Source organism: Coregonus lavaretus, assembly GCF_964263955.1.
Source record: "Coregonus lavaretus genome assembly, chromosome: 18".
Taxonomy (NCBI): Eukaryota; Metazoa; Chordata; class Actinopteri; order Salmoniformes; family Salmonidae; genus Coregonus; species Coregonus lavaretus.
This window is the reverse complement of record NC_140005.1, coordinates 11,284,517-11,418,255: the sequence shown is the minus strand read 5'-3', so window position 1 is coordinate 11,418,255 and position 133,739 is coordinate 11,284,517. Positions and strand designations below refer to the sequence as shown.

At 45.3% G+C, this 133,739-nt stretch overlaps 1 protein-coding gene across 1 annotated transcript; it reads left to right on the top strand.

The window, feature by feature from the left end:
* Positions 1-21,839: 21,839 nt before the first annotated feature.
* Positions 21,840-130,369, top strand: LOC311145549 (unconventional myosin-VI-like). The gene is made up of 35 exons (XM_084181817.1): positions 21,840-21,903; positions 39,668-39,810; positions 45,344-45,413; positions 45,727-45,800; positions 46,164-46,293; positions 46,461-46,566; positions 50,642-50,697; positions 50,797-50,894; positions 51,094-51,258; positions 52,915-52,995; positions 59,864-60,044; positions 64,792-64,936; positions 73,252-73,409; positions 73,615-73,706; positions 75,593-75,665; positions 81,013-81,140; positions 83,891-83,986; positions 84,320-84,490; positions 87,914-87,952; positions 88,054-88,147; positions 88,327-88,457; positions 88,570-88,647; positions 88,755-88,884; positions 89,790-89,880; positions 90,264-90,414; positions 93,632-93,840; positions 94,235-94,313; positions 114,355-114,515; positions 114,796-114,840; positions 115,229-115,264; positions 117,875-117,906; positions 120,738-120,845; positions 127,033-127,164; positions 129,624-129,836; positions 130,113-130,369. Exons 2-35 carry the CDS (start codon positions 39,694-39,696, stop codon positions 130,310-130,312), a joined length of 3,870 nt encoding a protein of 1,289 aa, XP_084037943.1. The 5' UTR covers positions 21,840-21,903; positions 39,668-39,693; the 3' UTR covers positions 130,313-130,369.
* Positions 130,370-133,739: the final 3,370 nt, after the last annotated feature.

Below are 133,739 nucleotides of genomic sequence, written 5' to 3'. Positions count from 1 at the left end.
GTTTTCCGTTGGAGTAAACCGTTTCCGTTACTAAACGTTTTACTACCGACCAAACGTTTTGCAACGGATTCCGACTAATGAATACACCCCTGATAACACACAAACTGATGCTGCGTTCAAAACAACTGGGAACATGGAAATATCCGACTTCAGCGCGTTCAAGACAACTGGGAACTCTGAGAAAAATGAGCTCAGACTGGGAAAAATCAGTTTGAACAGTCATCCAACTCTTTCTAAGTCGGAAACTCTGGCATCTTTCTAGAGCTCCGACTTTCCGACCTAAAGTTCACTGACGTCGTGGTTTGAACTAGTTTTTTCCGGGTTCCCAGTTTTCTTGAAAGCACCATAAACTTCAGGGGGATTGATTTAAACTACAAGGTCCATTGATTTTCACACAAAATGTATTTTCTGTGAATAGGTATGATCTAGCTAGTAACGCACAACACAACAATAAATTAGGCGGTGGGGGTGCATCGCTTTCCACGCTCATCGTTGCGATTGGTTGTTGCAACGTAATGACCCAGCATCTAAGGTGTTGATTGGCCCAGCCTAGAATCAACGTTGAACGTTTACTATATTTGAGTTCATTTTGCATGGCCCGGTGCTCCGGATGAGTGGAGTTGTTCATTTTAGATCGTTGCATTGGAATCTCCACTCACCCGGGGCACCGGGCCATGCAATACGAACTCCACCATTTTTGTTGACACCACTAGTACACGGACAGATGGTCACATGTGTGCGTGCAAATCATATCGGTCATCATCAGCATTGCTGATATGTTCTGGGATCAAACAAGGCTAGTATTTCGCTAGATGAATGAAATGTAAAAGTTACGTCATCCAGCAATTATATCTGTGTATGTAACGCAACCCAACCCAGTTAGCGAGCGAACTGGCTAGCCACGTTTGCGTTAACTAAACGTTAGCTAGAGCGCTAACATGGATTGTTAATCCAGTGAACATTTTTGTTGGGTTATTGTTTGTGTGTGTGTGAAAAAATCTTGTGTGGTAGCCGTAATGGATTTGGATTTCCTCAATTGAAGATGTGTTTTCATTCCCAACTGTTTCTGCCTGTAGTGTTGACTGACAGAACTTTGTGCAAATAAACCTTTGACAATAGGAAATGTCATCAGACTCAATATGCTGGGATTTGGCAAGCTGTCAAGGTATGTGTTTCTTGCTTTCTCGCTTACAAACTCATGTCAATGTGTTTAACAATGATCTTTCTTTAGGATAATCTGGAGTAATGCAGTTACAGCCAAGTCATCGACAGCGGTGATTACTTCTTTGTGAGCCAGGTACCCTCTCCAGGAGTGGTTGTCCAAAGCAGAATCTTCCAACATGGATTTGCCCCTGCTGTAGTTTCTCAGAATAATGCCCAATGGTGAAATATTCCCATATTTAAAATATAATGAAGGGTTTCAAACATTTGTCAATCTCATGTCTGTAATGTATTATAGGAATGACCGTGTGCTACATCTTCAAACAGAGGAATCGCCCAAAAATCCTTCCCTCCTAGAAAACGCAGGTAAATTGTTACTTCACTGCCGTTTCAGAAGAAGCCTACTGTACAGAGTCAATCCTATCCTTGACATAATGCTTATTGTGTTGATGTTTTGATGTAGTTGTGTTGTGCAGTGATGATGAGGAAGATACCTCTGTCCGTTCTGTAACTCCAACATCAGGGACCAGCCAGTCCTCACCAATGCCCTCTAGTGGCATTGAAGAGACAGTTGATGATGATCACTTTAAAAGCAATGACTTTGCCAACTCCAAAACCGGGCTACCAAGGACAATTGTCCGTGATCAAATGTCATTGGATTCTGGAAGACCGGTTAAAACGATTGAAAGGAAAATGAAAACATTTGAGTTCCCTCATTTCTGTTCCTGCCAAATACAACCTTATGTATGTGATTTTGTTTATACCTATTGACACAGTCTCTGTTATGTCACATTTTTATTGACTTTAATGCTTCCTTTCACAGTTTGGGAAGTTAGTCCCTGACCAACCCACCACCAAACGGCGAAGAGTCAAACAGGATCCTCCCACATCACCTCATCCTAAACACCCATCTGTTGATATTTCTGAGGGGATCAAAGTGTTCTGCAGATGTGTAAGAGTGGGGACAATGCACAGGACCCCTCCAAAGCATGTCACAGTAATTGTTTTGTTTGTTTTGGATACAACTGAAAACAGTATTTAAAACTGAAACTCTTTGCCAGTAGACAACACAACACAGATATTCCAGTATTACACTGACTCAGTTTATTTGACTCTGTTTCAGTTTACAGCAGAGTACATTCAGATCAATGGACAAGGTAAGAATCCCTTCAAAGTCTGAACTGGTGCCTTATTGGGATGAACAGCCATGAGATGACATGAAGCTGTTAAGTGTTAATATCAGTGTGGCTGTGGTCATACAGCCTGGCCAGCTGTGCCTGGTGCCATGTCCGAAGCATGCCTGCCCCCTTCCTCAAGAACACTCCAGGAGAGAGCCAGCGCCTCCGCCTCTTGCTCAAGATGTCCCGAGCCAAGGGGGGCGCCTGGTATGACAGCAAGGGCCAACATGAATATTACAAAACACATGTCAAAGGCCTGACTCAGGGAACTCTCCTACTGTAGATGGTTTGCATACAGCACTATACTGTATGAATTTAATCAGTAGATACCCCTGTTTCACCAATGTAAATTAAGTATGTGCCAATTTAATCAAACTTAATCCCTCTGTCTATCAATCTGATGTTTGTTGTAATCTTTCGACAGATCTCGGCGAGAACTACATTATCCTAGTGCTTGAAAATACACTGTCTGACTTGGAGAAAGTTGAACTGGACAAAATCTTCAGAGAGATTGACAGAGCAAATAAAGCTACTCCGGGGGATTTCTCAGTGCAATTGTCATTTGTGGAAGCTAACCAAATACTCATGCACTCTTCCAAACCAACCCCAGAGAAGGTAAGCCATGTTGAACATGTTGCACTGTTAGTTGTAGGCATTTAATGGAGCATCATCCACCGATGACGTAAAGTCCATTGACGTGTCACCAAACCTGGTGTGTCCTCTGCTTGTCTTTCTCACTGCAGTAGGTTTCAGAGCCCGTTGCATGCCCACCTAAATATCCTCCTCACCCAGCTTCATCATTTCTGCAGAAGGTATCCCAGGCCCACCTAAACCTCAGCCCTCTGTGTTTCAGCAGCAGTTTCTTTATTCCATTTGTGGCTCAAGGACACAGACCCCTTCTTCCAAGCCTCTTGTCCCAAGATGGATTGCACCTGCCCCACCACAAATCTCTCTTGCCCCACCACAGAGCTCTACTCCCACTACATGCACCTCTTCTCCCCCAACATGCACCTCTTCTCCCCCAACATGCATCTCTCCCGCCCGACATTAATCTCTTCTCCCCAACATGCATATCTGCTGCCCCAATACAAGTCCTGGATGATGATGAAATAGTGGAGATTGAGGCAACGTTCAAAGGGCCAGTCAAGAGGTGAATGAGAATTCCCATCTTAGGGCTATTGGTCTTGCTATACTGATAAAGATGATTTATGCTAAACCCATTGTGATGTTTGGGTTGTCATCTTGCTAGGTTAACACTGTACCCCCCTCCTCCAGCCAGAGGGGGGGATCTGCGTCAACAATGAAAGACCTCCACTGTCTCAACGAGCGAGAGTTCTTGAATGATGTCATCATTGACTTTTACCTGAAGTGAGTGAAATCTGTAAAATCTGTTTTTACATTGCTCCCAGTGGGTAGTGGGTTAACATTTGGAGTATGTTCAGTGTCCACATTCGTATGGAATGAAGTTGCTTAATTTTGCGATATTCTTCATTGTTTGTAAAGGTTCTTGGTCTCGGCAATGCTGAAAGATGAGGATGCCAGCAGGAGTCTTAACAGCTTCTACCCCAAAGCCATAAGACTCCTGAACAGCTAATCATGGCTACCCGGACTATTTGCATTGCATTGCATTTTTACTTATCTATATTTTACTTCACTTTTTTTTTTTTTTTTCTTAAAACTGCATTGTTGGTTAAGGGCTTGTAAGTAAACATTTCATTGTAAGGTCCACACCTGTTGTATTCGGTGCATGTGGAAAATAAAATTTGATTTGAGTCACATGTTCAGCTCCTTCATTTACAAGCGCCTCACCCAGACAGAGCAGGGGAAGACCCCAGGCACTGTGGACCTGCCGTAAGTACTGTAGTATGACAACTTTACTTTACCAGCTCCCAATATGTGTCATGGCTTTACACCCCCTGCTATATTGTGGATAAAGAGTTACCTGTCTAACAGAACACAGAGGGTGTTCTTTAATGGAAGCCTCTCCAACAAAATCCAGGTAGAATCAGGAATTCCCCAGGGCAGCTGTCTAGGACCCTTACTTTTTTCAATCTTTACTAACGACATGCCACTGGCACTGTGTCTATGTATGCGAATGACTCAACACTATACACGTCAGCTACCACAGCGACTGAAATGACAGCAACACTTAACAAAGAGCTGCAGTTAGTTTCAGAATGGGTGGCAAGGAATAAGTTAGTCCTAAATATTTCAAAAACTAAAAGCATTGTATTTGGGACAAATAATTTACTAAACCCTAAACCACAACTAAATTTTGTAATGAATAATGTGGAAATTGAGCAAATTGAGGAGACTAAATTGCTTGGAGTAACCCATGACTGTAAACTGTCATGGTCAAAACATGTTGATACAACAGTAGCTAAGATGGGGAGAAGTCTGTCTATAATAAAGCGCTGCTCTGCATTCTCAACAGCACTATCAACAAGGCAGGTCCTACAGGCCCTAGTTTTGTCGCACCTGGACAACTGTTCAGTTGTGTGGTCAGGTGCCACAAAGAGGGATTTAAGAAAATTGCAATTGGCTCAGAACAGGGTAGCACGGCTGGCCCTTGGATGTACACAGAGAGCTAACATTAATAATATGCATGTCAATCTCTCCTGGCTCAAAGCGGAGGAGAGATTGACTTCATCACTACTTGTATTTGTGAGAGGTATTGACATGTTGAATGAATCAAGCTGTCTGTTTGAACTACTGGCACACAGCTCAGACACCCATGCATACCCCACAAGACATGCCACCAGAGGTCTCTTCACAGTCCCCAAGTCAAGAACAGACTATGGGAGGCACACAGTACTACATAGAGCCATGACTACATGGAACTCTATTCCACATCAAGTAACTCAAGCCAGCAGTAAAATTAGATTTAAAAAACAGATAAAAATACACCTTATGAAACAGCGGGGACTTTGAAGCAACATAAACATAGACACATGCATACAAACACACAATAACATACGCACTACACAGTGCCTTGCAAAGTATTCATCCCCCTTGGCGTTTTTCCTATTTTGTTGCATTACAACCTGTAATTTAAATTGATTTTTATTTGGATTTCATGTAATGGAAATACACAAAATAGTCCAAATTGATGAAGTGAAATGAAAAAAATCACTTGTTTCAAAGAATTCTAAAAAATTAATAACGAATAAAATTATTCACCCCCTTTGCTATGATTCCTAAATAAGATCTGGGGCAACCAATTACCTTCATAAGTCACATAATTAGTTAAATAAAGTCCACCTGTGTGCAATCTAAGTGTCACATGATCTGTCACATGATCTCAGTATATATACGCCTGTTCTGAAAGGCCCCAGACTCTGCAACACCACTAAGCAAGGGGCACCACCAAGCAAGCGGCATCATGAAGACCAAGGAGCTCTCCAAACAGGTCAGGGACAAAGTTGTGGAGAAGTACAGATCAGTGTTGGGTTATAAAAAAATATCAGAAACTTTGAACATCCCACGGAGCACCGTTAAATCCATTATTAAAAAATGGAAAGAATATGGCACCACAACAAACCGGCCAAGAGAGGGCCGCACACCAAAACTCACAGACCAGGCAAGGAGGGCATTAATCAGAGAGGCAACAAAGAGACCAAAGATAACCCTGAAGGAGCTGCAAAGCTCAACAGCGGAGATTGGAGTATCTGTCCATAGGACCACTTTAAGCCGTACACTCCACAGAGCTGGGCTTTATGGAAGAGTGGCCAGAAACAAAGCCATTGCTTAAGGAAGAAAATAAGCAAACACATTTGGTGTTCGCCAAAAGGCATGTGGGAGACTCCCCAAACATATGGGGTGGCAGGTAGCTTAGTGGGTAAGAGCGTTGTGCCAGTAACCGAAAGGTCGCTGGTTCTAATCCCTGAGCAGACTAGGTGAAAAATCTGTCGATGTGCCCTTAAGCAAGGCACTTAACCCTAATTGCTCTGGATAAGAGCGTCTGCTAAATGACTAAAATGTAAATGTGATATGGAAGAAGGTACTCTGGTCAGATGAGACTAAAATTGAGCTTTTTGGCCATTAAGGAAAACGCTATGTCTGGCGCAAACCCAACACCTCTCATCACCCCGAGAACACTGATGGTTTTCATCGGCAGGGACTGGGAAACTGGTCAGAATTGAAGGAATGATGGATGGCGCTAAATACAGGGAAATTCTTCAGGGAAACCGGTTTCAGTCTTCCAGAGATTTGAGACTGGGATGGAGGTTCACCTTCCAGCAGGACAATGACCCTAAGCATACTGCTAAAGCAACACTCGAGTGGTTTAAGGGGAAACATTTAAATGTCTTAGAATGGCCTAGTCAAAGCCCACACCTCAATCCAATTGAGAATCTGTGGTATGACTTAAAGATTGCTGTACACCAGCGGAACCCATCCAACTTGAAGGAGCTGGAGCAGTTTTGCCTTGAAGAAGTTGTCTGTTTTTTTGTCTTATTTCTTGTTTGTTTCACAATAAAATGAAACAATATTTTGCATCTTCAAAGTGGTAGGCATGTTGTGTAAATTAAATGATACAAACCCCCCAAAAATCCATTTTAATTCCAGGTTGTAAGGCAACAAAATAGGAAAAATGCCAAGGGGGGTGAATACTTTCGCTAGCCACTGCACACACATGTACACATGGATTGTGTGTTATAGATATGTGGTAGTAGAGTAGAAGGCTGGGGGCACACACTTAATATGTTGTGAAATATTGTAATGTTTTTAAAATGTATAACTGCCTTAATTTTGCTGGACCCCAGGAAGAGTAACTGGGATCCATAATAAGTCAAATGTTTGGACACCTACTCATTCAAGGGTTTTTCTTTATTTTTACTATTTTCTGCATTTTAGAATAATAGTGAAGACATCAAAACTATGGAATAACACATATGGAATCATGTATTAACCAAAAAAGTGTTAAATCAAAATATATTTAATATTTAAGATTCTTCAAATAGTGTTATGCCTTCTTAAAAGTTAATTTGTGGAATTTCTTTCCTTCTTAATGTGTTTGAGCCAATCAGTTGTGTTGTGACAAGGTAGGGGGGTTATACAGAATATAGCCCTATTTGGTAAAAGACCAAGTCCAGATTATGGCAAGAACAGCTCAAATAACTAAAGATGAACGACATTACTTTAAGATATGAAGGTCAGTCAATACAGAACATTTCACAAACCATCAAGTGCTATGATGAAACTGGCTATCATGAGGACCGCCACAGAAATGGAAGACCCAGAGTTACCTCTGCTGGAGAGGATAAGTTCATTAGAGTTACCAGCCTCAGAAATTGCAGCCCAAATAAATGCTTCACAGAGTTCAAGTAACAAAAAAAAGAAACATCCTCTCACTGTCAACTGCGTTTATTTTCAGCAAACTTAACATGTGTAAATATTTGTATGAACATAACAAGATTCAACAATTGAGACATAAACTGAACAAGTTCCACAGACATGTGACTAACAAAAATTGAATAATGTGTCCCTAAACAAAGGGGGGGTCAAATCAATAGTAGCAGTCAGTATCTGGTGTGGCCACCAGCTGCATTAAGTACTGCAGTGCATCTCCTCCTCATGGACTGCACCAGATTTGCCAGTTCTTGCTGTCAGATGTTACCCAACTCTTCCACCAAGGCACCTGCAAGTTCCAGGGCATTTCTGGGGGAAACGGCCCTAGCCCTCACCCTCTGATCCAACAGGTCCCAGACATGCTCAATGGGGACCCTCCACCTAAAAAATCGATCCCGCTCCAGAGTACAGGCCTCGGTGTAACGCTCATTCCTTCGACAATAAACACGAATCCGACCATCACCCCTGGTGAGACAAAACCGCGACTCGTCAGTGAAGAGCACTGATGGGGGGTCCAGCGACGGTGGGTTTGTGCCCATAGGTGACGTTGTTGCCGGTGATGTCTGGTGAGGACCTGCCTTACAACAGGCCTACAAGCCCTCAGTCCAGCCTCTCTCTCAGCCTATTGCGGACAGTCTGAGCACTGATGGAGGGATTGTGCGTTCCTGGTGTAACTCGGGCAGTTGTTGTTGCCATCCTGTACCTGTCCTGCAGGTGTAATGTTTGGATGTAGCGATCCTGTGCAGGTGTTGTTACATGTGGTCTGCCACTGCGAGGACGATCAGCTGTCCGTCCTGTCTCCCTGTAGCACTGTCTTAGGCATCTCACAGTACGGACATTGCAATTTCTTGCCCTGGCCACATCTGCAGTCCTCATGCCTCCTTGCAGCATGCCAAAGGCACGTTAACGCAGATGAGCAGGGACCCTGGGCATCTTTCTTTTGGTGTTTATCAGAGTCAGTAGAAAGGCCTCATTAGTATACTACGTTTTCCTAATTGTGACCTTAATTGCCTACTGTCTGTAAGCTGTTAGTGTCTTAACGACCGTTCCACAGGTGCATGTTCATTAATTGTTTATGGTTCATTGAACAAGCATGGGAAACAGTGTTTAAACCCTTTACAATGAAGATCTGTGAAGTTATTTGGATTTTTACGAATTATCTTTGAAAGACATATGGGGGATTGGAAGTGATGCAGACAATTACATTGATGGAAGTTACAAACTATCTGCAATATTAAAGCTGATCTACTCCCCCCCAAAAAATATAAAAAATATATAAACGGACATCTCAACATCAACTGTTCAGAGGAGACTGTGTGAATCAGATCTTCATGGTTGAATTCATGCAAAGAAACCACTACTAAAGATCACCAATAAGAAGAAGAGACTTGCTTGGGCCAAGAAAAATGAGCAATGGACATTAGACCAGTGGAAATCTGTCTGGAGTCCAAATTGGAGATCTTTGGTTCCAACCGTCGTGTCTTTGTGAGACGTGGTGTGGGTGAACGGATGATCTCCGCATGTGTATTTCCCACCGTAAAGCATGGAGGAGGAGGTGTTATGGTGTGGGGGTGCTATGCTGGTGACACTGTCTGTGATTTATTTAGAATTCAAGGCACATTTAAACAGCATGGCTACCACAGCATTCTGCAGCGATACGCCGTCCCATCTGGTTTGGGCTTAGTGGGACTATCATTTGTTTTTCAACAGGACAATAATAAATAATATGCCATTTAGCAGACGCTTTTATCCAAAGCGACTTACACAAAAAAAAAAAATTATGCACGCATGACTGTATGGGTGGTCCCGGGGATCGAACCCACTACCTTGGCGTTACAAGCGCTGTGCTCTACCAGCTGAGCTACAGAGGACCACAATGACCCAACACACCTCCAGGCTGTGTAAGGGCTATTTTACCAAGAAGGAGATCGATGGAGTGCTGCATCAGATGACCTGGCCTTCACAATCCCCCGACCTCGACCAAATTGAGATGGTTTGGGATGAGTCGGACCGCAGAGTGAAGAAAAAGCAGCAAACAAGTGCTCAGCATATGTGGGAATTCTTTCAAGACTTTTGGAAAAGCATTCCAGGTGAAGCTGGTTGAGAGAATGCCAAGAGTGTGCAAAGCTGTCATCAAGGCAAAAGGTGGCTATTTGAAGAATCTCAAATATAAAATATATTTTGATTTGTTTAACACTTTTTTGGTTACTATATGATTCCGTATGTGTTATTTCATAGTTTTGATGTCTCCACTATTATTCTACAATGTAGAAAACAGTAAAAATAAAGAAAAACATATGAATGAGTAGGTGTTCTAAAACATTTCACCGGTAGTGTACATACCCCAACCAGAAGCCATGGATTACAGGCAACATCCGCACTGAGATAAAGAGTAGAGCTGCCACTTTCAAGGAGCGGGACTCTAACACGGACGCTTATAAGAAATCAAGCTGTGCCATCCGACGAACCATCCAACAGGCAAAGCGTCAATACAGGACTAAGATTCAATCATACTACACCGGCTCTGACGCTCGTCGGATGTGGCAGGGCTTGCAAACTATTACAGACTACAAAGGGAAGCACAGCCGCGAGCTGCCCAGGGACACGAGCCTACCAGACGAGCTAAATTACTTCTATGCCAACGTCAAGGCAAGCAACACTGAAGCATGCATGAGAGCACCAGCTGTTCCGGACGACTGTGTGATCACGCTCTCCGTAGCCGATGTGAGTAAGACCTTTAAACAGGTCAACATTCACAAGGCCGCAGGGCCAGACGGATTACCAGGACGTGTACTCTGAGCATGCGCTGACCAACTGGCAAGTGTCTTCACTGACATTTTCAACCTGTCCCTGACTAAGTCTCTAATACCAACATGTTTCAAGCAGACCACCATAGTCCCTGTGCCCAAGAACACTAAGGTAACCTGCCTAAATGACTACCGACCCGTAGCACTCACATCTGTAGCCTTGAAGTGCTTTGAATTGGCTAGCTAACATCAACACCACAAACCCTAGACCCACTCCAATTTGCATACCACCCCAACAGATCCACAGATGATGCAATCTCTATTGCACTCCACACTGCCCTTTCCCACCTGGACAAAAGGAACACCTACGTGAGAATGCTATTCATTGACTACAGCTCAGCGTTCAACACCATAGTGCCCTCAAAGCCCATCACTAAGCTAAGGACCCTGGGACTAAACACCTCCCTCTGCAACTGGATCCTGGACTTCCTGACGGGCCGCCCCCAGGTGGTAAGGGTAGGTAACAACACATCTGCCACGCTTATCCTCAACACGGGGGGCCCCTCAGAGGTGCGTGCTCAGTCCCCTCCTGTACTCCCTATTCACCCATGACTGCGTGGCCAGGCACGACTCCAACACCATCATTAAATTTGCCGACGACACAACAGCGGTAGGCATGAAGTCTCCGGGTGAATGGAGGTGTTGTCCATGGTGCTGTCATTCAAGGTCCTTTATTTACCCTGTTCATAATGAGCACAGGAAGGTTGCATTTTGGCTTCTGCTCAGATTGATGAAGCCAGCGGGGAACACATGCAGCACACAGACACCACGGTTACAGACCTACCACAGATCTGACTTGCAGTGGTGTAGTGCTATTTTCCTTTAAAGATGAGGGAGCGCAAAAAAATATTCCTCAAAGTTTGAACCGACAGATGCCACTGATTAAATAGCCTATCATTACAGAGCTCTCCAACCCTGCTCCAGTATGGTTTCACTCCAACCCCAGTTGTAACTAACCCCATTCATCTTATTAACCAGCTAATTATTAGAATCAGGTGCGCTAGATTAGGGTTGGAATGAAAACCTACAGGATGTTAGCTCTCCAGGAACAGGGTTCGAGATCCCTGTTATATAAAATGCATCCTCCAATTGCAACATCTGCCTATGTCCACACACATTGTCTCAAGAAAATGTTCTACTTTTAATTCCCTCAAACACCAAGTTAGGCATACCTATAGGCCATCATCACTGTCAATCATGAATTATAATTATTCACGATTTACCTGTGAAACTCTATCTGCATGCCAATCATTTGATTGATCGCAATCAGTTTCACGGGAATAGCCTATGCATTTCGATCATCTTGAATTACTGTTTCGTGAGTGAATTAGAGCAGATGATGTTAACAAACTATTAGCCTTTTTTGTATTTTGTTTCAATCAAAGCACATATCCTGCCTATAGTTTTTATATTCAGCTTCAGCTAACCATCCTAAAATCTTATTAGAAATTAGGTGTTTTTGGTGTAACAGTAACGTAAAATTATCTAAATTGCGTAATGAATCATTGATCTTGTGAGACATTTGTTGCGCTGCATCCCCCCATGTCAGGCTACTTTACATTTACACTAGATGGCATCAGAATCATTCTCTAAATCTTAGGAGTGAGTTGCACCCAAAAGTCTCTCATGTTGAGAAATATCATGGATTATCATAGATGGTTATTCATATCCAATTTTGCCTTTTTTCCTCAAACAGACCTTGTATCCTGATCAATGCTAATATTGCTGGGATTTGTAATGAAGCCTTTATTTTTTACTTTAGAATCCCCCACAGGATTTTGAGCCGCCCAAGGATCTGAAGAAATGGTTTCCATTGAAGCGGGTGAAGAGCAAGCGAGCAGATATCAGGGAGCTTGTCCTCAAAATTCAACAGCAACAAGAGGACACAAATTACTTGTAACCTCCATTAAATGGGTATACTATTCCGTACGATCAAGTTCAGTCATTTGATTTAATGGGGTTATTTAGGTCTCTATTCAATCTGTAAAATTGAAGTGTTACAGATTCCGCGATAGAAATGTAAAGGTAATTTCTGATTTAGCTGACATATGCAGCGTTTACCGTGAATGCAATCTGCTAACGCGGGAACATTGCCTTTAAATTTCAATCACACTAATGCTGAACTTCTGCGATGCGGATTGAATGGACCTAGCAGAAAGTGTTCACAACCCCTTGACTTTATCCACATTATGTTGTGTTACAAAGTGGGATTACAATGGATTTAATAGTCATTTTTTGTCAACGATCTACACAAAATACTCTAATGTCAAAGTGGAAGAATAAAATATAATATATTGACCCCCTGAGTCAATATATTGTAATGACCTGACTAGATCATAAAAGAACAACTGTCCAGACAGAGGATGGAGTTTACGAATGGACGGTTTATTAAACCAACTTTACACAGGCTACTACTTCCAATGCTCCATCCCCCTGCCCAACCCCCCTCCACGCCACTCCGCCAACCGCCAGGATGCCCGGCATCAGAACATTCCAGGCATTCCCGTGATTGGCAGATAGCAGGTTGATTGACATGTCGGACCCCGCGAACACTGGGTACTGGTCGGTACAACACAACCATCTACTAGCCTAACACATAACACACAGCTGTCTGTGCGGGTCGCTACACAGCCCCCCCACCACAAAGTCCCTCGTCCCCGAGGGAACAAACAAAGTCTCTGAAGCGACCCGGAGGTCTCCTTTGCCTGCGTGGCTGTGATGGCCGCAGAGTGCCCCTCTGGGAACCAGGGGATGAAGGCAAGGACATGGGGGACAAGGAAGCGGGAACGGGTAATACAGTCCGTGGCTCTGGGGAACCACGCGGTGACACAGGGGGAGTGGGCTGTCTGGAGCCTTGTCTGCGGCACCTGGGGGTGGGTGCCTGGAGAATGTCATTGCCAGAGAGGGTAATTGTGGGGGTTCCTGGGGTTTGGGGAGAAGAGGCCCCTCTATATGGGGCTAACCTGTCCCGGTGCAGTGTCACCTTTCTCCCCCTGGGAGGAAGCCGCACCCGGTAAACAACCTCCCCTACCCTCTCCAGGACACTGCAGGGTCCCACCCAGTGACTGTCCAACTTGGGGCATCTGCCTTTTTTCCTTAGCGGGCTGTAGACCCAGACCAGCTCCCCAGCCACAAAGTGCCTTCCCCGGGTGTGCACGTCATAGTTCCTCTTCTGCCTCACACCTGCATTCAGCAGCTGCTCTCTGGCGAAGATGTGGGCTGTCTCCAGGCGGTCCTGGAGTCTCCGGGCATACTCCGGCCCCGGGGAAACATGAGGGCTATCCAGGGGCCGACCAAACGCCATCTCCGCAGGGGTACGGATCTCTCTCCCCAGCATGAGGAGGGCAGGCGTGCAGGAGGTGGAGTCTTGGACAGCGGAGCGGCATGCCATGAGGACCATAGGCAGGTGCTTGTCCCAGTCACGCTGGTGTTTGGAAGAGACGATGGCCAGCTGCTGTCCAAGCGTTTTGTTGAAGCGCTCCACAAGGCCATCACTTTGAGGATGGAGAGGAGTAGTGCGGGTCTTGTGCATACCCAGCCTCTCACACATGGTGGCGAACACACGGGACTCAAAGTTTCTGCCTTGGTCGCTGTGGATGGACTCTGCAGCTCCAAACCTGCTGAACATCCCCGCTGTCAGCGCGTCGACGATGGTCTCTGCCTCCTGGTCAGGCAGAGCATAGGCCTCGGGCCATTTTGTGAAATAGTCCATGGCCGTGAGCACCCAGCGGTTTCCACTGTCTGTGGTGGGGAACGGCCCAACTACATCCACTCCCACCCTCTCCATGGGAGCCCCCACTGGGAACTGTTGGAGCTGAGCATGAGAGCGGCCTGGGGGGCCCTTTCTCGCTGTGCAGTTGTCACAGCGGCGGCAAAAGTCTTCCACATCCCTCTTGTGCTGCCCCCAGTAAAAGCCCTGACGGAGGCGGCGCAGTGTTTTTGTGACCCCAAAGTGTCCAGTCCCCACCCCCCCATGAGTACTCTGGAGCACAGCCTCCCGCAATGCTTTTGGGACCACCACCTGCCACCTCTCCTCCCCCGTAGCTGACTCCTTCCATGCCCGCTGTAACACGCCATCAGCCAGCCGCAGTCACTCAAACTTTGACCACAACCCTTTGGTCGCGAGTGAGAGCGCTGTCACCTCTTCCCATGGTGGCCTCACCTGCGCCTCTACCCACTGTAGCACTGGCTGTAGGTCTGTGTCCCATCCCTGCTGCTGCCCCCATTCAGCCACGTCGACAGTCTGCAGCTCACAGCAGACAGGCCCGCTCGCCCGACACACTGTGGCACAGACCCCCTCCTCTGCACACAGCTCTCTCTCCCGTCCCTCTCTCCGTTCACAGTGGCGGCAGCCGTCTGCAGTACAGGGCCGACGGGACATGGCGTCGGCGTTGGAGTGGCGTGCCCCTGCCCTGTGCACCACCGTGAAGTCATACGGATGAAGCTCCTCCAACCAGCGTGCCACCTGCCCCTCTGGCTCTCTGAAAGACATGAGCCACTGGAGAGCAGAGTGGTCAGTCCTTACAGTAAAGGGCAGACCACCCAGGTAGTACTTGAAGTGTTTGACGGAAGCCACAACAGCCAAGAGCTCCCGCCGGGTGACACAGTAGCGGCGCTCATGTTTGTCAAATGTTTTGCTGAAGTACGCCACCGCTCTCTCCCCCTCTGGCCCCACCTGGGCCAGCACCCCACCCATGCCCACATTGCTCGCGTCTGTGTCCAGGATAAAGGGCAATGTGAGGTCAGGGGGGGCGAGCATGGGGGCCTCGATCAGTGCACGTTTGAGGGTGTTGAACGCCTCCTCACACTCCACTGTCCAAGTGAAAGCATTGTCCTTCGGCAGCAGGCGGTTCAGTGGAGCAGCAACGCTTGAGAAGCCCCGTACAAACCTCCTGTAGTACGAGGCCAGGCCCAGGAAGCTCTTCAGCTGACGCTGGTCGGTGGGGGTGGGCCAGTTTCTGACAGCCGCTACCTTGTCCTCCATGGTGCTGATCCCCTCCTTCCCCACTCGGTGGCCCAAGAAGGACACCTCTCTCCTCATGAAGTGGCACTTCTCGGGGTGGAGCTTCAGACCTGCGGCAGCCACCCTCTCCAGCACACACCGTAGCGCCCCCAGGGCTGACTGGAAGGAGCTGCCATGGGCCAGGATGTCATCGAGGTATACCAGACACTGCTGTCGGGGGATGCCATCCAGCACCCTGTCCATCAAACGCTCAAAAGTAGCTGGAGCGTTGCACAGGCCAAAGCACAGGACCTTGAACTGCCAGTGTCGTCTGTTAGTGGAGAACGCAGTTTAGCTCTGGCCTCTGGGGAGAGGGGCACCTGCCAGTAGCCACTGCGGAGGTCTAGTGAGGAGAACCAGGAGGACCCCCTAACCAGGTCCAGCGACTCATCGATACGTGGTATGGGGTATGAGTCCTTCCTGGTTACCTCATTCAGCCGCCTGTAGTCCGCACAGAACCTCAGCTTGCCCCCCTTCTTCGGAACCATGACGACTGGCGCCGCCCAGGGGCTGTCTGAGGGCTCAATGAAGTCTGCCCGCTGCATCTCCAACACAGCCTTGTCTGCCGCCTCCTGGCGTGCCAGCGGGATACGGCGGGGACGCATCTTGATAGGTCGAGCATCACCTGTGTCGATCTCATGCTGCACCAGATGAGTCTGACCCACCTCTTCCTCACTCAGCGCAAAGCTGTCTCTGAATTCAAACAGCAACTGCCTCAACCGTTCCTGCTGCTCGGGGTCAAGACCAACACAGTTCCTCCCCCATATCTCCCTCACTGCAGACAGTGTCTTCTCCCCTCCCATCTGGGGTAGCTGGGCTGGGGGGGCGCGGCCCGGGCTCACAGAGGACTGTGTCGTGGAGGTAGCTGGGGGAATGTAACGCAACGCCGTAGGTGACAGGGGGGCTGGGGAAAAGTCACACCCAGATGTGGGGGAGGGGGGGCAGCCATGAGTCTCTGCTGCTTTAACTGTTGGAGTAAAGGGTTTGTTGGGTTGAGTGAATGTGACATTAGGGGCCATGGTGACCTCCGGCCCTCCCTGGAAGCTCAGTGTGCCCCTATTTAGGTCTAACTGGCAGCCTGTGCTCCTAAGAAAGTCCAACCCCAGGATACAAGGGTCCTGCACAGCCGCCACCCACACAGGATGACGCACAGTCCTGCCCCCTACTGTCAGAGTCATTATTCCCTTCCCTTTCATGGGTGCCAGCTCACCTGTGACTGTGCGGAGCTGCACAGTTGTAGGCTCACACTGAGTCCAACCTGGCACAATATCTGGCCTCACCAGGGTTACTGTGGACCCAGTGTCCACCAGGGCGGAGCAGGGCACCCCCTCCACAGTGACAGGGACATGACAAAAGTCCCCAACACAGGTCCGGCCCACCACAACAACAGGCTCCATCCGCTTGCCCTCGTCTGCTTCTGGGGGAAGTGGAGCCTTGCTTCCCCGTCTGTGCCGGTGGGCTCCTCCTGAAGAAGATGGTGGTTGGGATAGAAAGCCAGGGGTCCGCACTACCCGGTCTATGCGGACCCCGAGCCGTTTCCCTGAGCTCTGGGGGACATGGGGCAATCTCGGCGCAGATGGCCTGGCTGGCCACAACCCCAGCAGACCCTGGGACCAGGGCGTGTGTTTCGTGCCGCCTGTAGCGACACAGCACGAATGAGTTCTGTCATTTCAGCCACCCATGCAGGCTTTTCCGGCTCCGGGCTGCTCTGCCCCCCAGCTCGCACAGAGGGTCTGTCTCCCTGCACCCCCACCAAAGCCCCAGCTGAAGCCCCAGCCCACACCAGCTTCCTCTCCAAAGCCATCTCCAAGGCTACCTGCAATGACTCAGGATGAGCCAGCTGGGTCTGTATGCGCAGCTCCGTAGGAGAGAGCGCCTGTATGAACTGGTCCTGTGCTAGCTCGCTCTGCACGGAGGGGGGCATGTGAGCATATGCCCGCCGAGAGAGGCTCTCAATGTCATTAGCTAGCACCCGTAGAGGCTCTCCAGGCTGCCTGCGTCTATTACTCAGTTCGGAGCGCAGTAGCCCGGGCTGTACACACTGTCCATAGCGCCTCCTCAGTGCTCCCACTAAAGCACCATAATCACGTCTGTCCTCGGGGCTAATCAATATCAAACAGGCCAGAGCTTCATCCGTGAGGCATAAAGCCAACTGCAGTGCCCTATCTTCATCCGACCACCCCCTAAAATGAGCTAACAGTTCAAACTGAGCATGAAAAGCTTCCCAATCCGCCTTACCGGAATACTTCGGGGTCTTAACGGATACGGACGCAGCCGGGAACTGGGCGCCGCCATGTTTGTTTACATCCTGAGCCCCAGATTCCTCGTCCCGCCGCGTCGACGTCACCCCTTCGGTCCGCCCACCAGAATCCGCGCGAAACACAGTCGACGAAGCACTCATGCCCGCTTCAGCCGCCATCACTCTAACGTCCTCCCTCAAGCGGCCTCTGGGCTCCGATGCCCTGGCGATCTCCTCAGCCAGAACCCCCGACGTCCATGCACACGCACCTCCTTGGCCATAATCGTCCCCTACCTCCACCTTCACTTTCGGATTCCCTCGAAGCATCTTCAACCCCCGTTCTCACCTACGGTAGCTAGCCACAGAAGTCAGCTAGCTAGCTGGCTAACTTTTATCAACGTTTTTACTTCTGACACCAATGTAATGACCTGACTAGATCATAAAAGAACAACTGTCCAGACAGAGGATTGAGTTTACGAATGGACGGTTTATTAAACCAACTTTACACAGGCTACTGTTTGGCCGTAGCCCACGCCAAATAAATGAAAGATAACCCACAAGCCAATCGTGACCTTCTCTTGTGAAGCCCAGACGTAAAAAGAGAGAGAACAAAGGCTAAACCTGGTCTTAACTTCCAATGCTCCATCCCCCTGCCCAACCCCCCTCCACGCCACTCCGCCAACCGCCAGGATGCCCGGCATCAGAACATTCCAGGCATTCCCGTGATTGGCAGATAGCAGGTTGATTGACATGTCGGACCCCGCGAACACTGGGTACTGGTAGGTACAACACAACCATCTACTAGCCTAACACATAACACACAGCTGTCTGTGCGGGTCGCTACAATATGTTAGAATCACTTTTGGCAGTGATTACATCTGTGAGTCTTTCTGGGTAAGTCTCTAAGAGCTTTGCAAACCTGGATTGTACAATATTTGCCCATTTATTCTTTTTAAAATTCTTCAAGTTCTGTCAAGTTGGTTGTTGATCATTGGTAGACCGCCATTTTCAATTATTGCCATAGATTTTCAAGCTGATTTAAGTCAAAACTAACTCGGCCACTCAAACATTGTCTTCTCGGTAAGCAACTCCAGTGTATAATTGACTTTGTGTTTTAGGTTATTGTCCTGCTGAAAGGTCCCAGTGTCTGTTGGAAAGCAGACTGAACCAGGTTTTCCTCTAGGACTTTGCCTGTGCTTAGCTCTACATCCCAAAAAAACTCCCTAGTCCTTGCCGATGACAAGCATAGCCATAACATGATACAGCCACCACCATGCTTGAAAATATGAAGAGTGGTACTCAGTGATGTGTTGTGTTGGATTTGCCCCAAACATAATGGTTTGTATTCAGGACATAAAGTACATTTCTTAGCCATTTTTTTGCAGTATTACTTTAGTGCCTTATTTTGAATATTTGTATTCTGTACAGCCTTCTTTGTGGAGTAACTACAATGTTAACTACAATGTTGTTGAGCCATCCTCAGTTTTCTCCTATCACAGCCATTAAACTCTGTAACTGCTTTAAAATCACCATTGGCCTCATGGTGAAATCCCTGAGCGGTTTCCTTCCTCTCCGTCAACTGAGTTAGGAAGGACGCCTGTATCTCTGTAGTGACTGAGTGTATTGATACACCATCCAAAGTGTAATTAATAACTTCACCTTGCTCAAAGGGATATTCAATGTCTGCTTTATTTTTATTTTTTACCAATCTAGCAATAGGTGCCCTTCTTTGCGAGGCATTGGAAAACCTCCCTGGTCTTTGTGGTTGAATCTGTGCTTGAAATTCACTGCTCGACTGAGGGACCTTACAGATAATTGTGTGTGGGGGTACAGAGATGAGGTAGTCGTTAACAAATCATGTTAAACACTATTATTGCACACAGAGCAATGCAATTTATTATCTGACTTGTTAAGCACATTTCTACTCCTGAACTTATTTAGGCTTGCCATAACAAAGGGGTTCAATACTTATTGACTCAAGACATTTCAGCTTTTCATTTGTTAATAATTTGTAAACATTTCTAAAAACATAATTCCACTTTGACATTATGGGGTATTGAGTGTAAATCAGTGATACAAAATCAACATTTTATCAATTTTAAATTCAGGCTGTAACACAACAATGTGGAAAATGTCAAGGGGTTTGAGTACTTTCTGGAGGCACTGTAGCACCTTCCGTTCGTGTCTCACTACGGATTTCACTGTTACTGTACATATGCCAACTTTGTCATATATTTTTAAGTCATTTCTGTTTAGTTTTTTGGGCTGCACTTGTGACTGTTAAGTATCTGTGTTACTCAATGTTTATTGGTTGATAGGACGGTGATATGATTCTTCCCTTAGTTGTCGTGTCACAGTAAAATCACTTAAAAGGAGAATTTCAGTGCAGATGGCGCATTGTTAAATGGAGCTTTGTTCTATAAATGGCTCCGGTTTGTTCTTAATATCCTGTTTGAAAATATGTCAGACATATGAGACTATTGAATTATAACATGTTTTGTACATTTTTGAATGTTTCTTCATAGAGGGAACCTTTAGCTTTAAATTCTTCTAGCACTTGTGAATTATTTGTGAGGGACACTTTGTTGGATTGCCAATCTGTTGAGCAAGAAGCCAAGCATCTGGAGTGAATTAATAATGTATGTTAACTTTAGATTAAATGTCCTAAAAACACTCAAAGATGATCAGTGAGCATTGTTTAGATTACATTTGAAGTGTAAGAAAGTATTAAAGTGAAAAATAAAGTGAATGTTTAAGTACCACATTTTGTTTCGTGGTCCTTTTATGAAGCAGATATTTTCAGGAAATGGGTAGTTGCCTATGCAAAAACAAGACTTTTGGTACGTTATTGAGTTCCTATCGACCAACCCACTTTAGGAGGGTTATTGATTTAACTGCAGTTTCATAATGTGCTCTGTCTAGTCCCTTAGTCACGCCCATCTCTGGCTGGGGGATTCCCTAGTCTAGCCTCGCTTGCATGAAGGTCTGTGGGCTCAACAGAGCTCAGAGCTCAGCCTCAGATGTACTGCTCTATTAATCTGATTAAATTGTTCCTCTGGCTCAGCCTCCGTGTAACAGCTCAGCTCTCCAGTTATGTCACAGTCCCTCCCTGAAAGACTATGCTTTCCTTTCCTTCTATTCTCCTCAGCCTCTTTTGACATACCCCCTCTTCCCTGCCACTCTACCTCAGGTTGTGGTCAATAATATGTTCTCACTGACCTCAATCAATTGTATAAAGGTTCATTCCTCCAATGGTTTACCCTTGTGGTCAGTTACCCAGAAAATGTGACTTACAAAAAATATAGGCCTAAACAACTGTTTGGCTGGCATTGTGCTGCATTAGGTGTGCAGTTATCTTTTATGTGTGAACTGGACACTGAGGACAGGACTATAGCATTAGCAAAGAAAGTAAACAACATGTGAACATGTCATATCATCTTTACAGAGTTCTCCCTGTGGGAAATGTGATACAATGTGTATCAGATGTCCTAATTAGATTTACAAACCCAGTGTTGGCTTTCAATTGGGGATAGGATGTCTTCTTCAGGTGATGTCTTCAAAAAGTTTTAAATGACTAGCCTCTCAAATATTTATGGGGCTGAAGTTGGTATGTTACACACCTTTGTTGAAACCATTGTGATGTTGTATGCCAATTTGCTTCAGTCTATAATCTGCCCTCGGTGCTTTAGTTCCATGATCATCTGGTGAAAAGTAAAATAATTTAAAAGCAATCCTATATAAACATTAAACAATGACATGCATTACTTTTACTGTTATCAAGTGCAAATAAATATCCTTCAACATAGATAATCATCAATCTGCATTCGTATTCAAATACAATCAAGTCATGTTACAACTAATACAACTTATACCTTTATGCTACAGGTATGATGAGCAGTGTGATGATGGTTGTTGCTGTACCTGGCTGCACCTGCACTTGGAAACAAAGTTCATTCCCAGTGACGTCATCTCTTCCTCCCAGCTGGCCTGGACTTCAGTCTGCTGCGCTCTGGGGAGGCTGTCTGCTGCTGTGCTTAAGTGCTGGAAAGAGTACCAAAAGGAAAAGCTCCGATATAGTCTCAAGGATATTCTGTATGCGGGAATTTGAACCAGTTTTCGTTGAGCCACATTAAGAACACAGACGTAACATTTGAGGGATACGTTGTTGTAAGTTCCTCACTTTTTAGTTATCTTGCAAACCATTTAGCTAACTAGTAGGCTACACTTGTTAGCTCGTGGCTAGCTGGAAGGGGGAGCTAGTTATATGTGATGATGGAGCGAGCACAGTTTGCTAACACAATGAGATGGATAACGTTAGCTAGCTACAGAAACTATTAGTCGAAATAGTGTTACAATGTGCATTCATTTGTATTTCGCTTTGCATTGGCTAAAACAAATTATTGAAGTGAAAAGGCTACTTTACAATTGGTCTATTGACATGTCTGTAGTTGTCGTAGTGACATCATGAACATTCATTCTATTGCCGGCCGAGAGCACACTTGTCAGTGCTCTAAATAGCATACTGTAGGGCAGTGTTCTTCATTTCCGGTCCTGGAGGGCCGAAACACCTCTGTTTTTCATCCTCTCCTTCTAATCAGGGGCTAATTCAGACCTGGGACACCAGGTGAGTGCAATTAACTACCAGGTAGAAATAAAAAACAGAAGTGTTTCGGCCCTCCAGGACCGGAATTGAAGAACCCTGCTGTAGGGTAACTTGGGGGAAATGTATTTAAGGTGCTCTCCAATCCTGTTCCTGGAGACGAACGTCCTGTAGGTTTTTCGCTCCAACCCTAATATAGCGCACCTAATTCTAATAATTAACTGATTGATAAGCTGAATCAGGTTAGTTATAACTGGGGTTGGAGCGGAAACCTACAGGAGGGTAGCTCTCCAGGAACAGGGATGGAGAGCCCTGGTCTATTTACTGACAGAAATAAGCAATGTTTGGTATGAATTTGATATGTGCATACTGGCTATCCTTATGCAAACAGATTTTGAAGGGAAATATGTGGGTAGAATGAATTCATTAATTAGAAAGGGGGTGGTTTGACCCACTATTGGGGCAAAACGCCCCCTTCTATGGGGCAAAATGCATTTAATTTTGACATTTTAGTAACTGACTCTTAAAAGCTAAAGTCTAGGTATCTTATTTTAATTAAATAAATCAAATATCGGAACCAAATTACATTGCACATCTCACTATGAATATCCTCGCTATGATGAGGTTTTGATGTACGGCCCTTTTTTGCCCCACTGGAGGGGGGGACGTTCTTCCCCAAACATACTCACATTACATTTTACTACTTTATTCAAAGCTGATTACAATTTTTCTCTCTAAATAAAGTGGATTATTGATCTTTAACACCAATAAACCCATCTGCTTAAAAATGAATTTTGTATATATTATCCTAGCAAGCCAGGCAACTAAAAGCAACTTTCTAAACAATGTTTTGGTTCGAACTGGCCAGCCAGTTCAAATAATGGCGAGTATATCTGACAATGTCTTAACTTTAACTACTTTTTATTAATTATTACAGGAAAATAAACCCACAACAAATCAAATGTTATTGGTCACATACACATATTTAGCGGATGTTATTGCAGGTGTAGCAAAATGCTTGAGTTCCTAGCAACAACAGTGCAGTAGTATCTAACAATTCACAACAATACACACAAATCTAAAAGTAAAATAATGGAATTAAGAAATATATAAATATTAAGACGAGTAATGTCAGAGTGGCATTGACTAAAATACAGTAGAATAGAATACAGTATATACATATGAGATTAGTAAAGCAGTATGTAAACATTATTAAAGTGGCTAGTGTTCCATTATTAAAGTGACCAGTGATCCCATGTTTATGTATATAGGGCAGCAGCCTGTAAGGGGCTGGGTTGAGGAACTGGGGGGTAGCCGGCTAGTGATGGCTGTTTAAGTGTCTGATAACCTTCAGGTAGAAGCTGTTTTTCAGTCTCTCGGTCCCAGGTTTGATGCACCTGTACTGACCTCGCCTTCAGAAAATAACTCACGGTTATGAGTGTGACGAAATAAAAGTAGGTCATTCTATCTGAACATTTTAGAACTCCGTCTCATCACAGATGGATTTGGTCATTAATGCATACATTTTTTAATCAAACAACACATTTGACTTAGTTTTTACCAATCTAACTACATAACAACATAATGGTCATAATTGTATTTGAATGTTAAATCTCTTGAGATATTGGGTAAATTTAAGATGGCATAGGCCTACTCACAATACTGTTTACATTTTACATTTTAGTCATTTAGCAGACGCTCTTATCCAGAGCGACTTACAGTTAGTGAGTGCATACATTTTTCATACTGGCCCCCCGTGGGAAACGAACCCACAACCCTGGCGTTGCAAGCGCCATGCTCTACCAACTGAGCTACAGTAGGCCAGTTGAATGCATATTCAATAGGAGTGTGCGCATGCATTAAGGCATTGAGCTTGAGTCTATGGTGCTACCAATGACAAACAATCTGGTTGCCTTCCATTTGGGATATTAGCCTACTGATCATCAACATTTGCATAGAAGCATCACTCCAGCATGTCACGCCTGTGTGGAAGGACATCATATAGGCACTGCTGTTAGTTTGAGAATATAAAATTACATCTATTCAATGCAAATGTCTCCAATGTAACGTCATGATTTGTGATCACGGATGCTTATGAAAGTAGTATTTTTAGCAATTATCCGTGAACGAGAATATATACTGAACAAAAATATAAACGCAACATGCAACAATTTCAAAGATTTTACTGATACAGATCATATAAGGAAATCAGTCAATTGAAACTCATTAGGCCTAATCTATGGATTTCACATGACTGGGCAGAAGTGCACCCACTGGGGAGCCAGGCCCAGCCAATCAGAATGATTTTTTCCCCAACAAAAGTGCTTTATTACAGACAGAAATGCTCCTCAGCACTCTCCACCCCCTTCAGACGATCCTGCAGGTGAAGAAGCCGGAAGTGGAGGTACCGGGCTGGTGTGGTTACGCATGGTCTGCGGTTGTGAGGCAGGTTGGACGTACTGCCAAATTCTCTAAAATGACATTGGAGGCAGCTTATGGTAGAGAAATGAACATTAAATTCTCTGGCAACAGCTCTGGTGGACATTCCTGTAGTCAGCATGCCAATTGCATGCTCCCTCAACTTGACATCTGTGGCATTGTATAGTGTGACAAAACTGCACATTTTAAAGTGGCCTTTTATTGTCCCCAGCACAAGGTGCACCTGTGTAATGATCATGTTGTTTAATCAGCTTCTTGATATGCCACACCTGTCAGGTGGATGGATTATCTTGGCAAAGGAGAAATGCTCACTAACAGGGATGTAAACAAATTTATGCACAAACTTTGAGAGAAATAAGCTTTTTGTGCGTGTGGAATTATTATTTTTACTCATGAAACATGAGACACTTTACATGTTGCATTTTTATGTCTTTGTTCAGTGTATGTATTTTTCAGCTGTCAGGACACATCGCTAAACACCTCAGCTGCCAGGACGACTCAATTGGCTAGTTCAACTATCTGCCAAGAAATAGGCGCGTTGTAACTTGATCCTGCTGCTACGATTGGATAGAACGAGGCTGTAACGCCACTCCTTTTCACTTCTCCTCACATCTCTATCCATCACTATTATCACTTGCTGAAGCTACTATGAGAATTAGCTCAAAGGCGATGACATTTGCTACTAAGCCATAAATGTGCATAATATCTGACATGGAGAGCAAGGGTAGGAAAAAAGATGAAACGATGAGGCTGTTCTGTCTGCATGACTCAGATCTGCCCATAGTTTGAGAAGTGAGAACACACGCAAGCTGATCTACAGCTTTCTTGGTCCATAAAGATGCAGGAAGATTCTTAGGTAGCTAAACATATTGCCAACCTTTATTTTGGCATTTTAAAACACCTTCTTTCACTATCACGACAATCATCTAATCCGACTATCAACTGCCAATTTACGGATACGATTGTGGTTGGTTAGATCAGCACACCAGTTAATAGCGAACATTACACCGCAAGTCAGATGGCTCGTTGCGGAAAATGGTGCATGTTCAAAATAACCAGCTAACGTTAGCTAGCTACGTTGGCTATTAGCTCCTATCTGATATTTTAGCACCATGTTTATCTAGCCAGCTAGCTGACATAGTAGCTAATATAGCTAGCACCACAGATGAAAGGGTTAGTTATCGTGATCTTTGCTAACAGGTCACATAGCTATCTGCTTAGCTAGCTTGCTTATTGCATGCATGTCCGGGCACGTCGACACTAGCCTTATTGTTAGTAAATTAACTAAACTAATATTTGCAACAGGAGTTTGAGTTTGGTCACTGTCAATTAATCAATTTCTCAATACTGCATCTTTCTGTTGGAGAATGATCTAGCTTGCTGCCAGCTAGACATTCCTCATCATTGTGCAGTGCTCAGGCGGTGAGTGGCGGCTGGCGTAGCAGCAGCTTTGCTATGTGGAGGAACTATCAGCAAAGCCGATAGAGAAGGGCCGGTAGACTAGAAAAGGCCAATATCGGCCCGATATAGCAGCTCGGACGATTATTGGTCATTCTCTAGTTGCGACAGTCGCAGTGACATTAACTTATTTCATGTCTGTGTGAGAAGGAAACCGACAGTTGCAGCAACTGTCTAAAGACATTCCACCGGAGTAAAAATTAAATGTTGTTTTGACCAGCGACACTTGTCGCATTCTAATTGTCTACAGACATGTCGTTAGACCAAGTATAAACCGACCTGAAGTGTCTCACAATGCTATAGCTGGCTTTCTAACTACAGACGCTAGCTGTATAGCCTAAGCCTGCCATTTGTTTAGCTAGGTTATTATAGGGCTGTTTAGTGATAACGTTACCTTTAGCCCTGAGCTATCTAGCTCGAGCTTGCCTGCTGCTATTTGATAAATGTAGCTAGTATTGGATTGATAAATGCTCCAAAATTTGGCTAAATATCCAACACTATAATGTCAACATGTGACTAAAGCTGTCAGGTAAGAATTATGTATATGTATATAATCAATTTATTAAACACTTATATAGCTAGCTAGTTTCAGCCAATGGTTGTTGGACAAAGCTATGAAGTTAGCTAGCTAACTGTTGAACTAAAGTAATGTGCATGCCATGATGCTTCACTTACCATAAAATAAGCATCACAAAAAAATTCAAGTGGCATAATTCTGGCATGCTATCAACAGCAGTCTGTGTCTAGAACCATCAAAATATTTACGCTTGAAGACCTATGTCCTCATGCACCAGGCCAGCGTTTCCCAAGCTCTGTTCTGAGGACCGCAATGAACTTTGATTATTTGAATCAGCTGTGTATTGCTAGGGCAAAAAACAAAATGTGCACCCCTTGGGGTCCCCAGGACCGAGTTTGAGAAACACTGCACTAGGCTAATTTATAATGTGCTTAATGAATGCTCTCTGTTCTGGACAATAATAGCTTTTGCTATTAGTTGTTCTCTGACGAGCCCTGAATGGCCTCCTTTAGGTTGTAATGCTTGCTTGGCCGCTGACACACCCGGCACCACTGTACTCCTCCCTACATCCTGTCAGACTGCAGCAGAGCACATATCCCAATGTATTTTCCATATCCTCTGTTCTATAGAGGGAACAGGAAGCTAGAGGCAGGCAGGAGGTTCTGTGTGTATGTGTGTTCCAGGAAACCTGCCTTAACCTATGAACCCTGGTCTCCTCCATGACCGCACTGGTGTCTACGTCTGTGCATCTCCCCTCAGACTGTTTTTCTTTTCATGGTCTGAGGGCTGACCGCTGACCACACCTTATTGCACTTCAACAGTCCTGACAAATATCTCACTTCCGTTGGGGTTTAGGAGCCATAAGAGGATTACATGTTCGAGTCGAAGCTAACCACATGGGACCTGTATTAGGAGGCTGGTTTGTTGTGACGATTAATTTGATAAGCGGTGTCTGTTACTTTGGTGTAACGGTCACTATCAAAATGTCATAAGCAAAGGACATCAAAAAAATGCACTGATTATATAGATGTTATAATGCTGTAGCGTAGAATCTCTGATTTTAAACATTGTGCCCATTTTTTTAAAATATATTTTTAATGATTCATACAAAATGCTCCTCTACTGCACCTTTTGATGTTGAAGTCTGCTTGTGGCTAAGAAATGTGTATGTGACATTTGATTTGATTTTTGTTTTGTCAATCTTTAAAGAGCACAAAGTATGTTAGTTAGATGTCTTTTTAGTTAGTTATTGGTGATATTTCCTGTTGAGGTCATCAAACATGGCATATCTAGTGTTCTGGAAATAATGATGTGGTTGTGCCAATGACCTCGTGTTCTCAGAGAACAAGGAACTAGTCTTAGTTAGTGGTTTTTCAAAGCTTCTCATTAGAATAGGCCTAGGCAGGCCGATATCTGGAAAAGGGGAAACTCAGGCCATCGGATCAGAATAAATAGTAGCCTATGTCTCCAGATTGTACATGTAGGCCAATGGCTTTGAAATATGATTAGGCCTAGTCATGCTACAGTAACTGAACAAAAATATGAATGCAACATATGAAGTGTTGGTCCCATGTTTCTTGAGCTAAAATAAAAGATCCCAGAAATGTTCCATATGCACAAAAAGCTTATTTCTCTAAAATGTTGTGCACACATTTGTTTACATCCCTGTTAGTGAGCATTTCCCCTTTGCCAAGATAATCCATTCACCTGACAGGTGTGGCATATCAAGAAGCTGATTAAACAGCATGATCATTACGCAGGTGCACCTTGTGCTTGGGACAATAAAAGGCCACTCTAAAATGTGTAGTTTTGTCACACAACACAATGCCACAGATGTCTCAAGTTTTGAGGGAGCGTGCAATTGGCATGCTGACTGCATTAAGGCCCATTTGTCGTGCCATTCATCTGCCGCCATCACCTCATGTTTCAGCATGATAATGCACGGCCCCATGTCGCAAGGATCTGTGCACCGATTGAAGAGCCATTGAAGAGGAATGGGACAACATTCCATAGGCCACAATCAACAGCCTGATCAACTCTATGTGAAGGAGATGTGCCGCGCTGCATGAGGCAAATGGTGGTCACAACAGATACTGACTGTTTTTCGGATTCACACCCCTAGCCTTTTTTTAAAGTTACTGTATCTGTGACCAACAGATGCATATCTGTATTGCCGTTGATGTGAAATCCATAGAATAGGGCCTAATGAATTTATTTCAATTGACTGATTTCCTTAAATGAACTGTAACTCAGTAAAATCTTTGAAATTCTTTCATGTTGCGTTTGTTTTTATTCAGTATATTATGCCTCATCTGGCCAGCTCCTCTTTCAATAAGGTAATTGGTTTGAAATCCTCTTTGGCCATTCACTAACAGGAGTACCAGGAAGAGAAGTTGCTGAGTAAATGAACCAGTCATCTCAGCACTTTGCAATCCCCGCCTCTGACATTGCACCTCAATCCCACAAACTAATTGGATAGCCGAGCCAAGAGTCAGTTCTGTATGTACACCCTGCGCCATAGGATTAGGCCTACCACTTAAAGGCTTGCAAAGTGTAAAGTAAAGCAGTCAGCACTATCACTAGTGTTGGGTGTGCTTGTTGATGTTTTGCATGGAGTATGAATGTCGAGGGTCTTGTCATGTTTGGATGTTTTGCGTTCTAGTTCTGATGAATGGCCACCATTCACACTGCCATGGTCAAGTTATGCTCTAGTGCACGCAGTGGTTCCTTACGCTGTCATTGTAAGCCTCTGCATGGTGCCACTTCCAAATGATGCCACATTGTAGGACTATGTTGGGAACAACATTTATTTTGCCTGTGCCAAACCAAATACAGAACTGACCTTATATGGTCCACTTACTCATAGTACCTGCATTAGATTTACTGTAGGCCTAAACTTTGGAGAGTCTGCTTTTGAGTTCAGCTCCATGCCCAAGCCATCAGGGCGTTGTTGATCTGATCACCTAAGTGATTGGCTAAGCTAACAGGGCGTTGTTGATCTGATCACTCAGTGATTAGGGATGTGCACGGTTATTCAAAAATATCCAAACGTAGACTAGTATTAAAATACTAGTGAGTTAATCTTTTGCGCAAAAACATTTATTGGCCTATTTTAACACAGGCTTTTTCTAAATTAAAATATCCATGTTACATTGTTTCATACAAGGATATACCATGACATTTCAAATTATTTAATAAAACTATATTTTCAATGTATTGTTTATGACAAGCTCCTCATTAAAAAATACCGGTAGCCATCCGGTAGCCATCCGGTAGCCTTTTTAAAGGTGTAGCTTGTTGTTTATGTTGGCCAATCAAAGTGGCAAAGAGGCTCAATGTGTAGCAAGTGGAGTGAGAGTTCACTAATGCAATGCAAGATGGAATAAGTTACAGAATTAAAGTTTGTGAAACGAGAAGGAGTAGGCTACAACAAGCAACCAACAGGTAGGCTGTTTTATTTGGATGGAGTTGGAGAGCGAGCACAAAATGTGGCCTCAGTTAGCTTAGCTAGCTATAGGGCTGACCCCATTTAGTTGACTGGTCGATTGTTTGGTAGATCGAGATTTCTTTAATCGAGCAGTCGGTAGCAAATTGTAAAAACAAAAAATCATGGTGCACAAGACACCTGTCTGATTCGTGCCTGTCTGAGTGGACTAATCCATCGCGGAGGCTGTGGGGATGGCATAGTCCATCACTCTAAGACATGCTACTGAAATTATATACAGTGCATTCGGGAAGTATTGGGACCTCTTCCCTTTTTCCACATTTTGTTACATTACAGCCTTATTTGAAAAAATTTATACAATTATTTATTTTTCCTCATCAATCTACACATAATACCCCATAATGACAAAGCGAAAATGTTTGCAAATGTATTACCAATAAAGAACAGAAATACCTTATTTACATAAGTATTCAGACCCTTTGTTATGAGACTTGAAATTGAGCTCAGGTGCATCCTGTTTCCATTGATCATCCTTGAGATGTTTCTACAACTTGATTGGAGTCCACCTGTGGTAAATTCAATTGATTGGACATGATTTGGAAAGGCACACACCTGTTTTATTTAAGGTCCCAAAGTGCATGTCAGAGCAAAAACCAAGCCATGAGGTCGAAGGAGTTGTCCTTAGAGCTCCGAGACAGGATTGTGTCGACGCACAAATCTGGGGAAGGGTACCAAAATATTTCTGCAGTATTGAAGGTCCCCAATAACAGTGGCCTCCATCATTCTTAAATGGAAGAAGTTTGGAACCACCAAGAGTTTTCCGAGAGCTGGCCGCCCGGCCAAACTGAGCAATCTTGGGAGAAGGGCCTTGGTCAGGGAGGTGACCAAGAACCCCATGGTCACTCTGACAGAGCTCCAGAGTTCCGCTGTGGAGATGGGAGAACCTTCCAGAAGGACAACCATCTCTGCAGCACTCCACCAATCAGGGCTTTATGGTAGAGTGGCCAGACGGAAGCATCTCCTCAGTAAAAGGCACATGACAGCCCGCTTGGAGTTTGCCAAAAAGCACCTAAAGTACTCTCCGACCATGAGAAACAAGATTCTCTGGTGTTGTGAAACCAAGGTTGAACTCTTTGGCCTGAATACCAAGCATCACGTCTGGAGGAAACCTGGCACCATCCCTACGGTGAAGCATGGTGGTGGCAGCATCATGCTGTGGGGATGTTTTTCAGCGGCAGGGACTGGGAGACGTCAGGATCGAGGGAAAGATGAACGGAGCAAAGTACAGAGAGCTCCTTGATGAAAACCTACTCCGGAGTGCTCAGGACCTCAGACTGGGGCGAAGGTTCACCTTCCAACAGGACGACCCTAAGCACACAGCCAAGACAACACAGGAGTGGCTTCGGGACAAGTCTCTGAATGTCCTTGTTTGGCCCAGCCAGAGCCCGGACTTGAACCCGATCGAACATCTCTGGAAAAACGTGAAAATAGCTGTGCAGCGACGCTCCCCATCCAACCTGACAGAGTTTGTGAGGATCTGTAGAGAAGAATGAGAGAAACTCCCCAAATACAGTTGTGCCAAGCTTGTAGCGCCATACCCAAGAAGACTCCAGGCTGTAATTGCTGCGAAAGGTACTTCAACAAAGAACTGGGTAAAGGGTCTGAATACTTATGTAAACGTATTATTTCCGTTTTTTGGTTGTTGTAAATTAGCACAAAAAGAAACTGTTTCTCATTATGGTGTATTGTGTGTAGATTGATAAAGGGGAAAAAAACTATTTTAATCAATTTTAGAATAAGGCTGTAACGTAACAAAAATGTGGAAAAAGTCAGGGGGTCGAATACTTTCCGAATGCACTGTATGGTTATATTATGTAAGTACAATGGTGCAACACTAATTTAAAAAAATATTATTTTATAACAAATGCGCTTTCTCCTGCGTTGGATAGCGGTCACTACCCGCAGTTCTGAAACATCAGTGCACTGTTGAATTTTGCCGCCTTTTCCTAGACCATGTTGCTATGTGCATAATGGCAAAGTTAACCAGCGTTTTGGTGTTGAGAACAATGCGGCGGAGGCAGCAGCAGAGTGAGGAAATTAGAAAACAGCCCTTGCCTTAATAGTCTAAGAAAAGTGAGGAGCGAGGAAACCCCAACTTAATTAGGTCTATAATCATGACGTCATAAATCATCCATTACATTTGACATTTTAGTCATTTAGCAGACGCTCTTATCCAGAGCGACTTACAGGAGCAATTAGGGTTAAGTGCCTTGCTTAAGGGCACATCGACAGATTTTTCACCTAGTCGGCTCGGGGATTAGAACCAGCGACCTTTCGGTTACTGGCACAACGCTCTTACCCACTAAGCTACCTGCCGCCCCGTATCCATGTGCAGTACCAGTCAAAAGTTTGGACACACCGACTCATTCAAGGGTTTTTCTTTATTTTTACTATTTTCTACATGGTAGAATAATAGTGAAGACATCATAACTATGAAATAACACAAATGGAATCATGTAGTAACCAAAAATGCGTTAAACGAATCAAAATATATTTTATATTTGAGATTCTTCAAAGTAGCCACCCTTTGCCTTGATGACAGCTTTGCACACTTGGCATTCTCTCAACCAGCTTCATGAGGTAGTCATCTGGAATGCTTTTCCAACAGTCTTGAAGGAGTTCCCACATATGCTGAGCACTTTTGGCGGCTTTTCCTTCACTCTGCGGTCTAACTCATCCCAAACCATCTCAATTGGGTTGAGGTCGGGTGATTGTGGAGGCCAGGTCATCTGATGCAGCACTCCATCACTCTCCTTCTGGGTCACCCATAGCCCTTACAAAGCCTGGAGGTGTGCTTTGGGTCATCTTCCTGTTGAAAAACAAATGATAGTCCCACTAAGCGTAAACCAGATGGGATGGCGTATCGCTGCAGAATGCTGTGGTAGCCATGCTGGTTAAGTGTGCCTTGAATTCTAAATAAATCACAGACGGTGTCACCAGCAAAGCAGCCCCACACCATCACACCTCCTCCATGCTTCACGGTGGGAACCAAATTTGGACTAATCAGACCAAAGGACAGATTTCCACCAGTCTAATGTCCATTGCTCGTGTTTCTTGGCCCAAGCAAGTCTTCTTATTAGTGTCCTTTAGTAGTGTTTTCTTTGGAGCAATTCGACCATGAAGGCCTGATTCACGCAGTCTCCTCTGAACAGTTGATGTTGAGATGTGTCTGTTACTTCAACTCTGTGAAGCATTTATTTGGGCTGCGATCAGAGGTGCAGTTAACTCTAATGAATTTATCCTCTGCAGCAGAGGTAACTGGGTCGTCCTTTCCTGTGGCGGTCCTCATGAGAGCCAGTTTCATCTTAGCGCTTGATGGTTTTTGCGACTGCACTTGGAAGAAACTTCCAAAGTTCTTGAAATGTTCCGCTTTGACTGACCTTCATGTCTTAAAGTAATGAAGGACTGTCGTTTCTCTTTGCTTATTTGAGCTGTTCTTGCCATACTCTGGACTTGGTCTTTTACCAAATAGGGCTATATTCTGTATACCCCCCTACCTTGTCACAACACAACTGATTGGCTCAAACGCATTAAGAAGGAACGAAATTCCACAAATTAATTTTGAACAAGGCACACTTGTTAATTGAAATGCATTCCAGGTGATTATCTCATGTAGCTGGTTGAGAGAATGCCAAGAGTGTGCAAAGCTGTCATCAAGGCAAAGGGTGGCTACTTTGAAGAATCTCAAATATAAAATACATTTTGATTTGTTTAACACTTTTTTGGTTACTACATGATTCCATATGTGTAATTTCATACACTGCTCAAATAAATAAAGGGAACACTTAAACAACACAATGTAACTCCAAGTCAATCACACTTCTGTGAAATCAAACTGTCCACTTAGGAAGCAACACTGATTGACAACACATTTCACATGCTGTTGTGCAAATGGAATAGACAACAGGTGGAAATTATAGGCAATTAGCAAGACACCCCCAATAAAGGACTGGTTTTGCAGGTGGTGACCACAGACCACTTCTCAGTTCCTATGCTTCCTGGCTGATGTTTTGGTCACTTTTGAATGCTGGCGGTGTTTCACTCTAGTGGTAGCATGAGACGGAGTCTACAACCCACACAAGTGGCTCAGGTAGTGCAGCTCATCCAGGATGGCACATCAATGCGAGCTGTGGCAAGAAGGTTTGCTGTATCTGTCAGCGTAGTGTCCAGAGCATGGAGGCGCTACCAGGAGACAGGCCAGTACATCAGGAGACGTGGAGGAGGCCGTAGGAAGGCAACAACCCAGCAGCAGGACTGCTACCTCCGCCTTTGTGCAAGGAGGAGCAGGAGGAGCACTGCCAGAGCCCTGCAAAATGACCTCCAGCAGGCCACAAATGTGCATGTGTCTGCTCAAACGGTCAGAAACAGACTCCATGAGGGTGGTATGAGGGCCCGACGTCCACAGGTGGGGGTTGTGCTTACAGCTCAACACCATGCAGGACGTTTGGCATTTGCCAGAGAACACCAAGATTGGCAAATTCGCCACTGGCGCCCTGTGCTCTTCACAGATGGGTCAGTCATGGTGTGGGGTGGCATTTCTTTGGGGGGCCGCACAGCCCTCCATGTGCTCGCCATAGGTAGCCTGACTGCCATTAGGTACCGAGATGAGATCCTCAGACCCCTTGTGAGACCACATGCTGGTGCGGTTGGCCCTGGGTTCCTCCTAATGCAAGACAATGCTAGACCTCATGTGGCTGGAATATGTCAGCAGTTCCTGCAAGAGGAAGGCATTGATGCTATGGACTTGCCCGCCCGTTCCCCAGACCTGAAGCCAATTGAGCACATCTGGGACATCATGTCTCGCTCCATCCATCAACGCCACTTTGCTCCACAGACTGGAGGCCAGGAGTTGGCGGATGCTTTAGTCCAGGTCTGGGAGGAGATCCCTCAGGAGACCATCCGGCACCTCATCAAGAGCATGCCCAGGCGTTGTAGGGAGGTCATACAGGTACGTGGAGGCCACACACACTACTGAGCCTCATTTTGACTTGTTTTAAGGACATTACATCAAAGTTGGATCAGCCTGTAGTGTGGTTTTCCACTTTAATTTTGAGGGTGACTCCAAATCCAGACCTCCATGGGTTGATAAATATGACCTCCATGGGTTGATAATTTTTGTGTGATTTTGTTGTCAGCACATTCAACTATGTAAAGAAAAAAGTATTTAATAAGATTATTTCATTCATTCAGATCTAGGATGTGTTATTTTAGTGTTCCCTTTATTTTTTTGAGCAGTGTAGTTTTGATGTTTTCACTATTATTCTACAATGTAGAAAATAGTAAAAATAAAGAAAAACCCTTGAATGAGTAGGCGTGTCCAAAATTTCGACTGGTACTGTATATATTTGCTACTGCTTGACAAAGAAAAATGTTGACCATCAGCCTACCGACCAAACAATCGACCAGTCGACTAATTTGTGTCAGTCTTAGTATCAGTCAATCATTTATTCGTTCATATCATCACACAGCATACTCGTCATTCATGATTTTTAATGTTTTGTCAAACAAGGGAGTGTGCAATTGGCATGCTGACTGCAGGAATGTCCACCAGAGCTGTTGCCAGAGAACGCAATGTTCATTGCTCTACCATAAGCTTCCTCTAACGTCGTTTTAAAGAATTTGGCAGTACGTCCAACAGGCCTCACAACTGCAGACCACGTGTATGGCGTTGTGTGGGTGAGCGGTTTTCTGATGTCAGAGTGCCCCATGAACAGAGTGCCCCATGGTGGGGTTATGGTATGGGTAGGCATAAGCTATGGACAACTAACAATTGCATTTTATCAATGGCTTTTTGAATGCACAGAGATACCGTGATGAGATCCTTAGGCACATTGTTGCGCCATTCATCCGCCACCATCACCTCATGTTTCAGCATGATAATGCACGGCGCCATGTCGCAGGGATCTGTACACAATTCCTGGAAGCTGAAAATGTCCCAGTTCTTCCATGGCCTGCATACTCACCAGACATGTCACCCATTGATCATGTTTGGGATGCTCTGGATCGACGTGTATGACCGTGTGTTCCAGTTCCCGCCAATATCCAGCGACTTCGCATAGCGGCAGGTAGCTTAGTGGTTAAGAGCGTTGTGCCAGTAACCGAAAGGTCGCTGGTTCTAATCCCCGAGCTGACTAGGGGAAAAATCTGTCGATGTGCCCTTGAGCAAGGCACTTAACCCTAATTGCTCCTGTAAGTCGCTCTGGATAAGAGCGTCTGCTAAATGACTAAAATTTAAAACATAAAAATGAGTGGGACAACATTCCACAGGCCACAATCAATATCCTGATAAACTCAATGCGAAGTAGATGTCGTGCTGCATGAGGCAAATGGTGGTCACACCAGATACTGACTGGTTTTCTGATCCACACCCCTACTTTTTTTTTTTTTAAGGTATCTGTGACCAACAGATGCATATCTTTATTCCCAGTCATGTGAAATCCATAGATTAGGGCCAAATTATTTTATTTAAATTCACTGATTTCTTTATATGAACTGTAACTCAGTAAAATCTTTGAAATTGTTGCGTTTTATATTTTTGTTCAGTGTAGATAATCCTGTTCAAGCCTCGGTCTCTTGCGCAATACGCACCTGCTCTTCAAGGCCCAGGAAAAGCTAGATTAGAATAGCTTGCTGGACATACAGTACCAGTCAAAGGTTTGGACACACCTACTCATTCAAGGGTCTTTCTTTATTTTTACTATTTGTTACATTGTAGAACAATAGTGAAGACATCAAAACTATGAAATAACACATATGGAATCATGTAGTAACCAAAAAAGTGTTCCACAAATCAAAATATATTTTATGTTTTAGATTCTTCAAAGTAGCCACCCTTTGCCTTGATGACAGCTTTATATTTCAAAATGTAAATCAAATTCGCTAGCCTATAATTGCAACTTTGTAGGCCGCATGTCCTGCACCATCATCACTTGTTCTCTCACAGGTTCATGGTTTGAAAGAGGTGTGTATTTCCAGTCCATATAAAACAGTATTATACAATACAGTAATGCAGTGCACACTCAAAATGATTAGCCTACTGGAACTTGTTTCATTTATTTACCCAAGAGAGCTTTGCTACATCTATGGGCTTTTATATATTTTTCTGTCATGCATAATATGCGGTAGCCTATATATCGTAGGCTATGTATTGGGTAACAGCACAATCATTTGGGCTTTTTTTGGCTTGGGCTCATAAAATGTCTTTAATGTATGGCTCATCAGGCTTATGTAGTATCAGGATTTAATTTCCATGCCGATCAAAACTCGAATCACATCCAGACATTTACAGTGGGGGAAAAAAGTATTTAGTCAGCCACCAATTGTGCAAGTTCTCCCACTTAAAAAGATAAGAGAGGCCTGTAATTTTCATCATAGGTACACGTCAACTATGACAGACAAAATGAGAAAAAAAAATCCAGAAAATCACATTGTAGGATTTTTTATGAATTTATTTGCAAATTATGGTGGAAAATAAGTATTTGGTCAATAACAAAAGTGTCTCAATACTTTGTTATATACCCTTTGTTGGCAATGACACAGGTCAAACGTTTTCTGTAAGTCTTCACAAGGTTTTCACACACTGTTGCTGGTATTTTGGCCCATTCCTCCATGCAGATCTCCTCTAGAGCAGTGATGTTTTGGGGCTGTCGCTGGGCAACACGGACTTTCAACTCCCTCCAAAGATTTTCTATGGGGATGAGATCTGGAGACTGGCTAGGCCACTCCAGGACCTTGAAATGCTTCTTACGAAGCCACTCCTTCGTTGCCCGGGCGGTGTGTTTGGGATCATTGTCATGCTGAAAGACCCAGCCACGTTTCATCTTCAATGCCCTTGCTGATGGAAGGAGGTTTTCACTCAAAATCTCACGATACATGGCCCCATTCATTCTTTCCTTTACACGGATCAGTCGTCCTGTTCCCTTTGCAGAAAAACAGCCCCAAAGCATGATGTTTCCACCCCCATGCTTCACAGTAGGTATGGTGTTCTTTGGATGCAACTCAGCATTCTTTGTCCTCCAAACACGACGAGTTGAGTTTTTACCAAAAAGTTCTATTTTGGTTTCATCTGACCATATGACATTCTCCCAATCCTCTTCTGGATCATCCAAATGCACTCTAGCAAACTTCAGACGGGCCTGGACATGTACTGGCTTAAGCAGGGGGACACGTCTGGCACTGCAGGATTTGAGTCCCTGGCGGCGTAGTGTGTTACTAATGATAGGCTTTGTTGCTTTGGTCCCAGCTCTCTGCAGGTCATTCACTAGGTCCCCCCGTGTGGTTCTGGGATTTTTGCTCACCATTCTTGTGATCATTTTGACCCCACAGGGTGAGATCTTGCGTGGACCCCCAGATCGAGGGAGATTATCAGTGGTCCTGTATGTCTTCCATTTCCTAATAATTGCTCCCACAGTTGATTTCTTCAAACCAAGCTGCTTACCTATTGCAGATTCAGTCTTCCCAGCCTGGTGCAGGTCTACAATGTTGTTTCTGGTGTCCTTTGACACTCTTTGGTCTTGGCCATAGTGGAGTTTGGAGTGTGACTGTTTGAGGTTGTGGAGAGGTGTCTTTTATACTGATAACAAGTTCAAACATGGCTTCCATTAATACAGGTAACGAGTGGAGGACAGAGGAGCCTCTTAAAGAAGAAGTTACAGGTCTGTGAGAGCCAGAAATCTTGCTTGTTTGTAGGTGACCAAATACTTATTTTCCACCATAATTTGCAAATAAATTCATTAAAAATCCTACAATGTGATTTTCTGGATTTATTTTCCTCAATTTGTCTGTCATAGTTGACGTGTACCTATGATGAAAATTACAGGCCTCTCTCATCTTTTTAAGTGGGAGAACTTGCACAATTGGTGGCTGACTAAATACGTTTTTTCCCCACTGTATATGCTTTAGAATGACACTTCCGGTCTTGACAGGAAATACCGGGTTAACAAGGAGAGAAGCAATTTATTCTCGGGATGGAACATTTGTATAACACCAGGAAATATTCAACCCTAGTCCTGACCTCTCCAAATGGCAAATCCTCATTTTGGAGAGATGCCTAGGTCCTGTCCTCTTCCAATGGAAAATCCTCATTTACAGGATCAGTCATTCATGAAGGGAATAACAAGATAATGGAAAGCAAAGCACACACTAGGGTTGCACGTACTGACATGGTTGGATGAATGCTGTCATACAATTGTGTTTATAGGCTACTTGTTTATCTGGAGGAAGTATGGAGCATAGCATATTTATTCGATAAGGGATATACAGAAGGTAGACCTGTATATAGATGGATAGCTTCATACTTTATTAAACTAGGCCTAACCCACAATGGGTAAACTCAGTAGTAGTATTTTGTTGTTGGCATGCATATTATCAGGCTTCTACCTCCTGACTCTTCTCCTCTCTTCATGTTGTGCAGAGCCCACAGGGTAGCTGTGGTTAGCCATGGAGGATGGGAAGCCAGTATGGGCGCCCCACCCCACCGATGGGTTCCAGCTGGGCATGATCGTGGACATCGGAGCTGACACCCTCACCATCGAATCACTCAACCAGAAGGGCAAGGTCAGTCAGACTTGGCACGTGTCAAACCCGTTCCATGGAGGGCAGAGTGCCTGCTGTTTTTTTCCTCTTCTCCCTTGTATTAGATTGATCATTTAAGGTCATTTGATTAGTTAGGAACTCGTCTGGTTGTCTAGGTCTTAATTGGACACAAATTTAAAGGAAATAACAAAAACCAACACACTCGACCCCGTGGAATGAGTCTGTCTGTTTATGTTTTGTATCACGATATACACTTGAGTGTACAAAACATTAGGACTGCTCTTTCCATGATATAGACTGACCAGGTGAATCCAGGTGAATTATTGATGTCACTTGTTAAATCCACTTCAATCAGTGTAGATGAAAGGGAGGAGACAGGTTAAATAAGGATTTTTAAGCCTTGAGACAATTGAGACAATGATTGTGTACGTGTGTCATTCAGAGGGTGAATGGACAAGAGAAAATATTGAAGTGCCTTTGAACGGGGTATGGTAGTAGGTGCCAGAATGTGTCAAGAACTGCAACGCTGCTGGGTTTTTCACGTTCAACAGTTTCCCGTGTGTATCAAGAATGGTCCACCACCCAAAGGACATCCAGCCAACTTGACCCAACTGTGGGAAGCATTGGAGTCAGCACTGGCCAGCATCCCTGTGGAACGCTTTCGACACCTTGTAGAGTCCATGCCCCGACGAATTGAGGCAGTTCTGAGGGCAAAAGGTGGTACAACTCAATATTAGGAAGGTGTTCCATCTCAGGGGCGGTTTTGCGGACAGTGTTTAATTTAAATCAGGACTAGGCTAATTCTACTTAAATTAATTTAGATTTAAAAAATGTCTTAGGAAGTCCCAGACTAAGGTAAATAAGGACTAACCAGTTCATCTTTGTGAAGCCTGATTAGATTAACGATGTGCACTTGGTGCTGACCTGAGGATGCTTAAAGAAACAGGGATGGGACGCTAATACATAAGCATTGTGTGGAATTGGAGCAAGTCACCTAAACCAAACAATGGACGGAGGTAAAAGAAAACATTTCAATAATTTCAGTGACTTTGAAAAAATCCTCTTGAAGCAAATTGTCAAACCAACAAATTATCGAGAAAAAACAGCATGATTCATCAACCGAAAACAAGAAAAAGAATGCCTAGACTACCATGTGTAATGAATTCAACTCAAATGAAAAAGTAAACAAAAGGACGCTACAACAACTTGAGGTAAGATGCTGTATTGTTGGCCCACTTTTACAAATCAGTCACTTTGAAATGTCTGTTTTCTTGTGTAACACAACACAGTGGGGCCTAATTGTATTTGTGTGACAGAAATATAACAAACAATATCATACATAATTACTAATATAATTCCTGTATTATTTTGTCTTTCTAAGTTCCTGTGGAAAAACATAAAAATCTACTTAAAGAAGACAAAATGCTGTTGCTTGTAGGTAGCGTTTCAAGACTGGTGGAGGTACCCCAGTTAGACCAGAGACAGATGAGCAGGGGGACTTGTTGACAGGGGTCATTGATAACCAGCAACCCCTGGAAGGTATCCCCGATGATGACCATTTGGACAGTTCAGATGGGGGACCGTTCCAATCCTCATTTGGTTGGACACGTTCATTCAACATGTGCCATCCCAGGACTGCAGGCGATATGCAATGTTGTCAGTCATCTCTTGCACTCCCATAATAAAAAGTATGTAATGAACTCAACTCTTGAAGAAATAATGTTCTCTAATGCAGCAATGTAATCATTTTCTAGAGGCAGATGATAACCATAGCTTGAAGGGGACTTGTCTTAGCAGGATGAAGGTCAGCCCGCAACATCTGCAGCAGCCAGGAGGGAAGGTTGTGTCACTAACCTGGGCCAGAGGACAAAGACGGAGGCTGAGCATGCGTGACAAACTAATGTATTTAAAAGAAGAGCACTATATGAAGATGCAAATCCTTTGTGTTGAGGTGGCTATGAAGGAGGAGGAGAGAAACAGGAAGCAGCAGCAGTACCAATGTTCTTCTCAAACCAGCACCAGTTCTGGGTCCTGATATTTCCATTTGTGAATTAAAAACATTTTTGTTACCGATCCATGGCTATTGTTTGCTTCAATCACTTGAGCTGTCTTTGTTGTGAGAAGTGCAGCATAGCAAAAGCATCTCTGCAGGCTAGTCCATTTCTGTCATTGTCTGCCTCAACCATGGGAACATCTGGGCCATCCTCATCTTCAATGCGAGGATCTGGGCAGCCATACTGTTTGAGGGAATTGTGAAGCACTGCTATTGAAATTATGACAATGCAGCATCTTCTTGGTTGAATGCGCAGTGTGTTTCTGAGACACTGGAAACAACTCCACTACACCTCTGGTGCGGATATGAGCTCGGTTGTACTGTTGTTGCTCAGGTCCTATTGCATGAAGATGAAGTTGGTCTGTGCATACCCACTGTCACCAAGTATGATTCCATTGTTGTCCTCCTTCATGCTGAGTTTTGGAAAATCCTTCAGTCATGAGTTGCACCTTTCCAACGTGCAGTTATGTTGGAGAACTACAAATTGATTTAATCAAAATAATTCAGTGGGTTTATCCTGTCTATAACTGCCCTTCTGTCTGTCCTTGGTGGTGCTCTTTGATCATCATTGAAATAGTCCAGGTAATCCATTTTCCTCCATTACCAAGGTCAACCTGGGGGCCAACATCCTTTAATCTGAAGTTAAGCCTGCCTCTGGCCAGGTTTAATTTAAGCCTTCACTTAGATCTAGATTAACTCTAATCGTCCTAGACTAGGGCAAGTCTGATACTATTTTAAACCATGTCTGAGAAATGCAATTTCAGTTAATCCAGTTTAAAAGTGGAATTTAGTCTAGGATCAGGCTTAATCTTTGTCCGCGAAACCGCCCCTCAGTGTACAGTACCAGTCAAATGTTTGGACACACCTACTCATTCAAGGGTTTTTCTTTATTTTTACTATTTTCTACATTGTAGAATAATAGTGAAGACATCAAAACTATGAGATAACACATATGGAATCATGTAGTAACCAAAAAAGTGTTAAACAAATCAAAATGTATTTTAGATTTTAGATTCTTCAAAGTAGCCACCCTTTGCCTTGAGAAATATGAGAGCATGTAAAACAGCCCAGCGCTGTACCAGTGTCACTAACAGAGGCAATCAATAAGTCATGTGAGCAGCAACAGCAGGTGTGGTGATTGTGTTACCGGGAGGGAAAGATCATTAGAGTAAAAAGAGCCACCTGTTGCCCTTAGGTCACTCCCCAGTGCGTTGCTTTCACTGAATGAGTTTGATATTCACAACAACAAAAGCCTGTGTATATAGCAAGCTAACAGCAGAGTGATTATGCTAAGTTATATGGAATTGTTTTAAGAAGGTCATACCAAGGATAATTTTGCTGTTTGATTTAGAATTTTACGATCCCTTGAAGTATAAAAAATATACAAATAAAAAGATTTGATAAATGTTTATTTGGCCTTACTGCTATTAGCCCATACAAACGCATTGAATATCAGATTCACCACATGGAACAACAGGTAGTCCCCCCCCCCCCCAAATAATCTAATAATAATAATAATCTGAGTGTCTGTATCTGAGAGATATAAGAAAGAGCAGGAATGTATTTATTTTTTACAGTCTCCATAATATATACTTCCATTAATTTTTTTCAACTGGTACTGGGGGACCTTCAGACGAGTCTTGTGAGGTCTGTGGGCGTCCTAGAGCAAAAATAACTGACGTACGTATTCGTGAGAGTCTCACCTCTCCACAGAGGAATTAGTATGTAGCCCAAACTGTTCGGACGTTACAGACAGAAGTTGGCAGATCGGCTGTACCGACTTCAGACGACTCCCAAGACGCTTGTGGGGGTCATAGAGCAAATCGTGTTCGTGAGAGTCTCATCTTTCCATAAAGTGGTCATAATAGCTTGTAGGCCAAACTGTTCGGGCGCTACAGACAATTTTGTGAGAATACCGATTTTCGGGATGTCTCATGGTCTGACAAACACCGCTCTAGCTCTGTCACCTTTCACCACAGATGCGGAAGTGCGACATTGATGGATGTGGTGGATTGAGACTCCTCCAATGCAAAAAACCTGATATCTCTAGCTTAAACTAACAGATTTTTATGGGAATGTTTTTTATTATGCTAATTATATTTCAGTGGGGGCGCGGACATCGGCTCTATAATTTTTTTCCAGAAACCATTATGAGCTGGTTAACAGCAAAACAGGCCCTGGACCGGTCACTAACGGATACAGGGGCTCATTGAGCGTCTTTCACTGAGCTCATTAAAGCCAAAGCTCTGCCCAGCATGATTCTCTGTCAGAGTATCCTGGCTATGTCTTGTTAGCGGGAAGTTTTGCACCCATTTTTGTTGGGGCTGGCAGCTAGGTGCCGTGGCGCACAAAGCTCATTATTTTCGCGTACGTGCTGTTTGTGCCAGTGGGACACACACACACACACTCGTAGCGCTCATACAATTAACTGGGCAGGAGTGTGTGTTGAGGCCTGTCAAAGTGTGTATAGGGTGTTGTAAATAATGTGCGGTATCCACACGGCTGGGTTCCCACAGTAACAGTACAGAGCCGTATCTAAACTCATAGTACTAGCCAGACACACACACACACACACACAGCTCATATCCTGTTTCCCTCCCACCAAATTATTTATCAGCCTGCCATGTCCTTCCCCTTGTTTCTCTCACAAGCAGCTTGTTCCTTTCAATGTTTTGCCATTACCTCAGACTCTGTATAGTACTGGGAGAATAACAGAGTTTCTCTCACAAGCAGCTTGTTCCTTTCAATGTTTTGCCATTACCTCAGACTCTGTATAGTACTGGGAGAATAACATTTTACATTTACATTTTAGTCATTTAGCAGACGCTCTTATCCAGAGCGACTTACAGTTAGTGAGTGCATACATTCTTTTATTTTTTTATTTTTTTTTTATTCTTTTTTTTTTATATATATATATTTTTTTCATACTGCCCCCCCGTGGGAATCGAACCCACAACCCTGGCGTTGCAAACGCCATGCTCTACCAACTGAGCTACATCCCTAATAACAGAGTTTCTCTCACAAGCAGCTTGTTCCTTTCAATGTTTTGCCATTACCTCAGACTCTGTATAGTACTGGGAGAATAACAGAGTTTCTCTCACAAGCAGCTTGTTCCTTTCAATGTTTTGCCATTACCTCAGACTTTGTATAGTACTGGGAGAATAATAGAGTTTCTCTCACAATCAGCTTGTTCCTTTCAATGTATTGCCATTACCTCAGACTCTATAGTAGCCTACTGGGAGAATATCAGAGACTTAGTTGATGAACTTGACAACAAACACTCAAACATTGATTTGTGTTAGTATGTTAATGCAATGTTAATGAAGAAATATATAAACATTTTAGTCCTTTCCAGGTTGAAGTAGAACATTTTCAGGAGTCCCTTATGAGACATTAGTAAATGGACAGGCTCTTGATATACACCACAACTGGTGGAGGCCTTCTCATGAGAATGTTTAGATGGTGTTAATGTTAGTAAAAGAAGTGCTTTTGATGTTGCAGACCTTTCTGGCTCCTATGAATCAAGTGTTCCCTGCTGAGGAAGATGTCAACAAACATATGGAGGACAACTGTAAGTTCACACTCTCAACTTAGCCTAGTAGCCTAGCGGTTAAGAGCGTTGGGCCAGTAACTCAAAGGTTGTTGGTTCGAATCCCTGAGCCAACTAGGTGAAAAATCTGTCTGTGCCCTTGAGCAAGGCACTTAACCGTAATTGCTCCTGTAAGTCACTCTGGATAAGTGTGTCAGATAAATAACTAAAATGTAAAGAACTTACCTTTATCCTCAAGTTGATATGGACTTAATGTTTGTGTATGTAACTTAATGCGCAGACATTTTTAAAGAATGCTTCCTCACAAGCGACTTTTGTTTATTCTCTCTTTCAGGTTCTCTTATGTACCTGAATGAAGGCACGCTCTTAAACAACGTCCGAGTGCGGTATAGTAAAGACAAGATATATGTAAGACATTCCAGATCAATGGTACATTAATCCTAGGCCTCGAAGATAGACCATTCTCTTCCTGTGAGAGACATCTGGTGGTCATAGGCCTAGTTGCTCATCAAGTTGTGAAAATGTTGGTGGTTCTCAACTAGGGGAACTAGGACCCTTGGGGTACTTTGCCTATCCGCAAGGGGTACTTGTGAAGACTCGTGAGACCATAGATTGGTAAAATGCACATGAGGGGATACTTCAGGGTTACTCCAGGGAGAGCAAAATGTAGTTGGTGGTACAGCAACCGAAAAAGGTTGAGAACCACTGCTCTATCTAATGTGATTATTTTTTTGTAACAACTTATTTTTTTAATGACTTTTTGCAACACAGACATATGTGGCCAACATCTTGATTGCGGTGAACCCTTACTATGACATCCCCAAACTGTACGCTCCAGAGACCATCAAGTCTTATCGGGGCCGGTCCCTGGGCACTCTACCACCTCACGTCTACGCCATCGGTGAGAGCACATATCTCTTATTACAACAATGGCTGCTATACTGCCTGGTTACTGGAGATGAATACAGTGTGTTTAAAGCAATGGCTATATTTGAGTAACATTTGAATTAAGGCTAGGTGTTGTCAAAGCATCATATCCATTACATGATTGATGATGTGGTTTTTCAGCGGACAAGGCCTACCGGGACATGAGGGTCCTGAAGATGAGCCAGTCCATCATAGTGTCTGGAGAATCTGGGGCTGGGAAGACAGAAAACACCAAGTTTGTCCTCAGGTCTGGCCTAAAGGACCACTATAATCTTGTTAGTTGTTACAGACAACCATACTAATCTTAAAGGTAGACTCAGCGAGATGACGTTGCATGCACAAAGGAAACACTGGGTCAATTTCCGCAACGACTAAGAGCGCTTAAGCTCAAGGCTAAACTTCTCCTCTGTTTTGGTCCTGTATAGGGATGTGGCGGTCATGACATTTTTTCAGCCGGTAACTGTCATGCAAATGACTGCCGGTCTCACTGTAATTGACCGTTAATTAACATAAACATGTTTAGCATCTCCAGGCCTCCACACATACAAGCAGCTGATGCGCGCCTTTGGAACATCTACATTTTAAATATAGACAAAAATATATATTTAACATACACTTTCACAATAAATCCATTATCTAGTTCATTTAGCAGACAAGATCTGCTTATAAATCCCATTCCATTATTTTATATTATGATTTTGTAGTAAGAAGAATATAATTGATCTTAGCTGAATGACATAGAATGGATATTTTTACCATTCCCGAACGAGTGAAGTGGCTATTTAAAACAGGTCCTATATGCTAGATTTAGTTATTTGGCAACTTTAGTTGTGAATGATACAAACCTTAGAATGTCTTAGAAATCAAAACATATGATGCGACTATATTTATTTTTTGAAAAAGTTGCAAAAAAGCTTGCCTCAGGCTGCACACGCTGTTGTTCTCTCAAGTGATCATATTCTCACCCATCAAACTATTCTCAATTTAATCTTGTCTTTAATATGTGAAATGTATTTAGATTTAGAATGGGCCATTATCCAATGGGCAGGAACAGGGGCAGAGGAAAGAAGACATGTGTATTTGAATAGTGAATGGAGGCCGCTTTCCCAGTTCCTTTTTCAATCATGTCGGGTAGCCTACTCCGGTTTTACAGTGGAGCAATGTGCTTAATATTAGCAGCTGAGAAATGATTATAGTAGCAGTAGAAAGCTGGGGTCCACCCTCTTTTTAGTGGCAACTATCAAAACCCTGCTTTCACACAGGATTGCATATAGAAATGTCTGGGCTTATAAGAACACTTATTTCACTCCACGCATCAACCACTGTTTGAGGAGCAGCCAGCCTCTCACTGCGCGACAGGTGATATTCTGCCCAAACTCTGTATGCCATGGGCTCTCCAACCCTGTTCCTGCAGCCACCAAGTTAAATCTATTTGGGAACATCGATAGTAACATGTTTTCACAACGAAACAAATGTCATTAAACTGTTGACAGCCCCTCTCTGCACGCTCGAGCGAGGAAAGGAATGAAGGAGAGAGAGGAGGAGATGGAAATGCACGATGGTGAGATAGTCTGTAGCTAAATGGAATGTCAGCCTATTAATTATGAAAATATAAAAAATGCCTTATTACTAGACTATTCAAAATCAAATACAAATTCACTATAATTGTAGGCTAACTAGCCTACTCAGTAAGCCACCCTGCACAATCAATGAACCAACAGCATCGCCTAGGCCTTATAGGCTCTCTCCCCCAGACACATGGATAAAAGTTTGGAGCGTAGCATACGGTACCCAGTCCATCCAGTATGCATAATAATACAGTCCATACTCAAAGGCGATTACTTGAGTTTGTTTAATTTTTGTAGTACAGTGCATTCGTAAAATATTCCCTTTTTCCACATTTTGTTACGTTACAGCCTTATTCTAAAATTGATTAAATAAAAAAAGTCCTCATCAATCTATACACAATATCCTATAATGACAAATCAAAAACAGGTTTTTAGAAATGTTTGCAAATGTATTACCCAAAAAAACATTGCTATGATACTCAAAATTGAGCTCAAGTGCATCCTGTTTCCATTGATCATCCTTGATGTTTCTACAACTTGATTGGAGTCCACCTGTGGTAAATTCAATTGATTGGACATATAATTTGGAAAGGCACACACCTGTCTATATAAGGTCCCACAGTTGACAGTGCATGTCAGAGCAAAAACCAAGCCATGAGGTCGAAGGAATTGTCCGTAGAGCTCCGAGACAGGATTGTGTCGAGGCACAGATCTGGGGAAGGGTACCAAAAGATTTCTGCAGCATTGAAGGTCCCCAAGAACACAGTGGCTGCCATCATTCATGAATGGAAAAAGTTTGGAACCACCAAGACTCTTCCTAGAGCTGGCCGCCCGGCCAAACTGAGCAATCGGGGGAGAAGGGCCTTGGTCAGGGAGGTGACCAAAAACCCCATGGTCACTTGGTTAGAGCTCCAGAGTTCCTCTGTGGAGATGGGAGAACCTTCCAGAAGGACAACCATCTCTGCAGCACTCCACCAATTAGGCCTTTACGGTAGAGTGGCCAGACGGAAGCCACTCCTCAGTAAAAGGCACATGACAGCCTGCTTGGCATTTGCCAAAAGGAACCTAAAGGACTCTCAGACCATGAGAAACAAGACTATTTGGTCTGATAACTCTTTGGCCTGAATTCCAAGCGTCACGTCTGGAGGAAACCTGGCACCATCCCATCGGTGAAGCATGGTGGTGGCAGCATCATGCTGTGGGGATGTTTTTAAGCAGCACGGACTGGGAGACTAGTCAGGATCGAGGCAAAGATGAACGGAGCAAAGTACAGAGAGATCCTAGATGAAAACCTGCTCCAGAGCACTCAGGACCTCAGACTGTGGCAAAGGTTCACCTTCCAACAGGACAACCACCCTAAGCACACAGCCAAGACAATGCAGGAGTGGCTTTGGGACAAGTCTCTAAATGTCTTTGAGTGGCCCAGCCAGAGCCCGGACTTTAACCCAATCTAACATCTCTGGAGAGATCTGAAAATAGCTGTGCAGCGACGCTCCCCATCCAACCTGACAGAGCTTGAGAGGATCTGCAGACAAGAATGGGAGAAACTCCCAAAATACAGGTGTGCCGAGCTTATAGCGTCATACCCAAGAAGAGTCAAGATTGTAATTGCTGCCAAAGGTGCTTCAACAAAGTACTGAGTAAAGGGTCTGAATACTTATGTAAATGTGATATATCTTTATTTTTTATTTTTAATACATTTGCAAACATTTCTAAAAACCTGTTTTTGCTTTGTCATTATGGGGTATTGTGTGTAGATTAATGAGGGGGGGGGGAAACAATCAATTTTGGAATAAGGCTGTAACGTAACAAAATGTGGAAAAAGTCAAGGGGTCTGAATACTTTCCGAATGCACTGTATAGGCTAGACCAAATGTACCAAAGACATCTTAAATATGTTTTTCTGCATTGCGTAATATGCGGTAGGATATTAGTCTTTGTATTGGATAATGGCACAATCTTTATTTTAATTCAGGCTTTTTTTCGGGCTTGGGCTATAGGCGTATGCATCAGCGCTAATATGGGTCTGGTTGTATGCGGCGTCTTAAATGTTTTGAATTAATAATCACCTTTAGAAAAAGCTGTCCATTTTCGTTGTGTTTGGAATCGAAATAAGATCCACCACAACCTTTTTTCCCACTCAGTTTCAACCTGAAGTAGCACTTCTTTCTTCAAGTTGATTGATCACAGTAAGGTCAAACAATGTAGCCTAACGGTTGAATTTCAAACGCATAATACTGTTTTGATATGATTGTTTGATGTGATTTTCGATTGCATTTGCATTGATGTCAGAGTGATTAGAGCGACAATGGAGTGCTGAGTACCAGGCCATTAGCGACCTGACGGTTGTTAGCTAGTTGGGTACTACCAACGTATCAGAGCTATTAATGTAGCCTACAGTGCGTATAGGAGGAGATGAATGTGCCTCAACGTTCAGGTGGAATTTGACTGTGGTCATGAATCATGACATCCAGTGTGGCGGTAATAGGGTCACCATAACAGCCCTAGTCCCATAGCTACCACTTTGAAACAGCATGAAGAGCACATGCACATAATAATGTGTGTGACTGTGTGAGAGAAGCAGTGCTGTTCTTTGTGATGTCATCTAGTTGAGTCTATCTTTAACCAAACTTGTGTTGTGTATAATGACATTGGTCGTCAATGCATAAGCCATGGTTTCTGTAGTATACCTCATGTCCAAAACTTAATATAATATAGCATCGTTGTTAGTCTTCATCTGACTTTCATCCCATAGATATTTAACAACGTCATACGGCACCGGTGAAGATATTGATGAGAGAATTGTTGAGGGTAGGATTTAACATATAACTTCACTAATAACTTCCTAATCATACTTAGGCCATCTATAGTTGAGATCTCAAATACTTATTTTGTGCCTGTGAATTTCAGCAAACCCCCTGCTTGAGGCCTTTGGAAACGCCAAGACAGTCAGGAATAACAACAGCAGTCGTTTTGGGAAATTTGTGGAAATCCACTTCAATGAAAAGGTTAGCCATCATTTTCTGTGGCAAATACAATTTCGTCATGATAAGGAATTTCAGTATTTTGGTAAAATTCTATGTGCGTAAGGCATTTCAGTGTATTGGTCTGTTTCATTGTTGCTTCATCGGCCCAAATGTTCTGTGTGTATGCATCCTGCACCTGTGTGTGTGTGTGTGTGTGTGTGTGTGTGTGTGTGTGTAACAGAATAATGTGGTAGGTGGCTTTGTGTCCCACTACCTGCTGGAGAAGTCAAGGATCTGCATGCAGAGTAAAGAGGAGAGGAACTACCACATCTTCTACAGGCTGTGTGCTGGAGCCTCTGAGGACATCAGACAGAAGCTGCACCTTGACTCCCCTGACAGCTTCAGGGTCAGTCTCACACATGCATACACAGAGCGCAACCTATAATAATAATAATATGCCATTTAGCAGACGCTTTTATCCAAAGCGACTTACAGTCATGCGTGCATAATTTTTTTTGTGTATGGGTGGTCCCGGGGATCGAACCCACTACCTTGGCGTTACAAGCGCCGTGCTCTACCGGCTGAGCTACAGAGGACCATATAGAGGACCTGTGTATCACTGAAGGGTGTTTCCAGAGAGTGTCAAGTCTTTGCATACCAAGTTGAGAGAATGGATGGCTGAGTCCTTTGAAAGAAAGCTGCAAATAGCCCTGTCCCCCATGCCTGACTGTGTTCTTTTAGAGGGGGAGGTCAACTGTCCCTCTCCCTGCCTAATGGTCGTCTGTTCCTCTCCCTGCCTAATGAAGCAACACAGTCCTCCTGCCAAATTTTTCCACCATGAAGTAAATTGTGTAAATGGAAAACTCAATTGAATCGTCAGTCGTGTCATTGGTGGACATTTTCCATTGTCTTTTCTATTTTAGATGGGCATCTTCCACTAAAAAGCATGAGCTGACGCAAACCCCAAAACAGTTGGTAGAGGTGCTGACTGACGGCGAGTAAACTGTATGCTATAAAAATAATAAGTTGCACACTATATACGAGCTCCCAGTAATTTATTGGATAAACCACCAACGTTTCGTCATCACTGTGCCTTCTTAATTTTTCCTCTTGACATAATCTTGCTGCCAAGTAATGTAAAAGTAGTCCTAGACAACAGAGGCTTTCCACAATGTTCTCCACTGAACCAGTTACAGGCCTAACACTGGACAGGAGTTACGCTATTCTCTACATGACCACTAGATGTCATGTGTGCTATATCTAATGAACTAAAGTCTGTTACTTGTGTTTGAAAGTGGAGAGATTCTGCACATACTTAGTATTTGTTAGGCATTTCTCTGTCTTGGCTGTGCCCCCAGTGTAACTAAGCGCACATTGGTGAATGTGGGATTTGTGATGGAATAGAAGTACGATCGGTGTGTGTTCTAGAACTAACACACTAAAGGTGTTAGGGGATTAGCTAAATTCCTTGGTTCATTTCACCCTCGCTCTAAACAACGCTATAACAATGCTTCAACAACTATAGTTGTTGTTTTGGGTATTTTTCACAGTATGATTATATCGAGTCTCCACGGAGACAGTCACATCAACAGAGGCAATTCATTCCAATGCAATTAAAACCAAGCCAACTGTGAAGCCACATTTACATAATAGATAGTTAATCTTGGAACATGGCTAAAAGCAATGCCACTTTTCTTGCATTCATTGTAACCCTACAAAATGTATGAAATACTAAATTATACAAGTTATTTATTAGCATCAATACTGGAGTTGAGAGAACAGAGATATTGGCTGAGGATAGGATACTGTATTTTCACAACCAGACCTGCAATGTAAAAGCAGTGTTATCAATAATGCTACCTCATTCACTTTGCACATAAGCCACTGTTAGTCTCTTGTTCCAAGTCGTCGTCGTCAGTCTCATTCTAGTCATATCTTCTGCCGACGTCTATATCTCTCGATCATAAACATATCCAACATAGTTTAGCTTATACGGTTTGTCTACACTTAGGTTATTTCTTGAATGCTAATTGTTTGTGTGTGTTCTCTTTTGTCTTCGAAGTATTTGAACCGAGGATGCACCAGATACTTTGCCAGCAAGGACACAGACAAACAGATCATGCAGAATCGCAAGAGTCCTGAGGTATGGTACCTTTCAGCCTATTCTGTTTTACCTCTCTGACCAGTGAAGGCCTTCACAGCTGGTAGTGCTTGATTTATTCCAAATCCTCCTGGTCACAAGTGGCTTTGAATTTAATTTGAATATGAACTTTAAGGACTTATTTAGTCATATAAATGTATTGAGTTATTGGTACAGGTATTCATGCAAAACTGTATCAGGATTTGTCTTTAGAAATAAAAAACTTGCGGTGCAAAACGTTATTGTACTGTATGCTCACTAAACATTGACATGAGAGAAAACTCTAAGTATAAATTATTGCAGATGACAATTTGTTTTGTTTCAGAATGAGTTGAGGTCTGTGTTTTTGATAAATTACCGTAATTTTCAGACTATAAGCCGCGCCTTTTTTCCCATTTTTCGACCCTGCGGCTTATATAACGGTGCGGCTAATCTATGGATTTTTACAGCTAACGGCCACTAGAAGACCTCCTAAATCTATGGATTTTACAGGTTACAGTCCACCAACTTTAACTCTATGGGCTCTATGACCGGTCCGCGCCCCCCACCTTTAAGCGGCGGGCTCCAGCAGGAAAAGCTGGAAGCCGGAAAAGAGTGAGACAGGTAGCGCGCAAAAGTAAAAGTGGAACCGAGAGTGGTACGAGAGACAGAACGAGAGCAAGACAGACAGACATTACGAGAGCGAGACAGTTTGAAGTTTGAAAGTTGAAAAGTTTGTGTGTCTGAAACGCTATGTGATACAGTACAGTTTACACAGCACAGTATATGTTCTGTAGCTACTATTGCACTAAATGGTCACACTTGAATACGTTTTGCAAATATGCAACTTGTTTGTTGAAATGTTAATAAATGGGAGCTTCCTCAAGCAGCCATCTCTTTCCCGACAATCCCCTCTGTGCACGAACCCTTACATATGGTAATTAAACATGAAAACACCTGCGGCTTATAGTCCAGTGCGGTTTATATATGTACACATCATTCAATTTAGCTGCTGCGGCTTATACTCCGGTGCGCCTTATAGTGCGGAAAATACGGTATGTAAGATGTGAAATTTTGCCAATGCTGGAAATGTGTAATTAATTTTGTTGTTAACGCACCATTATTTGTCCCTCGGGTGTATTGCCAATACATACATGTGACTGCTCACTGTGTGAAGTAGGAACATGTATAATTGTTTGCTGATAAAACATTTATTGTGCACAAAAAAGGAAAATAGATAGAAACCTTGGCACAGGTGAAAGTCCCGCCGATCTCTTGTAGGCTATGTGTGAATTGTTATATTCCTGTATAGACAAAATCAAACAGGCCTATGTCTCTACCATTTTGACAATTAACCAAGTGTACCTTTTCACAGCTTCTATTCAGTGTGTTGAGAGAGCAATGATCTCATAACACTTGGGGTGTTACTAATCAAGCTTGTTGTGCGTCTCTTTGCCCTGCCTCGGGTCAATGTAATGCAGGATAATAAGGTGGGGAGAGACTCAGCTTCACATGCATGGGATTGTAGTGCAAACAGGACCTTATACCGAGCATGTTTCTTTTATCAGTGTGCATGGATGGGGCTTGGCTATTTCTTTTTTTGTCTAGCTTCTATCAGGTTCAGAATGTCACAGTGTAGTGTATTATCAGCCTAAAGAGACATTGTTACAGATACACACTTGTGACAGGTCAGTTGAAATCCAATAACCAAAATCTCACAGTAGTGTACAGGGGTTTTCCTGTATCAAAAAGGGGCTTAGGAGATGGGCGTGGCAAGGGATGTGGCAGGGGGCACAGAATTATTACATATTTAAGCCAATTTCCTGCAATTCTACACATTTCTCTATGGCGCTGAGAGAAATAGCTTTAACTGAAACAATTTCTCTCAGCTCCATGGCAAAATGTCTAGAATTGCAGGACATTAGCTTTAAAACTGAAACAAATGTCCTGCAAATCTATTATTCTTCCATGGAGCTGAGAGAAAATGTTGCAGTTTTAAAGCTAATTTTCTGCAATTCTATGCATTTTGCCATGCTCAAACATAATAACAAAATCAATACTGCTAAATTCGTTATTTTAGAAATGTTCAATTCTCCCCGACTGTCTAGCTTTTATTTTGGTGATGGCTAGTTCTGAAAGATTATATTATTTATAAAATATATAGCTCCATTACCTTTTCTACATGCTTTATCTGGTTTTAGTCTTAAGTTTACACTGAAAGTGTTTTTCCATCCTGAATATATATTTTTGGTGACTATTTGGACTTAAGTGTCCCGAAAAAACACTTAGGCGGCCCGCCCAAGGATTTCAATAGCAGGAAAATCCTTGGTGTAGTAGTATTGAACAACATAATACTGTGACATTCGCTTTGGTGTGCCTCTGTTTTCTGCTTTGAAGTCTGCCAGCCCTCCTTCAAACCAGAAATCACAAATCCACTGTACTTTTCTATGCCTCTGCTTATATCTGTCAGTGGTGGATTTGTAATTTCTGATATTAAAGGGTGAGAGGGAGTATTTGATGCTATGCCAGTGTGAGGTAGGTAACGTAGAGATACGGTCTTAAGGGCAGATATTCAGGAGGAGGCCGAAGGTTCTGGTGCAAAGGTGTTCATATTTATTCACAGTGTTCAATAGTGATAGCCGCCAATGAATATTTACAAGACAAACAGGTAGACAATAGAATTACTTCTCAAACAAAATAAACTGCAAAAAGCTTAAAAATGGCTTACCCTGTAGCTTCCATAGCTCTTACAGGCTGGGGGTGTACCTGGCTCAAGGAACCTACCCAGTTGAATTCTAAAACAGAACTGAATTACTCTCCAAAACAATCCCATATATATACAGTACCAGTCAAAAGTTTGGACACACCTACTCATTCAAGGGTTTTTCTTTATTTGTACTATTTTTTTACATTGTAGAATAATAGTGAAGACATCAAAACTATAAAATAACACATATGGAATCATGTAGTAACCAAGAAAGTGTTAAACAAATAAAAATATATTTTATATTTGATATTCTTCAAATAGCCACCCTTTGACTTGATGACAGTTTTGCACACTCTTGGCATTCTCTCAACCAGCTTCACCTGGAATGCTTTTCCAACAGTCTTGAAGGAGTTCCCACATATGCTGAGCACTTGTTGGCTGCTTTTCCTTCACTCTGCCGTCTGACACATCCCAAACCATCTCAGTTGGGTTGAGGTCTGGGGATTGTGGAGGCCAGGTCATCTGATGCAGCACTCCATCACTCTCCTTCTTGGTCAAATAGCCCTTACACAGCCTGGAAGTGTGTTGGGTCATTGTCCTGTTGAAAAACAAATGATAGTCCCACTAAGCCCAAACCAGATCGGATGGCGTATTGCTGCAGAATGCTGTGGTAGCCATGCTGGTTAAGTGTGCCTTGAATTCTAAATAAATCACAGACAGTGTCACCAGCAAAGCATCCCAACACCATAACACATCCTCCTCCATGCTTTACGGTGGGAACTACAATGCAGAGATCATCCGTTCACCCACACCGCATCTCACAAAGACACAGCGGTTTGAACCAAAAATCTCAAATTTGGACTCCTGACCAAAGGACATATTAATGTCCTAATGTCCATTGCTCGTGTTTCTTGGCCCAAGCAGGTCTCTTCTTCTTATTGGTGTCCTTTAGTAGTGGTTTCTTTGCAGCAATTCGACCATGAAGGCCTGATTCACGCAGTCTCCTCTGAACAGTTGATGTTGATGTGTCTGTAACTTGAACTCTGTGAAGCATTTATTTGGGCTGCAATTTCTGAGGCTGGTAACTCTAATTAACTTATCCTCTGCAGCAGAAGTAACTCTGGGTCTTCCATTCCTGTGGCGGTCCTCATGAGAGCCAGTTTCATCATAGCGCTTGATGGTTTTTGCGACTGCACTTGCAGAAACTTTCAAAGTTCTTGAAATGTTTCCTATTGACTGACCTTCGTGTCTTTAAAGTAATGAAGGACTGCCGTTTCTCTTCGCCTATTTCAGCTGTTCTTGCCACAATACGGATTGGTCTTTTACCAAATAGGGCTATCTTCTGTATACCCCCCTACCTTGTCACAACACAACTGATTGGCTCAAACGTATTAAGAAGGAAAGAAATTCCACAAATGAACTTTAAAGAAGGCACACCTGTTAATTGAAATGCATTCCAGGTGACTACCTCATGAAGCTGGTTGAGAGAATGCCAAGAGTGTGCAACGCTGTCATCAAGGCAAAGGGTGGCTATTTGAAGGATCTTAAATATAAAATATATTTTGATTTGCTTAACACTTTTTTGGTTACTACATGATTCCATACGTGTTTTTTCATAGTTTTGATGTCTTCACTATTAATCTACAATGTAAAAGATTTAAAAAATAAAGAAAAACCCTTGAATGAGTAGGTGTGTCCAAACCTTTGACTGGTAGTGTACATACCAATATGTATGGTACACTGAGTGTACAAAACATTAGGAACACTTGCTCTTTCCATGACAGACTGACTAGGTGAATCCAGGTGAAGGCTAGGATCCCTTATTGACGTCACTTGTTAAATCCACTTCAATCAGTGTAGATGAAGGGGAGGAGACCGGTTAAAGAAGGATTTTTAAGCCTTAAGACAATCGAGACATGGATTGTGTACAGTCGTAGTCAAAAGTTTTGAGAATGACACAAGTATTGGTCTTCACAAAGTTTGCTGCTTCAGTGTTTTTAGATATTTTTAGATGTTACTATGGTATACTGAAGTATAATTACAAGCATTCCATAAGTGTCAAAGGCTTTTATTGACAATTACATTAAGTTTATGCAAAGAGTCAATATTTGCAGTGTTGACCCTTCTTTTTCAAGACCTCTGCAATCTGCCCTGGCATGCTGTCAATTTACTTCTGGGCCACATCCTGACTGATGGCAGCCCATTCTAGAATAATCAATGCTTGGAGTTTTTCAGAATTTGTGGGTTTTTGTTTGTTCACCCGCCTCTTGAGGATCGACCACAAGTTCTCAATGAGATTAAGGTCTGGGGAGTTTCCTGGCCATGGACCCAAACTTTCGATGTTTTGTTCCCCGAGCCACTTAGTTATCACTTTTGCCTTATGGCAAGGTGCTCCATCATGCTGGAAAAGGCATTGTTCGTCACCAAACTGTTCTTGGAAGGTTGGGAGAAGTTGCTCTCAGAGGATGTGTTGGTACCATTCTTTATTCATGGCTGTGTTCTTAGGCAAAATTGTGAGTGAGCCCACTCCCTTGGCTGAGAAGCAACCCCACGCATGAATGGTCTCAGGAAGCTATACTGTTGGCATGACACAGGACCGATGGTAGCGCTCACCTTGTCTTCTCCGGACAAGCCTTTTTCCGGATGCCCCAAATAATTGGAAAGGGGATTCATCAGAGAAAATGACTTTACCCCAGTCCTCAGTAGTCCAATCCCTGTACTTTTTGCAGAATATCAGTCTGTCCCTGATGTTTTTCCTGGATAGAAGTGGCTTCCTCGCTGCCCTTCTTGACACCAGGCCATCCTCAAAAAGTCTTCGCCTCACTGTGCGTGCAGATGCACTCACACCTGCCTGCTTCCATTCCTGAGAAATCTCTGCACTGGTGGTGCCCCGATCCCGCAGCTGAATCAACTTTAGGAGACGGTCCTGGCGCTTGCTGGACTTTCTTGGGCGCCCTGAGGCCTTCTTCACAACAATTGAACATCTCTCCTTTAAGTTCTTGATGATCCGATAAATGGTTGATTTAGGTGCAATCTTACTAGCAACAATATCCTTGCCTGTGAAGCCCTTTTTGTGCAAAGCAATGATGACGGCACGTGTTTCCTTGCAGATAACGATGGTTAACAGAGGAAGAACAATGATTTCAAGCACCACCCTCCTTTTAAAGCTTCCAGTCTTCCAATCAGCATGACAGAGTGATCTCCAGCCTTGTCCTCGTCAACACTCTCACCTGTGTTAACGAGAGAATCACTGACATGATGTCAGCTGGTCCTTTTGTGGAAGGGCTGAAATGTAGTGGAAATGTTTTTTTGGGATTAAGTTCATTTTCGTGGTAAAGAGGGACTTTGCAATTAATCTGATCACTCTTCATAACATTCTGGAGTATATGCAAATTGCCATCATAAAAACTGAGGCAGCAGACTTTGTGAAAATTAATATTTGTGTAATTCTCAAAACTTTTGACCATGACTGTATGTGTGCCATTCAGAGGGTGAATGGGAAAGACAAAATATTTAAGTGCCTTTGAACGGGGTATGATAGTAGGTGGCAGGCGCACCGGTTTAAGTGTGTCAATAACTGCAACGCTGCTGAGTGTTTCACACTCAACAGTTTCCTGTGTGTATCAAGAATGGCCCACCACCCAAAGGACATCCAGCTAACTTGACACAACTGTGGGAAGCATTGGAGTTGACGTGGGCCAGCATCCCCGTGGAACGCTTTCGACACCTTGTAGAGTCCATGAACCGACAAATTGAGGCTGTTTGAGGGCAAAAGTGGGTGCAGCTCAATATTAGGAAGGTGTTCCTAATGTTTTGTACACTCAGTGTATAAACTGTAGTTTTCTGCTAACAAAGAACTATAAACTGTAGTTTTCTGCTAACAAAGAACTATAAACTGTAGCTTACTGCTAACAAAGAACTGTAAACTGTAGCTTACTGCTAACAAAGAACTGTAAACTGTAGCTTACTGCTAAAAAAGAACCGTAAACTGTAGCTTTCTGCTAACAAAGGAGCTAAATAATAATATAGTTGTGCAGTATAATGCTTCTAGAAAGAAACGGCAAAATGAATAAGGGAAATGGATCGAGCTATTTTAATGAGTGGTGATCTAGGATCAGGTCCCCAGCACTCCTACTCTGAGACTCAGGTGCAGTATCCTGACTCTCCGGTCTCTCCTTCTTCCAGCATGTGAAGCTGGGCGCACTGAAGGACCCTCTGCTGGACGACCAGGGAGACTTCAACAGGATGTGCGGGGCCATGAAGAAAATTGGCCTTGATGACACGGAGAAGCTGGACCTGTTCAGGGTGGTGGCCGGGGTGCTGCACCTGGGCAACATCGACTTTGAGGAGACTGGGAGCACATCGGGTAAATAAAGTTACATACACAACCTCTCTGTTAAGGAGTTTTCTCACATAGTTCTAAGGTATAGTTCGAATCAGTTTGATTATTTGTTACATTAAATTTTTTTCATTTGGTTCGGTTGATTTCACATTGCCAAATGTCAAACGAACTAAAACACCTAAACAAAACCACTTGTCCATGCTAGTAATTTGTTTATTGGCCCAAAATGCTCAAGTTAAATCCATCTATGATTATCAAGAAGAATCACTTTTGTGTCCCAAACATCATATTACTTTCGCTTTGGTCTTCCAACAACATAGGACATGAATAGGCTATATTCAGTAGCCTATATCCCCCGGATCCGCTCATAAATGTGCTGCTATACTCAGAATGTTTCAGCCATATCAAGTTATGATGCTGTGTGCATTTAATCAAATGCTCGTAGTCAAACAACCAATAATACTGTGCGACTCTGGTTCTTTTCCTGTGTTTTTTACGGACCGCATTCTCACCTGCAGCGAACCGCGGTACGAATTGAATCATACCGAGACCACCCTTTTGAGCGAACCATTGTGCGTTGTTTAGTGCACTCCCAAGTGTGGATAGTGTGTTCACACCAGTCCAACCAAACCAAAATGAGGAGGGAAACACACCAGAGTTCGGTAAACCGCTCCAAACCAGTTTGGTGTGAAAACCCTCTTGGTGTAGCTCTCTGGAATATTAGAATGTCCACACACTTACGCAGATACACATACAGGTGCAGGGTTCTCCCCAAAGAATGTAAGTTGCATTGTGCCACTTTGTAGACTGGCTGTGCCTCTATGTAATAAAGACATATTTTTAACATTTTAAAACAAATACCTTTGGGGTTTTGTTATCCTTTAAGGCCAGGCACCACACCCTAATATTGTATTTTGGGGCTCTAGATTGCAGGAAATGGCAGTTACAGGTGTTAAAAAAACGCAACAATCACTGCGTCCAATGGGGGGCACTGCCCCCCTCCGGGCCTCCCACCGCAGCCATACTCGGCAGCACCTTGTTAAAAAATCCTGGGGAGAACCGTGAGGCGCTTAATGGTGCTTATTAGTCCTGTTATTGTGCTGCCAGTTTGACGTCCTTTACACCAGAACTGAATCCCTTGATTAGTTTAGTTTCTCTAATGTGGCAGGAGGTCTCCTCTAGTCTCCTCTGCTCTAGTCTCCTCTCCTCACCTCTAGTCTCCTCTCCTCACCTCTAGTCTCCTCTCCTCACCTCTAGTCTCCTCTCCTCTCCTCTAGTCTCCTCTCCTCTAGTCACCTCTCCTCTAGTCACCTCTCCTCTAGTCACCTCTCCTCTCCTCTCCTCACCTCTAGTCTCCTCTCCTCTCCTCTCCTCTAGTCTCCTCTACTCTAGTCTCCTCTACTCTAGTCTCCTCTCCTCTACTCTAGTCTCCTCTACTCTAATGTCCTCTCCTTTTCTCTAGTCTCCTCTACTCTAGTCTCCTCTCCTCTACTCTAGTTTCCTCTCCTCTCCTCTCCTCTCCACTACTCTCCTCTCCTCTCCTCTCCTCTCCTCTAGTCTCCTCTACTCTAGTCTCCTCTACTCTAGTCTCCTCTACTCTAGTCTCCTCTCCTCTACTCTAGTGTCCTCTCCTTTTCTCTAGTCTCCTCTCCTCTAGTCTCCTCTACTCTAGTCTCCTCTCCTCTACTCTAGTTTCCTCTCCTCTCCTCTCCACTACTCTCCTCTGGTCTCCTCTCTTCTCGTCTCCTCTCGTCTACACTACTCTCCTCTCGTCTACACTACTCTCGTCTCCTCTCCACTACTCTCCTCTCCTCTCCTCTCCTCTGGTCTCCTCTCCTCTCGTCTACACTACTCTCCTCTCATCTACACTACTCTCGTCTCATCTACACTACTCTCCTCTCATCTACACTACTCTCGTCTCGTCTCGTCTCCTCTCGTCTCCACTACTCTCCTCTGGTCTCCTCTCGTCTACACTACTCTCCTCTCGTCTACACTACTCTCGTCTCCTCTCCTCTCCACTACTCTCCTCTCCTCTCCTCTCCTCTGGTCTCCTCTCCTCTCCTCTGGTCTCCTCTCCTCTCCTCTGGTCTCCTCTCCTCTGGTCTCCTCTCCTCTGGTCTCCTCTCCTCTCCTCTCCTCTCCTCTCCACTACTCTCCTCTGGTCTCCTCTCCTCTCGTCTACACTACTCTCCTCTCGTCTACACTACTCTCGTCTCCTCTCCACTACTCTCCTCTCCTCTCCTCTCCTCTGGTCTCCTCTCCTCTCGTCTACACTACTCTCCTCTCGTCTACACTACTCTCGTCTCCTCTCGTCTACACTACTCTCGTCTCCTCTCCTCTCGTCTACACTACTCTCGTCTCCTCTCGTCTACACTACTCTCGTCTCCTCTCGTCTACACTACTCTCGTCTCCTCTCGTCTACACTACTCTCGTCTCCTCTCGTCTACACTACTCTCGTCTCCTCTCCTCTCGTCTACACTACTCTCGTCTCCTCTCCTCTCGTCTACACTACTCTCGTCTCCTCTCCTCTACTCCCCACCCCTTGCTGACACATTCTTCTCTGTAGGGTCTCACTGTCCCACTTTGGAAGTAGACCCATTAAAAAGGACATGCTCATCTGAAACCACTCTCCTATAATATACCTCAGACCCAGTGCTGAAATGCATCTGACAGATGGGAAAAGTCATGATTCAAGCTTAAGATGGATGATGTACTAGAGTACAGCCTGGAGAGCAGATATTACCTGGAACATTGCACGGTGCGATGGGTCCTTGCGCCGACGAAGATGGCGGCCTCGCGACTAGCTCTTAGGAAACTTTGAGGTATTTTAGTTTTTTTTCATTTTTTTTTTTCATTATTAGCTCAGAAAGTGGTTTGTATCATTACATATAGACGGGAAAAACTATTGGATATCAGAGCGGCGGTAACTCACCAGCATTACGACCAGGAATACGACTTTCCCGAAACAGGTCCTTTGTTTGCTCTCCCCAGGGCAATTGAACTGATTCCAGCGGCTGACCCAAAACATCGCCGTCTGAGGAGAGGCACTCTGAGCGGCCTGCTAGTTCGACATAGGAGGCGCGCACACCACCCACCGCTTCCAAGTATATTAGTCGCTAATGTTCAGTCTTTGGATAACAAGGTCGACGAGCTCGGAAAGGATTTCTTTCCAGAGAGACATCAGGGCCTGTAACATACATTGTTTCACAGAAACATGGGTCTCTCGGGATATTCTGTTGAAATCGGTCCAACCAGATGGGTTCTCAGTTCATCGCGCAGACAGAAATAAATATCTCTCCGGGAAGCAGAAGGGCGTAGGTGGTTGTTTCATGATTAACGACTCATGATGTAATTGTAGTAACATGCAGGAACTCAAGTCCTTCTGTTCACCCGACCTAGAATACCTCACAATCAAATGCCGACCGTATTATCTCCCAAGATAATTTTCTTCGGTTATAGTCACGGCCATGTATATCCCCCCTCAAGCCGATACCACGACAGCCCTCAAAGAACTTCACTGGACTTTATGCAAACTGGAAACCACATATCCTGAGGCTGCATTTATTGTAGCCGGGGATTTTAACAATGCAAATTTGAGGACTAGGCTGCCGAAGTTCTATCAACACATTGACTGTTGTACACGGGCTGCTAAAATTCTCGACCATTGCTATTCGAACTTCTGGGATGGTTATAAGGCCCTCCCACGCCCTCCTTTCGGCAAATCTGACCACAACTCCATTTTGCTCCTCCCTTCCTATAGCAGAAACTCAAACAGGAATTACCCGTGCTAAGGACTATTCAACGCTGGTCTGACCAATCGGAATACACGCTTCAATATTGTTTTGATCACGCGGACTGGGATATGTTCCGGGTAGCTTGCGAAAATAATTTTGACGAATATACTGAAACGGTGACTGAGTTTATCAGGAAGTGTATAGGAGATGTTGTGCCCACTGTGACTATTAAAACCTACCCTAACGAGAAACCGTGGATTGATGGCAGCATTCGCACAAAACTGAAAGCGCGAACCACCGCATTTAACCATGGCAAGGTGACTGGGAATATGGCAGAATATAAACAGTGTAGCTACTCACTCCGCAAGGCAATTAAACAGGCAGAACATCAGTATAGAGACAAAGTGGAGTCGCAATTCAACGGCTCAGACACGAGACGTATGTGGCAGGGTCTACAGACAATCACGGACTACAAAAGGAAAACCAGCCACGTCACCGACATCTTGCTTCCGGACAAGCTAAACACCTTCTTCGCCCGCTTTGAAGATAACACAGTGCCACCGACGCAGCCCACTACCAAGGACTGTGAGCTCTCCTTCTCCGTGGCCGACGTGAGTAAGACGTTTAAGCATGTTAATCCCCGCAAGGCTACCGGCCCAGACGGCATCCCTAGCTGCGTCCTCAGCATGTTTGCAGACAACACAACAGTAGTAGGCTTGATTACCAACAATGACGAGACCGAGACTACCAACAATTCCCTCCATCAGACCATCTTCCTGCCTCTGCAGGACATTATCTAGGCCGACTTCACTGCCTGCAATGAAGCCGTTACTTCTGCAGAATGTGTGGCATGTATTCACCGTGTGATGCTGTATTCAAGCACTAGGCATCAGAAATAAATAAGTAAAATCCATCCAAAATCCAGTTGAAGATGCATGATGGAAGTTGCCTGTTTCTTTGTGTGCGCACCAATCATTTGTGTGTGAGATTACATGGTGCATATGCGCGTCTACTTGTGCCTGTGTGTGTGTTTCCAGGCGGCTGCATCCTGATGAACCAGTCCAGTCCGACACTAGCCTACTGTGCTGACCTGCTGGGGTTGGACCAGGAAGACCTGAGAGTCAGCCTCACCACCAGGGTCATGCTCACCACAGCAGGAGGCACCAAAGGAACAGTTATCAAGTAAGAAAACCTCTAAATTAGATTAGTAGGTATTATTGGTTTCTCGCAGTCATAGACTGAATTGTACACCAATTTACAATCATAGATCATCAAATTGTAAAATCCTAATTGATTGTAAATCTACTACTGCTGCACTTAGCATCATGCCCTTATCTAACGGTCTAGGCCAGGGTCAACGTTGTGCTTTAGTGGTGAAGAAGACGCGCGCTGAATTCCGATTTTATACCCTTTTCCCCCATGAGTACACTTCACTCCCCTCAAGGGTTTCAAAGCATTGAGGGCATGGGCCAGAGGGAGTTTCATATCTTTCAGAATTCAGTGCAGGACTCTGGTATGGGGAGCTGAGACTTAAAGACTTGTGAAAAGAGGAAAGATTACACTTTTCGTTGGCCAGCCGTAAAAAACCGTATGCCCATACAGTGACTGTGAGGGGTAATGCTCTGTCTGTTGGCGTCTCCCCATTTCAACTCTGATTGCGATGGACACAGTCAGTAAAGAGGCTAATCTTATAGGCTACATCTATACTGTTTAATCAACTGTGGCACTGGCTGACATTAATAGTCCTGTTGGCATTTAAACCCATTTGTGCCATGCTTAGCAGCCCTTATTTATATAGATGGATTGCATAAGAGGGAAAGGCTTAAAACCTAACTAAGACTGGTACATTGTGGATCTAGTCTTGAGTATGCTATAAAGCTGTTTATGTGACGTAACCCATACACACAATTAAATCCTCCATTCAAGTGCATGTGGAATGAGCACTCAATCATTTCTCTTACTCAATACTAATCTCTGGCCATTCACAAATTACGATTAATTTTGATTAATTCTTATACACTCAGGGCTCAACAAACCTAACGCAATGGAAAATCTAAGCGATGGCGGTAGCGCTATAGGTTCTGCTAAATATGCTGAATGTGTTTTTGAACAGTAATTGCATGGCTTCAATATGGAAATATATTTTTAACATAGCATTCACACTGATATAGAGCTGCTGTAAAATGCATTATGTCTGAGCCATAGACATGCCAAACGTTGTCAATAAGCAAGATTAAATTCACTATTGATAAGACCTAAAAAGACAGTGAATGATTCTAATAAAAAGAAACAACTTGTTTTAAATAGGCTTTGTCTAAATGATTACAGGCACCATACTTGCGCCCTGTAGGCATATAATATTAGGCGTAGACTATGTAGGGTTTTACACATCCAAACTTTTCACAGGAGCTGGAAAAAGAGGCAATATAAAGAGAAGGAAGGAGGCTCCCAAATATATATAGCTGTAGCCTACCATCACCGTTGATGTAGCCAGTTTTTTATTTATTTAATCTTTATGTAACTAGGCAAGTCAGTTAAGAACAAATTCTTATTTACAATGGATGGCCTACACCGGCCAAACCCGGACGATGCTGGGCCAATTGTGCACTGCCCTATGGGACTCCCAATCACGGCCGGTTGTGATACAGCCTGGAATCGAACCTGGGGGTCTGTAGTGACGCCTCAAGCACTGAGATGCAGTGCCTTAGACCGCTGCGCCACTCGGGAGCCCAGTGACTTTGCCACGAGAACTGTAAAATTCGTGCGATTTGACAGTTGGGTCCAACAGAGGAAAGTGGAAGATGCATAAATGGAGAAACTATAAGAAGTATTTTCAAATAACTTGATGTTCCTTAACATGCTCCCTACAGTCACTGACACATTTCATGCAATGGGAATCACACATAATGAGTCAAAATGTTTCACAGAAGCTGGACAAAAATCATGTCCAATATAAATAAGAAATAGGAAAGTCTGAATGTTTTGCTGCTCAAGATATTTTTATAAAACATTGGTGATGTACATAAGGCTACTGTGTGTGTGCCTCCGCTAGCAAAATCAATTCCACAACCAATTGCGTTACTGCTAAGACCAGCTTTTGGTCGTTCTTAAATATCCCTAGTTGCGCTCACTGAGATTGGCATATTGACCAATGTTAGTAAGGACACACCTCAAATATTTCCACTCCTCCCACCTCAGCGCAAGCTAGCTGATGTTAGACAGGTAACGAACCTGGAGTAAAGGATGGAAAATGACAGTTTTTACATGACGAAATTGCAAACTAACGTGCATTTGACAGTTGTCGGGTGTGCCTACAGACACCCGACAAGGCCCAAATCCCCGTCATTCGCGTGAGGAAGAGACGGAGATATCGTGGACGTAGGTCGGGGTGCCTTGTAAGGATCCGACGGCGAGCGAGTAAACAGCCACTCCCATCAATCCTATTAGCCAATCTTCAATCATTGGAGAATAAATTGGATGACCTAAGATTACTGTTATCCTACCAACGGGACATTCAAAACTGTAATATCTTATGTTTCACCGAGTCGTGGCTGAACGACGACATGGACAACATACAGCTAGCGGGCTATACGCTACATCGGCAGGATAGAACGGCTGACTCCGGTAAGACAAGGGGTGGCAGTCTGTGTATATTTGTAAACAACAGCTGGTGCACTAAATCAAATATTAAGGAAGTCTCAAGGTTTTGCTCGCCTGAGGTAGAGTATCTTATGATAAGCTGTAGACCACACTATTTACCAAGAGAGTTTTCATCTATATTTTTCATAGCTGTCTATTTACCACCACAAACCAATGCTGGCATTATGATTGCACTGAATGAGCTGTATAAGGCCATAAGTCAACAGGAAAACGCTCATCCAGATGCAGCGCTCCTAGTGGCCGGGGACTTTAATGCAGGGAAACTTAAATCCGTTCTACCTAATTTCTACCAGCATGTTAAATGTGCAACCAGAGAAAAAAAACTCTAGACCACCTTTACTCCACACACAGAGACGCATACAAAGCTCTCCCTCGCCCTCCATTTGGCAAATCTGACCATAACTCTATCCTCCTGATTCCTGCTTATAAGCAAAAACTAAAGCAGGAAGCACCAGTGACTCGGTTAATAAAAAAGTGGTCAGATGACGCAGATGCTAAGCTACAGGACTGTTTTGCTAGCACAGACTGGAACATGTTCCGGGATTCTTCAGATAGCACTGGCTTCATCAATAAGTGCATCGATGATGTCGTCCCCACAGTGACCGTACATACATACCCCAACCAGAAGCCATGGATTACAGGAAACATCCGCACTGAGCTAAAGGGTAGAGCTGCCGCTTTCAAGGAGCGGGACTCTAACCCGGACGCTTATAAGAAATCCCGCTATGCCCTCCGACGAACCATCAAACAGGCAAAGAGTCAATACAGGACTAAGATTGAATCGTACTACACTGGCTCTGACGCTTGTCGGATGTGGCAGGGCTTGAAAACTATTACAGACTACAAAGGGAAGCACAGCCGCGAGCTGCCCAGTGACACAAGACTTCCAGACGAGCTAAACCACTTCTATGCTCGCTTCGAGGCAAGCAACACTGAAGCATGCATGAGAGCACCAGCTGTTCCGGATGACTACGTGATCACGCTCGCCGTAGCCGATGTGAGTAAGACTTTTAAGCAGGTCAACATTCACAAGGCCGCAGGGCCAGACGGAGAACCAGGACGTGTACTCCGAGCATGTGCTGACCAACTGACAAGTGTCTTCACTGACATTTTCAACATGTCCCTGACTGAGTCTGTAATACCAACATGTTTCAAGCAGACCACCATAGTCCCCGTGCCCAAGGACTCTAAGATAACCTGCCTAAATGACTACCGACCTGTAGCACTGACGTCTGTAGCCATGAAGTGCTTTGAAAGGCTGGTCATGGCTCACATCAACACCATTATCCCAGAAACCCTAGACCCACTCCAATTTGCATACCGCCCCAACAGATCCATAGATGATGCAATCTCTATTGCACTCCACACTGCCCATTCCCACCTGGACAAGAGGAACACCTACGTGAGAATGCTATTCATTGACTACAGCTCAGCATTCAACACCATAGTGCCCTCAAAGCTCATCACTAAGCTAAGGATCCTGGGACTAAACACCTCCCTCTGCAACTGGATCCTGGACTTCCTGACGGGCCGCCCCTAGGTGGTAAGGGTAGGTAACAACACATCTGCCACACTGATCCTCAACACGGGGGCCCCTCAGGGGTGCATGCTCAGTCCCCTCCTGTACTCCTTGTTCACCCATGACTGCATGGCCAAGCACGACTCCAACACCATCATTAAGTTTGCCGACGACACAACAGTGGTAGACCTGATCACTGACAACGATGAGACAGCCTATAGGGGGGAGGTCAGAGACCTGGCCATGTGGTGCCAGGATAACAACCTCTCCCTCAACGTGACCAAGACAAAGGAGATGATTGTGGACTACAGGGAAAAAAAAGAGGACTGAGCGCGCCCCCATTCTCATCGACGGGGCTGTAGTGGAACAGGTTGAGAGCTTCAAGTTCCTTGGTGTCCACATCACCAACGAACTATCATGGTCCAAACACACAAAGGCAGTCATGCAGAGGGCACGACAAAGCCTATTCCCCCTCAGGAGACTGAAAAGATTCGGCTTGGGTCCTCAGATCCTCAAAAAATTCTACAGCTGCACCATCGAGAGCATCCTGACTGGTTGCATCACTGCCTGGTATGGCAACTGCTTGGCCTCCGACCGCAAGGCACTACAGAGGGTAGTGCGTACGGCCCAGTACATCACTGGGGCCAAGCTTCCTGCCATCCAGGACCTCTATACCAGGCGGTGTCAGAGGAAGGCCCTCAAAATTGTCAAAGACTCCAGCCACCCTAGTCATAGACTGTTCTCTCTGCTACCGCACGGCAAGCGGTACCGGAGTGCCAAGTCTAGGTCCAAAAGACTTCTCAACAGTTTCTACCCCCAAGCCATAAGACTCCTGAACAGCTAATCATGGCTACCCGGACTATTTGCACTGCCCCCCCACCCCATCCTTTTTACGCTGCTGCTACTCTGTTAAGGATTTATGCATAGTCACTTTAACTCTACCCACATGTACATATTACTTCAACTACCTCAACTAGCCGGTGCCCCCGCACATTGACTCTGCACCGGTACCCCCCTGTATACAGTGGGGAGAACAAGTATTTGATACACTGCCGATTTTGCAGGTTTTCCTACTTACAAAGCATGTAGACGTCTGTAATTTTTATCATAGGTACACTTCAACTGTGAGAGACGGAATCTAAAACAAAAATCCAGAAAATCACATTGTATGATTTTTAATTAATTAATTAGCATTTTATTGCATGACATAAGTATTTGATCACCTACCAACCAGTAAGAATTCCGGCTCTCACAGACCTGTTAGTTTTTCTTTAAGAAGCCCTCCTGTTCTCCACTCATTACCTGTATTAACTGCACCTGTTTGAACTCGTTACCTGTATAAAAGACACCTGTCCACACACTCAATCAAACAGACTCCAACCTCTCCACAATGGCCAAGACCAGAGAGCTGTGTAAGGACATCAGGGATAAAATGGTAGACCTGCACAAGGCTGGGATGGGCTACAGGACAATAGGCAAGCAGCTTGGTGAGAAGGCAACAACTGTTGGCGCAATTATTAGAAAATGGAAGAAGTTCAAGATAACGGTTAATCACCCTCGGTCTGGGGCTCCATGCAAGATCTCACCTCGTGGGGCATCAATGATTATGAGGAAGGTGAGGGATCAGCCCAGAACTACACGGCAGGAACTGGTCAATGACCTAAAGAGAGCTGGGACCACAGTCTCAAAGAAAACCATCAGTAACACACTACGCCGTCATGGATTAAAATCCTGCAGCACACGCAAGGTCCCCCTGCTCAAGCCAGCGCATGTCCAGGCCCGTCTGAAGTTTGCCAATGACCATCTGGATGATCCAGAGGAGGAATGGGAGAAGGTCATGTGGTCTGATGAGACAAAAATATAGCTTTTTGGTCTAAACTCCATCCGCCGTGTTTGGAGGAAGAAGAAGGATGAGTACAACCCCAAGAACACCATCCCAACCATGAAGCATGGAGGTGGAAACTTTGGGGATGCTTTTCTGCAAAGGGTACAGGACAACTGCACCGTATTGAGGGGAGGATGGATAGGGCCATGTATCGCGAGATCTTGGCCAACAACCTCCTTCCCTCAGTAAGAGCATTGAAGATGGGTCGTGGCTGGGTCTTCCAGCATGACAACGACCCGAAACACACAGCCAGGGCAACTAAGGAGTGGCTCCGTAAGAAGCATCTCAAGGTCCTGGAGTGGCCTAGCCAGTCTCCAGACCTGAACCCAATAGAAAATCTTTGGAGGGAGCTGAAAGTCCGTATTGCCCAGCGACAGCCCCGAAACCTGAAGGATCTGGAGAAGGTCTATGGAGGAGTGGGCCAAAATCCCTGCTGCAGTGTGTGCAAACCTGGTCAAGACCTACAGGAAACGTATGATCTCTGTAATTGCAAACAAAGGTTTCTGTACCAAATATTAAGTTCTGCTTTTCTGATGTATCAAATACTTATTTCATGCAATAAAATGCAAATTAATTACTTAGAAATCATAAAATATGATTTTCTGGATTTTTGTTTTAGATTCCGTCTCTCACAGTTGAAGTGTACCTATGATAAAAATTACAGACCTCTACATGCTTTGTAAGTAGGAAAACCTGCAAAATCGGCAGTGTATCAAATACTTGTTCTCCCCACTGTATATATCCAGGCTCTGTCATAGCCGGCCGCGACCAGGAGACCCATGAGGCGGCGCACAATTGGCCCAGCGTCGTCCAGGGTAGGGGAGGGAATGGCCGGCAGGGATGTAGCTCAGCTGGTAGAGCATGGCGTTTGCAACGCCAGGTTTGTGGGTTCGATTCCCACGGGCGGCCAGTATGAAAAAATAAAACAATAATGTATGCACTCACTAACTGTAAGTCGCTCTGGATAAGAGCGTCTGCTAAATGACTAAAATGTAAATGTAAATGTATATAACTGCCTTAATTTTGCTGGACCCCAGGAAGATAATGGGGATAATAAATACAAATACCGAGCCAGCAAGGCAAGGTCAAATATCCCAAATAGAGCTAGATAAAGCCAGAAGAATAATATACTTGTTGATCACAGCTATAGCCATCAGTCTTGTGTTTTCATGGTCATCACTCATTCACTGATAAATTTGTCAAGGTCCCAACACGAAATATTAAGTTCTGCTTTTCTGATGTATCAAATACTTATTTCATGCAATAAAATGCAAATTAATTACTTAGAAATCATAAAATATGATTTTCTGGATTTTTGTTTTAGATTCCGTCTCTCACAGTTGAAGTGTACCTATGATAAAAATTACAGACCTCTACATGCTTTGTAAGTAGGAAAACCTGCAAAATCGGCAGTGTATCAAATACTTGTTCTCCCCACTGTATATAGCCTCCCTACTGTTATTTTATTTTACTTCTGCTCTTTTTGTCTCAACACTGTTGTATTCGGCACATGTGGCCAATAACATTTGATTTGATTTGAATTGAATAGAGCTCACAGTGTTCCTAGAAGGCTGTTTCAAAGCAGAGGTCCTAAGAGGAAACAGTGAATATTTCAACAGGCCCAGATGCAGCCTGGCCTCAGAGTCTTTTCTCACCATGAATAATGCAGCTGTATCTGAGGGTAGCCTGGAGCCTGGTGCCTGGTGCCTTGAAAGCAGCTGGAAAGGGGGGCTGGGCCATGTCATTAGGGGCCCAGACACTTGGCCTTATCCTGGGGAGGTGTGGGGGTGTGTGACTGAGTGGCTGGTGTCTCTGGATCTGAAGTGGAGTGGCTAAGGTCTATGGGGAGACCCATTTAAGAAGGCTGATCGTGACTAGATTATTGATTAGAATATGTTGAGGGGTGGGAAGTGAGCAGAAATGGTTCCTAGGCCTGACTTCAACAGGTCAAAGGTTTGCTCTGAACCTGCTGCTTCAGCCCTAAGCCTGTCCAGAAGAGAATGTTTACATTTTGAATAGTATTCCAGTCCACCATGTTAGATACCAGCCATGAGACTGGGTGCAGGATGGGGGGTGCTACACCATAGCTGAACTTGTTCAGTTCAGAAGAACTCCAGTTTTTTCATAGTCATCAACCACTTTGAATAATTGAAGCCAAATGGTGTTGGAGAGTGCTATGGTAATGATGGTGAGCCAGGTTTCAGCTAGTACAGTCACTTCTAATGGTGTCTCTTTTGACCTGTGACCTCCTTGTCTTAGAAAAAAACCCACTTATACCATCCTGTAAATACTAATTAAGAAACAACTCCAACTTTCTTTGCACATAAACCTGGAGTGAGAAATGGCTGCATTGATTAAAAAGGTGTATTTTTATTAAGGAGTTGCCTTGTCACAGTTTTGGCCTCTCAGTGCCCCACTGTCTTTTCCCCCCAGGGTGCCTCTGAAGGTGGAACAGGCTAACAACGCCCGGGACGCCCTGGCCAAGGCCGTGTACAGCTGCCTCTTCGATCACGTGGTCAGGAGGGTCAACCAGTGCTTCCCCTTCAGCACCACCTCCAACTTCATTGGGGTGCTGGATATCGCTGGCTTCGGTAAGTATGTAGTTCTAGAGCAGTGAGTTTCTCTGTCTGATTGTTTCTCTGTGAGTCTGTCTTTCTATCTAGCCATCTAACCATTCATTTATCTGCATGGCCTCTTATCTCTTCTCTTTCTAAAAACTTGACTAACTGACATAATTTGATATATTGAGTACCAGTAACAGCCTGAAGATGAGCATTCTTCATCCCCCCCCCCCAGAGTATTTTGAGCACAACAGCTTTGAGCAGTTCTGCATCAACTACTGCAACGAGAAGCTGCAGCAGTTCTTCAATGAGCGAATACTGAAAGAGGTGAGTGATTTGAGAGAGAGTTGTTGGGGGCGCGGAGGTGTGTTGCTAGTGTTCTTTAAGCTCTGGACTCCCACTGAAGACCCAGGAGGATGTCGGTCAACAAGCTAATAATGTGTGACACGCAACACATAGACACACACAGCCTGTGTGATCTCTCCATAGAAGAGTCACTCTTACATTACATTTATTAGAATGGTCATATTTTTGTCTGTGGAGATGACAGGGTTTTTTCTTCTCTACTGGAGCCTCCTGTTTTATTCATTGATTTGCAAAGGTCTCCAATTACAATCAAAAATCGAATTTTAAGGCATTTTCACAGCGTTTGAACTAGATCAAACAGAGATATTTGTGTTTGTTGGCCTGAAATGATCCAGAAATATAAAAATGTTTTCAAGAAATAAAATGCAATTTTCAGAAGGGGTTGTACTTGATTCAGTAAGTAATGAGTGTTGACAGATCTACACTACCCCCAATTCTAACCTTAAAAACACTGCTCAAAAAAATAAAGGGAACACTAAAATAACACATCCTAGATCTGAATGAATGAAATAATCTTATTAAATACTTTTTTCTTTACATAGTTGAATGTGCTGACAACAAAATCACACAAAAATTATCAATGGAAATCAAATGTATCAACCCATGGAGGTCTGGATTTGGAGTCACCCTCAAGATTAAAGTGGAAAACCACACTACAGGCTGATCCAACTTTGATGTAATGTCATTAAAACAAGTCAAAATGAGGCTCAGTAGTGTGTGTGGCCTCCACGTGCCTGTATGACCTCCCTACAACGCCTGGGCATGCTCCTGATGAGGTGGCGGATGGTCTCCTGAGGGATCTCCTCCCAGACCTGGACTAAAGCATCCGCCAACTCCTGGACAGTCTGTGGTGCAACGTGGCGTCGGTGGATGGAGCGAAACATGATGTCCCAGATGTGCTCAATTGTCATGCTGGAGGATGTTGCAGGCAGCAGAACGTTCTCCACGGCGTCTCCAGACACTGTCACGTCTGTCACATGTGCTCAGTGTGAACCTGCTTTCATCTGTGAAGAGCACAGGGCGCCAGTGGCGAATTTGCCAATCTTGGTGTTCTCTGGCAAATGCCAAACGTCCTGCACGGTGTTGGGCTGTAAGCACAACCCCCACCTGTGGATGTCGGGCCCTCATACCACCCTCATGGAGTCTGTTTCTGACCGTTTGAGCAGACACATGCACATTTGTGGCCTGCTGGAGGTCATTTTGCAGGGCTCTGGCAGTGCTCCTCCTGCTCCTCCTTGCACAAAGGCGGAGGTAGCAGTCCTGCTGCTGGGTTGTTGCCCTCCTACGGCCTCCTCCACGTCTCCTGATGTACTGGCCTGTCTCCTGGTAGGGCCTCCATGCTCTGGACACTACGCTGACAGACACAGCAAACCTTCTTGCCACAGCTCGCATTGATGTGCCATCCTGGATGAGCTGCACTACCTGAGCCACTTGTGTGGATTGTAGACTCCGTCTCATGCTACCACTAGAGTGAAAGCACCGCCAGCATTCAAAAGTGACCAAAACATCAGCCAGGAAGCATAGGAACTGAGAAGTGGTCTGTGGTCACCACCTGCAAAACCAGTCCTTTATTGGGGGGTGTCTTGCTAATTGCCTATAATTTCCACCTGTTGTCTATTCCATTTGCACAACAGCATGTGAAATGTATTGTCAATCAGTGTTGTTTCCTAAGTGGACAGTTTGATTTCACAGAAGTGTGATTGACTTGGAGTTACATTGTGTTGTTTAAGTGTTCCCTTTATTTTTTTTAGCAGTGTATTAGGAGGATTAAAAAAGATCTTACCCAGCACCAGTGCTTAGGAGCAACATCTTCCTACTTCAGTGTTGACTTGCCATTCTTTCTGCAGGAGCAAGAGCTGTATCAGAAGGAGGGACTGGGAGTCCGTGAAGTTCATTATGTCGACAACCAGGACTGCATAGGTGGGTGCCACTGCCAAACCATGTTCACCTTACTCCATAGAGCCATTTTTTGTTTACAAGCAGACATCACGTTCGAGTGATGGGACCTTGACAAATTTATCAGTGAATGAGTGATGACCATGAAAACACAAGACTGATGGCTATAGCTGTGATTAACAAGTATATTATTCTTCTGGCTTTATCTAGCTCTATTTGGGATATTTGACCTTGCCTTGCTGGCTCGGTATTTGTATTTATTATCCCCATTATCTTCCTGGGGTCCAGCAAAATTAAGGCAGTTATATACATTTACATTTACATTTTAGTCATTTAGCAGACGCTCTTATCCAGAGCGACTTACAGTTAGTGAGTGCATACATTATTTTTTCATACTGGCCCCCCGTGGGAATCGAACCCACAAACCTGGCGTTGCAAACGCCATGCTCTACCAGCTGAGCTACATCCCTGCCGGCCATTCCCTCCCCTACCCTGGACGACGCTGGGCCAATTGTGCGCCGCCTCATGTGTCTCCTGGTCGCGGCCGGCTATGACAGAGCCTGGATATATACAGTGGGGAGAACAAGTATTTGATACACTGCCGATTTTGCAGGTTTTCCTACTTACAAAGCATGTAGAGGTCTGTAATTTTTATCATAGGTACACTTCAACTGTGAGAGACGGAATCTAAAACAAAAATCCAGAAAATGACATTGTATGATTTCTAAGTAATTAATTTGCATTTTATTGCATGACATAAGTATTTGATCACCTACCAACCAGTAAGAATTCCAGCTCTCACAGACCTGTTAATTTTTCTTTAAGAAGCCCTCCTGTTCGCCACTCATTACCTGTATTAACTGCACCTGTTTGCACTCGTTACCTGTATAAAAGACACCTGTCCACACACAATCAAACAGACTCCAACCTCTCCACAATGGCCAAGACCAGAGAGCTGTGTAAGGACATCAGGGATAAAATTGTAGACCTGCACAAGGCTGGGATGGGCTACAGGACAATAGGCAAGCAGCTTGGTGAGAAGGCAACAACTGTTGGCGCAATTATTAGAAAATGGAAGAAGTTCAAGATGAGGGTCAATCACCCTCGGTCTGGGGCTCCATGCAAGATCTCACCTCGTGGGGCATCAATGATCATGAGGAAGGTGAGGGATCAGCCCAGAACTACACGGCAGGACCTGGTCAATGACCTGAAGAGAGCTGGGACCACAGTCTCAAAGAAAACCATTAGTAACACACTACGCCGTCATGGATTAAAATCCTGCAGCGCACACAAGGTCCCCCTGCTCAAGCCAGCGCATGTCCAGGCCTGTCTGAAGTTTGCCAATGACCATCTGGATGATCCAGAGGAGGAATGGGAGAAGGTCATGTGGTCTGATGAGACAAAAATAGAGCTTTTTGGTCTAAACTCCACTCGCCGTGTTTGGAGGAAGAAGAAGGATGAGTACAACCCCAAGAACACCATCCCAACCGTGAAGCATGGAGGTGGAAACATCATTCTTTGGGGATGCTTTTCTGCAAAGGGGACAGGACGACTGCACCGTATTGAGGGGAGGATGGATGGGGCCATGTATCGCGAGATCTTGGCCAACAACCTCCTTCCCTCAGTAAGAGCATTGAAGATGGGTCGTGGCTGGGTCTTCCAGCATGACAACGACCCGAAACACACAGTCAGGGCAACTAAGGAGTGGCTCTGTAAGAAGCATCTCAAGGTCCTGGAGTAGCCCAGCCAGTCTCCAGACCTGAACCCAATAGAACATCTTTGGAGGGAGCTGAAAGTCCGTATTGCCCAGCGACAGCCCCGAAACCTGAAGGATCTGGAGAAGGTCTGTATGGAGGAGTGGGCCAAAATCTGCAGTGTGTGCAAACCTGGTCAAGACCTACAGGAAACATATGATATCTGTAATTGCAAACAAAGGTTTCTGTACCAAATATTAAGTTCTGCTTTTCTGATGTATCAAATACTTATGTCATGCAATAAAATGCAAATGAATTACTTAAAAATCATACAATGTGATTTTCTGGATTTCTGTTTTAGATTCCGTCTCTCACAGTTGAAGTGTACCTATGATAAAAATTACAGACCTCTACATGCTTTGTAAGTAGGAAAACCTGCAAAATCGGCTGTGTATCAAATACCTGTTCTCCCCACTGTATACATTACATTACATTTCACAACAGATTTCATTTCGGATTACATTTCAAAACAGATTTAATTTCAGATTACATTTCACAACAGATTTCACAACCATTAAGTTTGGTAGTTTGCTAGGTGTTCAATCCTCCGAAGACATCTGCGATTACGTGTTTTGATAACTTGAACTGCATTTGAAGTTGGATGTTATTGTATTGACTCCATAAACAAGCCCCTTTCTGGGGCAGAACTGCGCTCACAACCTTTCATGACACAGCTGGGAGGGAAATGGGTCTATATATTATTAGACAGATCTTGTTGTGTATTTCTTCTGCAGTAGGCTGTGAAGCCCATAGAGATTTCTATGCTATATTTCATTCTATGGTGGAGCTCTTACATAACCCCAAAATCTTACAGTATATCTACATAGAAGCCAGGACATTTCCCAGAGCCTGGTTCTCACACAATCAATATCTCAACTCATCAGGGTGGAAAGTTTAACTCCCCAAGAGCAGCTCCTAAACTATTTGGCTGTTTTAATATGTGGGACAGCACACTGACAACAAGTCTCTAGGTGACGCGTACCTGTACTGTAAGCTGCAAGGTCAAACATAAGGCAAGGACTGGCTATAGAAGGAAAGAGATGGGATCTGTTTCTGGCCTGGCTTTAGAAGGAAAGAGATGGGATCTGTTTCTGGCCTGGCTTTAGAAGGAAAGAGATGGGATCTGTTTCTGGCCTGGCTTTAGAAGGAAAGAGATGGGATCTGTTTCTGGCCTGGCTTTAGAAGGAAAGAGATGGGATCTGTTTCTGGCCTGGCTTTAGAAGGAAAGAGATGGGATCTGTTTCTGGCCTGGCTTTAGAAGGAAAGAGATGAGATCTCTTTTTGGGTCTGACTAGGGGTGGCCTCTAAGAACCAAACAGAAGGAGAGGCAAGGAGAATTGTGTGTGTGTGTGTGTGTGTGCGTTGCAGAGATTGGAGTGGAAATCTCCAGCAGCAGGAGGACTTGGAGTAATATATAGAAATATATGATGAACTTGAATCCCTGTGTGTTTAAGGCTCACACAATACATGATGAGATACAAACTGACAGAGAGAGAGAGACTGACAGAGAGAGACTGACAGAGAGAGACTGACAGAGGTGCAGACTGGCGGCGATGTAGCCCTCCACTGAGCACTCGCACTTTCCAGAAACGGAGATTGTCTGAAACCGTTTGGACTCATTCCCTACTGCGGGTCAGAAGAAAGTCGATAAATGACATTTTCATTATAACTGAAGTTGAAAAACTACTGTTCAGAGAGGTTTAATCTCTGACATGTATTCTATTTTATTGAACATAAGTGCCTCATCCTATGATGCGTTGAGACATGTTTGGGAGAGAGACATTGGACATGCATTCAGTGAGGAAGACTGGTCTTCTATCTGTGAAAGGGTCTACCCCAAATGCACCTCCATAAGCATACAATAACTACATGTAATTTTTTTTTATAGAACCTACTTTACACCTGTCCGCCTTCACAGAATGTTTTCCAATGCATCACATTTATGTTTAAAATGTAAACAGGATACTGGCACCTTCATGCATGTTTTTTTGTACTGTAGCAGAATCCAGTCTTACTGGAATGATATTCATTTACACATCCAGAAGATCTTGGGTAGACAATTTTTTAAATTTTATTTAACCTTTATTTAACCAGGAAAGGCTAATTGAGATTTGAAATCTCTTTTTCAAGAGCGTCCTGGCCAAGATAGGCAGCACCAAGTCATTACACAATTACAGACAGACAACATGAAAAACTACAAGTAATCTAGTAAACATCCATAGAAATCACAGGCGCATAACAAAATCATAAAACTGCAATTTAAAAACATTGACAGATCAAGGAATCAGCCTTAATCCTTCATCAATGATTTAAAAACACCAATCGGGACAAGTTCTTCCAGCTTAAAAGTATGTTGTAAGGCGTTCCAAGCCGATGGCGCAGAGTACATAAAAGCTATTTTACCAAATTCAGTTCGGACATTTGGAACAGTTAGCAGGATAAAGTCCTGCGAACGAAGGGAGTACCCACCACATTTCTGAAGAATAAAAATGGCCAGATAAAATGGTTGGAAACCCAAAATGGGTTTATTTGCTTTTTCACTGAATTTATATTTGCTCTACTTTGATTGTACAGTTGTGTTCGACCCTGACTCTGAACGTCTGTTCAATACCCTTGTTTACTTAGCCATATTGTTATTATGGTCCACACCTGAAGTACCATCTACCAGAATGTGGCTTACTCAAGCTCCTGCTATTCTACCCCTAGAGAAACCTACCTTTTCATTTACACCAGAAGTCTGATACATCTGATCTCCATTGTGGTCCTATGTAGAAAACCTCCCATAAATGCATTCCTCCATTCTATGACTGCCTTTTTGTATAATGTTTTGCTGTATCCTTATTCCTTTTATGGTACTCAGTCTGTGTGGTGGTCTTTGTAGTTAGTCTGTGTGGTGGTCTTTGTTTGGTTGTCTACGTAACCCCTGTTAAAAGAAAATAACATTCTAATAAAAAGAGAATTACAACAACAACAAAAAAACATCCCGTTGGTGACAAGGTGAACCATTTAGATTTGTATATCAAACAGAGTTATGATTATTCAGCTGCCAGGTTAACTGGCAGCCATGAATAATGTTTATATGACTTGCAAATGACCTGCTGGATGTCCATTTAAATATATAATCATTCTCCCCCCAAGTTATGCACAGTTGCCTAATAATGCAAATGTATTGGTGTGCCTCCGTCAGATCCTATTCCAAACATCATGTCCTGAATGAATAATTCACTGGGAGATATTATGATGAACATCTGGATCAACAAGGCATTGTGCCTCCAATTTGAACACCAGACGCCTCAGACCACACCGCACAGTGAAAGATACAAAGGTTGTCAATGTTCCGGGAAAGGGAACATTGAGTCACCGGCCGCTCCTCTCTGGAATAGGATAGAATATAACTTTACTGTCTACACAGTGTGGACATTTTGCATATGGCTTCACACAGTGACATTGACAAACTTTAAAAACACTGATGGCATTACAACATTAGGAGCACAGGACTTTTAAATTTAGTTTCCCTCTTGGGGATCAATAAAGAACTTTCTTATCTCAATAATTGGACTTGAACTGAACGTGCTGCTGACTGCATCCGTAAAAATGCATCTTATTTATTCCCATAGACCTGGTGGAAGCCAAGCTGGTAGGCATCCTGGACATTCTGGATGAAGAGAACCGCCTACCACTGCCCAGCGACCAGCACTTTGCAGAGGCCGTCCACAGCAAGCACAAAGACCACTTCAGACTGACGGTGAGAGCTTTGGGTGGAAGATGTCTGCAGGCACAGATCTGGGATCAGCTTACCAACCCTGGATCCTAACTTGAACCATTTTATATTGAAAAATGCTAAACTGACCTTAGGTCAGCTTTTAGTCAATTGATAATGCCTTGTCTAACCAGACCTTCATGCTGAGGGGTCAGAATGGTATCCTAATAGACGTTCTGCTACCTTTTCTATGTGAAACTCTAGAGCTATTGTGAACCAGCAGCCCCAGTACCTTAAGGAACCTTTGTTCCTCTTTCTATACGTTTTAACAGGCGTAGAATCCTGTTTGAAATGCTGCATTGGTATCAATTCAGATCAAAGGATTAGACTGGGCCGGCTGCAGATGGTTTTTATGTGATATTAATCATCACTTTCATATTGAAATGAAGAATATTCTCTCAGTTGTTTATGGCCATGTAATATTAACCACGATACCACACCACCAGAGCTAGGTGCGTATTCTTTTATAAATCGTATCCACACACAATGTAAAATCATACTGTTAGCGCTGGTCATGCAAATTGTTGAGGGTCTTATAGACACACACCAACACATACACACACACCAACACACACACACGGATTAACACACACACACACCAACACTCATACACACACCAACACATACACACCAACACATACACACAAACCAACTCATACACACTCACACGCAGACACACACCAACACTCATACACACACCAACACATACTCATACACACTCACACTCATATATACACCAACACTCATACACACCAACACATACACACAGCAACACATACACACCAACACATACAGTGGGGAGAACAAGTATTTGATACACTGCCGATTTTGCAGGTTTTCCTACTAATTTTTATCATAGGTACACTTCAACTGTGAGAGACGGAATCTAAAACAAAAATCACATTGTATGATTTTTAAGTAATTAATTTGCATTTTATTGCATACCAACACCTACACACACCAACACATACACACACATACACTCATACACACTCACACGCAGACACACACCAACACATACACACACACCAACAAATACAGTGGGTAAAAAAAGTATTTAGTCAGCCACCAATTGTGCAAGTTCTTCCACTTAAAAAGATGAGAGAGGCCTGTAATTTTCATCATAGGTACACGTCAACTATGACAGACAAATTGAGTAAGAAAAATCCAGAAAATCACATTGTAGGATTTTTAATGAATTTATTTGCAAATTATGGTGGAAAATAAGTATTTGGTCAATAACAAAAGTTTCTCAATACTTTGTTATATACCCTTTGTTGGCAATGGCACAGGTCAAACATTTTCTGTAAGTCTTCACAAGGTTTTCACACACTGTTGCTGGTATTTTGGCCCATTCCTCCATGCAGATATCCTCTAGAGCAGTGATGTTTTGGGGCTGTCGCTGGGCAACACGGACTTTCAACTCCCTCCAAAGATTTTCTATGGGGTTGAGATCTGGAGACTGGTTAGGCCACTCCAGGACCTTGAAATGCTTCTTACGAAGCCACTCCTTCGTTGCCCGGGCGGTGTGTTTGGGATCATTGTCATGCTGAAAGACCCAGCCACGTTTCATCTTCAATACCCTTGCTGATGGAAGGAGGTTTTCACTCAAAATCTCACGATACATGGCCCCATTCATTCTTTCCTTTACACGGATCAGTCGTCCTGGTCCCTTTGCAGAAAAACAGCCCCAAAGCATGATGTTTCCATCCCCATGCAGTAGGTATGGTGTTCTTTGGATGCAACTCAGCATTCTTTGTCCTCCAAACACGACGAGTTGAGTTTTTACCAAAAAGTTATATTTTGGTTTCATCTGACCATATGACATTCTCCCAATCCTCTTCTGGATCATCCAAATGCACTCTAGCAAACTTCAGACGGGCCTGGACATGTACTGGCTTAAGCAGGGGGACACGTCTGGCACTGCAGGATTTGAGTCCCTGGCGGCGTAGTGTGTTACTGATGGTAGGCTTTGTTACTTTGGTCCCAGCTCTCTGCAGGTCATTCACTAGGTCCCCCTGTGTGGTTCTGGGATTTTTGCTCACCCTTCTTGTGATCATTTTGACCCCACGGGGTGAGATCTTGCGTGGAGCCCCAGATCGAGGGAGATTATCAGTGGTCTTGTATGTCTTCCATTTCCTAATAATTGCTCCCACAGTTGATTTCTTCAAACCAAGCTGCTTACCTATTGCAGATTCAGTCTTCCCAGCCTGGTGCAGGTCTACAATTTTGTTTCTGGTGTCCTTTGACAGCTCTTTGGTCTTGGCCATAGTGGAGTTTGGAGTGTGACTGTTTGAGGTTGTGGACAGGTGTCTTTTATACTGATAACAAGTTCAAACAGGTGCCATTAATACAGGTAACGAGTGGAGGACAGAGGAGCCTCTTAAAGAAGAAGTTACAGGTCTGTGAGATCCAGAAATCTTGCTTGTTTGTAGTTGACCAAATACTTATTTTCCACCATCATTTGCAAATAAATTCATAAAAAATCCTACAATGTGATTTTCTGGATTTTTTTTCCTCAATTTGTCTGTCATAGTTGACGTGTACCTATGATGAAAATTACAGGCCTCTCATCTTTTTAAGTGGGAGAACTTGCACAATTGGTGGCTGACTAAATACTTTTTTCCCCCACTGTATACACTCACCAACACATACACACACACCAACACATATACACGGACACTGTGTATTATGTAAAGAGGGTCTAATGTAATATGTTGCTGCTGTCTCTTCAGGTCCCTAGGAAGTCCAAGCTGGCTGTCCACAGGAACGTCAGAGATGATGAAGGATTCATCGTCAGACACTTTGCCGGAGCCGTGTGCTACGAGACGGTAACCGTTACGCACATCGATGGTTATATGTTGATTTGCTCTTGTATGATTAACCTTGGATGATTGGTTGTTAACACTCCGTTATATCTGAAACATGGTGTTTTATACATTTTTCAGGACAATATACAGCTGCTGCTGGTAATAGTCTTCTTAGCAGTAGGACACATGGCAAAGTCTATTTATTGAATGTTTTGTGTATGCGTGTGTATATGTTTGTGTGTACGTACGTGTGTGTGCATGTACGTACGTGTGTGTGTGTGTGCATGTACGTACGTGTGTGTGTGTGTGTGTGTGTGTGTGTGTGTGTGTGTGTGTGTGTGTGTGTGTCTGCAGACCCAGTTTGTAGAGAAGAATAATGATGCTCTCCACATGTCCTTGGAGAGCCTGGTGTGTGAGTCCAAGGACAAGTTTGTGAGGGAGCTTTTTGAGAACTCCAACAACAGCAAGGAATCCAAACAAAAGGCTGGCAAACTCAGCTTCATCAGTGTGGGCAACAAATTCAAGGTGAGGAAGGAGAATGTAGCAGCACCTGGCTCTGAGATGTCACTTTGATTGGAATACATTCTTCTAGTTCAAGTTAATTTGTGTAAACCTGAAATTCTTACTCGTTTTGATATTGTATCACACAATGCTTTCGCTGTTGAAGTGAGTAGTGTGTTCATTTTTCTGCCATTGAAATACTTGGGCGAGCCGCCCAAGCGTTTTTTTCGGGTCGCCCAAGTCCAAACAGTGAAAATACATTTTCGGGTTGGAAAAAACGCTTTCAGTGTAAACTTAGAAAAGATAATGGACCTACTGTAAATATTTTGTAAGAATATAATCTTTGAGAACTGAAAATCACCGAAATAAAAGACAGTGAGGGAGAATTGAAAATTCTAAAAACAATGAATTTAGCAGTATAGGTTTTGTTATTATGTTTGCGCAAAATAACACAGCATTAGCCATGTTAAAATGCATAGAATTGCAGGAAATTTGCTTTAAAACTACAACATTTTCTCTCAGCGCCATTGAAGAATATGTAGAACTGCAGGAAATTTGCTTTTAAACTGCAAAAATGTATCTCAGCTACATTGAGAAATTTGAAGAATTGCAGGAAATTTGCAAAAAAAATGTAAAAAAAGAATACAATCTCTACACTGCCAAGATAGGGGCCTCTAAAATTGTCTCAAATTCAGACGCGTCGCCTCGCCCCCTGCCACGCCCTACGCCCCTTTTTGATCCGGAAACAAACCCTGGTGTTTAGTTTGTAGTCTAATCATTTTTTCCAATTGCTTATTTCAGATGTTTTCTGACACAATGTTAGAGAAAACTGTGTACCATTTTCCAACTTTGACCTTTGAACTTCTAACGCCTTTCCTCTCCTTGCCACTGTTCTTCCATCCCTCCATCCCTCCTTTCCTCTGTAGGCCTCTTCCAGTCCCCCACCTCTTTTCCTGAGAAATCCTTCCTTTGTGGAAAAAGGTGGATAAAGTCAGCTAGAGAAAGGGTATGATAAAGTCAGAGAGAGCGAGAGAAAGTAGCAGCAGGGCTAAAAGTCAGTCAGGAAGAAGCATAGCGTCAGCCAGGGACAGAAGGCCATTTGTCTCACTGTTGATTGTTTCAATAACCCTGTACTGCGTCAGCAGATGCACACAGAGCACCCATCACTGTTTTCCTATCATACTCCTCCTCCACCTGTCTTCCTCTATGGTCTGTTTGTGTGTGGTGATGCTTGAGTTGACGCTTTTATCACTAATTCATCACATAAGACATGGACACAAAGACCTGAGTGTAGCATTGTAGAGAAAAGAGCAAGATGGGATCTATTCCGTTTGATGACACACAGATGTGCTTTAATAAAACATCAAATCAAATTTGAAAAGTTAGGCAATGTGAGGCAATCTATTGAAATGCAATGGTTTGAGGAAGGGAACATAGTTAAGTTATATTTTTTATTTTAATATGTTTAAAATATTTATCTCCACACTACCGGTCAAAAGTTTTAGAACACCTACTCATTCAAGGGTTTTTCTTTATTTTTACTATTTTCTACATTGTTGAATAATAGTGAAGACATCCAAACTATGAAATAACACATATGGAATCATGTAGTAAAATATATTTGAGATTTGAGATTCTTCAAATAGCCACCATTTGTCTTGATGACAGGTTTGCACACGCTTGGCATTCTCTCAACCAGCTTCATGAGGTATTCACCTGGAAGCATTTCAATTAACAGGTGTGCCTTCTTAAAAGTTAATTTGTGGAATTTCTTTGCTTCTTAACGCATTTGAGTCCATCAGTTGTGTTGTGACAAGGTAAGGGGGGTATACAGAAGATAGTCCTATTTGGTAAAAGACCAAGTCCATATTATGGCAAGAACAGCTCAAATAAGCAAAGAGAAACGACAGTCCATCATTACTTTAAGACATGAAGGTCAGTCAATACGGACATTTTCAAGAACATTGAAGTGCAGTCTCAAAAACCATCAAGCGCTATGATGAAACTGGCTCTCATGAGGACCGCCACAGCAATGGAAGACCCAGAGTTACCTCTGCTTCAGAGGATAAGTTCATTAGATTTACCAGCCTCAGAAATTGCAGCCCAAATAAATGCTTCACAAAGTTCAGGTAACAGACACATCTCAACATCAACTGTTCAGAGGAGACTGTGTGAATGAGGCCTTCATCATCGAATAGATGCAAAGAAACCACTACTAAAGGACACCAATAAGAAGAAGAGACTTGCTTGGGCCAAGAAACACGAGCAATGGACATTAGACTGGTGGAGATTTGTCCTTTGGTATGGAGTCCAAATTTGAGATTTTTGGTTCCAACCGCCATGTCTTTGTGAGACGCATTGTGGGTGAATGGATGATCTCCGCATGTGTATTTCCCACGGTAAAGCATGGAGGAGGAGGTGTTATGGTGTGGGGGTGCTTTGCTGGTGACACTGTCTGGGATTTATTTAGAATTCAAGGCACACTTAACCAGCATGGCTACCACAGCATTCTGCAGCGATACGCCATCCCATCTGGTTTGGGCTTAGTGGGACTATCATTTGTTTTTCAACAGGACAATGACCCAACACACCTCCAGGCTGTGTAAGGGCTATTTTACCAAGAAGGAGAGTGATGGAGTGCTGCATCAGATGACCTGGCCTCCACAATCCCCCGACCTCAACCAAATTGAGATGGTTTGGGATGAGTCGTACCGCAGAGTGAAGGAAAAGCAGCCAACAAGTGCTCAGCATATGTGGGAACTCCTTCAAGACTGTTGGAAAAGCATTCCAGGTTAAGGTGGTTGAGAGAATGCCAAGAGTGTGCAAATCTGTCATCAAGGCAAAGGGTGGCATTTGAAGAATCTCAAATATAAAATATATTTTGATTGGTTTAACACTTTTTTGGTTACTACATGATTCCATATGTGTTATTTCATCGTTTTGATGTCTTCACTATTATTCTACAATGTAGAAAATAGTAAAAATACAGAAAAATCCTTGAATGAGTAGGTGTTATAAAACTTTTGACCAGAAGTGTACTATCAGCAGTTGCCAAGTTGGTTCCTGCATACAGTCATTCTCTTGTGTTGCATAAAAGTATCTACATGGCACAGTTTCAGTAAATGTTGTATATATCTTGCGAAAACATTAAAAGTAATTTAGGACTGTTGAAAGCAAATCATATTGAGAACAATGAGAATCCTCCTGAGTCATGCAGGGTTCTTTGTGTTTCTGTGTGCTGTTATCCCTCACCTGTTCACATGGAAGCATGTCTAACTTTCTTTTGGGTGTGTCAGCATTATAACTAATGCTCTTTTTCAGTTGTAAATGTGCAACGTCAAATATATTCCCAATTTGTTTGTAAGTGCTCCAAACCACCTTCTTGTGTGGTGTGGTGGGACTCAGACTAAGTATTAAACACGCTTCTTTCTCTGCCTGCCTTCACAGACCCAGTTGAACTTACTGCTGGAGAAGCTTCGCAGCACTGTGAGTATCTTTGCCATATCTGATGTCCTCTATCTCACACTGGTAGTCAGAAGCTGGCCTCAGATTGCATGTGATAGATATGATTGACATGTCTTTCAAAGGGTTCCAGCTTTATTCGCTGTGTGAAACCCAACTTGAAGATGGTTAGCCACCAGTTTGAAGGAGCCCAGATTCTGTCTCAGCTGCAGTGTTCAGGTATTGGCTAGGAGAGTAAGAATATACTCTCAAAACTATTATTAACACATCACGGAATAAAAAAAACTGTAGTTCATTATCAGTTCTAAAGATTACGACGGATACACACACATACACGAACACACACCACTTTTGGTTTCGGTTCCTTTTCAAGACATTCTCTCCCCTTTCCTCACCAGGCATGGTGTCAGTTCTGGACCTGATGCAGGGAGGCTTCCCCTCCCGAGCCCCCTTCCATGAGCTCTACAACATGTACAAACAGTATATGCCTGACAAGCTCACACGACTGGACCCCAGGCTCTTCTGCAAGGTGGGGGGCTCCCCCAAAAGCAGCATTCCATATCATATAAACCTTGCATTATTCAGATGTTAATACTTTTATAAGACTTTGACTGGTGGTTTTTGTTCTTGCTCCTCTGCAGGCTTTGTTCAAAGCACTGGGGCTGAATGAGAATGACTACAAGTTTGGCTTGACCAGAGTGTTCTTCCGCCCTGGGAAGGTAAGCACTGATTTCAGCTCTCTTTTTAATGCTCTACAGTCTGTTCATGAATGTCATCGGGCCAAATTACCTTGAGTAATTCTCTTGATGTCCTGTTTCGGGGTCAGTTTGCGGAGTTTGACCAGATCATGAAGTCGGACCCGGACCACCTGGCAGAGCTGGTGAAGAAGGTCAACCAGTGGCTGGTCGTCAGCCGTTGGAAGAAGGTCCAGTGGTGCTCCCTCTCTGTCATCAAACGTACGTCAACACCCCTGACTCATACTCTCACTGAGCTGGACAACGCACTGGAGAACAATAGCACTCCTCCTAGTTAACAGTAATAATGGATTTAGTTGTTAGGGACCGATACAATGAAAATATTAACACATTGAATCATCCACATTCAGCTGCATTGCACCCTCTTGCTTTAGGTTGAGCTAATTTGCAGCGTCAGTCCGTACAGGGGCTTTAAAATGGTGGAAAATAAAAGACAAGAAAGAAATCTAACTTGTCAAACAAAACAGCCAATATAATGAAAAGGGTTCAAATGATTCAGGAGTTGCCAAACTTCTCATAACTTTACATCATTTTGGCTCTACTTCTTCAGGGCAAGAGTTTGAGAGATACTGTGTTTTTCCCCTCCATTTAGTCGAACACTGATTACCACACTCTGACAGCTGTGTTCCACTATCATATTTCTTATGTTTCACATTTCTATTGCATTTTGCTATTTGTTTCGAATGCTCGAGGCAATCTTGCACACTAAAAGCAGTTCCTTGAACCATTAGCCTCCGTGCCAAGTTGTATTGATTTTCCCCCCATTTAACAAAGTGAGGCACCGGCAGTGCTTATTAGGGTAAAGCGTCAAATCAATGATATCACGTAAGTAATAACTGTAGACTGCCTCGGCCCACCAGTTGCCTGCATATTTCACCATCAGGATATCTAATATCTGAGGATGTATGCACTGTGACGGCTGGCTGCTCTTCCATTTATTTTCCACAAAAAAAACTCCAACTTAATATCCCTAGTTCAGTTAACAGATCTTAGGGAGTTGTGTGTGGCTTTATCTCTGTGTGAATTGGCCCAGTACTATGTTGATTAGATTTGACGATTTATTTGCCTCTCTCTCCCTTTCTTTCTCTCCCCCCCTCCCCCCACAGTAAAGGAGAAGATGAAGTATCGTGCCTCTGCCCTTATTAAGATTCAGAAGACCATCCGCATGTGGCTCTGTAAGAGGAAACATAAGCCACGGTGGGTGTACACACACACACACACACACACACACAAGTGCGCACACAGACACATTATCTTTGTTTAAAAGTGCTTCACACTCTGTGCCTTTTGATGGCTTCTCCACATTGTGCAGTTAGAAGTTCAAATCAATCTGGAGAGCTCAGCCGTGACTCGTGGCACTCTCTGTCACCCTATTGCATATAGAAGATATATATTGCTTTGGTGAATGCATCCATCCGGGTGATGGCTTTTTGAATTGTCTTGTGTGTATGTGCACGTGCGAGCGTGCTCACACTTATGTTTGCGTGCGTGCGTGCGTGGGTGCACATGTACTCACGTGTGTGTGCACATGCACTTTTATGTGCTCTTACACGTGTGTGTGTGCGCTCATACGGCCACAGCATCGACGGCATGGTGAAGGTGCGGAACCTGAAGATGCGGATGGAACGCTTCAACGAGGTGGTGGGTGCTCTGAAGGAGGGAAAGCAGGAGATGGCCCAGCTGGTGCAGGAGCTGGGGGCCTCCATCGACACCTTCATGGCCAAGATCAAGGTGAGGAGGGCTCTCCTAGGCACAGATCTAGGATCAGCTTCCCCTGCCCCAATCCTAACCTTAAAGGTCCAATGCAGCTGTTTTATCTCAATATCAAATCATTTCTGGGTAACAATGAAGTACCTTACTGTGATTTGTTTTCAATTAAAATGGTCAAAAATAAACAAAAATTGCTTCTTAGCAAAAATCTAGAATTTAGCTAGGACTGTCTGGGAGTTGTCTGAGTGGGGAAAACTGAAAACTAGCTGTTATTGGCAGAGAGGCTTTTCTTCTTGGTTTATTAACTAATTTACCGCCTGGTGATGTCACCAGGCAGGCCAAAATAGGCTGAAATGTCAGACGGTCTTTTCAAACAACTCTTACACTAAAAGGGCGTGATCATAATTTTCACAATTTCAGTATTATTCCAACCTCATAGTGTGTAAATGTATATAAAACACAGGAAAATCGTGTTTTTTGACTGTACTTGCCTTTAACCATTAGTGGGGAAAACACTAAACAGACCCAGAGTCTATGGCAGGGATCATCAACTAGATCCAGCTGCAGGAAGATTTTTTTGTTGAGTGGATGGTCAGGGGTCCAGAACATAATTACAAATAATTTGTAGACTTAAAATTGACCACAAGAAGCCCAAAAAGATATTTGACTAAAACATAATTTCAAACATGGCTTACATTTGTATACATATATATCTCTCAGTTATGTGTGGGAATACTTTGGAAAATATTTCCAAAATTAAAATCACTTGGAACTGATTTTCTTGTGTTTTTACAGTCTAATATGTCCAACAATAAAAATTGCTCAGAAAACTTGGGGGGCAAATAAAATCACCCCTCCAGTTGGGGAAACCTGGTCTAGGGCCATCTTCACCCTACACAGAGGAGGCCAGGGTGACTCACATGTCTTAACTTTCTAATCTAATCCCGCTAATCTCATTGCATCTCTCTCTAATCTCATTTCATCTCCCTGTCATCTCATCAGAAAGCCATTTCCTGGGGTTGTTTTGATCTGTAATCCTTTAAAATGGCTAAATATGGTAAGGGATCTCCCCTCTATTCCTCTGCCATAAACACCAATCTATATATGGTAAGGGATCACCCCTCTTTCCTTCTGCTAGAAACACCAGTCTAAATATGGTAAGGGATCACCCCTCTTTCCTTCTGCTAGAACACCAGTCTAAATATGGTAAGGGATCACCCCTCTTTCCTTCTGCTAGAAACACCAGTCTAAATATGGTTAGGGATCTCCCCTCTTTCCTTCTGCTAGAAACACCAGTCTAAATATGGTTAGGGATCTCCCCTCTTTCCTTCTGCTAGAAACACCAGTCTAAATATGGTTAGGGATCTCCCCTCTTTCCTTCTGCTAGAAACACCAGTCTAAATATGGTTAGGGATCTCCCCTCTCTCCTTCTGCTAGAAACACCAGTCTAAATATGGTTAGGGATCTCTCCTCTTTCCTTCTGCTAGAAACACCAGTCTAAATATGGTTAGAGATCTCCCCTCTCTCCCTCTGCTAGAAACACCAGTCTAAATATGGTTAGGGATCTCCCCTCTCTCCCTCTGCTAGAAACACCAGTCTAAATATGGTTAGGGATCTCCCCTCTCTCCCTCTGCTAGAAACACCAGTCTAAATATGGTTAGGGATCTCCCCTCTCTCCCTCTGCTAGAACACCAGTCTAAATATGGTTAGGGATCTCCACTCTCTCCCTCTGCTAGAAACACCAGTCTAAATATGGTTAGGGATCTCCCCTCTCTCCCTCTGCTAGAAACACCAGTCTAAATATGGTTAGGGATCTCCACTCTCTCCCTCTGCTAGAAACACAAGTCTAAATATGGTTAGGGATCTCCCCTCTCTCCCTCTGCTAGAAACACCAGTCTAGATATGGTTAGGGATCTCCCCTCTCTCCCTCTGCTAGAAACACCAGTCTTATTTAGGGCCTCTGAGTGGGTGACACATCAACCCAACCCACATTTTTTTTTTAAATTTTATTCATTTATCAGACGCTCTTATCCAGAGCGACTTACAGTTAGTGAGTGCGTACATTTATTTTTCATACTGGCCCCCTGTGGGAATCGAACCCACAACCCTGGCGTTGCAAGCGCCATGCTCTACCAACTGAGCTACACGGGGCCACATGCTATCCAGACTCTGAGTTGTGTAATTGATTCCCTAATTATTTTAGTGTTGTCAGTAAATTTTGACTTTGTAGCCGGATGTGTGTTAGCTGGTTAGTTATCCCAGAGACTAGATGACTGACATCCGAGCAGAACATTTTCCACATGAGCAAATGTCTCTGGTCCACTCTCTTTCTCTCCTCCCTAGCGCCCTAGTTCAGTCACCTCTGTGCCTCTGCCCGACCCTACGCTCCTCTGTTAGCCCATTGGCATCTGCTCTGTGTTCACCAGCGCCCAACACAATTCCCAGCCCTTTATGACGCACCTAGCGTAGCATCACTAAGGGCCTAGCGTAGCATCGCTAAGGCCCTAGCGTAGCATCGCTAGCTGAATTATACAAGAACCATAAACAATGGCTGTCATTCAGTCAGCTTGTAATTTCCCTGCTGCGGTGTCTGTCTGAACCATGTCAGGAAAATCAATCCACCCTATACCCCCCACTGATAGGCTGACAGACAGGATGTGACACTGAAGTGACCAGGGCACCAGTGGTAGAAGTAGCAGGTGGTGGTGGGGCTCTCAGTCGTTGTGTCTCTGGTTAGCTTATTGAATACATCTGGAGGGTGTCACAACCCTAAACAGTCAAGGGGATTTGTGCAGAGTCAGCCAGGCTCACTGCGGAGGGCTGCATCTCTCACTTCCTGGAATTGGACAGTTTTAATTACACCACTTATATAGGAAACAAGGATTAAATTAGATTCTGGGATATTGAGAATTGGATGATACTTTTAGCATATTCCCCATAGTCTTTTCAGTGTATCTCATATACCTATGTTAAAGTCGGTGCGCTCCATCTGCAGCAGTGCTAATGGGGACAGTAGTAGCACATATTGGGTATCATAACCAACGATAAACAGGGTTTAGTCTATGAAGGCGTATGTTGTCTATATGTTTATAATTCTGACCATGACATACTGTGTGACAACTCAAGTCCAAATAATTCTGGTTTTAGCCTATACATTTTTTTTGGAATAGGCCTATATGTTGATGCCAATGACCTTGAACTATGAAACCACTCCTTTGACCTATGCCCCCTCCTATAGGCCACGGTGATGACCCGTAAGGAGATTAACCAGGAGTACCAGGGGCTGGTGAAGAGCTCGGAGCAGCTGCTCTCCTCCATGCAGAAGAAGAAGCAGGAGGAAGAGGAGCTGGAGCGGCTGCGGCTCATCGAAGAGGAGATGGAGAGAGAGAGGAAGAGGAGGGAGGAGGAGGACCAGCAACGGCAGCAGGACGAGAGCGACAGAAAGAAGTAAGTGGAGGGGTATCGGATGTATACAAGACAGACATAAATGGGCTAGCACTAGGGTGGGTTATTTCAGTAGTGGAGGGCTGCACTGTGTGCAGGCTTTTGGATCTAGTGTGTTAGTGCTGGGCTGGAATAAAAGCCTGCACAGTGCACCCACAGCAGCCCTCCGTGTTTTGGTTGAAGTCATTGACATGACCTCTCAATTTTAAAGAAACCCCCAACAGGATATGTCCAGAGTTGATGCTCAGAGATTGAGTTTATACATGGTTCATCGTTCGATCATGTCATTGAGAACATTGATCAGCAGGAGGCATGTCCATCTGTGATCTATAGTAACATGGCGTTTTGCCATATAAGAGCATTAACCACCTCTGTCGTCCCTGCCCCCTCTCATTAGGAAATCAGAGATGGAGCATAAGAGGAAGCATGAGGAGGAGGAGAGGAAGAGGAGGGAGGAAGAAAAGAGGATTATGCAGGTTTGTGACCCCACTGAAGTGATATTTTTGTGGAAAAGGAGAGCTTTGTTACCCTTCCCCTCCTACAAGACACACCAAACACATATTGACCCTATTGCCTGATAGTAGCCTGTAGTCTCTTACTACGGAGTAGCCTGTAATCTCTTACTATGTAGCCTGTAATCTCTTACTATGGAGTAACCTGTAGTCTCTTACTATGGAGTAGCCTGTAATCTCTTACTATGGAGTAGCATGTAATCTCTTACTACGGAGTAGCCTGTAATCTCTTACTACGGAGTAGCCTGTAATCTCTTACTACGGAGTAGCCTGTAATCTCTTACTACGGAGTAGCCTGTAATCTCTTACTACGGAGTAGCCTGTAATATCTTACTATGGAGTAGCCTGTAATCTCTTACTACGGAGTAGCATGTAATCTCTTACTACGGAGTAGCCTGTAGTCTCTTACAATGGAGTAGCCTGTAATATCTTACTATGGAGTAGCCTGTAATCTCTTACTACGGAGTAGCCTGTAGTCTCTTACAATGGAGTAGCATGTAATCTCTTACTATGGAGTAGCCTGTAATCTCTTACTACGGAGTAACCTGTAGTCTTTTACTATGGAGTAGCCTGTAATCTCTTACTATGGAGTAGCATTTAATCTCTTACTATGGAGTAGCCTGTAATCTCTTACTACGGAGTAGCCTGTAGTCTCTTACTATGGAGTAGCATGTAATCTCTTACTATGGAGTAGCCTGTAATCTCTTACTACGGAGTAGCCTGTAATCTCTTACTACGGAGTAGCCTGTAATCTCTTACTACAGAGCAGCCTGTAATCTCTTACTACGGAGTAACCTGTAGTCTCTTACTATGGAGTAGCCTGTAATATCTTACTATGGAGTAGCATGTAATCTCTTACTACGGAGTAGCCTGTAATCTCTTACTACGGAGTAGCCTGTAATCTCTTACTACGGAGTAGCCTGTAGTCTCTTACTACGGAGTAACCTGTAGTCTCTTACTGCGGAGTAACCTGTAGTCTCTTACTACGGAGTAGCCTGTAATCTCTTACTATGGAGTAGCATGTAATCTCTTACTACGGAGTAGCCTGTAATCTCTTACTACGGAGTAGCCTGTAATCTCTTACTACGGAGTAGCCTGTAATCTCTTACTACAGAGTAGCCTGTAATCTCTTACTACAGAGTAGCCTGTAATCTCTTACTATGGAGTAGCCTGTAATATCTTACTACGGAGTAGCCTGTAGTCTCTTACAATGGAGTAGCCTGTAATATCTTACTATGGAGTAGCCTGTAATCTCTTACTACGGAGTAGCCTGTAATCTCTTACTACGGAGTAGCCTGTAATCTCTTACTACGGAGTAGCCTGTAATCTCTTACTACGGAGTAGCCTGTAGCTTCTTACTATGGAGTAGCCTGTAATCTCTTAATATTGAATAGCCTGTAATCTCTTACTATGGAGTAGCCTGTAATCTCTTACTATGGAGTAGCCTGTAATCTCTTACTATGGAGTAGCATGTAGTCTCTTACTATGGAGTAGCCTGTAATCTCTTACTATGGAGTAGTTTGTAATCTCTTAATACGGAGTAGTTTGTAGTCTCTTACAATGGAGTAGCATGTAGTCTCTTACTATGTAGCCTGTAATCTATTACTACGGAGTAGCCTGTAATCTCTTACTATGGAATAGCCTGTAATCTCTTTCTGTGGAGTAGCCTGTAATCTCTTACTATGGAGCAGCATGGATTGGTTTCTTACCAGTCGTAATTGTTGTACTGAGATCTCTATATATTTAATCTGTGTATATATATAAGAATATTTTTTCTTTCAACCTAATAAAATATATATGTGGCATTTAGCAGACGCTTTTATCCAAAGTGACTTAGTCATGAGAATCGAACCCACAACACTGGCGTTGCAAGCGCCATGCTCTACCAACTGAGCTACACCACTGTTCCCACTGAGTGAAAGTCATTGGCTCCCCCATCTCACAGGGAGACGGCCAGGGTCTTGGCATTCGTCAGATTCCCCAGTGGGCCGTCCCTGGCTGATGATGGATCACTCCTGCCGACTTTCTCCTTCCCAGAACTACCCTGCTCCCTCTGTGCTTAGTCCTCTGCTTTCCACCCTGCCCTCCATTACCAGTTACCAGTTCCCTTATTTTCTCCTGCCCTGTATTCCCCCTCCTGTCCTCTCCTGCCCTGTATCCCCCCGCCTATCCTCTCCTGCCCTGTATTCCCCCTCCTGTCCTCTCCTGCCCTGTATTCCCCCTCCTATCCTCTCCTGCCCTGTATCCCCCCTCCTATCATCTCCTGCCCTGTATCCCCCCTCCTATCATCTCCTGCCCTGTATTCCCCCTCCTATCCTCTTCTGCCCTGTATTCCCCCTCCTATCCTCTTCTGCCCTGTATTCCCCCTCCTATCCTCTCCTGCCCTGTATTCCCCCTCCTATCCTCTCCTCTCCTGCCCTGTATTCCCCCTCCTATCCTCTCCTGCCCTGTATTCCCCCTCCTATCCTCTTCTGCCCTGTATTCCCCCTCCTATCCTCTCCTGCCCTGTATTCCCCCTCCTATCCTCTCCTGCCCTGTATTCCCCCTCCTATCCTCTCCTGCCCTGTATTCCCCCTCCTGTCCTCTTCTGCCCTATATTCCCCCTCCTGCCCTCTCCTGCCCTGTAGTCCCCCTCCTATCCTCTCCTGCCCTGTATCCCCCCCCCTATCCTCTCCTGCCCTGTATTCTCCCTCCTGTCCTCTTCTGCCCTGTATTCCCCCTCCTGCCCTCTCCTGCCCTGTATTCCCCCTCCTATCCTCTCCTGCCCTGTATCCCCCCCCTATCCTCTCCTGCCCTGTATTCCCCCTCCTATCCTCTCCTGCCCTGTATCCCCCCCCCTATCCTCTCCTGCCCTGTATTCCCCCTCCTGTCCTCTTCTGCCCTGTATTCCCCCTCCTGCACTCTCCTGCCCTGTATTCCCCCTCCTATCCTCTCCTGCCCTGTATCCCCCCCTATCCTCTTCTGCCCTATATTCCCCCTCCTATCCTCTCCTGCCCTGTATTCCCCCTCCTATCCTCTCCTGCCCTGTATCCCCCCCCCTATCCTCTTCTGCCCTGTATTCCCCCTCCTGTCCTCTCCTGCCCTGTATCCCCCCTCCTATCCTCTCCTGCCCTGTATTCCCCCTCCTATCCTCTTCTGCCCTGTATTCCCTCTCCTGCCCTGTATTCCCCCTCCTGCCCTCTCCTGCCCTATATTCCCCCTCCTGCCCTCTCCTGCCCTGTATTCCCCCTCCTATCCTCTCCTGCCCTATATTCCCCCTCATATCCTCTCCTGCCCTGTATTCCCCCTCCTGCCCTCTCCTGTCCTGTATTCCCCCTCCTGCCCTCTCCTGCCCTGTATTCCCCCTCCTATCCTCTCCTGCCCTGTATTCCCCCTCCTATCCTCTCCTCTCCTGCCCTGTATTCCCCCTCCTATCCTCTCCTGCCCTGTATTCCCCCTCCTATCCTCTTCTGCCCTGTATTCCCCCTCCTATCCTCTCCTGCCCTGTATTCCCCCTCCTATCCTCTCCTGCCCTGTATTCCCCCTCCTATCCTCTCCTGCCCTGTATTCCCCCTCCTGTCCTCTTCTGCCCTATATTCCCCCTCCTGCCCTCTCCTGCCCTGTATTCCCCCTCCTATCCTCTCCTGCCCTGTATCCCCCCCCCCTATCCTCTCCTGCCCTGTATTCCCCCTCCTGTCCTCTTCTGCCCTGTATTCCCCCTCCTGCCCTCTCCTGCCCTGTATTCCCCCTCCTATCCTCTCCTGCCCTGTATCCCCCCCCCCCTATCCTATCCTGCCCTGTATTCCCCCTCCTATCCTCTCCTGCCCTGTATCCCCCCCCCTATCCTCTCCTGCCCTGTATTCCCCCTCCTGTCCTCTTCTGCCCTGTATTCCCCCTCCTGCCCTCTCCTGCCCTGTATTCCCCCTCCTATCCTCTCCTGCCCTGTATCCCCCCCCTATCCTCTTCTGCCCTATATTCCCCCTCCTATCCTCTCCTGCCCTGTATTCCCCCTCCTATCCTCTCCTGCCCTGTACCCCCCCCCTATCCTCTTCTGCCCTGTATTCACCCTCCTGCCCTCTCCTGCCTTGTATTCCCCCTCCTATCCTCTCCTGCCCTGTATCCCCCTCCTGCCCTCTCCTGCCCTGTATTCCCCCTCCTGTCCTCTTCTGCCCTATATTCCCCCTCCTATCCTCTCCTGCCCTGTATTCCCCCTCCTGTCCTCTCCTGCCCTATATTCCCCCTTCTGTCCTCTCCTGCCCTATATTCCCCCTCCTGTCCTCTCCTGCCCTATATTTCCCCTCCTGCCCTCTCCTGCCCTGTATTCCCCCTCCTATCCTCTCCTGCCCTGTATACCCCTCCTATCCTCTCCTCTCCTGCCCTGTATTCCCCCTCCTATCCTCTCCTGCCCTGTATTCCCCCTCCTATCCTCTTCTGCCCTGTATTCCCCCTCCTATCCTCTCCTGCCCTGTATTCCCCCTCCTATCCTCTCCTGCCCTGTATTCCCCCTCCTATCCTCTCCTGCCCTGTATTCCCCCTCCTGTCCTCTTCTGCCCTATATTCCCCCTCCTGCCCTCTCCTGCCCTGTATTCCCCCTCCTATCCTCTCCTGCCCTATATTCCCCCCCCCTATCCTCTCCTGCCCTGTATTCCCCCTCCTGTCCTCTTCTGCCCTGTATTCCCCCTCCTGCCCTCTCCTGCCCTGTATTCCCCCTCCTATCCTCTCCTGCCCTGTATCCCCCCCCCCTATCCTCTCCTGCCCTGTATTCCCCCTCCTATCCTCTCCTGCCCTGTATCCCCCCCCCTATCCTCTCCTGCCCTGTATTCCCCCTCCTGTCCTCTTCTGCCCTTTATTCCCCCTCCGGCCCTCTCCTGCGCTGTATTCCACCTCCTATCCTCTCCTGCCCTGTATCCCCCCCCCTATCCTCTTCTGCCCTATATTCCCCCTCCTATCCTCTCCTGCCCTGTATTCCCCCTCCTATCCTCTCCTGCCCTGTACCCCCCCCCTATCCTCTTCTGCCCTGTATTCCCCCTCCTGCCCTCTCCTGCCCTGTATTCCCCCTCCTATCCTCTCCTGCCCTGTATCCCCCTCCTGCCCTCTCCTGCCCTGTATTCCCCCTCCTGTCCTCTTTTGCCCTATATTCCCCCTCCTATCCTCTCCTGCCCTGTATTCCCCCTCCTGTCCTCTCCTGCCCTATATTCCCCCTTCTGTCCTCTCCTGCCCTATATTCCCCCTCCTGTCCTCTCCTGCCCTATATTCCCCCTCCTGCCCTCTCCTGCCCTGTATTCCCCCTCCTATCCTCTCCTGCCCTGTATCCCCCTCCTGTCCTCTTCTGCCCTATATTCCCCCTCCTATCCTCTCCTGCCCTCTATTCCCCCTCCTGTCCTCTCCTGCCCTATATTCCCCCTCCTGTCCTCTCCTGCCCTGTATTCCCCTTCCTATCCTCTTCTGCCCTATATTCCCCCTCCTATCCTCTTCTGCCCTATATTCCCTCTCCTGCCCTGTATTCCCACTCCTATCCTCTCCTGCCCTATATTCCCCCTCCTGCCCTCTCCTGCCCTGTATTCCCCCTCCTATCCTCTCCTGCCCTATATTCCCCCTCCTATCCTCTCCTGCTCTGTATTCCCCCTCCTGTCCTATATTCCCCCTCCTGTCCTCTCCTGCCCTGTATTCCCCCTCCTATCCTCTCCTGCCCTATATTCCCCCTCCTATCCTCTCCTGCCCTGTATTCCCCATCCTGCCCTCTCCTGCCCTGTATTCCCTCTCCTGCCCTGTATTCCCCCTCCTGCCCTCTCCTGCCCTGTATTCCCTCTCCTGCCCCGTATTCTCCCTCCTGCCCTCTCCTGCCCTGTATTCCCCCTCCTATCCTCTCCTGCCCTATATTCCCCCTCCTGTCCTCTCCTGCCCTGTATTCCCTCTCCTGCCCTGTATTCCCCCTCCTGCCCTCTCCTGCCCTATATTCCCCCTCCTGCCCTCTCCTGCCCTGTATTCCCTCTCCTGCCCTGTATTCCCCCTCCTGCCCTCTCCTGCTCTGTATTCCCCCTCCTGCCCTATATTCCCCCTCCTGTCCTATATTCCTCCTCCTGCCCTCTCCTGCCCTATATTTCCCCTCCTGCCCTCTCCTGCCCTGTATTCCCCCTCCTGCCCTCTCCTGCCCTGTATTCCCCCTCCTGCCCTCTCCTGCCCTGTATTCCCCCTCCTGCCCTCTCCTGCCGTATATTCTCCCTCCTGCCCTCTCCTGCCCTGTATTCCCCCTCTTGCCCTCTCCTGCCCTGTATTCCCCCTCCTGCCCTCTCCTGCCCTATATTCCCCCTCCTGCCCTCTCCTGTCCTGTATTCCCCCTCCTGCCCTGTATTCCCCCTCCTGCCCTCTCCTGCCCTGTATTCCCCCTCCTGCCCTCTCCTGCCCTATATTCCCCCTCCTGCCCTCTCCTGCCCTGTATTCCCCCTCCTATCCTCTCCTGCCCTGTATTCCCCCTCCTATCCTCTCCTGCCCTGTATTCCCCCTCCTGCCCTCTCCTGTCCTGTATTCCCCCTCCTGCCCTCTCCTGCCCTGTATTCCCCCTCCTATCCTCTCCTGCCCTGTATTCCCCCTCCTATCCTCTCCTGCCCTGTATTCCCCCTCCTATCCTCTCCTGCCCTGTATTCTCCCTCCTGTCCTCTTCTGCCCTGTATTCCCCTTCCTGCCCTCTCCTGCCCTGTATTCCCTCTTCTGCCCTGTATTCCCCCTCCTATCCTCTCCTGCTCTGTATTCCCCCTCCTGCCCTCTCCTGCCCTATATTCCCCCTCCTGCCCTCTCCTGCCCTGTATTCCCCCTCCTGTCCTCTCCTGCCCTATATTCCCCCTTCTGTCCTCTCCTGCCCTATATTCCCCCTCCTGTCCTCTCCTGCCCTATATTCCCCCTCCTGCCCTCTCCTGCCCTGTATTCCCCCTCCTATCCTCTCCTGCCCTGTATTCCCCCTCCTGTCCTCTCCTGCCCTATATTCCCCCTCCTGTCCTCTCCTGCCCTGTATTCCCCTTCCTATCCTCTTCTGCCCTATATTCCCCCTCCTATCCTCTTCTGCCCTATATTCCCTCTCCTGCCCTGTATTCCCCCTCCTATCCTCTCCTGCCCTATATTCCCCCTCCTGCCCTCTCCTGCCCTGTATTCCCCCTCCTATCCTCTCCTGCCCTGTATTCCCCCTCCTATCCTCTCCTGCCCTGTATTCCCCCTCCTATCCTCTCCTGCCCTGTATTCCCCCTCCTATCCTCTCCTGCCCTGTATTCTCCCTCCTGTCCTCTTCTGCCCTGTATTCCCCTTCCTGCCCTCTCCTGCCCTGTATTCCCTCTTCTGCCCTGTATTCCCCCTCCTATCCTCTCCTGCTCTGTATTCCCCCTCCTGCCCTCTCCTGCCCTATATTCCCCCTTCCTATCCTCTTCTGCCCTATATTCCCCCTCCTATCCTCTTCTGCCCTATATTCCCTCTCCTGCCCTGTATTCCCCCTCCTATCCTCTCCTGCCCTATATTCCCCCTCCTGCCCTCTCCTGCCCTGTATTCCCCCTCCTATCCTCTCCTGCCCTGTATTCCCCCTCCTATCCTCTCCTGCCCTGTATTCCCCCTCCTATCCTCTCCTGCCCTGTATTCCCCCTCCTATCCTCTCCTGCCCTGTATTCTCCCTCCTGTCCTCTTCTGCCCTGTATTCCCCTTCCTGCCCTCTCCTGCCCTGTATTCCCTCTTCTGCCCTGTATTCCCCCTCCTATCCTCTCCTGCTCTGTATTCCCCCTCCTGCCCTCTCCTGCCCTATATTCCCCCTCCTGCCCTCTCCTGCCCTGTATTCCCCCTCCTGTCCTCTCCTGCCCTATATTCCCCCTTCTGTCCTCTCCTGCCCTATATTCCCCCTCCTGTCCTCTCCTGCCCTATATTTTCCCTCCTGCCCTCTCCTGCCCTGTATTCCCCCTCCTATCCTCTCCTGCCCTGTATTCCCCCTCCTGTCCTCTCCTGCCCTATATTCCCCCTCCTGTCCTCTCCTGCCCTGTATTCCCCTTCCTATCCTCTTCTGCCCTATATTCCCCCTCCTATCCTCTTCTGCCCTATATTCCCTCTCCTGCCCTGTATTCCCCATCCTATCCTCTCCTGCCCTATATTCCCCCTCCTGCCCTCTCCTGCCCTGTATTCCCCCTCCTATCCTCTCCTGCCCTATATTCCCCCTCCTATCCTCTCCTGCTCTGTATTCCCCCTCCTGTCCTATATTCCCCCTCCTGTCCTCTCCTGCCCTATATTCCCCCTCCTATCCTCTCCTGCCCTGTATTCCCCATCCTGCCCTCTCCTGCCCTGTATTCCCTCTCCTGCCCTGTATTCCCCCTCCTGCCCTCTCCTGCCCTGTATTCCCTCTCCTGCCCCGTATTCCCCCTCCTGCCCTCTCCTGCCCTGTATTCCCCCTCCTATCCTCTCCTGCCCTATATTCCCCCTCCTGTCCTCTCCTGCCCTGTATTCCCTCTCCTGCCCTGTATTCCCCCTCCTGCCCTGTATTCCCCCTCCTGCCCTCTCCTGCCCTGTATTCCCCCTCCTGCCCTCTCCTGCCCTATATTCCCCCTCCTATCCTCTCCTGCCCTGTATTCCCCCTCCTGTCCTCTCCTGCCCTATATTCCCCCTCCTGTCCTCTCCTGCCCTGTATTCCCCTTCCTATCCTCTTCTGCCCTATATTCCCCCTCCTATCCTCTTCTGCCCTATATTCCCTCTCCTGCCCTGTATTCCCCCTCCTGCCCTCTCCTGCCCTGTATTCCCCCTCCTGCCCTCTCCTGCCCTGTATTCCCCCTCCTGCCCTCTCCTGCCCTATATTCCCCCTCCTGCCCTCTCCTGTCCTGTATTCCCCCTCCTGCCCTGTATTCCCCCTCCTGCCCTCTCCTGCCCTGTATTCCCCCTCCTGCCCTCTCCTGCCCTATATTCCCCCTCCTGCCCTCTCCTGCCCTGTATTCCCCCTCCTATCCTCTCCTGCCCTGTATTCCCCCTCCTATCCTCTCCTGCCCTGTATTCCCCCTCCTGCCCTCTCCTGTCCTGTATTCCCCCTCCTGCCCTCTCCTGCCCTGTATTCCCCCTCCTATCCTCTCCTGCCCTGTATTCCCCCTCCTATCCTCTCCTGCCCTGTATTCCCCCTCCTATCCTCTCCTGCCCTGTATTCTCCCTCCTGTCCTCTTCTGCCCTGTATTCCCCTTCCTGCCCTCTCCTGCCCTGTATTCCCTCTTCTGCCCTGTATTCCCCCTCCTATCCTCTCCTGCTCTGTATTCCCCCTCCTGCCTTCTCCTGCCCTATATTCCCCCTCCTGCCCTCTCCTGCCCTGTATTCCCCCTCCTATCCTCTCCTGCCCTGTATTCCCCCTCCTATCTTCTCCTGCCCTGTATTCCCCCTCCTGCCCTCTCCTGCCCTATATTCCCCCTCCTATCCTCTCCTGCCCTGTATTCCCCCTCCTGCCCTCTTCTGCCCTGTATTCCCCCTCCTGCCCTCTCCTGCCCTATATTCCCCCTCCTGTCCTCTCCTGCCCTGTATTCCCTCTCCTGCCCTGTATTCCCCCTCCTGCCCTCTCCTGCCCTATATTCCCCCTCCTGCCCTCTCCTGCCCTGTATTCCCTCTCCTGCCCTGTATTCCCCCTCCTGCCCTCTCCTGCTCTGTATTCCCCCTCCTGCCCTATATTCCCCCTCCTGTCCTATATTCCTCCTCCTGCCCTCTCCTGCCCTATATTTTCCCTCCTGCCCTCTCCTGCCCTGTATTCCCCCTCCTGCCCTCCCCTTGCCCTGTATTCCCCCTCCTGCCCTCTCCTGCCCTGTATTCCCCCTCCTGCCCTCTCCTGCCCTGTATTCCCCCTCCTATCCTCTCCTGTCCTGTATTCCCCCTCCTGCCCTGTTTTCCCTCTCCTGCCCTGTATTGCCCCTCCTGCCCTCTCCTGCCCTGTATTCCCCCTCCTGTTCTCTCCTGTCCTGTATTCCCCCTCCTGCCCTGTATTCCCCCTCCTGCCCTCTCCTGCCCTGTATTCTACCTCCTGCCCTCTCCTGCCCTATATTCCCCTTCCTGCCCTCTCCTGCCCTGTATTCCCCCTCCTATCCTCTCCTGCCCTGTATTCCCCCTCCTATCCTCTCCTGCCCTGTATTCCCCCTCCTGCCCTCTCCTGTCCTGTATTCCCCCTCCTGCCCTCTCCTGCCCTGTATTCCCCCTCCTATCCTCTCCTGCCCTATATTCCCCCTCCTATCCTCTCCTGCCCTGTATTCCCCCTCCTATCCTCTCCTGCCCTGTTCCCCCCCCTATCCTCTTCTGCCCTGTATTCCCCCTCCTGTCCTCTCCTGCCCTGTATCCCCCCTCCTATCCTCTCCTGCCCTGTATTCCCCCTCCTATCCTCTTCTGCCCTGTATTCCCCCTCCTGCCCTCTCCTGCCCTGTATTCCCTCTCCTGCCCTATATTCCCCCTCCTGCCCTCTCCTGCCCTGTATTCCCCCTCCTATCCTCTCCTGCCCTATATTCCCCCTCATATCCTCTCCTGCCCTGTATTCCCCCTCCTGCCCTCTCCTGTCCTGTATTCCCCTTCCTGCCCTCTCCTGCCCTGTATTCCCCCTCCTGTCCTCTTCTGCCCTGTATTCCCCCTCCTGCCCTCTCCTGCCCTGTATTCCCCCTCCTATCCTCTCCTGCCCTGTATCCCCCCCCCTATCCTATCCTGCCCTGTATTCCCCCTCCTATCCTCTCCTGCCCTGTATCCCCCCCCCTATCCTCTCCTGCCCTGTATTCCCCCTCCTGTCCTCTTCTGCCCTGTATTCCCCCTCCTGCCCTCTCCTGCCCTGTATTCCCCCTCCTATCCTCTCCTGCCCTGTATCCCCCCCCTATCCTCTTCTGCCCTATATTCCCCCTCCTATCCTCTCCTGCCCTGTATTCCCCCTCCTATCCTCTCCTGCCCTGTACCCCCCCCCTATCCTCTTCTGCCCTGTATTCACCCTCCTGCCCTCTCCTGCCTTGTATTCCCCCTCCTATCCTCTCCTGCCCTGTATCCCCCTCCTGCCCTCTCCTGCCCTGTATTCCCCCTCCTGTCCTCTTCTGCCCTATATTCCCCCTCCTATCCTCTCCTGCCCTGTATTCCCCCTCCTGTCCTCTCCTGCCCTATATTCCCCCTTCTGTCCTCTCCTGCCCTATATTCCCCCTCCTGTCCTCTCCTGCCCTATATTCCCCCTCTGCCCTCTCCTGCCCTGTATTCCCCCTCCTATCCTCTCCTGCCCTGTATCCCCCTCCTATCCTCTCCTCTCCTGCCCTGTATTCCCCCTCCTATCCTCTCCTGCCCTGTATTCCCCCTCCTATCCTCTTCTGCCCTGTATTCCCCCTCCTATCCTCTCCTGCCCTGTATTCCCCCTCCTATCCTCTCCTGCCCTGTATTCCCCCTCCTATCCTCTCCTGCCCTGTATTCCCCCTCCTGTCCTCTTCTGCCCTATATTCCCCCTCCTGCCCTCTCCTGCCCTGTATTCCCCCTCCTATCCTCTCCTGCCCTGTATCCCCCCCCCTATCCTCTCCTGCCCTGTATTCCCCCTCCTGTCCTCTTCTGCCCTGTATTCCCCTTCCTGCCCTCTCCTGCCCTGTATTCCCCCTCCTATCCTCTCCTGCCCTGTATCCCCCCCCCTATCCTCTCCTGCCCTGTATTCCCCCTCCTATCCTCTCCTGCCCTGTATCCCCCCCCCTATCCTCTCCTGCCCTGTATTCCCCCTCCTGTCCTCTTCTGCCCTGTATTCCCCCTCCGGCCCTCTCCTGCGCTGTATTCCCCCTCCTATCCTCTCCTGCCCTGTATCCCCCCCCCTATCCTCTTCTGCCCTATATTCCCCCTCCTATCCTCTCCTGCCCTGTATTCCCCCTCCTATCCTCTCCTGCCCTGTACCCCCCCCCTATCCTCTTCTGCCCTGTATTCCCCCTCCTGCCCTCTCCTGCCCTGTATTCCCCCTCCTATCCTCTCCTGCCCTGTATCCCCCTCCTGCCCTCTCCTGCCCTTTATTCCCCCTCCTGTCCTCTTCTGCCCTATATTCCCCCTCCTATCCTCTCCTGCCCTGTATTCCCCCTCCTGTCCTCTCCTGCCCTATATTCTCCCTTCTGTCCTCTCCTGCCCTATATTCCCCCTCCTGTCCTCTCCTGCCCTATATTCCCCCTCCTGCCCTCTCCTGCCCTGTATTCCCCCTCCTATCCTCTCCTGCCCTGTATCCCCCTCCTGTCCTCTTCTGCCCTATATTCCCCCTCCTATCCTCTCCTGCCCTGTATTCTCCCTCCTGTCCTCTCCTGCCCTATATTCCCCCTCCTGTCCTCTCCTGCCCTGTATTCCCCTTCCTATCCTCTTCTGCCCTATATTCCCCCTCCTATCCTCTTCTGCCCTATATTCCCTCTCCTGCCCTGTATTCCCCCTCCTATCCTCTCCTGCCCTATATTCCTCCTCCTGCCCTATCCTGCCCTGTATTCCCCCTCCTATCCTCTCCTGCCCTATATTCCCCCTCCTATCCTCTCCTGCTCTGTATTCCCCCTCCTGTCCTATATTCCCCTCCTGTCCTCTCCTGCCCTGTATTCCCCCTCCTATCCTCTCCTGCCCTGTATTCCCCATCCTGCCCTCTCCTGCCCTGTATTCCCTCTCCTGCCCTGTATTCCCCCTCCTGCCCTCTCCTGCCCTGTATTCCCTCTCCTGCCCCGTATTCTCCCTCCTGCCCTCTCCTGCCCTGTATTCCCCCTCCTATCCTCTCCTGCCTTATATTCCCCCTCCTGTCCTCTCCTGCCCTGTATTCCCTCTCCTGCCCTGTATTCCCCCTCCTGCCCTCTCCTGCCCTATATTTCCCCTCCTGCCCTCTCCTGCCCTGTATTCCCTCTCCTGCCCTGTATTCCCCCTCCTGCCCTCTCCTGCTCTGTATTCCCCCTCCTGCCCTATATTCCCCCTCCTGTCCTATATTATTCCTCCTGCCCTCTCCTGCCCTATATTTCCCCTCCTGCCCTCTCCTGCCCTGTATTCCCCCTCCTGCCCTCTCCTGCCCTGTATTCCCCCTCCTGCCCTCTCCTGCCCTGTATTCCCTCTCCTGCCCTATATTCCCCCTCCTGCCCTCTCCTGTCCTGTATTCCCCCTCCTGCCCTGTATTCCCCCTCCTGCCCTCTCCTGCCCTGTATTCCCCCTCCTGCCCTCTCCTGCCCTATATTCCCCCTCCTGCCCTCTCCTGCCCTGTATTCCCCCTCCTATCCTCTCCTGCCCTGTATTCCCCCTCCTATCCTCTCCTGCCCTGTAATCCCCCTCCTGCCCTCTCCTGTCCTGTATGCCCTCTCCTGCCCTGTATTCCCCCTCCTATCCTCTCCTGCCCTGTATTCCCCCTCCTATCCTCTCCTGCCCTGTATTCCCCCTCCTATCCTCTCCTGCCCTGTATTCCCCCTCCTGTCCTCTTCTGCCCTGTATTCCCCTTCCTGCCCTCTCCTGCCCTGTATTCCCTCTTCTGCCCTGTATTCCCCCTCCTATCCTATCCTGCCCTGTATTCCCCCTCCTGCCCTCTCCTGCCCTATATTCCCCCTCCTGCCCTCTCCTGCCCTGTATTCCCCCTCCTATCCTCTCCTGCCCTGTATTCCCCCTCCTGCCCTCTCCTGCCCTATATTCCCCCTCCTATCCTCTCCTGCCCTGTATTCCCCCTCCTGCCCTCTTCTGCCCTGTATTCCCTCTCCTGCCCTATATTCCCCCTCCTGTCCTCTCCTGCCCTGTATTCCCTCTCCTGCCCTGTATTTCCCCTCCTGCCCTCTCCTGCCCTATATTCCCCCTCCTGCCCTCTCCTGCCCTGTATTCCCTCTCCTGCCCTGTATTCCCCCTCCTGCCCTCTCCTGCCCTATATTCCCCCTCCTGCCCTCTCCTGCCCTGTATTCCCCCTCCTATCCTCTCCTGCCCTGTATTCCCCCTCCTATCCTCTCCTGCCCTGTATTCCCCCTCCTGCCCTCTCCTGCCCTATATTCCCCCTCCTATCCTCTCCTGCCCTGTATTCCCCCTCCTGCCCTCTTCTGCCCTGTATTCCCTCTCCTGCCCTATATTCCCCCTCCTGTCCTCTCCTGCCCTGTATTCCCTCTCCTGCCCTGTATTCCCCCTCCTGCCCTCTCCTGCCCTATATTCCCCCTCCTGCCCTCTCCTGCCCTGTATTCCCTCTCCTGCCCTGTATTCCCCCTCCTGCCCTCTCCTGCTCTGTATTCCCCCTCCTGCCCTATATTCCCCCTCCTGTCCTATATTCCTCCTCCTGCCCTCTCCTGCCCTATATTTCCCCTCCTGCCCTCTCCTGCCCTGTATTCCCCCTCCTGCCCTCTCCTGCCCTGTATTCCCCCTCCTGCCCTCTCCTGCCCTGTATTCCCCCTCCTGCCCTCTCCTGCCCTGTATTCCCCCTCCTATCCTCTCCTGTCCTGTATTCCCCCTCCTGCCCTGTATTCCCTCTCCTGCCCTGTATTCCCTCTCCTGCCCTGTATTCCCCCTCCTGCTCTCTCCTGTCCTGTATTCCCCCTCCTGCCCTGTATTCCCCCTCCTGCCCTCTCCTGCCCTGTATTCCCCCTCCTGCCCTCTCCTGCCCTGTATTCCCCCTCCTGCCCTTTCCTGCCCTATATTCCCCCTCCTGCCCTCTCCTGTCCTGTATTCCCCCTCCTGCCCTGTATTCCCCCTCCTGCCCTCTCCTGCCCTGTATTCTCCCTCCTGCCCTCTCCTGCCCTATATTCCCCTCCTGCCCTCTCCTGCCCTGTATTCCCCCTCCTATCCTCTCCTGCCCTGTATTCCCCCTCCTATCCTCTCCTGCCCTGTATTCCCCCTCCTGCCCTCTCCTGTCCTGTATTCCCCCTCCTGCCCTCTCCTGCCCTGTATTCCCCCTCCTATCCTCTCCTGCCCTGTATTCCCCCTCCTGCCCTCTCCTGCCCTATATTCCCCCTCCTGCCCTCTCCTGCCCTGTATTCCCCCTCCTGCCCTCTCCTGCCCTATATTCCCCCTCCTATCCTCTCCTGCCCTGTATTCCCCCTCCTGCCCTCTTCTGCCCTGTATTCCCCCTCCTATCCTCTCCTGTCCTGTATTTCCCCCTCCTGCCCTCTCCTGCCCTGTATTCCCTCTCCTGCCCTATATTCCCCCTCCTGCCCTCTCCTGCCCTGTATTCCCCCTCCTATCCTCTCCTGCCCTGTATTCCCCCTCCTATCCTCTCCTGCCCTGTATTCCCCCTCCTGCCCTCTCCTGTCCTGTATTCCCGCTCCTGCCCTCTCCTGCCCTGTATTCCCCCTCCTGTCCTCTCCTGCCCTGTATTCCCCCTCCTATCCTCTCCTGCCCTGTATTCCCCCTCCTATCCTCTCCTGCCCTGTATTCCCCCTCCTGCCCTCTCCTGCCCTATATTCCCCCTCCTATCCTCTCCTGCCCTGTATTCCCCCTCCTGCCCTCTTCTGCCCTGTATTCCCCCTCCTGCCCTCTCCTGCCCTGTATTCCCCCTCCTGCCCTCTCCTGCCCTGTATTACCATAATGCATTTCCCTCTTTCTCTCCTCCTCTGCCCTCTATTCCCAGCCTCAGGCCCCCTTTCCCCCTCTATTTTTTCCTATTTCCTCTCATTCTTCTTCTTCTGTTCTCAACCCTCCATCTCCATCAATCATTTCCCTTCCTTATTCATCACAGTTTTCCACAAGTACATAGAGTAGCCAGCCAAATAGAAAAAGTAGCCCTCCAGGCACCCCCGGGCTGGGGGTTCGACATGTTTTGCCGAATGAGCTGTATTTTGGTGGCCTCTGGTACATTCTAAAGCCTTGATTCCCTCTGAAATACACAGTGAGATGATTGAAAACTTTATTGAGTTTACCTCCGAGATTGGAAATAATAGTTGTGGTATTGTATAGAAAGACATGACTTTACAATTTAAATTACTGAAAATGAATGAATTCAGTCTGTTAGTTGTTTTGGATCTTGTCTAGGACTATATGTTCCGGACTATTATCTAAGTAAGAAAACATGAAACCTTTTTAACATTTAACCTGTCTTCTCTTGAAATTAAAGTCTTATTTACAGTTTTACTGCAAGATATGTATTGCCACTGATGTTTGTTTAACAAATTATGTATTTTATTAAAACAGAAAGTGTTTCGTTCTCAATCACACTTTTCTTTTTATAGAAAAACAACAAAATTGGATCTTGTAAGTCCACAACAATGCTTAAACCACATCAGAAGACCACTTTTGATGTCTGGGAAAAATCTGATACATTTAAAAAAAAAATGGGGTCACAAAGTACGGGAGGATGGCTGGGCAGTGGTCTGAAGGGTGGCTGGGCCCCCTGTCCCAAAGTTGGAGAATGCATTTTTCAGAGCCATAATCATTATGCTGTATCTTCCTTTTTTTTGAAGAAACTAAATGTGCTTCTATGCATCTCTGTAAATCTGGGTAAAAGATTGAAAGGAATGTGAGTCTTATTAAGTACATTTTGTAATTGCTTGCTTTTCTACCAACCTTGCCAGCAGGCTTGTCAGCTAAGATAGTTAGACAAGCTAGCTACTCTAACTTGATTGATAGCCTGAAATGGCTTCTTGGTAGCTAGTTATGAGGTTGGGAGATACTTTTGTATATATAGTGTGTGTGGACACCCCCTAAAATTAGTGGATTTGGCTATTTCAGCCACACCCGTTGCTGACGGGTATACAGTGGGGAGAACAAGTATTTGATACACTGCCGATTTTGCAGGTTTTCCTACTTACAAAGCATGTAGAGGTCTGTAATTTTTATCATAGGTACACTTCAACTGTGAGAGACGGAATCTAAAACAAAAATCCAGAAAATCACATTGTATGATTTTTAAGTAATTAATTTCCGTCTGCACCAAGCAGGTAGTAGGGTGACATTTTTTACATTTCTGTCTTCTGTAACCTCTTTCAACATCTATCCAACATATTAGCCCAACACATGATACATTTCTGAAATCCTCAAGATGTTTCCTAATTACACAAAAAGGACAAATGTTGATATCATATTCACAGGAGGCATGACACACCCATTTGTGTACACTGAGCCAAAACCATATTTTCAGGAACAGCAGGTTAGATAAACTGTACCCGAATGACAATTCATTTGTGCGATTAGGAAACAGCTTGAGGATTTGAGAAATGTTTAATGTGTTGGTCTAATATGTTGGATAGATGTTGAAAGAGGTTACAGAAGACAGAAATGTAAAAAGTGTCACCCTACTACCTGCTTGGTGCATGTTAACAGTATTACAAGAACCAGAGCCTTGCCTAATCTAAATACAGGGTCCCTAATGTAAACTGGATCTCTTTCCTCCATTGGAAAAGCCTATAAGATTGTCTCACTTTAGCTAGCTATGGTTGATAAAGCAGGACTAAAAAAATTATAACATTTTAACATATTGGCTACTTTTTTATTTTATTTTGATGCACCAGTACATAGTATGCACATTTACATCATAATTTTGCACAGTGCATTATTTATGACCGTTTTATAACCTTAACGTCAAAACAGAAAGAAATCTGTCACTGATCTTATGGTGTGCTTGGGGGTTGAGCTTCCTGTTAGAAGCTTGCTCTGCCCCCTCTATGACATCACACCAATGAAGTGATGTGATTTTGATAATGTGGTTTCTCTGCAACAGCGTAGTAACAATAGTTTTGATTTTCACTTGGCAGACCAAGAAATAAACGAGGATTAAGCTTTCCCAGTTTTTTCTGAATTCACCCTACATTACATGGGACGTGCTAATTCACAAGCATCATGCTCTCTCCCTCCTCCATGTAAAGAAATGCGACTGCAATCAGAGATCTGTATGACGAGATGCTAACGTCTCCACTCTAACAATGGGAGTCATTGTCCCAAAGGCAGGAAGGCAGGCGACAAGCTTAGGTCAAGAATACGCCCATTGGACTTTTTTGGACAGATCTTTGGCAAGAGTGAAAACTCTAGCTTCCTCTCTGCTGCGTTTTCCTTGTCATCACTCGCTTTGTGACTGACAGGAGCCTATCCTATCAACAGATCGCTAGAAGATGCATATCGTTCATTATAGCGAGAGAGGGCCAATTAAAACTTTTAAACGAAAAGTAGCCTAGTTACTGTAATATGAAGTGAAAAATGTAGCCGGCTGAAAATGAGCCTGTAAACAACCGGCTGATTTAGTCGACAGCAGGCGCTATTGGAAAACACTGGTCACTCCTCTTTTCCTTCACTACTGCTCTCCTTCCTCTTACCAACCCCCTGTCTCTGACCCTCCTCTTATTTTGTTCCTCTTTCATCCTTAGTCCTCTCTCTCTCTCTCTCTCTAGCCACTCTTCTCTTTTCCTGCTCTACTGTTCTCTTCTCTCTCTAGTCCCTACCTCCCTCTTCCTCTGCAATCCTGTTCTCTCCCTCTCAACCCACCAGCCCTCCCTCTTCCTCTGCAATCCTGTTCTCTCCCTCTCAACCCACCAGCCCTCCCTCTCCCCCTGCAATCCTGTTCTCTCCCTCTCAACCCACCAGCCCTCCCTCTTCCTCTGCAATCCTGTTCTCTCCCTCTCAACCCACCAGCCCTCCCTCTCCCCCTGCAATCCTGTTCTCTCCCTCTCAACCCACCAGCCCTCCCTCTTCCTCTGCAATCCTGTTCTCTCCCTCTCAACCCACCAGCCCTCCCTCTCCCCCTGCAATCCTGTTCTCTCCCTCTCAACCCACCAGCCCTCCCTCTTCCTCTGCAATCCTGTTCTCTCCCTCTCAACCCACCAGCCCTCCCTCTTCCTCTGCAATCCTGTTCTCTCCCTCTCAACCCACCAGCCCTCCCTCTTCCTCTGCAATCCTGTTCTCTCCCTCTCAACCCACCAGCCCTCCCTTTTTCCCTGCCCTCCTATTCTTTCCCCCTCTACCCCCCTTTACATCTTTCTCTACCCTCCTATTATCTCCTTGGTGATTCTCTCCTGGAGGTCACCACCACTACACTGTCTATAATCTACCAGGGGTAGAGACCCAGGCCTGATCAAAGCTTTCCTGCTAGTCTAGGAATCCTAGGAGTACCGACGCTAGTTCAATGAATGGACCGCAAGCAGAAGCACTCACGTCTGCCCTTTTCAGCTCACCCCAGCCCAGCATTGATATTCACATATCGCCACCCATTGCTTTTAGCGGTCCGTTTCATCGGTTATGAGTTTCTGAAGCCTCTTTCTTAGGTCCACAATAGCCTCAGCTCAACCTACCTCAAAGCTTTAGAACTGTGGAAATACACCTTTTCTGTGGTTTCCTCTGCAACTTCTCAGAGTTTGTGTAGAACTGCAAAATATTTTTTTCACCTTGCCCTCTATTTCTCCCTCTCCAACTTTCTTTGCTACCTACCAAAACAGCCCTCCGATACACAGCCCTCCGATAAATAGCGCGTTGTTGAACAGCCCTCCGATAAACAGCCCTCCAACTTCCTCACAACGTCTTAAGCGTTCCCTCTGACCTACGTCTCTGATTAGGCTGCCAAGTTGTTTTTGCGGTTGTCTGCTGGGTGCAGTTCTGCGTCGTCTAGATGCGCAATCACAGGGACAGACACATTAGCAGCTGCTAGAACCACGATAATATGTCTAATCAGGCCTTACCACACAGCAGGCCATGTTATTGCCTAAGTTCTCCTCCTGCCACTCAGGGCCAGTTGAGGCTCCATCGCTCCCCAGGACAGACAGTCTGATGGGGTAGAGTTGGCCCGGCACAGCCCCTCAGCCGCTGGCCCTGCTCTAATCTCTGACTCCAGAGGTCTCTGGCTTTTCCCCCGAGAAGTGTGAGAAGAACAACATCCGAGTTTACTGGCTGTGTTTGAAGATTAAAAGTGAGGTGTTCGGTCAATCACTATGAAAATGGGAATCTATGGCATTTAATAAATACTCTTACTAACTTTTTAAAGGTAAACTTTCTGAAAGTTGAGTCCAATCATAATGATAGTCTGTTCTTTGCTCTAGTGATGCTTCACATCGATAACGGTTATCATAAATTAAGTGTATGCCCTGTAGATGAACCACTCATATGTGATATTGAGAATTATGATGCAGTGACGATGATGAAGATGTGTGTTTGTGTTCAGGCGGAGATGGACATCCAGATAGCGCTGGAGCGGGAGGAGGACGTCCAGCGGTCGGCCATGTTGGAGCAGGAGAGGAGAGACAGAGAGCTGGCCATGAGGATCGCCCAGAGCGAAGCAGAACTCATCACCGACGAGGCCCAGGTGGACCCCAGCCTGCGCAGGTACACACACGGATATACACACTTATCTGTCCCTCTATATGTTAGTATGATTATATTGTCATGTCTCAATAAACAAGCCCTAGATTAGGTTTTTACTGGGCCTACCCAAGGTTGACTAAGCAGACAAGGTTGTTGTTTAACCCAGAAATTGTTTAATAGGAGCTGAAACGATTCAAGAAGTCAAATAAAAATAGCTGTTGTATTTCTTTATTTAGGTCCATAAGGAGACCACGCCTGTCCACTGCATGCATGTGGAACCTCTTTTCTCCTCCTCTCCCAGCAATGGGGCTTTCTCAGGTCTCTATCCAAACACAGTGAGAGCCATGTAAGACATTAGCCATTAGCTTAGCCTCCTGCTTCCAGTAACCTAACACAACCCAGTAATCCTTCATCTCAACCTCATCTAATCTTTCATCAACCTAGATCCATGATTTTACCAGCCCATGCAAAGCCATCATAAACAATACGCTAGTTATCTAATTATTCACATTGGATAGAACCCAATAACACTGCATTCAATCCGCCGTTGTGTTCCCTGCCCGGGGCATGAATCAACAGGGCCAGGGGATAAGCACGTCTGATAATTAGCCTGTCGCAAACAGATGACCACTGTGTGCCAAATCTAAACAGGAATGTATAACAGGACATTCCAATCAGCTTCTGCTGGTTCTTCTGTTGCCCCAGTCTATTCATACTGTATCCTCTGTTTGCAGTGCTGGTGGACATCAACAACTCAAGGCATTCACAGTGTATATTCTCTGGCTTTTTTCATATATTGTATTTGTTCTTATTGATATGGAAAACATTGATATTCCATTCCTATTGTATCTTCTCTGATAGCTTTGCATAATTACTTGAACAAACACACAAAGCTCCTCCCCCTCTGTAAACTAATCTACTACACAGTCGAGATGTACTGTAGACCTAACTCCTAACCACCGTTGGTGACAGAACTTAATAACTAGTTAGGACTCAATCTTAACACTCCAGTAATGATATCAGTAGCTACTACCGTTATAGAATAAATCGGTTTAGTCATAGTTGGAACAGAGTAGGCTCTGTCGTAACCGGCCGCGACCGGGAGACCCATGGTGCGGCGCACAATTGGCCCAGCGTCGTCCAGGGTAGGGGAGGGAATGGCCGGCAGGGATGTAGCTCAGTTGGTAGAGCATGGTGTTTGCAACGCCAGGGTTGTGGGTTCGATTCTCACGGGGGGCCAGTATGAACAACCCCCCCCCCCCCAAAAAAAAAAATATATAAAAAATAATGTATGCGCTCACTAACTGTAAGTCGCTCTGGATAAGAGCGTCTGCTAAATGACCAAAAATGTAAAAAAAATGAGTAGGATTGTATTTGGGTTTCCTGAACACCTGGCCTACAGGTACCTGTTCACCCGTCAGGTGACTTCTTCACGACTTGTCACTGAGGGATACAGTTAAGCAGCTTCCACCGCTCACAGGTGTCAACACGCCACAAGTGTCACAACAGTGTGTGACTGTCACAACACACGCTGACGTCAATGTATCGGATGGCTGAACACACAGCTCTTTGTGGAAGCCACCCTGGTCTCCGTGACTAATGGGGATACAGATACAGGTAACTGCCAAAATAAGTGAAACACCAACATAGTGTCTTAATATGGCGAACAGCTTCAATGTGCCTTGTTATAGATTCTAGAAGTGTCTGGAACTCTTTTGGAGGGATGCGACACCATTCTTCCAAGAGAAATTCTGTGTTTTGTTGATGGTGGTGGAAAACGCTGTCTCAGGCGCCGCTCCAGAATATTCCATAAGTGTTCTATTGGGTTAAAATCTGGTGACTGAGACACACATATACCCTTTAAACCCCCTATGCTCCTTTGAGACCCCTCTTTCAAAGTGACTGAGATCTCTTCTTCTAGCCATGGTAGCCAAAATAATGGGCAACTGGGCATGTTTATACATGACCCTAAGCATGATGGGATGTTAATTGCTTATTTAACTCCACCAGTGTGGAAGCACCTGCTTGCAATAGGTCGTTATCAATAAAACATCACAATACATTCCATTTGGCTGCTGGGGGACAATGAGTCCCCAGCTCCGCTAAACCTATTGACAACTACGTTCTGTTATTCAAGGAATTGTTTAATGTTATAACTATTTGAGTTTATTATCATCACCTCTTGAAGAGCATAGTCAGATATATATTTTTTATTATTCCATGCAAAACAATTGCACACATTTAGCTCTATCATCAGAGTTATACAGCAAGTAACTGCATGCTTTTCATGATCAGTAAATGTAAATTGGTCATGTAATTTCAGATACGTGAGGGTACCTATCCATTTGGCATGTAGTTAGCTAAGCAACCAACATAATTTAGCTTGCTTCATCAGAGATTAGCTTTTTGGAAAGAGTTTGATAGTCCTTGTCCTGGTAAAGTTGTCAGTTGGACTACTGTCATCACCGCTATAGATGGCAAGCAAATAGAGCCATCTCGTTTATCCCCTAAAAGTTAGCTTGTTACCTAGCCATATTGACGTGGTCTGTTATTGGCTAGCTAGCAAATTTAGCGTGGTCCATCAATCAATGTAGCTTATCATGTCTGTCAGCAGCAATCGTGATTAAACACTCTTAAAAACAATGTTGAACAGGGGATATTAGGTAACTTTGCTAGGTAGGCCTACATTGGTTGGAGATTAAGTACATTAGGTCTACTTACCCACTATGTTTAGCCAACTGTACAACGTTTATACCGGTAGCTTGCAAAGTAGGCTTAACATTATCAGCTAACAGTACATCTGCAAATGGTCCCTTTTGCTGCATGACAGGCAGAGCACACAAAGGATGGGAAATTAACCTAAACCACTCACACTTGTCAGGTATAGTTAGTTCACTTTTATTTTAAATATCAAATTATATGGTGGTCAATATTAAGAGATTGTGAGGCTATCCTCACATCTGAAATTACATGATCACTTGATGTTTACTGATCATGAAAAGCATGCAGTTAGTTGCTGTAGAACTCTGATGATAGAGCTAAATGTGCGCAATTGTTATGCATGGAATAATCAGACGTGTAATTCTGACTATGCTCTTCAAGAGGTGATGATATTACAACCAAATAGTTCATATTTATTTAACAATCCCTTGAAAACGGCATGTAGTTTTAGCGGAGCTGGGGATCTCGTTGCCCCCCAGCAGCCAAATCGAACGCTCTGCACCGTATTGTGATGTTTTATTGACAACGACCTATCCCTCATTTACTCAAGTGTTTCCTTTATTTTGGCAGTTACCTGTGTATGAATGTGTATGATTCAGAGAAAATGATTTATCATTCTGTTCAGTTATTTTTGTATACTGGTATTATTGTGTTTATAGGGAGGAAATTGCCCTGGAAATGTTCTGTCTTGGTGGTAATGGGGATATATGGTTTGTTGCCGGATCAACGATCACCTGAATCACTCAAATTAATCAATCAAATCATTTCCGACATTCATTGTTTTGTTAGTTATAAAATAGTTAAAAATCCTAGTGAGCAATAGGAAATGAAGACATTTTTACCAAGGGTGTTATCTTGTTAAGTGTATTGAATCTTGAAATCAGTTTGTGTGTGTGTGTTTATTTTGGGATGAAATCTGATTGTGTGCAGCTGTGGTTTGACAACAGCAAACTTCCTTAAAGGCATCAGAGTTGCTCGCCTCGTCTTTAGTAGGCACTATTTTGTAAGCCCTAGTTAGCTCTTAATCCCTCCAATGTTGGCCAACGCACCTCAGAGTCTCTGTGTCTATCTCACTCTCAATCCCTGTTACCCCTGTCGCACTTTGAGGGGGTGACATGTCAATTATCCAGCACTCAGCCCCAAAGGTCACACAAGCTGTCACCACCACACGCGCCACTGTCTCTCCCTGTCATCTTTCTGTCACTCTGGTATCTGCCCAGGCTGGCCCTCCTCCCATGGGGGAGCTTAACGTCCGCTATTGGATTAGCCCCAGCAGACCCAAGGATCCCTCTACAGCGGCCCAAAGCCTTGGCTCATAGACACCCTTACAGACCCATACAGACCTGGAGGGCCACCCGTAAATAGGGGCCAAATCCTGCCTGCCGGGTTATTGAATTAGAGGTCTCAGCAGAGCACTGCAGGAGGGCGGGGAAGGGCTGCAGACGGTGCTTACGTAAGCCCAGGAACACACTGATTCAGGGTGGGTGGGTGGTAGGGCTGACCCCAATTAGTTGACTGGTCGATTGTTTGGTTGATAGACTGTTGGCCGACTGAGATATTTTTTTGGTCGAGCAGTAGCAAATATATTGTATTTTATTTTTTTTAATTAATATTATTATATATTTTTTTGCACACGCGACACCTGTCTTATTTGCGCCCATCTCTGTGAACTAATCCATTGCGGAGGCCGAGACTAATCCATTGTGGAGGCCGCGGGGATGGCACCGTCCAAGAAGAAGGGGAGCGTGGCTAAGATGCACAATGCACGTCTCTCTCCAGAATGCGCTCACGCAAATTTGTGCACATTCATTGTTTCATAACTTCATTGAGTGAATTGTTTGCGTTTGATTGTTAGTCTATCAATTCCCCATTACAGACAGTGCATTTGGAAAGTATTCAGACCCCTTGACTTTTTCCACATTTTGTTACGTTACAGCCTTATTCTAAAATGGATTCAATAGATTTTTTCCCTAAATCAATCTACACACAATACCCCATAATGACAAAGCAAAAACAGGTTTGTAGAAATTTTTGCAAATTTTAAATGTATAAAAAACGGAAATATCATATTTACATAAGTATTCAGACCCTTTACTTAGTACTTTGTGAAGCACCTTTGGCAACGATTACAACCTCGAGTCTTCTTGGGGATGACGCTACAAACTTGGCACACCTGTATTTGGGGAGTTTCTCCCATTCTTCCCTGCAGATCCTCTCAAGCTCTGTCAGGTTGGATAGGGAGCGTCTATTATCAGGTGTCTCCAGAGATGTTTGATCGGGTTGAAGTCTGGGCTCTGGCTGGGCCACTCAAGGACATTGAGACTTGTCCCGAAGCCACGCCTGCATTGTCTTGGCTGTGTGCTTAGTGTGCTCTGGAGCAGGTTTTCATCAAGGATCTCTCTGTACTTTGCTCCGTTCATATTTGCCTCGATCCTGACTAGTCTCCCAGTCCCTGCCGCTGAAAAACATCCCTACAGCATGATGCTGCCACCACCATGCGTCACCGTAGGGATGGTGCCAGGTTTCCTCCAGACGTGACGCTTGGCATTAAGGCCAAATAGTTAAATCTTGGTTTCATCAGACCAGAGAATCTCGTTTCTCATGGTCTGAGAGACCTTTAGGTGCCTTTTGGCAAACTCCAAGTGAGCTGTCATGTGCCTTTTACTGAGGAGTGGCTTCTGTCTAGCCACTCTACCATAAAGGCCTGATTGATGGAGTGCTGCAGAGATGGTTGTCCTTCTGGAAGGTTATCCCATCTCCACAGAGGAACTCTGGAGCTCTGTCAGAGTGACCATCAGGTTCTTGGGCACCTCCCTGACCAAGACCCTTCTCCCCCGATTGCTCAGTTTGGCCATGCGGCCTACAAATAGCCTACAGCTGTGTTTGTCCCGAGCTCACTGGTCGAAAGAACATACTTTCGGTCTACCAATATATTTTTGGGGTCGGGGACAGCCCTAGTGGATGGTGACAAGGGAGTAGGGCACATTCATTTTTTTATTTTTTTTATTTTACCTTTTATTTAACTAGGCAAGTCAGTTAAGAACAAATTCTTATTTACAATGACGGCCTACACCGACCAAACCCGGACGACGCTGGGCCAATTGTGCGCCGCCCTATGGGACTCACAATCACGGCAGGTTGTGATACAGCCTGGAATCGAACCAGGGGGTCTGTAGTGACGCCTCAAGCACTGAGATGCAGTGCCTTAGACCACTGCGCCACTCGGGAGCCCATGCATGCAGTCCGGCTCCCCTACTGTCTGCTTCATCCACCTCCTAGTGGGAGTGATGGCAGACACAGATTTCCCAGGTTTTGCCCCACTTAGCACTTGATAACTTCTCTGTTACCAGTAGTTTAGTCTCTGAACATCTGTTACCAGTAGTTTAGTCTCTGAACATGACCACCACAGCACTATGGTGCGCCAATCCGAGCGGGGATTCCGAGACGTCCCACTGCTCGGACCTGTCAGATGTTGAATTACGATTAAATTGACTCTCTCTCTTCTCTCCCTTGCTTGCCGAGACTGCAGGGGTTCACAGGTGCAGGCACTCAAAGCTGCTGGCGTGAAGAAGTACGACCTGAGCAAGTGGAAATACGCCGAGCTGCGGGACGTCATCAACACCTCGTGCGGTAAGACTTTACCCCCAACCCCTCTCACCACTACCTCTACCAAGGCCTGAAGCTCTACTATCAGCATGATCACTACGCTACACTGAAAAAGCCCTAGGAAACACAGGCAAGGTGGTGAGCTCTCAGGGAGGTTCTTGATCCTGCTCTGTGCACCTCCATCTCTCACGCCATCATTAATTCAGCCCCTCTGTTAATAATTTAACATCGGCTGTGTTTTCAGTAACGCAATCATTTCAAAAGTGTGGTATGTTTTTTTCCCGCCCCGCTCTAGAGTGTCCTGCCTAGGCGTGATTTCTCCTATAATTTTCAGGGATAATCTAAGGGTAATTTCGGGGAGATTGCAGCTGGGCAAAACTGACAGGGGAATTCTATTTCGACCAGGGTATAAAACTAAGGGCTGACGGGAGAGTGTACGCACAGCTGTTAATGAGGATACAGTCCGGTGGCAGAGGATAAATGATTACTATTATGGTGGATTACAGTGTTTTGCCCTCTGTAGCAGTTTCAATAGTAAAACATGGAGGAGAGTCTACTGCCGCAGTCTGAATCCACATGTAAACAGATGAATAGGCCAGCTGGCAGTTAGGGAGCGCTCCGGACCAACAGTTCTGCTGATTGCCTGATTCATTTAGTTGTGCTCAGTGTTCGTGGCTCTCAAGTCCCCTATATGAGTGGATGGGAAGCTGGCTAATTGTCTAATGCATTAATTGTGATGGAAATTAAATCTGGAGGGTTGTAACGACTTTGTTACATTCTCCGTGGCCCTTTTGAATTATTTACACCCATCCAGTTGCAGCTTTCTCTCCTTGCATTTTCAGTGAGGAAAACTGAATTGTGTGACCTATGTCCACAACCCCCAATTTTTATGTGTTTGTCGTTTCCTGACCGGTGCAGATTAAAACTTGAGTATTACCTTAAATAATATTATATGTGTACCTAGTGATGGGCACCGAAATGGAAAATCTGTATCGATATCAGTTGCATTTTTCCATATCGATATCATATTGGTTTTATAAAAAATATTTTAACGACTGTATGTGAGTGTAGACTTATCTGTTCACTGTCCATTGGGCCAAGTGTGAATGTTCAAACTATATTGATATCAAATTATTGATATTGGTGCCCACCACCCAACATTTTATTGGTAAAGGAGGTATAGAAAATACACCACATTTGTTTCACAGAAATTACACAGAACAAAAATATAATCGCAACATGCAACAATTTCAAAGATTTTACTGAGTTACAGTTCATATAAGGAAATTAGTCAATTGAAATACATTCATTAGGCCCTAATCTATGGATTTCACATGACTGGGAATACAGATATGCATCTGTTGGTCACAGATACATAAAAAAAAAAGGTAGGGGCGTGGATCAGAAAACCAGTCAGTATCTGGTGTGACAACCATTTGCCTCATGCAGCGCGACACATCTCCTTCGCATAGAGTTTATCAGAATGTTGATTGTGGCCTATGGAATGTTGTCCCGCTCCTCTTCAATGGCTATGGGAAGTTGCTGGATAATGGCGGGAACTGGAACACGCTGTCATACGCATCGATCCAGAGCATCCCAAACATGCTCAATGCATGACGTCTGGTGAGTGGAAGATGCAGGCCATGGAAGAACTGGGACCTTGCGACATGGGGCTGTGCATTATCATGCTGAAACATGAGGTGATGGCGGCAGATGAATGGCACCACAATGGGCCTCAGGATCTTGTCACGGTATCTCTGTGCATTCAAATTGCCATAGATCAAATGCAATTGTGTTCGTTGTCCGTAGCTTGTGCCTGCCCATACCATAACCCCACCGCCACCATGGGGCACTCTGTTCACAACATTGACACCAAATAAACACTCGCCCACACGACACCATACCATCTGCCCGGTACAGTTGAAACTGTGATTCATCTGTGAAGAGCACACTTCTCCAGCATTCCAATGAAGGTGAGCATTTGCCCACTGACGCCGAACTGCAGTCAGGTCAAGACCCTGGTGAGGACGACGAGCATGCAGATGAGCTTCCCTGAGATGGTTTCTGACAGTTTGTGCAGAAAGTCTTCGGTTGTGCAAACCCACAGTTTAATCAGCTGTCCGGGTAGCTGGTCTCAGACTATCTCGCAGGTGAAGAAGCCGGATGTGGCGGTCCTGGGCTGGCATGGTTACACGTGGTCTGCGGTTGTGAAGCCTGTTGGATGTATTGCCCAATTTTCAAAAATTTTCTAAAACGACGTTTGAGGCGGCTTATGGTAGAGAAATGAACATTCAATTATTTGGCAACAGCTCTGGTGGACATTCCTGCAGTCAGCATGCCAATTGCATGCTCCATCAACCTGAGGCATTGCATTGTGTTGACAAAACTGCACATTTTAGACTGGCCTTTTATTGTACCCAGCACAAGGTGCACCTGTGTAATGACTATGCTGTTTAATCAGCTTCTTGATACGCCACACCTGTCAGGTGGATGGATTATCTTGGCAAAGGAGAAATGCTCACTAACAGGGATGTAAACAAATTTGTGCACACAATTTAAGAGAAATAAGCTTTTTGTGTGTAAGGAAAATGTATGGGATCTTTTATTTCAGCTCATGAAACATGGGACCAACACTTTACATGTTGCGTTTATATTTTTGTTAAGATATTTTATTGGTAAAGGAGGTATAGGAAATACTCCACATTTGTTTCACAGAAATTACATTACTGGAAAGGGAAAGGAAAAGGGGGATACCTAGTCAGATGTACAACTGAATGCATTCAACTGAAATGTGTCTTCCCCATTTAACCCAAGCCCTCCGAATCAGAGAGGTGCGGGGGGCTGCCTTAATCGACATCCACGTCATAGGTGCCCGGGGAACAGTGGGTTAACTGCCTTGATCAAGGACAGAACGACAGATTTTTACCTTGTTAGCTTGGGGATTCGATCCAGCTACCTTTCGGTTACTGAGGCATAATAGAGAAGAGCCTACTCCTATAACCTTAAGCACATTTCATTTACAGTTGAAGTAAAATGTTTACATACAGTGGGGGAAAAAAAGTATTTAGTCAGCCACCAATTGTGCAAGTTCTCCCACTTAAAAAGATGAGAGAGGCCTGTAATTTTCATCATAGGTACACGTCAACTATGACAGACAAAATGAGAAAACAAAATCCAGAAAATCACATTGTAGGATTTTTAATGAATTTATTTGCAAATGATGGTGGAAAATAAGTATTTGGTCAATAACAAAAGTTTCTCAATACTTTGTTATATACCCTTTGTTGGCAATGACACAGGTCAAACGTTTTCTGTAAGTCTTCAAAAGGTTTTCACACACTGTTGCTGGTATTTTGGCCCATTCCTCCATGCAGATCTCCTCTAGAGCAGTGATGTTTTGGGGCTGTCGCTGGGCAACACGGACTTTCAACTCCCTCCAAAGATTTTCTATGGGGTTGAGATCTGGAGACTGGCTAGGCCACTCCAGGACCTTGAAATGCTTCTTACGAAGCCACTCCTTCGTTGCCCGGGCGGTGTGTTTGGGATCATTGTCATGCTGAAAGACCCAGCCACGTTTCCTCTTCAATGCCCTTGCTGATGGAAGGAGGTTTTCACTCAAAATCTCACGATACATGGCCCCATTCATTCTTTCCTTTACACGGATCAGTCGTCCTGGTCCCTTTGCAGAAAAACAGCCCCAAAGCATGATGTTTCCACCCCCATGCTTCACAGTAGGTATGGTGTTCTTTGGATGCAACTCAGTATTCTTTGTCCTCCAAACACGACGAGTTGAGTTTTTACCTAAAAGTTCTATTTTGGTTTCATCTGACCATATGACATTCTCCCAATCCTCTTCTGGATCATCCAAATGCACTCTAGCAAACTTCAGACGGGCCTGGACATGTACTGGCTTAAGCAGGGGGACACGTCTGGCACTGCAGGATTTGAGTCCCTGGCGGCGTAGTGTGTTACTGATGGTAGGGTTTGTTACTTTGGTCCCAGCTCTCTGCAGGTCATTCACTAGGTCACCCCGTGTGGTTCTGGGATTTTTGTGATCATTTTGACCCCACGGGGTGAGATCTTGCGTGGAGCCCCAGATTGAGGGAGATTATCAGTGGTCTTGTATGTCTTCCATTTCCTAATAATTGCTCCCACAGTTGATTTCTTCAAACCAAGCTGCTTACCTATTGCAGATTCAGTCTTCCCAGCCTGGTGCAGGTCTACAATTTTGTTTCTGGTGTCCTTTGACAGCTCTTTGGTCTTGGCCATAGTGGAGTTTGGAGTGTGACTGTTTGAGGTTGTGGACAGGTGTCTTTTATACTGATAACAAGTTCAAACAGGTGCCATTAATACAGGTAACGAGTGGAGGACAGAGGAGCCTCTTAAAGAAGAAGTTACAGGTCTGTGAGAGCCAGAAATCTTGCTTGTTTGTAGGTGACCAAATACTTATTTTCCACCATAATTTGCAAATAAATTCATTAAAAATCCTACAATGTGATTTTCTGGATTTTTTTCTCTCAATTTGTCTGTCATAGTTGAAGTGTACCTATGATGAAAATTACAGGCCTCTCTCATCTTTTTAAGCAGGAGAACTTGCACAATTGGTGGCTGACTAAATACTTTTTTTCCCCACTGTACACCTTAGCCAAATACATTTAAACTCAGTTTTTGACAATTCCTGACATTTAATCCTAGTTAAAATCCCCTGTCTTAGGTCAGTTAGGATCCCCACTTTATTTTAAGAATGTGAAATGTCAGAATAATAGTAGAGAATGATTTATTTTAGCTTTTATTTCTTTCATCACATTCCCAGTGGTTCAGAAGTTTACATACACTCAATTCGTATTTGATAGCATTGCCTTTAAATTGTTTAACTTGGGTCAAACGTTTCGGGTAACCTTTCACAAGCTTCCCACAATAAGTTGGGTGAATTTTGGCCCATTCCTCCTGACAGAGCTCGTGTAACTGAGTCAGGTTTGTAGGCCTCCTTGCTCGCACACGCCTTTTCAGTTCTGCCCACACATTTTCTATAGGATTGAGGTCAGGGCTTTGTGATGGCCACTCCAATACCTTGACTTTGTTGTCCTTAAGCCATTTTGCCAAGTATGCTTGGGGTCATTGTCCATTTGGTAGATCCATTTGCGACCAAGCTTTAACTTCCTGACTGATGTCTTGAGATGTAGCTTCAATATATCCACATAATTTTCCTTCCTCATGATGCCATCTATTTTGTGAAGTGCACCAATCCCTCCTGCAGCAAAGCACCCCCACAGCATGATGCTGCCACTCCCGTGCTTCACGGTTGGGATGGTGCAACCCCCTTTTTCCTCAAACATAACGTTGGTCATAATGGGCAAACAGTTCTATTTTTGTTTCATCAGACCAGAGGACATTTCTCCAAAAAGTACAATCTTTGTTCCCATGTGTAGTTGCAAACCGTAGTCTGTCTTTTTTTGGCTGTTTTGGAGCAGTGGCTTCTTCCTTGCTGAGCGGCCTTTCAGGTTATGTCGATATAGGACTCGTTTTACTGTGGATATAGATACTTTTGTACCTGTTTCCTCCAGCATCTTTACAAGGTCCTTTACTGTTGTTCTGGGATTGATTTGCACTTTTCGCACCAAAGTACGTTAATCTCTAGGAGACAGAACGCGTCTCCTTCCTGAGCGGTATGACGGCTGCGCGGTCCCATGGTGTTTATACGTTTGTACAGATGAACGTGGTACCTTCAGGCGTTTGGAAATTGCTCCCAAGGATGAACTAGACTTGTGGAGGTTTACAAAAAAAAAATCTGAGGTCTTGGCTGATTTTATTTTTTATTTTCCCATGATGTCAAGCAAAGAGGCACTGAGTTTGAAGGTAGGCCTTGAAAGACATCCACAGGTACACCTCCAATTGACTCAAATGATGTCAATTAGCCTATCAGAAGCTTCTAAAGCCATGATATCATTTTCTGGAATTTTCTAAGCTGTTTAAAGGCACAGTCAACTTAGTATATGTAAACTTCTGACCCACTGGAATTGTGATACAGTGAATTCTAAGTGAAATAATCTGTCTGTAAACAATTGTTGAAAAAAGTACTTGTGTCATGCACAAAGTAGATGTCCTAACCGACTTGCCAAAACTATAGTTTGTTAACAAGAAATTTGTGGAGAGGTTGAAAAACTGTATGTTATCTTCTGACTTCAACTTTACTGTTGTCATCCCTGTGTAGATATTGAGCTGCTGGCGGCATGCAGGGAGGAGTTCCATCGCCGTCTGAAGGTCTACCACGCCTGGAAATCCAAGAACAAGAAACGCGACACAGCTGCAGAGCAGAGGGCCCCCAAATCTATCACTGACTACGGTGAGTGAGATTCCCCATCCTGGGATGTTGTGCTGCCCTCCTCAACCCAGGATTGTGTTCAGACATTAACGCGTTCTGGCTTAACCCCGCTATCACTATTTGTGTCCATTATCGACTCCACGTTTTCTACAGTAGCATCCTTTTACATCAGTTTCTTTCATTCATCAGTTTTTTCTTTCTGTGACCATGTCTGACCTTGGAAGTTGTTACATCCACACAGAGCACCTCTTTTGCTAGAACGGTACTCATTTGAATACTTGACAATAGGGTTGCACAATATACCGAAACTTCGCTACTTTTTCAATACTAGAACATGAAAAACTATACTTTTGTCAAATGTGTCTCACGGATCAAGTTTGTCTACCAGCGCAGCCGATGTCCTCCTTATAGGGCGAAAAGCACCGTGCCTGCTCCACCTAGCATGCACTGGGAGTCTGGGCTACATCATGTTAGCGCTGCACTCACGCTGCACATAAGTTAACACGGCATGTAGAACTGTTTAAACTTTTCATTGCAGTTGGCAAAACAATGCAAGAAAATACCGTTAGCTTCCAGCTTTGTAGGCTAACTTTCCTTACTTGAACATCAATTCACTACCCTAGTACTTTGTTTGTGATAATATGCAAACCATAATGCAAAAAATATGCTGATTTCAAAGCTGATTGCCACCAAAACTTTATTAATTCACTTAATCGGTCTCTATCACGACTCTTCCAAAGATATCTATTGAACTGACTGTGTGTGTGAATAGGGCCCTGACGGGGAGGCCTCCTCTGGCCTCGTGAATGACGTCCTTACAGGTTAAAGAGACAGTGCACACTTTTATAAAAATAAGCTACTTCTATGCAAATGTTGATCAGTACAATAAGTCCCAAATGGAAGGGAAACAGATTGTTTGTCATCTGTAGCCCCATGAAATCAGCCAAAACAAGCTCAATAACTCAATGCATGCACAGACTCCTATTGAATATGCATTCACCTGAACTGTGTATAGGCCTTGATTTACCCAGTTTATCAGTAGAGATTTACCATTCAAATAAATGATTACTGTTATGTAGTTAGATTGGTAAAAACAAAGTCAAATTGATTGTAAAGTTGATTGATTAATGCATACATTGCTGTCTCTAAAACATGTTGATGTAACCTTTTTCAAATGTAATGATATTGAACTCAAAAGATGCCCAACGATTGAACAGAGTAAGAGGTGATTTTATCTGTCTGGATCAAGTGCCATTCTGTAACTTTGGTTAATATGCCTTCTTTTTTTTGCCGTGGTATCATTTCAGTGTCAGTTTGGTATCGAGTATCATGATGGTATCCAGTATCGTGATACTAAAACTGTATCGGTATCGAAGTCAAAATTCTGGTATCGTGACAACACTACTTGACAATGTACCTGGCAAGCTTTTCAAAAGGGAAAAAGTCACACATTTGCATTCCTGTCGTATTAACATGGAATAGAAGCAAGAAAAAGCAGCAACTCTCCAGTGAGCCAAGACGGTAAAAACTGGTATGGCTCCATCGTCTCTTTACATTTACATTCCTTAAAGAGGTAGGGTTTCAAGTGACTCCGCTGTCCTGGCGTCTCTTCTCCTCATGATGATGGAGGAGGATTAATGCACACTTTATAAATAGCCCGCCTGTTCTTTTCGGACATTCAATTAGTATTCTAAAAAGCCCGGCTCCAAAACCTAGCTCCTGTCCGTGTCAAAAGTATTTAGTGGTGCGTTACCATGACCACCTGCTCCAACCAGCCAAGCATGATGTATTCACCTCAGACCCAGAAAACGGGCAGTTGGAAAACACACGTTTAAAGTAAATGTATTATTTACGCACATGAAAGCTACGGTCTCCTTTGTTTGCTCTTCATTTATTTTTCATCCCAAGAACAGACAGATTTAGTTGCTTTCCCTGTATTTTCATCTGTCTCTATTGATGTGAAAGCTTTCTAGAAGGTCCCATTTAGTTTGCCTTGGCTTCAGGAAGCAAGTTTTTGAAAGTATGCCTTGTAAGCAGCTTACCTGGCTTCCCCCCATGGCATGTGTTTGTGTATTTTATACCGTCTTTGATATCTCATATTTTCAGAGTTTCATATTTTCGCTTACTTCCACCTCCCTATGATTCACACCTTCAACTCAGTCATGCTCTTAACTTCAGAGAGGAAATTGCTTTAAACATTAATGGACTCTTCTCTGTATAAACATTTTACAATTTAGTTATTCAGCAGACACTCTTATTCAGAGCGAGTGCATACATTTTCAAACTTTTTTTCCATACTGGTCCCCCATGGGAATCGAACCTACAAACCTGGCTTTGCAAGCGCCATGCTCTACCAACTGAGCTACACAGGACGAACACAGGATTGCTCCTCTTACGAAACAAAAACACCCCTAATTCCAAATGTAATCACATGATATCATAGTCTGGCAGTATAATGACATGAAACCTGCCACACACAGCCCAACAGAACCCGGCCATGGTCACCCAGCAGCAGGAGATAGCCATGAACCGCCAGCAGCGATACTTCCGCATCCCCTTCATCCGGCCCGGGGACCAGTACAAAGACCCCCAGAACAAGAAGAAGGGCTGGTGGTACGCCCACTTTGACGGGCCCTGGATCGCCAGGCAGATGGAACTGCACCCAGACAAGCAGCCCATCCTGCTGGTGGCAGGTGAGTCCCTCCAGCTAGATCAGCTTTGATATCTTCTGGATATGTACATTGATGTGTTTGTAATATGAAACTCTAAGCGCAATATGTAATAGTGCATGTTTTAGTTATTACATTTAGTTGGTCAGTAATTATGAGTGTGTCAGGTAGATGGTTTTGTACACCTGTATCCTGAAAATATCCCTGTGTGTGCATTCTCCCTACCCTATTAAATCCTGTTTTGACTGTCAGTCTCTCTCTCTCATCCATCCATCTATCCATCCATGTATCTATCCTCAGGGAAAGACGACATGGAGATGTGTGAGCTAAGCCTGGAAGAGACGGGCCTGACCCGGAAGAGGGGGGCTGAGATCCTGCCTCGGCAGTTTGAGGAGATCTGGGAACGCTGCGACGGGATCACGTACCTGCGAAACGCCATCGAAAGCAAGCAGGCCAGGCCCACGTATGCCACAGCCATGCTGCAGAACCTCCTCCAGTGAACCAGAGGGACCACCCATGTCCGTAGGCTCAATATGGATGGAGTAAACAAAGGGAAAAGAGGAAAAGCCCCCCCTATCATAGCAGCCTTTCAGGCTAACGCAGGGTTTCCCAAACTCTGCCCTCGGGACCCCAAGGGATGCACCTTTTGGTTTTTGCCCTAGCACTACACAGCTGATTCGAATAATCAACTAATCATCAAACTTTGATCATTTTAATCAGCTGTGTAATGTTATGGCAAAAACCAAAACGTGCACCGATGACCGAGTTTGGGAAACGCTGGGCTAACGGTTAGTTCTCACTGAGGGCATTTTACTTAGATCTTTGTTGTGTTTTTTAAAAGTAGATTTCTGTCATTTTTGTTGTTTATGTTTCTTTGTTATTTTGCTGTGTGAAAATAAAGACCAGTGGGGAGAACAAGTATCTGATACACTGCCGATTTTGCAGGTTTTCCTACTTACAAAGCATGTAGAGGTCTGTAATTTTTATCATAGGTACACTTCAACTGTGAGAGACGGAAAAAAAAAATCCAGAAAATCACATTGTATGATTTTTAAGTAATTAATTTGCATTTTATTGCATGACATAAGTATTTGATACATCAGAAAAGCAGAACTTAATATTTGGTACAGAAACCTTTGTTTGCAATTACAGAGATCATACGTTTCCTGTAGGTCTTGACCAGGTTTGCACACACTGCAGCAGGGATTTTGGCCCACTCCTCCATACAGACCTTCTCCAGATCCTTCAGGTTTCAGGGCTGTCGCTGGGCAATACGGACTTTCAGCTCCCTCCAAAGATTTTCTATTGGGTTCAGGTCTGGAGACTGGCTAGGCCACTCCAGGACCTTGAGATGCTTCTTACGGAGCCACTCCTTCGTTGCCCTGGCTGTATGCTTCGGGTCGTTGTCATGCTGGAAGACCCAGCCACGACCCATCTTCAATGCTCTTACTGAGGGAAGGAGGTTGTTGGCCAAGATCTCGCGATAGATGGCCCCATCCATCCTCCCCTCAATACGGTGCAGTCGTCCTGTCCCCTTTGCAGAAAAGCATCCCCAAAGAATGATGTTTCCACCTCCATGCTTCAGGGTTGGGATGGGGTTCTTGGGGTTGTACTCATCCTTCTTCTTCCTCCAAACACGGCGAGTGGAGTTTAGACCAAAAAGCTCTATTTTTGTCTCATCAGACCACATGACCTTCTCCCATTCCTCCTCTGGATCATCCAGATGGTCATTGGCAAACTTCAGACAGACCTGGACATGCGCTGGCTTGAGCAGGGGGACCTTGCGTGCGCTGCAGGATTTTAATCCATGACGGCGTAGTGTGTCACTAATGGTTTTCTTTGAGACTGTGGTCCCAGCTCTTTTCAGGTCATTGACCAGGTCCTGCCGTGTAGTTCTGGGCTGATGCCTCACCTTCCTCATGATCATTGATGCCCCACAAGGTGAGATCTTGCATGGAGCCCCAGACCGAGGATGATTGACCGTCATCTTGAACTTCTTCCATTTTCTAATAATTGCGGCAACAGTTGTTGCTTTCTCACCAAGCTGCTTGCCTATTGTCCTGTAGCCCATCCCATCCTTGTGCCGGTCTACAATTTTATCCCTGATGTCCTTACCACAGCTCTCTGGTCTTGGCCATTGTGGAGAGGTTGGAGTCTGTTTGATTGAGTGTGTGGACAGGTGTCTTTTATACAGGTAACGAGTTCAAACAGGTGCAGTTAATACAGGTCATGTGTGGAGAACAGGAGGGCTTCTTAAAGAAAAACTAACAGGTCTGTGAGAGACGGAATTCTTACTGGTTGGTAGGTGATCAAATACTTATGTCATGCAATAAAATGCAAATTAATTACTTTAAAATCATACAATATGATTTTCTCGATTTTTGTTTTAGATTCCGTCTCTCACAGTTGAAGTGTACCTAGGATAAAAATTACAGACCTCTACATGCTTTGTAAGTAGGAAAACCTGCAAAATCGGCAGTGTATCAAATACTTGTTCTCCCCACTGTACATCCCGTCCTCAAGCAATGGCCTACGCTTAAATGCAATTTTTACTACGAGGCCTTAAAACTATTTGATATTATTGAGACAAGTTTAAAACTGCACTTCCTCAAGACATTCTTGTATATTCCTGTTTAGTTGCTAAATGAAAACGAAGCACTGTTGGAACTGTTATATTTGATTTGAAGAAATGTTGCAAGTATTTGGCTTTATGACTTGAGAGCTCTAGGAATAACTGATTGTGTCAACACATTTTATCTTGTAAAATTAGGATTTAGGGTTTACATTTTCAGCATAAGGCAGATCATAAGTAGTGTTATTGTCCAAATAGAACAGATTTGTCGTTGCTGCAGTGATGCTGGGACATGTTACATTTAGTTACTACACTTTCTTTGTATTTTTTATACTATATCTACAATAACATCTTAATTTTTGCTAATACTGAATTATCATAGATTAGATTAATTGGAGCACAAACCTTTGGGGTGCTGTGAAAATAGAAACTTTCTGAATATCTTCTATTTCTTAATATGTCATAGTTGGAGAAACAGGAAAAAGTCTCTGCACACATCCAGTCAGATGCAAATGTATTTTAATTATAGCTGAGCTTTCGATCAGTCGACCTTCATCAGAGCATATCTCCACAAACAGTAGTGGGACAGAGAAGGCCACACAGGCGGTAGATTCTACCTGTTATCTATGAATATGTCATAGTGAAAGAAACCTCAAGCACTATATTTGTAGGCCATAGTGACAGAATGTATTCTCATCTAAGAACTTCTCATTTAAAAGGCCCAGTGTAGTCAAAACCTTCATTTTCCTGTGTTTTATATATATTTCAAAGCTATGCGGTTGGAATAATATTGTGAAAATGAGGATAATGTGTAAGAGATGTTTGAAAAGACCGCCTGAAACTTCAGCCTGTTTTGGTGGGATGGAGTTTTGCCTTCCATGGTGACATCACCATGTGGTAAATGAGTTAATAGACCAATAAGAAAGAGTTCCAAACCTCTCTGCCAATAACAGCACATTTTCAGTTTTCCCCTCCCCACACTCCCAGACAGTCCTAGCTAAATTCTTGCTTGAGAAATTGCTCTTTGCTAAGAAGCTATTTTTGTTTCTGACAGTTTTAATTGAAAACAATCACAGTAAGGTACTTAAGTGTTACCCAGAAATGATTTAATATTGAGACAAAAACAGCTTAATTGGACCTTTAAAAGAAGTGTATACATTTTTTAAATCATAGGATTTGTAGGTATTTTTAAATGTATTTTCATAGAGGGAACTCCCAAGCACTTTCTGTTCACCACTAATATAAAATACAATAAATGTAATTGTCCAACTATTTTAATAGATTGGTTGGTTGTTTAGCAACAAAACTGACGTGTGTGCAACTATGGGACGAAACAGACTGTGTTGGCTTAAATT

Bases quoted from the DNA above. Each gene is read 5' to 3' on its own strand.
- LOC311145549 (XM_084181817.1), top strand. From the start codon at position 39,694: ATGGAGGATGGGAAGCCAGTATGGGCGCCCCACCCCACCGATGGGTTC. The intron at 84,491-87,913 runs GTGAGGAAGGAG...CTGCCTTCACAG, and splicing joins GTGTGGGCAACAAATTCAAG to ACCCAGTTGAACTTACTGCT. The intron at 120,846-127,032 runs GTAAGACTTTAC...ATCCCTGTGTAG, and splicing joins CGTCATCAACACCTCGTGCG to ATATTGAGCTGCTGGCGGCA.